The 117,764-nt window shown below is 34.9% G+C and overlaps 5 protein-coding genes across 9 annotated transcripts; 3 read left to right on the top strand and 2 right to left on the bottom strand.

Annotated features, from left to right (window-relative positions):
* The first annotated feature begins 10,026 nt into the window (after window positions 1-10,026).
* On the top strand, window positions 10,027-27,408 carry LOC140776489 (uncharacterized GPI-anchored protein At5g19250-like). Its single transcript, XM_073120213.1, has 2 exons — window positions 10,027-10,195; window positions 26,611-27,408. The coding sequence occupies exons 1-2, from the start codon at window positions 10,126-10,128 to the stop codon at window positions 27,132-27,134; spliced, it is 594 nt and encodes a 197-aa protein (XP_072976314.1). The 5' UTR covers window positions 10,027-10,125; the 3' UTR covers window positions 27,135-27,408.
* Window positions 27,409-30,471: 3,063 nt separating this feature from the next.
* On the bottom strand, window positions 30,472-33,875 carry LOC140776430 (uncharacterized). Its single transcript, XM_073120141.1, has 2 exons — window positions 33,684-33,875; window positions 30,472-32,464 (listed from the first exon to the last, which is right to left on the bottom strand). Exon 2 carries the CDS (start codon window positions 32,434-32,436, stop codon window positions 30,532-30,534), a length of 1,905 nt encoding a protein of 634 aa, XP_072976242.1. The 5' UTR covers window positions 32,437-32,464; window positions 33,684-33,875; the 3' UTR covers window positions 30,472-30,531.
* Window positions 33,876-57,464: 23,589 nt separating this feature from the next.
* LOC140775565 (probable V-type proton ATPase subunit H) lies at window positions 57,465-71,782 on the top strand. Of its 2 annotated transcripts, none has more exons than XM_073118943.1 (13): window positions 57,465-57,684; window positions 57,854-58,152; window positions 60,977-61,028; window positions 62,154-62,279; window positions 62,781-62,883; window positions 62,955-63,024; window positions 63,366-63,431; window positions 63,516-63,633; window positions 63,953-64,114; window positions 65,703-65,828; window positions 65,921-66,046; window positions 70,561-70,740; window positions 71,095-71,782. In XM_073118943.1, exons 3-13 carry the CDS (start codon window positions 60,999-61,001, stop codon window positions 71,341-71,343), a joined length of 1,356 nt encoding a protein of 451 aa, XP_072975044.1. In that variant the 5' UTR covers window positions 57,465-57,684; window positions 57,854-58,152; window positions 60,977-60,998; the 3' UTR covers window positions 71,344-71,782. The 2 variants fall into 2 exon arrangements, with proteins under 2 accessions (XP_072975044.1, XP_072975043.1); XM_073118942.1 differs by having other exon boundaries at window positions 57,466-57,684; window positions 60,953-61,028.
* Window positions 71,783-85,513: 13,731 nt separating this feature from the next.
* Window positions 85,514-94,844, top strand: LOC140775907 (protein FLX-like 3). 4 transcript variants are annotated; one of them, XR_012106824.1, is made up of 6 exons: window positions 85,514-85,594; window positions 86,521-87,058; window positions 87,201-87,346; window positions 87,988-88,067; window positions 88,156-88,325; window positions 93,790-94,844. XR_012106824.1 is itself a non-coding variant. In XM_073119398.1 (5 exons), exons 2-5 carry the CDS (start codon window positions 86,532-86,534, stop codon window positions 88,237-88,239), a joined length of 837 nt encoding a protein of 278 aa, XP_072975499.1. In that variant the 5' UTR covers window positions 85,514-85,594; window positions 86,521-86,531; the 3' UTR covers window positions 88,240-88,446. The 4 variants fall into 4 exon arrangements, 1 of the variants encoding a protein (XP_072975499.1); XR_012106825.1 differs by having other exon boundaries at window positions 88,156-88,295; window positions 93,790-94,843; XR_012106823.1 differs by having other exon boundaries at window positions 88,156-88,301; window positions 93,790-94,843.
* Window positions 94,845-110,295: 15,451 nt separating this feature from the next.
* LOC140776265 (putative RING-H2 finger protein ATL69) lies at window positions 110,296-111,119 on the bottom strand. Its single transcript, XM_073119911.1, has one exon. It carries the CDS (start codon window positions 110,937-110,939, stop codon window positions 110,421-110,423), a length of 519 nt encoding a protein of 172 aa, XP_072976012.1. The 5' UTR covers window positions 110,940-111,119; the 3' UTR covers window positions 110,296-110,420.
* Window positions 111,120-117,764: the final 6,645 nt, after the last annotated feature.

The raw sequence follows: 117,764 nt of genomic DNA, 5'->3' as shown, positions 1-117,764 counted from the left end.
AATATTTACATTAGTGGCATAATCATTTTTATCAGTACTAAATTCTTTGTACAATCAGATGGTGCATTCTCTAAGGGGTTATACCAAGGTAGAGCTGGAGTGGTCTTAAGGAATAAATGGAGGGCTTAGATGCAAATTGCTTGGGAGCCACACCTAACTATGTCTGCCATATTTGTTGAGGTTTGGGCTATCTTAATGGGTCTAATATTGGTAGAGAAAAATTGCAAGCTGATCATTAAGATCAATTCCTCAGAGGCATCCATAATTTTACATGGTGAAACCACATGTTTATGGAACTGTCGCATTATTATTAATGTCTTGAGTTATTGAGAGGGTTTATTACTATTCACATTGTCAACATATTAGAGAGTGCAATTGGATAGCTAGCCAAGGTAAAGGAACCTCTACTTGTTTTTCTATTGGGCTTATGATAAGAACGGAACGTCCTCTTCAATATCTGGATTGATTACAAGAAAATAGCCCATATAGCCGAGGGAAAATATTCAATAGATATTCTATCATAGTTGGAAAATTATGAACCAAGGGTGGTCAATTCGTAACTTCGTGATCTACGTTTTTGTATTTATATCTTACATAGATTCGGACTGAAACTAGTACAAAAATACGCAAGAGTGGGGGTGATGATGGTGGTGACAAGTAGAAGTGATGATAGGGTTAGGGATGATAATAGAGATAAGGATGGATGATTTGTGGAGTTTAGGAGATAAGGATGAAGGGGGAGAAGTGGCTGAGATCCCAAGGAGGAGGGAAGACTTGGCAGACAAGGGAGGTTAGAAGAACACCAACATTGAGATGGCGCACAGCTAGGGCTTGAAGGAAAGGGAAGGGAGATTAGGGTAGAGAGGATAGAAAGGAGATCGAAATTAATATTCATTCATCATAATATTTTTGGTTGTCATCCACACCTTAAGAGGCTAACCAAAAAAGCAAAAAATGACAATTATTAACCATAGGAACAGTAAATTCCCGTTGATCGCTTCGAACGAGGTACCCCACATTCAAATGCACAAATTGTGTTATCTGTCGATGCAAACGTATGCAGGCGTTCGCACGCGACCGTTTGAACACGGCCGAGCGCGTTCGAACGTACAGTAGGCGTTCGCAAGGGTGTTTGAACATGCCCCCTCCCACGTTCGAACGTGGCATACAGAAGCTTTATTCTTTTAAAATAAATAACTAATACAATAAGAAAAGACTCCCTTAAGATGTATCAGCCCACCATGCTTTCTCCACCTTGTTCTCAAGGTGTTAAGTCGGGGAAACGCTCTAAGATGTCCGTTTCCAACTCTTATGTCGCCTCGTCGAATGGCTTGCCAAGCCACTCGACTAGGACCTCCATCTCTAATCTGATATCATGACGTCGTTGGCACCTCGCAAGTACATGAATCAGCTTCATAATCGTTGTCTCCTCTAATGGCTCGGGCAGAATCGATCCCACGACCTAGTGATCACCAATCCACTTTCTCAGCAATGAAATATGAAAGATTGGGTGTACTCTCGACCCTTCAGGCAGCTCTAAGCAATATGCAATCGGACCAATAAGCTCTAATACCCAAAATAGACCGAATTAGCGATGTGCTAACTTTTGGTTTCGTATCGGACACAAGGTCACTTATCGGTATGGTTGCATCCTTACGAACATCCAACTGCTAATATCGAACTCCTACTCCCGGTGGCTACGATCATAAACTTGCTTCATGCAATTTTGAGCAAGTTTAAGATGAGCACACAACTTTCTCAATGTGGCATCTCTATCCATCAATACCAAGTCCACATCTGTCCGATCCATAGATGCCATAGGATCATAGGCGCGTAATGTTAGAGCCTTGCGCTCATACACCACCTCGAACGGAGTCATGCCAATACTGTAGTGGTAGGCGGTGTTGTAAACTACTCCGCCCACGGTAAGAACTCCAACCAACGTCTCGGCATCTCTCCCACAAAGCATCGTAAATACTGCTCAATGTCTTAATTAACCACCTCCGTTTGGTCGTCCGTTTGTGGATGGTAGATGGAACTGAAGTTCAATCGAGTCCCCTATAATCTAAAAAACTCCATCCAAAAGTTGCTAACAAATACACGACCATGATTGGAGACAATCGTGCATGGCATGTTGTGCAACCTAGTAATATCTCTCACAAAAATTTCAGCCACCGACTTGGCTAAAAATGGATGCGACAATACGAAAAAAATATATATATGATACACTTAGTTAGGATCTTTTCTTATTACATTAGGTGTTTATTTTTATTAAAATAAAATTCTTATAGGTCGCGTTCAAACATAGGAGGGGTCATGTTCGAACGCCCTTGTGAACGCCTGCATCAGGTTTACAAATACAGAGAACGCATATTGTGCATTCGAATGCGGTCGGACGAGTTCGAACACCCACGTTTAAACACCTATATCGTGTTCGCACATCCAGAGATGAAGTTTTTTGAGTGCGTTCGAATGCGATTGACGGGAATCCTTTAGAAATAGGGTTTCATATTGTTTTAGAACTTGTTGGCTAGCCTCTATAAATATGTGGATAACAGCCAACTTCATTATGCTATTGGATTATTAATTTCTTACCTCCTATCTTTTCTCTTGACTCTCTCCCTTCTCCCTCTTCACCATCTTCCACTTCTATAGTCGGCAAGGTTTTTTCAAACTTCTAATCTCCCTCGATTGTCGAAACACCCATCTTTTTTGGGATCTCAACCACTTCTTTCCCTTCATCTACTTTCCTTAATCACATCCACAATCCACCCTCATCTCCATACCCATCCAAAACCCTAACATCCACTCCACTTGTCACCACCACCATCACTCACATTATTCCGTATTTTCGTTCTTGCTATAGTTCGAATCTACGAATGGCATAAATATGAAAATTGTTGTAGATCAAGAAATTACGGATCTAACTCAATTGGTTTCATAATTTTTTGACTACAGGAGAATATCTGACGAATATTTTCCTACAGTTGTGCGGACTATTTCCTATTATAAATTCAGATCTTAAAGGAATTATTCCGTAGTCGACCTTTTGATACAATAACCCATCATCATACTTGCTTAATCTATCAACCACCATAAAAATAACTGAATAGCCACGTACCAGTGGAAGACCTTCTTTGAAATCCATAAAAATATCTTTTCAAACATGGTTCAGTATTGGTAGAGGCTAAAGTAATCCAGCCGGTTTCAATAGAGGCTAAAGTAATCCGGCCGGTTTCAATGTAGTTTTCTTCGCCCTTTGATAAACTTTGCAAGCATGGACAAAAATCCTCACGTCTTATCTTAGTCCTAGCCATGTGCAGCACTGTGATAGCCTTCTATAAGTCCTTAAAATACCCTTATGATCGGCCTCTGAAGTTTGGTGGAAGTACTCTAACAATTTCTGCCGCAATTCATCTTTTGTAGGCACCCGAATGCACCCGCGGTCCAGCAACAAACCGCCTCGGTTCTCCAACTCTGAATGGCGCTCTGGATTATCCAATACCTCCTGTAACAACCTCTTAGTAGCTGGGTTAGATGTACATACATACTTCAGCTCATCAAGAAAATGAAAGAGAAATGGCTGAGATCCCAAGAAGGAGGAAGGACTCGACAGACGACAGAGGTTAGAAGAACACCGATGTCGAGATGGCACATGGCTAGGGCTTGGAAGAAGGGGAAAGGATATTAGGGTAGAGAGGATATAAAAGATATAGAAATCAATATTCATTTATCATAATATTTTTAGTTGCCATCCACACCTTAAGAGGCTAACCAAACAAGCAAAAAATGATAATTATTAACCGTAGAAACAGTGGATTCTCGCCAATCGCGTTCGAACGGGGTTGCCCGCGTTTGAACGCATAAATTGAGTTCTCTGTTGATGCGAATGTATGTAGGCGTTCGCACGTGGACGTTTGAACGCGGCCGAGCGTGTTCAAACACACCATTTGTGTTCTATGTCGATGTGAACGCCTGCAAGTGTTCGCAAGGGTATTCGAACACGACATACAGAAATATTTTTTTTAAATAAATAACTAATACAGTAAGAAAAGACTTCCTTAAGGTGTATTAGACTATATACCCAATCCCCCTAAATCGTTGTAATCTCCTTTCTTGTGACACCCCTTCTATGCGAAGTAGAAGGGCTTACCTTAGCTAACCTTATTATCAAAAAGAAAAAAATTTCGTCCTACAATCATAGTGAGCAAATCAGACTAAAAATAGTTTCATGAGGTATTTATATTATACATACTTTGTTTTTCCTCTTTCTTCCTTGTATACAATATTATCATATCTTTAAGATTTCTATGAAGAACTTATTTTAGATGACATCAATTTTTGAAGGAATAAATGAATTGCGTAACATTCCATTATTGAAGCTACCATGTGACTACATACATTTCTTCAAAGAGAAAAAAAAAACATCACCGTAGCTCTGTGGTTAGGTTTCACAAACCCCGCGACGAAGATCATATATTCGATTCCACCCACATAGATTGCAGTCAATATTTGCTAGATTTTTTTAGAAGGATTGATGTAGATGTCTAAGTTATTTATCTAAGAGGGTTAGCCTATGACTTATGGGCTCGTGATCGATCAAGAAAAAGAACTTTCCTTGATTGACTTATTATTCATATCTAAAAACACTAGGATAATAATGAATGATAATAGTTGAACACCAGTGCACCATGGTTTAGGTTTTGAGTCATGCTAGTGTGATTAGAGAAGCATAGCACTTTATTAATAGTGTCATTCCATTTGGACCTGGTGACTCAATTTTTAGGTCAATTTGTCATTCAGGCCAAGAATGTGAAAATATGAAAGTTGCGAAGCATGCAGTAGAGAAGCGAATGGAACTTGAACCAATTGAATCTTTAGCAAATGTATTTCACGGGGAGATCCTTGTCGCATCCGATCAAAGGGCTAACATTTTAAAGATTCTGAAGGGCTTGCTTTGCACTCTTGGTACTATCAAATATAAATGATGATCATGATGATGACAATGACGACGATGACCCTGCTACTAATCAGGTGTTGATATCGATAAATTAAGTTGATCTGCACAAAATTGATTTTGACTAGAGATTCTCCATTCTCATTGTCAGAATATTACTAACTCTTCTTTATAACATTGTTCTCAGCTTAGCTATATAAGAATGATATAGCTATACAAGAGTAGCGAACTAACAATAAGTAGTAATATAAATATCAGTAAGCTAATTATGCTAAGTAAATATTCAATATCTTGTGGGCCATGCTACAAGTGTAATACCAAAATTATTGAGAATTTGAATGCACAAATGTGCCAAGAGAAACTTAGAATCATAGGTGACACTATTGAAAAAAAAAATGTGAATCCAAAATATACTCTGATACTGTTTGAAATTTCGGAGGCTTTATATGATTCCTAATCAAAGGTTTAGGGATATGAAAAATCAAAAGTCCAAATCAAAGTCCAAGTCGAAGTCAAAATTCAAAATCAAAACCGATTTGGTTTAGACATACTAGGTTTATGAAAAAAAATATATATATAAGAATTGGACTTCAAATACCAAAACCAACTGTGAGATAGACAAGAAAAGGTAAAACACAACAAACATCATGACAATAGATCTTTTAATATGAAAAAGCCTCTCCAATCAAAGAGAGGAAAAAATCACAAACTTGCCCAAACCGAATTAATCTACTTCACATAAATTATAAAAATAAGATTCACTTATAATTGATCCTATCGCACCAATTATTGATTTAAGTCCCAACTTGCTCGGAGTTCGTCTAGATTAACTACTCCATAAAGTTAGAAAGCCTCTGTATTTGTTTCGCCATTAAGCTAAAGGTTAAACTCTCGTACTCATGTCATAGTCAGTAGATAAATTTGTTTAGCTCCTCCAACACTTTAGGATCACCCTTTAAACGCAATCACTCAAACATATAGAGAAGTTTTCCTCACACTTGATGAAAAATTATGCTCCTCAAGGAAATATATAAATCTCTACGATGAGACTAGAATTTTATTAAGATCTCTCTCTCAATTGGATAACCTCTTCTAAGCTTCTAGATTTTTTATATATGTGATAAACATCTTTACTTCATACTAGAAGAATCTAATAAAGGAAACTCTAAGTCAGATCAATATTTCTTTTGTTGTCCAACGTATCAGTGACCTCTCAAGAATTGTACACCTAGCGATGACCTTACAAACATTGTATACGTAGAGAGAGTTAATGTATAGCCATTGCAGACATAAAGAATAATAATATAAATATAGATGTATTCATTGCAAACATAGAGAATGATATTGCAATATTTATTGTAAGGAGGTCTAGTCTGCAAAAATTCATAAAAGACAAACTATTTTCCCTTCTTTACCTCTACTTTATATTAATAAAAAATAACTATTATACTACTACTTTATATTACAACCGAATATTATAATACCACGATTTAAATGAGAGGTACAATTTTAGAAGTAAAAATCTAGAATAGTTAATCTTGAAGGCAAATGAGGAGGTCTAATTCTTCAATGTTACTATCACACCCTTCACAGACATCAAAGGTTGAATCTCTCCTCTTTAAATAGATAGATAGGTAGAGAGGATAGCATAAATACAACTACTGTCTTTATTTACGTACCCAAAAGTGAAAATGTGGATAGAGATAGTAATTTACTTAATTAAAGATATAAACTTTTACTCTCCATTATGCACGTTTTCATAATTCACACATGGTCTTAACATAATGCAAGTGGATTTAACCACAACTTTAGTCTAAATCCCAACAAAAGAAATCACGCATGGATAATAATAAAATAGTATTCATTAGGTACAATATTAAACGGCAAATGATACTAGATTGATGGTCGAGGAGAGAAGGAAATTTATCTACACTTTATTATATATTTTGGGTAAATTACTATTTGCCCTTGTGTGGTTTGGCATGATTCTAATTTACCGAGGAAATTATATTTTATCCCCTATTATTAAGTCTAAATTCGCTTTGCCATGTATAGTTTTATTTTATGTCATTATACCTCTCGTATCGTCTAAACTAAAGTGCAATTGTTATTTTTTTCTATTATATTTAACTAAATCATATGTCAAATTTGAAGATACTCGTTAGATGCAAAGTTATTCAGGATGTAATAAGTTTTCTAACATATTTAAAATAATACCGATTGAATTCAAATGACAATGACAATATAAATATGGAAAATTATATTTTACCCATTTATGGTTTGGCTTCATTTCATAAAGCCCCTATGTATTAAGCACTTAACCTCCGTATGGTCTTTATTAAAGTGTAACTGCTATTTTCTTCATTGTATTTGACCACACTAGAGGTAGAATCCAAAGATCATCATTAAAAAAAATTTGTAGAGGAAGGCTTTACAATGCATTTAAAATAATACTGATCAAATTTTAAATGATAAAGATATAATAAATACAATGATATGCATATTTTTTTTTATTATATCTTTGTCATCTTAAATCCTATCAGTATTATTTTAGATACATTAAAAAGTTTATCTAATCATTTATAATTTTGTCTTTAAATGAGGATTTTTAAATTTAACCTATAGTGCGCACGAATATAATGGAAAAGATAATAGTTGCACTTTAGTAAGACATATGAGGTTAATTGCTTAAATATAAAATATATGTGAACTTTGTGAAATTGAGTTAAACTACAAAGGGGTAGAGTGTAGTTAACCTTATAAATATATTGAATATATATATGCTATATCTTTATTGTCTAAAATTTGATAAATATTATTTTTAGATGTGTTAGAAAGTTTACCGAATTATCTATAACTTTGTCTCTAATATTCATTTTGGATGATTGTTTGGTCAAATATGATGGGAAAAAGTAACAAGTTTAGTTTAGATATAACAATAAGGAGGTAAAGTGAGACTATTAGAACTATGAAGGGTAAAGTTAATTTAGGCTTAACCATACGAGGATAAAATATAATTGTCGGGGTCAAACACTTACACCCCGAGGAAGAAGAAATAGTTCTCCACCTAAACCTAATGACCAATCTATGCTAAAGTATACTTAAATCTTAAATTACTTGAGTGTAAAACTTTATATATGAATCTATGGAAGTCATATGGATCAATCCAATTTTTTGAGAAATCACCAACCGTTCTTATGAGCACAGGTTTCATCTCTAATGGTAAGAAGCTCTTCTTTTTAAACCACGAGAATAAATCTTCTACGGCTTCAAGATTTTGCCATTGATAAATCCTCTCTAATTTTCTTATAGATCTCTCTTCTCTTTTTCTTAGATGGTGTCAAAAAGGAGAGGGCAACAGATCTGTATATATCTGAATAACTTTTCAAATTCTATCTTTTTATTATTTTGTGCCTTAGGGACTAATCCACTTAAATAATAGTATCTTGAGATCCTAAAAGTTGACTCTCCTTATTTGCAAATCTCATAATCAATCCATCAATAATTATAGTTTTGCCTAAATAGGTCTACACATTTATGGATTACACTCTAAAGAATACATAGATTATCAAATAATTCTTAATCCAAATAGATTATTTATAATTATACATGACAATATACAATTCATAATTATATTACATTTTTGCCCAACATTGGATACTATGATCCAACAACAATTTCTTCTAATTTATCTCCATGTTTTGTAAACTTAAACCCATGTGGTCCACACTAAGTTATAACTATTATTCGATTGTCAGTAGAGATCGTAAAGAATTAATTACTTCCAAAGAAATACAATCTATTTTAAGAATGGTAGGGATAGTTTGATCATTTAGCAATTTATTTATGACGAAAAAATGTTTGTGCCAATGAACTCCATTGATATCATCATTTGCATTGTTAGTTCTGAATTAAAAAAAAAATCTAATAGTTGTATGAGGTTAATTGCTTAAATTTGAAGCATAGAAAGATAAGTCAAAACCAACTAAATTATAAATGGATATGTTGTAATCTGCCTTTTTTTTTTAAAAAAGAAAATAGTTTACTCAAACTATCTAATTAAAGTAGCTATTCCTACTATTTTTTAACATACTTCTTCAATACCTAGCTAAACTTATTATTATTCTACTATAGTTTTCCACGAATTTACTATCATTTTTGCCGAGCATGCTGTCACGCAAGTTGATAATAAGTATATTGCTATGTGAGAATTCTAGTGAAAATTTAACGGTGTCCCATTAAATATGTTGCTAAAATTTAAACTCAAGTAATGTCATATAACAATGTGACAAAAAAATTATGTTTCTTTATTAATAAGAAAATAGAAGGTATAAGATATGCTGACGATGAAAAAAATTTAAAAATCCAGAATAAAATAATCACCATTGAGCTAGTGGCATTTCCGTTACTTAATAGCATTGTTACCCAAGAGATTCAAAGGTCTTACCGCACGCGTTACATTTTGACAATAAATCTTTAAAGATAAAACTCTACAATGTTATTATATAAAACGGTCTCAAAAAGTGATTTAATTATTAAAATGTTTTTAAGTCAGCGATTTACCTAAACTTTCTTATTTTAATAAAGTATTGATAAATAATTTAAATAATATAGTACAATGATGATGTTAATTTTTTGCGACTTATAATAAGACCGGTCAATATCTTGCTATCTAACGTAGAGTAGAGTGAAGTGCACGTATGACATGGTTTATATGGTATGATGTCGTCCGGGGTCGGTCGGTCGTCGCCAACCTCCGATTCAAACTGCACGAAGAAATTCTTTTTTTCTTTTTACTTGAGAAAAAAAGAAAAAGTGTACCAAGAACAGCTACATCTCAGCTGCGTGATGTTGAGTAGGTAGTTGATCGTCTGCGATCATAATTGCAGAATATATAATGCTATCACGTACTTGGCAAACCATGATCGGCTTTCAAACAGTTAAAATGCTAGTCGGAGTAAATTCCTATATTCAGTTTTGCAGGCAATCAGTTATCCTTTGGCTCCATCGCCCCAGCTCACCGACAGTCTCTTAGAACAAAAGGCGGACACTTGGTGGGTGTGAAAGCGATTGAGATCCTTCCACCTCTTACCCCCTGCCTTCTTCTTAAGCTCGCTTTTGCCTGGAGTCTCAAGAGAAGGAAGGCGAGAAGAGAAGCGGATTTGGAAATGGGTCCTCGGTTATCCCTCTTCTCACTCTTCTTACTAGCATTCCTTCTGCATTGTGCGAGATCTGATGGTAATGTTCTCATCTCCAACTCTTTCTCACTGTCTGTTATGTGATTAGAATTTTTTTCTTAGTTTTATAGATGTAGAATTTTAGTTGGTTTTGATCTCACTATAGATAGTTGCATGCATTTCTCGTATATATATTTTTATTTTTTATGTTGCAATGGTTCCTTTTACCATTTCTTTTGTCTGTTGGAAAGAAACAGGTTAAAGAGAGCAATTAGATTTGAATCTATATAGTTTGACATTTGGTGAAACCAAAGCAGTTTTTCTAGATTAGAAAATTACAATGTAGAGAAAAGGAGTACATACCATATAATTTGGTAATTTATTGCTGACTAATATTGTTGCTTTGATTTAGTTTGAATTTTACTTAAAAATAAGTAATTAGACTGAAATCTGAAATGAGGCACAAGGATTTGATGTTACATTTGTTCGTTGAACATTTCTGAGGTTGCATGTGATCTTATGGGGCTGAACTGTTTTGGGAGGGGGACAGAAACCTCCCTTCCCATTGTTCCTTTCTCTCCCAAGTCCCAGCCCTAGACTAGATTATTCCAGCAGTCAATTTCCTGCTCTTATTTCATTAGTTAGGGATTGATTCTTTTATATGTATCTCATTACTCTAGAATTCTGAAAGAGGACTAGGCTATTAGTCTGTTTCATTAGCAGATCTAAAGTCTCCAGAGCTGCTTTAGCAGAATTGCATATTTAGGAGATGTGTTCTCAGAATTCATCATCTTAAAAAAGGAAACACAACAAAAAGTGATCTTTTTTTCATCATGATATTGCTGATAGAGATTTCCACACATAGCTAGAAGCAGGAACATTGTCCCAGGAAAAGGTATTGCCAGTTATGATGGAGCTCACTGTGGTAGTTTTAGGCTGTGACAGCTATGGTATGTGCTTCGGCTTCCTTGAATAGTGTCCATGTTTGATATGTTGCACTCTGAATTAAAATCAACTATTTCTCTGGCGATTTAAACTCTGGCAAAATGTTATCATTTCTGATAGCTCGCCATTTGGTGGGCCTCTTTTTGAAGGTCATTGAAAACTCGGGGGAGATATAAGAATCCTAGTTTGACTAGGTTTAGAAATATGGAAAGAACAAATTCCAACCAAAGTCAAAACAAAAAATCAAAACAATTTCATTTAGAATAATTGAATCCTACTAAATTTAGGAAAACATTTAAGAATTGAACTTTTAAAACTGAAACCAAGTAAGAAATAGAAATTCAATTACTACTCAAATTAATAAATCCGAACTCAAGTCAGTAAGTGAAAAAAAGGAAATAAGAGTAGGAAATGTAAAGCTGAGAACGAATAGGAAGTTAAGGGCACGACGAACACATGATCACAATTTTTTTAACCCCTCACCGAAAAGAGGAAAAAAACTGCAGATCCAGTCAATCTCTTTGATCAATCTATTTCACAATAAATTGTAGAAATAATATTCACTTATAATCACTTATACCATGCTCCAAGTGACCACTGATTAAAGTTCTTCGTTTGCTTGAGCTTCCCTCTTCGATGAACTACTCAATGAACATAAATTGCTCCTCGTTGATTGTCTTTAACTCGATATGGATCAAACTTTCTATTGCTCTTCATATTGATGTAGATAATATTGGTTCAACTCCTCTATTGTTTTTGGATCATTCTATATTGAAGCATAAATACTCGGACATATATAGATGTCTCTCCTCACCAATTGATAGAAAATTATGCTTCACGAGGGCTCCTCAAACTCGTAAATGATGAATCTGAAGCTCTTTGAGTTCTCTTTGGATGGATCCAATGACAGAGCAAAGATTCTTGGGCGGAGGGGCAAAATCAAATAATCATTCTAAGAAAAAGAAGTATTACGTGTCACCTTAGAAAAAAAATATTTACTTATGAAAATTATGCTTAACAAATTCATCTATTCTAGTTTTTATGTCACATATTTGGATAAGCGTTTTTCTTGATAAGCCCAAGAGAGGTTCATATTGCATATTCTTCCTATTTTATTTCCGTTGCAAAATCACCCAATTTTACTATTTTCAAACTATATTACCCTTGCTTTATTTCTGAGTGGGAGAGAGAAAGTTTTGCTTTTCATTTAATGTTAGTTTATCCTTTTCTAATAGGAAACATTACTTTTTTTTTAGAAAAATCAGTATCTATTTTACCCAAGGATTTAAATATTCTTTTTCTTCTTCTTTCTTTTACCACCATTATATCTAAATAAACTTGCCATTATTGTTTTTACAAACCCTACGCTCTATAACCCTACTAGTTAGCCTTTTTCTATATGATTTAATTTGGTACTCAAGTACTTACTTAAAAGTATTTTGAAACGGATATATATTTTTTTAGGGTTAAATACATTTTACTCGCTTGTACTTATGCCTAAAATTACTTTACCCCATTGTATTAAAAAAGTCTCAAACTAGTTTCTATACTTATAACTAAAGTGAGACTGTTAATTTTTCTGTTAAATTTAACCGAGTAATATGACTATTTTGATTATTTTATTACATTATATCGAAATCTGCATGTCTTTTCTAACAAATACAATAGAGGCATTTTGGTCATTTTGATATCATTCAGTTAAATTTGACGGAAAGACTAACGGTTTCACTTTATTCATAAGTATAGGGACTGGTTTGAGACTTTTTGAATATAAGGGGACAAAATAATTTTGGGCATAAGTATATGGGATAAAATGCATTTAACCTATTTTTTATAACAATATATTATTATCACAATATATGTTTAGTATTTTCATCATATCATTCCCATATAAACTTCGATCTGTACTATTTTGATGCATTGAAAGTTAGCCCTTTACAAGTTCATCTCTTATAAATATCCTCAAATTTAACTATTTTGGGGGCTAAAAATTCATTAGAAGATAACAACTTAATAAAATAATGTAATCCATTGATAACCGAAGTAATCCATTATTAAATAACAGAATCAGTTTTTGTTCACTGTTTTGATCAAAATTTTCTCATACGAACTCCTATTGGTTTGTATTTTATATACATGAAAAAACTTATTCAGTCATCTATAACTATATCTCCCATACGTATTTTCAAATTCGACTATTTCGGGGCCTTAACATTCATGAGACGATGTCAGCTTAAAAGAATAATGTAATCCATTAAGAAAAAACGGAATTCACTAAACACTGACATAATCCTTTACTAAATAATAGAATAAATTTTTGTTCACTGTTATGCTCATATTTTTTTTATATGAACTCTGATTAGTATTATTTTATATTTTGGAAAGCTTATCAGCCTTCTATAACTTTATCTCTCACGAATGTTTGAAAATTATTCAATTATCTGATACTTCATGTTATGTATGGATCTTCAAATTCAACTTAATCCATGACTAAACAATGTTACCTATTAATGAGTAACATTTTTTGCTACTAAATAATGTAATCCGCTACTTTTGAGTGTTTTCTTTATTTCTATCTCATACGAACTCCGATTATTATTTTGGATGCGTTCACAATTCTTTTCAATCCATTACAAGTTAATTTCTTATAAGTATCTTCTAATTAGATGGAATATGCTACGAAGACGTGATACATTGATATTTAATATAATTCATTAATAAATAACAGAATCCGCTACTCTTTAGTGTATTTGTCATAACTTTTTCATATTAACTCAATTGCTATCATTTTGGTCTAATTAACTTGATTTGTTATCATTTTCTAGTAAATTATTAGCCCCTGAAATGATCAAATTTGAAAATACTTGTATAAGATAAGTTGTAGAGGACTGAATGGTATTTTCAATACATATAATATAATACCGATCGGAGTTCATATAAAAAATATAGGAGCAAAATAGTGAACAAAACTGATTCCATTTATATAGTGATGAATTATGTTAGTTATCAATTGATTCTATTATTTGTCAGCATATTAAGCCGTCATCTTCAAATGAATTTTAAGTCTTTGAAATGGGCGAATTTAAAATAGTCTGAGAGATGAAATTTTAGAAGACTGAATAAACTTTCAAGTGCATATAAAATAATATCGATCGAAGTTTATATGAGAAAAATATAAGCAAAATAGTGAATAAAAATTGATTCCATTATTTAGTAATGGATCACATTAGTTATCAATGGATTCTATTATTTTTTTAAGCTAGAATCTTTTAATAGAATTTAAGCTCCTAAAATGGTTGAATTTGAAGATACTCGTGAGAGATGAACTTATAGAAAATTGAATTTCAACACATAAAATAATACTGATTAAAGTTCATATGAGAAAAATATAAGCAAAAATATGAACAAAAGTTTATTACGTTATTTAGTAACTGATTACATCAGTTATCAATGGATTCCCATATTTCTTAACGGATTATGTTAATTTTTTAAAGCTATCATCTTCTAATAAATATTTATCTCCCGAAATGGTCAAATTTGAAAATATTCGTGAAAGGTGAAGTTGTAGATGATTGAATAAGCTTTCTAACGCATATATAATAATACCGATCGGAGTTCTAATGAGAAAATTATGAGTTAAATATGAACAAAAGTTGATTTTGTTATTTAGTAACAGATTACTTCGGTTATCAATGGATTACGTTTTTTTTTCAAGCTGTTATCTTTTAATAAATTTTTACTTGATTTCGTTATTTAGTAACGGATTACTTTGGTTATCAATGGATTTTACGTTATTTTTTCTCAAGTTGTTATCTTCTAATAAATTTTTAGCCTCTGAAATGGTTGAATTTAAGACACTCGTGAGAGATGAGCTTGTTGAGGTTAAACTTTTTAATGCACCTAAAATAATACAGATCGAAATTTATATAAGAATAATATGATGGAAACACCAAACATATATCGTAATCTACTGTTTTAAAAGAATATATACGTTCAGTAATAGTTTTAGGTAAATATTTGAGTCAAGGTTTCGGAACTCGGTATTGGGACCAGCCAACCGAAAAAACAATATATATTGTGTTTTGATTCATTGTTGCGGCTTGTATTAATGTATCTGTAATTTATTGAGACATTGTGTTGTATTCTGTTTTAAGATAAATCTTATCCTCTTAATAGTTTTAATCTTATTGTTTTTATAAATTTATCTAATGGAGGGATATTATCTCTAGCACTACTAATTCCGGTACAGTCAACCTAAGATATATATAGTAAATATTTGTTAAGTGAGCCCTATAACGGGGAAATGTTGACAATGTTTAGAACAAGATATATTCGGTGTTTGGCTAGCAGTCAGACTAATAACTCATACAATAATAGAAAGTAAAGCTCTTTTAGGTGAGGAATCATGGGATGAGATGTATATCTTTGATTTACCTCTGGATCCTTTTTATTGAGCTGAGGAACAGCTACAATTCATACTAAGATGATCCACTAAAGAAAATTTGATTGTGTTTTTGAACTTTCATTTACTATTCTGCACGATCAGTTCGAATTGATGTGAATGTGATTCACATCGAACTTATATTCATTATATGTTTCGACATAGAATTTGTTTCACGGTCCGAACCAATTAGGAATAGTTCAAACCATTTTCTATAGAATTGCTGAATTTGACATCCATTTTTTTATTTCTTCGCACGTACACTGTTATGACTCGAAATCATAATAATGACTTGCCATGTATCTCAATACGCTTGAGATATACGAAGTCTTAATTAATATTTTCTAAGTTCACAATGACAATAATTAATCTGAAAATCTGACTTTGATAAAATTTCATCCAATAATAATGGAATAAACAATGTCATCACTAATGTGTTTCTAAGTAATTTGAATTAACAGAAAGTCTAAAAACATAAAGACCAAAATAACTAAAAGGTAAAGGAAAAGGTAGATCCTAAGTGAAGTGGTGTTTCGGTGTATCTCGCTCAGTTGCAACGCTGATCAATATATGAAATTTTAAAAATGGAAATTCTATGAGCTAACAACTATTGGTTAGTGAGTAAAATCCACTTAAAAACCATATAAATTTGAACATATTAACATAGCTTGAACTAAATTCAAATCCAATAATTTCACTAAGCATGCATATAGTAACAATAATAATGACAGTAATAATAATGAGTCATATTTTATAATATGCTCAGTTCTAACAAACTAAATTTTTCTTAATAATGATAATATCATTTGTCTCAATTATATCAATACATTATGGATCAACAACAATTAGAAGTTACCTCTAGATGGCGCTTAAATCTTTTCCTCATAGCTGATTCGATTATGTTTACTAGGAGATGTCATAATATGATAAGATTAGAGTCATCTAAGTCTTTTGATCTAACTTAGGACTATTCCTAAACCCCGTCAGAGTCACCTAAAAAGTCATCGTAGTGATTTATAATTTTCTTCTAGACTTTCAGGTAGACTTGAGTCACCACGGAAAGTCACAAGCGATTTATACCGAGACTGCTCTCTAAATTATACCAAATATCAGTTATATTTTTTCACTAATATTCTTATTTATTAAAAATTATTATTTGCACGAAGTATGGCGATGCACTGAATCATAGAAATTGCACAGAAAATATAGTAATTAATTTGCACACAAAGAAATACGTGGTCTAATAAAAGCACGATATACAATACAAATAAATGTGAGTGAACTCACTCACCTAAATCTAGGTAAAACAACTGAAATATCTAATCTTTAGTCCACGTGATAAAAATTACTACCTTCAAATAATAAAGAAATAACATAATTTTAATTTAACCCGTAATATAATTTATGAATTTTTAAAACTAAATAAATGGCTAAAATGGGTTAATTTAAATCCATTGGATTGGATTGGGCTGGGCTGTAGTTGACTCGCAGCTCACATTTTCCTTTCATAACAATCGGGCTGGGCCAGGCCCAACCCAAAACCAATGAAGGATTGGGCTGCAAATTAGCACGCAGCCTATCCACAAATCCATTGAAATGGATTGGGCTAAAGGCCCAATCTCATAAACTAATTGGGTCGGGTTGGGTTGGACCCAAACCCAGACCTAAACTCGAAACCCAAAACAATTGGGTTTGACAAACCCAATATGGGTTGGGATCAAAAGATCCCAATCGAGCCCTTCTCTCTCAATGAAGAAGAGGAAGGGGAGGAGTGCGCCTGTTGCTTGCCGGTGACAGCATTGCCGGAGGCCACGCCAAAGACACCTATGCCACCTTGCTACCACGACGACCACACGAGGTGGATGAGAAGCCATTGACGACGACTAATGGCCTCATCCCATGGCCGGAGCTGATTTGAGCCACGAGAGTGAGGGCAACCATGGCATGAGGCCAACAATGTGAAGCTCTTGATCACAAGCAATAGTGACCTAAAGCTGCTGGTCGGCCATTTTTGTTGAAGAAGCTGCGAGCATCAAATTTAGGTTTTTCTTTAAGCTATTAAACTTAAATTAATTTTGAGGGGTTGGGGAGGGTTGACTTGCGAGTCGCGTGGTAGTCTCCAATTGCTCTGGCAATGCTCTGGTCCAATCCCACGTCGTGACTCCAACGGTAAAAGAAGAAGAAGAAGAAGAAGAAGAAGAGAGAGGGAAAAAAGGAGGCTGAGGTAAATGAGAGAGTATTTAGGGTTTAATTTATAGAGAAAAATCCAAATCTAAGTTAGATTTAGTTTTGGTTGAAATACTCGTGGTTGCCTCATCGTGTGCCGGTGAGGGAAAAGGCACAGCACATGCAATGCACGTGCGCTCCAAGAGAATTTTTTTTTCAATTTATTATTATTATTATTATTATTTTATTTTCAGATCTTACATACAGGTTTTTCACAAGTAGTGTGACTTGATCATACATAAAATTTTAGATTATACATCGTATTTTATAGTTTTTTATGTTCACGAGTTTGTCACAAAATATTGTAATAACACTTTTTCTCTTGAAAAAAGGTATTGAACAAGTTTGAAAATTGAAATTGAGATAATGGTAAAAATCAAGAATCGCATATTACTGATTTCTTTAAAAGAAGAGAAGAAAACGAAAACCTGATGTATTTGGTTTGGCTCAAGTAGCTATTTCATCAAATTTATCTCCTGAAAAAAGGTATTGAACCATAAGGCAGTCATTAAGTAATACGAAATTCATCTATCTATTGTCTTCTAGAGGAAATTCATGTAAATTATAATAAGGGTACTACTTGACTAGGTTGTAATTTTGTCCAAAATAAAGCTTAGGGCTTCAGTGAACTTACTCATTCTTGAAGATACTCTTCTATTGTAAAGCAATACTATCGTTTTAGTTGACCTATCTCTTACTCAGAAAATCTCCACCATTTTGTGGCATCTCAAACTTGTTTAAGTTTTTGATCTTGGGGATATTTTGATTATTTTATGCATCACTAAATTAAGGATGGTCGTGCCGACCACCAACCGACATGGCACAACTCAGCACGTAAAGAGAGGGAGATAAAAGATAAAAGAAACAACTCACCTGCGTAGCTGATGTTGTTGTCGCCACTCGCCTCTTGTTGGGAGCGACAAGGATAGCGGCGGCGGTGAGGTCGACTGTGAGCGACGAAGTTGCTAGGACAAGTGCCGTGCGGCACCCCTCATGCCACGTGCCGGTTGGCATAGCTATTGTTGCTCTAAATAACCAAGCAAATGTTTTTCGATGGACTAGTGCCAAGCCTAAGCCATGCATAGAGTGCATTACCAACATTTGTATGCATGAACTATCTTTTAATTTTGACTAGTTGACTTTGTATCATTATGATGATAGATGGATGGATGAGATCATAAGAATATTATTATAGTATCTATTAGTTGTTGGGAATTTAAAAAGATAGGTGATGGGATAAGTAAACCCCACTTATAACCGTTATTGTCTTTTTGATCTATCTTATGTTCTAGAAATCTAACTTGCTAACCTTTGACATAAGTAACAAGCAGATTTTCCGTAGTTGAAGCACTTATTAGCCAAGAATTGATTGTTAAACAAATTAAAAAAATACTAATGACTTGTACTATAATTATTGGATGGATTAGTAATTAATAGCCAATAGTAGGCTGCCAAGTATCCTAACTGGAAATTTCCTACATTCAGGATTGCAGAGCTACAGTGATGAACAGGCCTATCTCTCTACATGTGGCCTTTGCTTGGTCACATGTGGTGCTCTCAATGTCACGACCCAAAATAGAAATCACGACCGGCCATGCATCTCAATATGCTTGAGATGCACGAAGCCTTAATAATACTCTCTATCTATACGATGACGAGATAATTAAATAAAATGAGAATATGCTTTATTAAAATTTTATTACTAAAGGCAATTGGAATAAAATAAACAATGTTAATGTTTTTGAATCTCTAAAACTAAATAAAATAAAATAAAGTCTTCTAATCTAGAGCACAAAATCTAAAAGAGCGGAAGGGTAAATAGGTGAATCCTAAGTGGAGGTGGAATCCGGGTACATCACGCTCAGTCGCCCCGCTGACTATTACCTGAAATAAATAAACAAATACAAAACAATAGAACTCGTGAGCCAACAAATATAGCTCAGTGAGTGGAATCCACTCGAACCAAATAAATTTTTAAAACATATTAATGCTGAATAAATGAACTAAAAGCAACAATAACCATCATAATATGCAATAGACATGCTCTCTACATAATAACAATAGTAACAATAGAGAAATGTCACAACTTGTAACCTTGCACGTTTTCCAATTTATTACATCTTTTTGATATTTATACTGTCATATGTCTCAATGGGTCTAAACCCTGTGGATCCACACCAACTAGAAGTCACCTCGACATGACGCTCGGGACTTTTCTTCATAGCTGATCCGGTTAGGGTCATCAGAGGGTATCACCCTGTGATCAACACACTCTGTCTTTTCCTCTAACCGTTGAGAGAAGTTAGAGTCACCTAGGAATCTCTCCTAGGACTGTTCCCTAACCCTGCCAGAGTCACCTAAGGAAGTCACCGCAGTGATCTAATTTAGGACTTTCCCCTGGACTTCTAGATAGACTTGAGTCACCATGGAAAATCACAAACGATTTATACCGGGACTGTTCTCTAAGTCATATCAACATTAGTCTCATTTTTCTTTTCATAATTTTCAATATTAGCACGAAGTATGGTGATGCACTGAATATAATAATTAAATGCACACAAAAAATAAAACAATTAAATTTTCGCATGTACGGATGAAATAAATAGACTTGCATACAGAAATTGCAATAATTTAATTTTTACACATGGGGGTGAAATAAATAATTTGCACACAGAAAATTTACATGGTCTGACAAGAATACGAAATACAATAAAATAAATACGTGAGTGAACCCACTCACCTGAGTCTAGGCAAGACAACCAAAATCTCAAATCTCTAGCCCACGTACTAAAAATCACCACCTTAAATAATAAATAACAATAACATTTTTAATTAAAACAATTATTAAAAAAAAGTTTATACAATTTTACCTAAGAATAATTAATTTGGGCTAAAATAAACCCAAATCAATTGGGCTGGGCTGCAGTTGGCCCGCAGCCCACCCAAAACCATTTCATAAATGGATTGGGCCAAGGCCCAATCCAATTAGATAATGGAACCGGGTCGGGTTCCTTGGATTCGGATCCAACCCGACCCGAATCCATCACTAAAGGGAGAAGATCAGACTCGGCAACCCGAGTCTGTCTTCCCCAAACCGAAGAGAGAGAGAGAAAAAGAGAGGAAAGAAGGAAGAAGAAGAAGAAGAAGAAGAAGGCGACGCCGGCGGCCGCCACTGCGGAGGTTCGCCGGCGCACCCTTAGTTCCTGACGGGATCCGGAGGTAGCGGCCGCGACTCGAAGCCGTCGGCCGGCCCGATTTGCCGACGAGGCCGAAAACCCCCAAATCAGGTAATTTCGAATTTTCTCATTTAAAATTTAATTAAATTAGAGGGGTGGGAGAGGGCTTACGTGGGAGTCGTGTGGTGGTCTCTGCTGGCTCTGGCGGCGCTCCGGCTGGCCGATTCCACGGCGACAACTCCGTCGGTGAAGGAGGATGAAAAGAGAGAGAAAGAGAGAGAGAGAGAGAGAGAGAGAGAGAGAGAGAGAGAGAGAAAGAAAGAGGGCGTAGGGTTCCAGAGAGAGGATTAGGGCTAATTATAGATTAGGAGAGGATTAAATCTAATCCAATTCGGATTAGATGAAATCCCCCCAAATCAGCTGCGTGCTGGAGAGGGAGAGGGGAGGAGCTGCACGTGCACCCTCCTCTTTTTTTTTTTTTTTTGGTTTTGACACTCAAGTTACAATATTATGTCACTTGACAGAGATAGTGCTCTCGTAAACTGATTTTCTACTAGCTCGGCTACACCAATATTATAATGCTTGGGTCATAGGTAGTGCATTCCAACATCAGTATTATATTGCCATCACGTACAAAACCTTGCCAAGAGGCAAATCCCTTCTTTATTAGAATTCTGTCTCCTTTACAATGGTGTGACACTTTCACCTGCCATCGATCCTAACCATCAATGCAATCTGCCATTGAGTGAGAGAAAAGGGAGTAGAAAGGAACTAGGGCACAAGAAACAGAGAAGAAAGGAAGCCATTGGTTCCAACATAACCCAGTAAACAGGTAATGGGACCACCTTTACATTATCGACCTGAACCTTACCTGTTTTACTAATAAACCTTGAAACTTTTGTATCCCTCATCTGTATCCCAATGTATTAAGCTGTAATGCTGTATCCTCATAGTATGTAGTAATTAATCTATATTTTTCTTGATTTAGATACTCGATAGTCATTTGATATGTACCAAATGCATATCTAAGTCATATCAGTATTTCATTGTATGTCATACGCATGAACTAAGGTCTATAAATGTATCACTCTCATGAATGGAAGATCTTTATCTTTGAGGAGTTCTTGATTTGCACTTATTCTCTTGGTTGATTCCATGTGAAGAACAATGTGCTCATCTCCAACGTGTTAGATTTTGTGGAGAGGTAGGTGTTATTTGTACTATCCTCTCTATTCTCCAAAATTATTTACTGTCAATTGGTATCAGAGCTTAAGTTTTTCATTGCTAGATTGTGACGATGCGATCCAAACCAAAGTTCTGAAAGTCGGTATTAGATCGAGATTGGGATCGAGATTAGGATCGAGATTGGGATCGGCTGTCCAAAAAAACGATACGTATCAGCTGCCCATATCGGATCAGACTATTTTTTTAATAAAATAAAATTCTAAATATTATTTAAAAATATTGATAAATTTTTAAAAATTTAGAAAAAATTATAAAAAAATAATAATTACTTATATATAAAGCCTAAAAATCTCTCTTCATTTCTTCTTCCCTATCTCTCTTACTGTTGATCTGTTGTATCCCTCACTCTCTCTCTTTCTACTCTCTCTCTCCCAGCTACAGTAGGTCTCTCTTTCTCCCTCACTCTCACTCTCTTTCCCTTTCTCTTTCTTTTTCTTCCTACAGTAGGTTTGCTGCAAGGGCAGGCCTAACAAGCGGCTGCTATAGCCGCTCATAGCAAGGTAGTTGCAACTACAATTTCGGATGGGTTTGGCTGTATCGGATCGGATTTTTTTTAATTAAATAAAATTTTAAATATTGATAAAATTTAAAACTTTAGAAACATTACAAGAAAATAATAAACTAATAATTACTCACATATAAACCCAAAAAACCTCTCTTCATTTCTTCTTATCCCTCTTACTGTCGATATGTTGTATCCTTTTCTCTCTTTTCCTACGCTCTCTCTTCCTACTGCAGCATGCCTCTCTCTTTCTCTCTCACTCACTTTCTCTTTCTCTTTCTCTCTCTCTCTCTCTTCTTGCAACAAGTCTACTATAGCAGCGAGCTTGATAGGTAGCTGCTGTTGCCGCCCGCAGCAGGGCAGCTGTAGTTTCAGGTGGGATTGGCTATATTGGCCGATTCCGACCCAAAATGGATTGGTTATTGGCCAATACGGTCGGCTGGTTTCAGCTCGAATCGAGATCGGCTAAAACTAGGATCCATGGTCCAAACATAGAAAAGGCTCTGCCTTTAGTGCCTTATGGTTGCAACTTTGGAATATTGAAGCAGATGACTAAGGAGGCAAGTGTGTAAACTTCAAGAGCAACTTTCTCTTGGTCAGTAAGAAGCTTTTGGAACATGATGATTCGCGTCGTGATTTGAGCATGAAAGCTTTAGCCACAATGATAGATTAAGCCCTTCCATTTTGCTCGAAGGTGTGTATCTAGTAAAGAGGCTTCTACACATTGCTATCTTTAGAGGGACTCCTAGATCCATTGAGATCTTAACATCAAGGTGATAATCTTGAGTTTGAAGGAAGAATACAACCATATGAATTCATAAATTGGCTTCATGTCATGGAGTGAGTCTTTAAGTACTAACACTGTTGAAGCACAGGATGATGAAGATCATTGCCATCAAACTAGAAAAATGCTTCTATTTGGTGGGAGCAACTCAAACTTCAATGAAATCATGATGGCAAATTTAAATTGCTACTTGGGAAAAGATGAATAAAGAGCTCAAGAAGACGTTCTTACTATAGATAAACTATCTTCAAGACTCATTTTACAAATATTTGTTGGTTCATATAAGAGCATCGCTCTATGGCAGAATCAATGTTTTAAAAGATTGAAGGCCGTAGACTATAGTGCCTAAGCGATACTATATGTGAGTGTAGGCAAGCGCGTAGAAATCAAGACAATTAAAAAATAAACAAATAAAAGACATAATTGTTAGAGAAGAAGTTAAAATAAATACGTACACTCTGGACAATGTATTATGCATTCTTATTAAGAACTATAGTTAGCTATTAGAATCCACTAATTTATCAACATGTATAATAATTTAAATTTTCAGTTGCAATTTGCATACCAAAATATGATATGAGATCTAACAAGGTCAACTCAACTAGGCGGGACCTATGCAGAGCCTAATTCTACTCTATTGCTGGAGCCTACACGTTAAGGCGGAAGTTTTTTTAAAACATTGGCCGGAATACGTTGAGGAGTTTGATGATCTTATGATGTGGTGTGGCATCTCCGAATCCAAGGAGCAAACTGTAGCTTGCTGTATAAGCAGGTTGCGACAAGACATCTTTGACATTGTAGATCTCCAATCATATTGGACCTACAATGATTTGTATAAACTTGCAGTCAAGTTAGTTTGGCAAATCAAAGCGAAGGAGAGAATTTGGCCAATGAGTGTGAGTGCTTCTCGGTTCTTAGGCCGTGAGAATACTTCTAAAAGATTTAACTAGGGGAGTATTTCTTAACCTTCTAAAGCTTTATTTCCCGCCTTCTTCTAAGCAAGATGTTGCAACTTCACTGATGCGTCCGAGTTCATCTAACATCAACCCTTCGCAATGCTTTAAATGCCAAGGGTTTGGACATCCCACCTCCGAATATCCGAATAGGATAGTTGTTACTCTCTTGGAAGAGGTGCTTAAAGAAGAAGAATATGAAGAACCTACCAACATATGATGAAGAAGAGGAAGAAGAATATGTCACCTAAGATGATGACAATAAAGCTCTTGTTATCCGTCTAGCCTTAAATACCTCTATTGTTGAAGACAATTGGCTTCGAAACAACATCTTTAACATTTGGTGCATCTCTATCTATAATATTATCATTGATAGTGGAGGTTATGATAATACTCTCTTCTACCATGGTCAATAAGCTAGTATTCAAAATTGAGAAGCATTATAGTTTTACAAGTTTTAATGGCACAAAAAGGGAAATGGGGTAAAAGTTACTAAAAGATGTTTGGTTCAATTTTCTATTGGCAAAACATATCATGATGAAGTATAACATGATGTCATCCCGATGGATACATGCCATATAGTATATGGACGTCCTTAGCAATATGATAGAAAGGTGGTCTATGGTGGGTTCAAAATATATAACTTTCATAAAAGATGGAATCAAAGTCTCTTTGAGCCCTTCCAAACCAGCATTCGTAAACCTTCCAAAGAAGAGGATGCTAGTTTGCTCCTTAAATCTTTGTTTATCAAAGAACTTGAAGATTCAAAGGAGGATAATACTTCAATTCTAATTGGAGGCTAATAAAGTGATAATAGAAAATCTGAGCTTCCATCTATTTTATTACCTCATCTTCAAGAATTTCATGATGTATTATGGAGGAGATTCCACCAGGCCTTCAACTAATGTGGGGCATCCAAGATTACATTATTCTTTTGTCCGACGATATCCTTCCCAGCAAGACAATATATTGAATAAGCTTGAAGGAGAATGAAGAGCTCCAACACTAAGTCAACTAGCCTATCCGAAAGGGCTTAGTGGGGGGATGCATGAGCCATGTGTGGTTTCAGCCCTTTTTGTTCCAAAGAAAGATGGTTCATGGCAGGTGTGTGAAAGGAGCTACATCTTGTTGTACAATATCTACAATGCAAGGATACTATGCCAGGAAGGCGATGATCGCTCTTTTTAACTTAACATTGGACTAAATATAGTACACAGGATGAAGATTGGCATAAGATGATTACGACTGTAGTTGTACACAAAAGTTACTCTTGGGTTTTCCTTTTTCACTGGATATGGGAGAGTTGACAAGGTGTACAGGAGTTTTGAGCTTAGGCTTTGAGCCAAGTTTCTCTTGGGTCTACGAGTAGGTTTTATCTGGTATGGATTTTCTTTGTATGGATTTCCTTTTCTCGGAGTGAAAAAATTATTGATACATCATACATGCTTGGAGGATCGAGGCTATTAAGTCAAACCAAACAAATCTTGGGTTTCTCTTTTGGTTTAGTTTATTTAATGCTCTTCTTATTCCGTCTCAGGTCGCTTCCATAGACACAGCATATTGTAATTGTGAAGAATCTTCAGTATTGGTCTTTGTTTTGTGATCTATGCTCGTTCACTAACATCAGCAGAACCTCATCTGAACTAGATTATCCTGATGAAATATTAAGAACCAACAGCTGCATGTCATGAACAGATATCCTAGTTATGCATTATTTTGTACTTTGACAATTCACTGTTTCTCAAAGAAAGTATTCACCCTCACAGACCCCAATCTTTTCATCTATCATTTCTCAGATGTCCTTTGGATTGAATGATTTATTTCTGGAAATGCTAAGAGACACAAATTTGTCTATCATTATAAGAATCTGCATTAGGAAACAAATAGGAATATTAATTGTACAGTCTTCAGTTTTGGGTCTTCTGCTGAAACTCATTCTTATATGAATTTTCTTTTCTTTTCTTCTCTCTCTATTTATTTACTTTTTGTTTATTTGTTCTTCTAATTCTTTAGATTTTCTCTTTTTGATTGTAGATCTTCAAGAAATTTTTTTCTGGTTTCTTAAACTTTCTACTTGAAATTTATTTTGGTGAAGAAAAGTCTATGTTGATGCTTAGATACTGTCATACAGACACTTGGGAGAGCAGAACCTCCAGGCTACCTGTTTTTTAAAAGGAGGGCTTCATAAGCTGTTCTTTTTGCAGATACAAGCACCCAGCTTCTTCAAGGTATAAATAGCTACAGAGCTTCTCTCAACCTCTCATCGCTAACAGAGAACCAAAATGCAGCCTGCTTAGCAGAGCAGTTGGCCAAACAATTCAAAGGCAATGCCTGCAGCAACAGTACTGGATCGGATACTGTTCCTGGTACTGAGCAGCAGTTCCCCAACTATCCAGACTTCCTGAACAGCTGCCATCTCAATGCGACAGTCACTCAAGATGCTGCAGTGATGCCGGCTTGTATACCGGGACTTGTTCCGGATCTTGTCCTCTCCAACTTCACAAAGTCTCAATACAACCAGAACCTGAATGGTAGTCAGTTTGTAGGAGTTGGGATCGCTGATGAAGGCAACTGGGTAGTGGTAGTTCTCAGCACTAATACGCCAAGTGGAAATTTCGCTCCTGCTTCAGATTCTAGTTGGGCTGTTTCTATTTCTCCATGCTGCCAGTTGATGCTTTTGTTTCTGGGTTTGATAAGTTTGCTAATTAGCAGTGCTTTATCCAGTTAGCTTATCTTTACATCATTCTTTTGGTCATTGCCACAATTAGAAACTAGATTTCTGCCAAAATACGATTCATGATGTATCAGTGTTCAGACTTTGTCAGCATTTCTCGTTAGTTTGTATCACTACATAATTTCTCTTTATCACAGCCTCCTTCACAAACGATGCCTTTGGTTTTTGTCTGAATTAAGTTCACTCTGTACCTTGACTTGGTTCAGAAATCCTATGCTGTCTTGAATTGCTCTTTTGAATAAATGAGGGTTATTCCTGTTTTTGGTCATTGGTATCTCATAGTCAAGAGTAGTAATGACAGAAAAGGACTAGTGAAGGAGAGATTATAAAAGTGTACGTAGTTCTCATGGATCATCTCATTCTGTAACTTGCCAAAGTGTCAATCCAGCCGTCTTTTTGTTCCTATGTAAGATGTGTTTTTCATTACTGAATACTGAGTTATTGCTTTTCATTCAGTAAGTTTGTCAAATTTGGAGTTGGACTGAGAATTTTATGCTATAATTTTAGGATCTTTTACGCCTTTTGAGCTCTTGTCAAATATAAGTTGGAGGGTCGGCAAATCTTTTTCTTGCCGGAAATGTATTTTCCTGTCTAAATTATGTTAAGGCTACTGAAAGTCAAATTTGTCGAAAAGGATACACACTGATCATGGATATAGTGTATAGATCAAAGATTCTCAAGATGGTTAAAGGAGATGACCAATATGTGGAAAGTCGTTCCTTTTCGTCTTACAATTTGTCACTCTGGATTTTCCTTTTCTTTTAAGAACTTGTCACTCTATTTTATACTCTTCTTTGTTGATTTTGTTGATGATATATTCAGCTGTATTGACTTGTAGAATAAGGATAGAATATTCATAACTATTTTAATTTTTAATATATAAAAAAAGAGTATGTTAGTATAAATTATTTTAATGTTTAGTTCCAAAATCAAATGTCGAGCTATCAAATCCAGCAAGCTTGAAGGATGTCAATTCTTGCCTTCTTGCACATCTTGGGAAGTGGGATCTTTCCTGAATACATTGGAAAGAGCACAAAATAAGTGTTTTTATTGTCTTATTTCCTGCAGAGATTGTATAGTTTCTCACCTTTCAGAGAAGGATGGTATAGATGGAGAGAAGTAACTGCATAAATCTGTCTATTCTTGGGAAGATTATTTGGCATAGCTATTCCAAATTTTATTTATTAAAATAAATTACACCCTAAACTTAATATTAAAATAGACGTGTTTACTATAATTGTCATTAAAATATTAAACTTATTAGTGTTTTGAAAGATTAAAGTTCTTTTCAATAAAATGTTAAACTGTTTAGCTTCTTATTTTTTCAGAAAACTAGATAAAATTTAAAGTTGAAATTTTGATAACTAGGCTCAATTTGTTGCGGAAAAATTGTCATATTTTATTACCAAATGCTCTAAGTTTTTATTTATATTTTTATCTATATCTTTCTTGTCTTGTTTAAGGTCCCATTTAGTTTTGATTAAAATTATTATATTTATTTCTCTTTTATCTTCGTAACGCTATATTATAAATATTTAAAATGGACCATTTGTTAGACCTTTCAAACTGAGTAGTGCATTTAATATAGTTCAACTATTTTTAGTAAATTATACCGTTCTATCACTTTTTGTCTCAGGAAAACATAGACAATAATAGATATTTAATTTCTCACACACATATATCTATATAATACATAAAACAATTATAAATTACGTAATTAATCTGAAATTTTTTAAATGTATTATTACGTCACTTTTGCCTCGATACAGCAATAAATATTTACTAACTAATATAGATAAAAATAAAACTTATTTATATAATTACGATATAATTCAGTACATATTAGGAGTTAAGTAAATTAACTATAAAATTTATAAATTTTAAAGTGTTCGATAACTATGAATTATGTAATAAAACTGTGAAATAGAAAATACAAGTGATCATTAACTATAAACTTCATAAAAAAAAACAAGTATTAAATATATGTAAATAACATAATAAAACTATGAAAGATAAAATATAAAGTGTTTAATAATTACGAATTATATTTATCTAAAAAATTGTGAATTTCGTAATAAAACCATGAAATAAAAAGTGTAAGCTTTTAACAAGTGTGAATTACATAATAAAACTATAAGACTCAGTAAAAATATAAGTGTTCAATAACTGAGAATTACATAGTGAAACAGAGAAACAAGTGTTCAATAATTAGAAATTACGTAATAAAACTACAAAACTCACAAAAGAACAAGTGTAGAAGTAATAGACATTAAATAGTAACTACAAATTATATTTAGCAATTATAAACTTTTAACTAGCCAGAGAAAAAAGAAGACAACTTTTAATTAATATAGAGTATTTGCATGTCGAATTGGTTGTCCCTTTTAGTTGGATGAATGAGAAGAAGATAATCTTAGATTATTATATAATATCAGCATGTCTATCAAGTATAGTATGCATTTACTTATATAATTCTCTCTCTCCTTTTTATACAGGCAAAATTGGAAGAAAATAATAAAACATACCTATCATGCAAAAGAAAGTCAAAATGGGTGTGATATTAAAACAAAAGTCAATTGTGTTTTCCGAACAAATGACCCAAAAGGAAGTAAGCCAAAAAGAATAAATGCAGCTACTTTTAGTAGTTTTGGAAGTCACTTCTGATTTATTTTCCACAACTAAATATTAAAAATAGAATTTTTTTTTTGAAAGTTACTAAGTCTTTTCTCTCTCCTTCTAGAAACCAAATATCCCCCTAATTACTTTAGGAATCAGTTCAATTTAGAAATAATTTGTTTCTTAATTTTGGAATATAGAATAATAGATAAACATCATAATAATCTCATTCTAACATACAAATATTATTTATCAAAATTAATCAAAATTAGATCTTATATAACACCCTAATCTGACTACGAATATACCCTTCATATCTATTCCATCTAACTTATTTTATATCAAATAAAAATTATTCATAATAATTTCATAAAATATAAAATATTTTTTTAAATATTTTTCTTTATTTTATATCACAGATAATTATTACATATATATTCTAAAATATAAATAAATATAAAGATAATCATTTCTGAACCTATGGTCTTATTTTAAAAATAACAAAAAAAATTATCTATTTTAGAATTTATCTTATTTCTAAAGTAGTTTAGTCGAGGCATTAATGTCCAACTTCTTAGTTCTGGCTCTTGCGATCCTCGGTAGGATCCGGAATCGCTGTATAAAGATGTTATGTCAATTCTTCATTCACACGATGAATCAACAAAAGGTGTAATCTGATTAAAACCAAAGAAATTGGAACTTTTCAATCAACAGAGAAAGAAGGAAATCGGACAATGTCCCACACATCTTATTCATCATATAAGACTCCCTAACCCTACAGGGAAGGGGATGTTACAAACTTTCTGGAAGCCCCGAGGAGATCATTGGCTGCAAAAGGAGAAGTCCACTCATGAGATCCAGCCAACGACGAGGAATCTGTCACAAGAGAGCTACCACGAAAGCCTCCCATATACACACCATTCCCATCTGCTGGCCTCGCAATCTTCCCTCCCATAAACATGGTTGACCATGTGTCTAACAACCTTTCACTCTTTACTGATGGCTTCAAGAGTGTCATGTCCAGGCTCCAGTCAATGGAAGTATAGTCACAAGGCGTCGATCCACCGGAACTCCAATCAACAGGTGAAGAAGATGACGATCCAGAGGAGGATCCCCACCCAGTAAATAGTCCAAGCGAGGACGGCATAGCAAGTGAAGATGGTGGTGTTGCTCCAGAATTCCAAGAGCCACCCCACCGGGATGAAGCAGGCTCAGTAGGATTTAAAGCAACAGATTGGAAATGTCTTTGAGGGATGAACCGTTGAGTAGCAGAACCATTCAAACCCACGTGATGCAAGCCATGACCCAAAGCCTCACTTACCACCATGCCGGGCATTCCATTGAAATACCATCCTGAGGAAGCTGGCGGTGAGACACTCATACCAAGGCTAGTGGATGGAAGACTCTTGTTGGCATTTATACTCTGCGGTCTCTGCATTACAATCACAGGCTCTCTCAAAGCTCCCCCTTTCATGTTAGTCTTGGCATCATTCCCTGCCATTATGTACCTTGCATCTGACTTTGTTGGAGGTATTGCAGCCTGTGAAGGCGACAGGGAGTATGAACCTGATGTATTAGATATCTGTGTTGACCATCTTTTCAAGTCTAAGGGAGCAGCCACTTGTCCTCCCAAGTCTGTTTTAAGCTGATGTATTCTTCTTAGCAAGTTTTTATTTGCTGTTTCTTGAGATACAGCTCCATTTACCAGGGACCTTGTATGATCGACATCTCTTTCATCTCTTCTCTGTTGTTGAGTGCCTATTGAAGTAACTCCTTTGACTTGAGCTTTTACAGTTGGGATTTGAGCAGATATAACCACTTTATTATTAGTACTTTGATCACCTGATGCTTGCAAATTTGATGGTGCAGCAGCCAGTTCTTGCTTTTGTGCCTTCAAGGTCTGTTCAGCCTTTGTCAAATCACCTTCACAGGCAACAACAGCCCTTTCGACCTCTTGTTTTGTAAACTTAAATTTCACTTCTAGATCTGCAATCTTAGCAAGCTCGTCAGTGATATTAATTTTCAAATTAGCTCCGAACTCCAAGTTTGCTGCAATCTGCTTCTTATTGTCCTCACCCACTTCAAAAAGCCATGCAACAGACTCCTCAAGATTGCCTTCATTCTGTATAAGAGCCATCGTTGCCTGCTCAGAGGTAAATCCCATGCCCACAAGCTGCTCAGCTAGTACCTCAAGCTTCCTAGACATGAGATACCCAGTGCAACGATCATGCAACTCTTGGGCCCGCTTCTCTTTCTGGCGTTGGTGCTTCCGCTCATTCTTTTGTCGAATCTTATCACGCTTATCAGTATCACATCCGGGAATACATTCGACTCGCTGTGCAGTATTAGTAGTCTTCTCCTTCTGATCTTCGGACTCACCAGAACAGCTATCATTGTTGGAAGCAGAGTCAAAATCGCCTGTTGTACCAAGTGAACCAGCAGAACTTTCGTCCGGTTCATCTATCATTCTGAATCTACCATTGTTTTGGACCATCACAAAAGGGGCAGCAGATGCCTTGGTAGTATGAAATGTACCAGAAATTGGATTGTATGCACTTGCAGGTACACCTTCTGCACCATTAGCAGGAGGTAATGATGGTTTTAAAGAATCCTTGGGTTGTTCTTTTGCTGCCCTTGCAGCTGTCTTGTCCTTGGACTTGGATTTTGATGCTGGAGGCATTCCTAAGAATTATAAACACAGGATTGACCTGCAATTTAACAGTGTAATTGTTGCTTAGGTTCCAAATCAACCTTCACAAGGACACTCACTAATACAAGAAATGCTACTTTTATGCAAGATCAAGTTTCCTTATCATAATCATAATCATGAGTATGAATATTAATTTACAACAAAAATAGGACACAAAACAACAAGCAGTAGATGTAAATGAACTAGGGTGCATAGATCTGGCTCCTAATGAACTAGGGTGAAAATTGAGGCTGCAATGTGTAATATTTTTCCCTGTATATGTATGTGTCCCCTTTTACTATCTGATGTGTGAAGAGGGAATAATAAAAGTTTCTTGGCCACTCTCTGAGCATTTGTCATCATTGAGGTTGTAACTCCTTTAAACAGTTTAAAATGCTTGGACAAATTAAGGCAAGAGTAAGATAAGTAACCATGTCCCTGTAAGTCAATTGGTGAAGAGAAAGATCTACCTTAATAGATTCTAAGGAACTTCCGGGAAATGAGCAAAGCTCCAAAGGTTTGTCTAGACATGTATACATTGAGGAGAAAGAAGAGTTTTTCTTTCCAGCTACTTGAGTTCACAAAAAAGTTCTAGTAATTGCCATAAAACTGACATCTTCAAGATGAACTTTTCCATCTCAACATACTGATGACAAGTGCAACGAGAGAAGTCTACCAGATTCTATACCTTGCCAAGTGAAGCATCTCATATCACTAAAACAAATTACCGAATAGATCTCCAGTATAGCAACAATAAAGATGACAAGACTGCGAATTATTCAAACCATTACCCCTCGCAACAATAAAGTGAACATATGCAGATGAATCCAAAATCCACCTAAAGTAAGCAAGTCCTAACCATGACGAACAAATAAAGCACCTCAAATTGAGCCTGAAATCTGGTCCCAAATCAATGAGGGACAGCTAAAATGGCAAGGTATACAATTTTTTGATGTATTACCACTTTGCCTGATCCGTCTTACAGCAACAGGCATCAATAATCCCCATGCTTTATTTCCAAACAAAATCATCAATAGATCCGTCCGAGGGAAACGCACAAAGGCAAAAACAAGCATCCTAACATCCAAAATCGCATGGAAGCAGCACGTAGAACACGAGATCAAGAGAACTGGCACAATTCCATCTCAAAACTAATCAAACCAAGCTAAATGAACTCAAACAACAACGGACCACGAGATCGCAGGTAGTAGATTGTGGAGATCCGGTGACTGACTAACCTGAACAAACTGCGAAATGGCCGGACTTCGAGCGCGCGCAAATGATTCGTGATCGTCGAGGACGATTAGGGTTAGGGTTTTTGTAGGCGTGGGTGGAACGAAGACGAAGGGACGAGCGACGCGGATCTTTCCCTCTATCTCTTTTTTCTCTCTCTCTCAACTTTTTCTCTCTCCTCGATCCTTCCCCTTGTTTCCTTTTTTTCCTTCCATATGGGCGCGAGGCGAGTATTAAACTGAAATGGAGAGAAATGGTTGGAGTCCGACGGCTCGACTCAACTAGATCGTTACGGGTCGACCTGAACTTTGCCCGTGAATGCACAAACAGCGAAATTAATTTTATTTAGACCTCTAAGCTAACGTCGTCTTTTATATAATATTTTTATTGCTTTAAGGGATATATGTTAATATTTTTTCTTAATTCAAAGAGTATATTTAGGTAATTATAATAATAGTGATAGTTCAAAGGATTTAAATAAAAAACTTTCCTATTTATTACTTGTATTTTAGATTAAATTATAGTAAAGCACTTTGAAATGGCACGTTATCACTTTGAATGATCTAGTTGCAAATTAAGTCTAATTTTCAAATTAATTATTAGATGAATATATGAGTTTCATTCATTCATTCCACTTTTCGGTGTTCGTATGTGCTCTCGGATAGTGTGATTTAACAGCGACAACAAAAGAGAACCGCTTTCAACTATGCTGGTATGCTGGTTCATTAAGGACAAAACTAAATAGAATCTATTCCTCCAAATGAGTTTAGACTCATATATTTCACCTATAAATTTGAATATATATATATATATATATGTCACTCTAACCTCATAAAGGGGAAAAAAAATGATAGATTGATCTCTAGACTGCATTGTTTGTTATTATTGGGGTTGAATATAAAATTGTAAAACTTAGTGTTCTCTAACAGCTAAATATTTTACTATAGTTAGTCAAATTCTACATATATATCTTTTCCTGTAAATATTAAAACTCTACCTATTTAAATTAAATTTACTTTTTGAGACCATCAATATATTTCAATCCAAAAATAAAAAATATATATATATATAAATAAGGATAGGATTGTGTTGTATCAAAGTCATATCAAATAGCATAAATAAGCTCATCAAATTGGGTGGTCCTCTTTAATGAAGAATTATGGCTAGCGTTGATTTCTCTACTTTCTTCGATTTGGCAACAACAACCATAAAAGATTTTATTCCTATTGTGGTTCATTCTAAGATTTTCAGTCTTCCTGATTTGGATTACCCTATAAGTAACAACATGTTAGACATGTTATTTATGATTCCAAATGCTCTACTGCTTGTCTTCAAGAAACAAAATTAATTGATCTTTACATTCGGCAATAATTTTGGAAGATTGCTTCAAGTAGCTCTCACGATATCTTAATTGGTTGGACTCTTTGTTTGATTCCTTACATTTGGGCATTATTTGGTGGTACTAATTTTCTTTTTTGAGGAAAATCTCGTAGACACGATACAATTCATTAAGTATACCAATAATTATCAAGAGCCTAATATTAGAGAGAAGAGATAGAAGTATCCGCTGACTTGTTCGCTTTATTGAAGGAATTCAATGAGGTGTTTGAGGAGCCAAGCGGCATGTCGCCGGCTCAACCCCAAGACCATTGTATTGAGATTACTCCTAGAGTGGAACTGGCTAATGTGAGGTCCTGTTAATATCCATTTGTGCAAAATGAAGAGATCACAATACTTGTCAAGGAGATGCTGGACAATGGAATCATCCAACCAAGCCGGAGCTCATACTCATCACCGGTGCTCCTAATGCGAAAGAAGAACGGAACATGACGATTTTGCATAGACTACCGTGTACTCAATGCCATCACAATAAAGAATAGGTATCACATACCTATCATTGAAGAACTCTTGGATGAGCTCTCAGGGGCCTTTTACTTCAGTAAGTTAGACTTGCGTGTCCGCTACCACTAAATCCGGGTGAAGCCTGAGGATGTGCACAAGACCACATTTCGCACACATGACGAGCATTATGAGTTCAAGGTTATGCCTTTTAGACTCACTAATGCCCCATCCACCTTCCGAGGGTTAATGAATGACATCTTTAGGGCATTATTAAGGCGGTTTGTGCTTGTCTTCTTTGACGACATCCTTGTGTATAGTCGCTCATAGAGGGAGCATCTTGTTCACATTCGCGAAGTATTGTAGATTTTGAAGAACAATGAGCTAAAGGTGAAGGAGTCCAAATGTTTATGGGGCCAGTCGAGAGTGGAGTATCTCGTCTATATTATTTCAGCGGCGGGAGTGGAAGCCGATCCCGATAAGGTGCAAAACATGGTTCAATGGCAGATCCCAAAGACACCGAAAGAATTACGGAGCTTCCTTGGATTGACGGGCTACTACTGTCGATTTGTTGCCAACTATAGCTAGATCACTGCTTCCTTGACATCATTACTGAAGAAGAGAGAGTTTCATTAGATCGAGGCAGCAATGAAGGCCTTTAAAGAGTTGAAGAAGGCAATGACCACCGCTCTAGTTTTAGCATTACCTGATTTCACCAAACCCTTTGTGGTAGAATGTGACGCGTTAGGAACTGGAATTAGCTGTCCTCATGCAAGAAGGGTGACTAGTGGCGTACATGAGTAAGACATTGTCAATGAAGAACCATATAATGTCTACCTATGAGCAAGAGATGCTAGCCATTATCAACGCTATTACCAAATGGAGACCATGCCTCATCGGTCGGCATTTCGTGGTGCGTACCAACCAGCGAAATCTTCCTTACTTCCTTGGGCAATGGATTCACACTCCGGCATAGCAACGGTGGGTGAAAAAGTTGTTGGGCTATGACTACGAATTGGTGTACAAGAATGGAATTAAAAATCGGGTTGCTGATACACTATCGTGGCAACCTGAACTAGTCAACCTAGCCATGATTTCTATCCCGGTCTTTCCTTTCCTTTCAGCGATTAGAGCTGCATGTGTGGAAGATCTAGAGATGAGGGAGCTCATGAAGAAGGTAGAGGAAGAACCATTTAGCTATCCTAGGTTAGATGTGAAGGACGGTCTACTACTAGACTAAGGGCGAGTACGAGTACCGGCCAAACCCGAACTATGGGTGACTTTGATTCACCACTTCCACGATACTCCATTTGCAGGGCATGAAGGAACCTTTAGAACCCATTTCTGGAGCAAATTTGGGAAGATGTAATGATGTACTTCATTAAAGGACTAGGTCAAAAGACATATGATGGTAATGGTGGTGGTCGACCGGTTGATAAAGAGTGCGCACTTTTCAGCTCTAGCGCACGGTACACTACAAAGAAGGTAGCAGAAATTTTTATGAAGGAAATAACCCAGTTGCATAGAATGCCAAGGTCAATAGTTTCAAACCGTGATCTGATCTTTACGAGTCACTATTGACAAGAGTACTTCAAACAGTAAGGTACTGAACTGAAAATGAGCTCAGTGTATCATCTACATACTGACAAGCAATCTGAAGTCATTAATTGTTGCCTCGAGTTGCAATGCTTCACCAAGAAGCAATCGAAGAGATGGCTAGCTTACCTATTCTGGGCGGAGTACTCATACAACACGGCTCATCACACCGCTATTGGGATGACCCCCTTCGAGGTTGTCTATAAGAGCGTGCCCCAACATTGTGATCATATGACCGGTCGAGCACACCCAACTCTACCGACATAGATGAGGTACTAGTAGAACATGACGAAGTACTCAAGATGCTCAAGCTTCATCTAGCAGTGGCACATAACCGAATGAAGTAAGTGTATGATCGCAAACACCAGGAAAGAAGCTATGAAGTTATAGCGATTGGGTATATGTTCAACTCTAACTGTAGTGGCAGATCTCAGTACAAACTATTTAGAACCAAAAGCTGGCACATGACTTATTTGGTCCATTACGAACCGGACCGATGAGGGATGGGTTGGTAATTTAGATTGAAGGGAGATCTTGATGGTGATGAAAAGGAGGAAAAAGATGATATGTGAATAGGGATATTTGCGATTAGAGAAGGGAATATGATAAAGGGAAGAAAGAGGTCGCTCATAGAAGAAGTAGGGCCGCAACAGACGAGAAGAAGGATCTAAACAATGAAGGCTAGGGGACAATAAAAAGTTAGGGCAAGAAGGAAGAAGAAGAGAAAGAGAGAGAGATAGGAGAAGAAGATATGATTGCATCGTAACCCAATTAGGGTGCACTCCACAATACTTACAAGCTATCCTTGGACTCAAACAACAGAAATAAAATCCTAAAAATAAAGTGTTCCCACCGCAGCGCGTTCGAACGCGCCTGAGGCCGTTTGAACGCGAATTCTCATTCTCTGTTTTTGCAAAAGCGTGCAAGCATTCGAACGAGCACGTTGCAATGAGCTCGAAGCCATTCAAACGCACAAATCTCGTTCTTTGTATTTGTGAACACCTGTAGGCGTTTGCATAGTGTGTTCGAACATGGTCCCCGACGTTTGAATGCCCCCCGAAAGAAAAGCCTCATTTTCTTCCAAAACAAATTTATTTCTTTCGATACAACTTAATCTAGCTCTAGTTGTAACAGTCTATTTTAGATCCTAGAGAAGGTGGGAGCGGTTGCATATAAGTTAGACCTACCCAAGTCATCCCGAGTTCACCTGGTTTTTCATGTATTCAACTTGAGAGCTCAAATTGGTCCAGTTGAGTAAGTTGCAGCACAACTACCCGAGCCCGAACCAAAAGGCAGTTGAACTCGCTCCAAAGAAGGTCCTAGCACGAAGGAGGGTCAGACATGAAGGAAGAATATTCACAAAGGTGTTAGTAAGCTGGATCGAATAGATACAGGAGCAAGTCACATGGGAACCGGAGGCAACCTTGATAGAGCGATATCTTGAATTTGCACTTTGAGGACAAAGTGAGTGGAAGCATGGTGGAATGATGTGATTCGGACCCATCGAGTCATCTCGAGCATGGATACACCTTATGAGAGTCTACTCTTATTATTATTTTAATTATCTCTTTTAAAAAATAAAGATTCTGTTTGTCGCGTTCGAACACCCGTGTTAGAACGCCCCTTGTGAACGCCTGTAGGAGTTCGCATTGACAAAGAACGTAATTTGTGCATTCGAACGCACTTGACCCCGTTCGAATGCCCACGTGTGAACGCCTGCATATGTTCACGTCGGCATAGAACGAGAATTCCGCGTTCAACATGATCGACGAGAATTTATTATTTCTAGGATTATTATTTGTCATTTTTGGCTTATTCGATTTAGCCTCTTAAGGTGTGGATGGCAATCAAAAGGGTTATGATGAATGAATATTGATTTCTATCCCTTCCCTTCCTCTCTACCCTAATCTTCCTTCCCCTTCATTTAAGCCTTAGCCATGCGCCTCGACGCCGGTGATCTTCTAATCTTCCTTGTCTATCGAGTTCTCCCACCTCCTTGAGATCTCGATTCTTTCTCCTCCCTCATCCTTTTCTCCTTAACACTATGGTCCATCCATCCCATCACCATCATCCCTCCCCCCATCATCACCATCTCCCGTCACCCTCAATATCGCCCCCACTTTTTGCATATTTTCGTTCCAGTTGCAATCAGAATCTGCAAAAAGCATAAATACCCCTGGTTTTATAATTTTCTATCTATGGTAGAATATTTGATGATTATTTTCCTCCGACTACGCGGGCTGCTTTCTTGCATTCGACCTTGATCGGGTAGCAGATGCACGGTTCATATTAGCTTATACTTTTGTGAACAATACTATTGCCCTTATAATGCAAAAATCTATTCTTATCGTCTAAAAGAATAGCATCATTATAGTGAAACAAAATCCTCATATTACAATCAGATAGATATTATATTCTTACGAATATAATGAATGAATAAGGGTCGGGATAAGATGATGACGACAAATTTCCAAGTTCCCAAATTGAATAACAATAGGAAAAAGAAGAAGAAGAAGAAGAAGAAGAAGAAGAAGAAGAAGAAGAAGAAGAAGAAGGAGAAGAAGAAGCTCAATCCGTTCCTATAAAGTCCAATCATATTATTTTGACGTAAAAAATATTGATTCATCTACTTGCAGCATTTAATGAGACACTCGGATTCAAAAAGAGCAAAGTTGGAAGAAAAAGAGGTAAAAAACCTCAAGAAAAATAAAACAATCTTCGCTCACAAAAATAAAAACCAAGTAGGTTTTTGGTGCAAAAAATCCTTTTTTTTATAGATGAAAAAAAATGAAGTCTTAATAACATATGATTTTATACTCTTTTTTATTTAAAGAGATATTAGTAGTAAAAGATTTCGATCTAATCTTAAATTAGAAAAGATAAGGGACAGAAATAAATATCTAATTATCAAACAAATTACCTCTAACTTTATTATTATCTTTTCTATTATTTTATTATTATTTTAAATGCGGATTATCACATTGAAGCTTAGCAATAAGCTAATCTAGGCCAACTCGTTTCAGGAGTATGTTCGGGTGATCCAAATTGAGAAGGTTGGGAATCTTGGGAAAGACGCAATAAGAGGAATAATATTTACCATAATTATTGTTACCAAATGGGGAGCAATATTTTAATAAAAAAAAAACAGTATGTAAACATAAAGGAGTACAATTTTGGCATGAAGGTAGATCAGACCATACTTTGCTAACATGATCTCAATTCGCTAGACTGGCTAAAGTGTGAGCCATAAAATTGTTGCAACGAGTTATGTAACAAACTTTTAGGTGAAGGAAAGTTTGAAATCCACCTAAGACATTCCTGCACAAATTGTGATAATTCTCCACTCCCACTTGATCTTCTAATTGGTTTACCACTTTTAACCGCTTTCATATTATCACTGAAGAGCCAAAACTAGGGGTGAAATTGGTCGGATTAACTCCGACCCGATCCGCTATTTGATCCAATTCAGATTATATTCAAATAAAAAATTCTTATCTGATTTGGATACGAATGGAATCTTTTACAAAAAATCGGGATACGGATTCGAATATGGGTTGGATATAATTTTTGGATTCAGATATGAATATCGGATATCCATTTACCCACATATTTTTTTGAATGATTTACAGTTTTTAGTTTGCTTATTTAAATAGTAAATATTGATATTATTACTAATGATGTATTATATATTATTTGTAGAGATTATTTTTTCAAATTTTATGCCTTTGACATATAAAAAATTTACTTTTTATGAAACTCTTAATATTTTTGTGTTAATTATGTCTAAATAGAATATCATAATTCATTTAAAATGATCCGATCCTCTATATGAAAATTATCCATATCCGTTTAGATAGGAATAATTTTAAATTATGCTATCCATCCAATATCCATATGTTTTCACTCCAACTCAAAAAGACCTTCTAGCCCAACTAAGAGTGCTTGCCCCTTGACATGCAGCACTATAACACCTCTGACTTGCCAAGCAGGAATTGATCTGGCTATTTGGTGACATATCAACCCACGCCATAACATCTTCTTCACCTGGGCTGCTATCAGAAATGGGATTTCTTTGCGTAGAGAAGAGAGGAGATTCTGGTATCTTATTATTCTCGTGCACTTCTAATCTCAACTCTTGATGAACAGTCTCGACTGGGGGGGGGGGGGGGATTGGAACACAATAGAGATACAGGCAACCTTTTAATAAGAATTACTAATTTTCTCTTGTAAAATTAATCGAAAGATAATCACCCATTTAAATTGTAAAGATAAATTAGTCATATTCTCCTGCTAAGTCCAACTTAAAGCAGCAAGCAAAGTTTTCATTTAACACTTGCACTTTTTAATACTTTCTAGTTTACATCTTAAATTTTTTTTATTTACAATTTGAACCCTACTATTTTTATCGAATATTTATAGAAGAACGTCCTGTCTGATTTTTGGGTAACATGTAAGGTATTTTTTCAGTCTGGTTCTGGATTTAAAGTAAAATTGAGGTAAATTTGTAGAGCTTCTTCCGTTCCAAACATAACTATCTATCTTTATCTTTCTAAGGTAAAGCAAAATCTAACGGTTAATATATTTAAGGTACAATAGGAGCACTAAAAATTTAAGTCCTATAATCGGTTCGATATTTTGCATATAGACCCTAATTTTTTTTTATTTACGTATATATCTTTTTAAATTGCATATATATATATATATATATGAAAACCATTCACGTTATTTTTTGATAATTATTATACCTTAATAATATACCATTAATTACGAGAAATGTATATACACCCGAATAAAGGTATTGATATCTTTTTATAGCTAACTTGATGAAAGTTTAATTAAATTCTATCTCGTCAATTATTTTTGTATTACTTATATGTATCTCTCATTAGTTTAAGATTAATTTAAACTAAAATTTGATAACATATAGAGATAAAGAATCAAATTTAAATTAAATTTTATCTCCTATAAAATTAAAGAATCAAACTTAAATTATCTAGTATTGAGTGATATCTTCTATAATAAATATCTAATTATATCTATCATAATCATATCTAAGCGAGCAAAATCTTAACTAAAAATAGAAAAACTTATAACCCAAAAGTTAGGTGTACATAATCTAATCTTCTTGACTAATGTGCTATCCTTTTTAGGTAGTGTTGTAACTGGTATCGAAAAATTCAATATCGGATATGAAAACCGAATATTAGAGCCGATAAATTATGTTTGTAAATTTTAGAGGGGTATCGAAGTATTTACCAAATTTTAGTTAACACCCTATATTGTCATCTATTTTTTATTTGCATCATGCATTTTCAATATTTATAATCCGAGCCATACATTTTACCAAATATTTGCAAAATAGTCTGTTTGGTAAAACACATGCGGTCATTTCTACTGATATTTGATAAAAATATATGGCTCAATTTATACCTATTGAAACAAATTAGTTGTAATAGCTCCATATTGGCTCCATATTGGAGCATCGGTTGGAGATGCTCTAAGAAAACCTATTAGATATTTAAGGTAAAATGGAGGGACGTTCATTTAACACATTGATCTACTTCTAGTTTACAAATTATATTTTTCAATATTTACAATTCAAATTCTACATTTTACCAAATATTTAAAGAAAATACCTACTATTATTTTTGTTTGATAGAACATATAGGTATAAAACGTAGGGTGTAATTTGTAAATATTAAAACTATAGGCTGTAAATCACAAATAGATGAAAAGAAATGTTATCAGGTTTGAACCTAAATACGATCCATTTATTAAGCAACTTGAAATATTAAGCACGAACATAATCTGTTTAGTAAACAGTTACATATCTCATAAACGTGTGTAATCATGTTACATAGGTTAGTCGGGCATATATAAGTTATTTGAGCTATAAACAAGTTTATTATTGTTATAAATGATTTAGAAATGGATTATTAAGGTGCTAAATAAGTTATTCAAGTCATAATCATCTTTTTCTTATCATAAATAGATTATTGAATCATAAGCAAATTGGCAAGTTAAACAAGTTAAATGGATTAAATAGATTGAGACAATAAATACAATTTTTTTTTCCTAATTGGGTTAGGTAGATCAACTAATTTATGATATGCAACCCATAAAATTTAGCTGTGTAAGTTTGATTGAGCTTGAATTGAAATTATTTCGAGCCTTATCATAAAATCAAGTTTGAATTGAAAAAATATCAATTCAGGCATATTTTGAGCAAGTTTAGTAGTCAAGCATAAAATAACCTATCAATAAGCAATTTTAAGTTGATTTAAGCCTATATCAAGACTGATTAAGTTTGATTAAATCAAGCATGATTCATGCTTAAATCATGGTTGAAACTTGAAATAACGTGTGATTCAACGGTGAAGTTATAAGAACTAATATAGTATATTATAATCCTTTAAATATTGTTCTAAAAGTTCATATTTGTCATATATATTATATATTACATAATATTAAATAATATATTATTATTTTTTAGTCTTATTGAGCTGGCTTATGATTAAGCTCGGCTTATTCTATAAATCAAGCTTGAATCAACTTATTTTTGAGCCAAGCTTAATAACTCAAGCCAAGCTCAGCCGTCTTGATTACTTTAACGGCCCTAATTATATTAAAATCCAAATTTGTTAAAAAGCATTTTGACAGCTACATTTATTATTTTAATTGTAATTAAAATTAAAATTTTAGTTTCTAAATAAATATAATTTTCTATTCTTCTTGAATAAGTAATTTATTTTAAGTAATTAAAGTTGTGCCCAATAAGTAGAAACAAGAATGAATAGCTTATCAATATCAATAAAAGCTTATATCATTTTTATAGTCAAGAAGATATAGCAAATAAAGAGCTATATTTGTAAATAATAAAAGTAGAGGACTTTCTTTGTCATATAGAGGGAATGTAAGATGTTAATTATAATTTTTATTATAGATGTATCAAGAGTATGAAGAGGTCAACCCATCTTTGTATTAGGACTTTCAAAAATCCTAACAGCCCTATCTCTCTCTCTCTCCCTCTTTCTCATTCATTCTCTCTACTGAGTTGAAAGTGATATGAGTTAAAATAACATCATCAATAAAAGTTGGCTGATTGTTATCTTTTCCTTAGATCAAAGAACCCACTTCATCCAACATGGAAAGCACCAATCTAAAAAGGTTTGTTATCTCATTTATGTCTCTAGAACTTTGATAATTAAATAAATAATGATAAGTCTATTATCTTATTATAATAGAATGATATATCTTAGTCACTTTTTTGCTTTATTTAGGCTTTCATAAACAGTTTTCTACCAACTTCTTGATTCGATAGTATCAATTAAACCAATTCATATTTGTTAATACTTGTAAGAGCTTATAATTACTATGTGTGTTATATTGAGAATGCATGCTTGAGTAAAAAATTTAATAGACTTTGAATTAATTTGGTTTAATTATAATATAACTTTAAATTTATAATTTTAGTGGGCAAAACTTGTTGTAAGATCATTGAATGTGAGCATTGATCATGAGCATCAAATGACGCTTATCATATCTACTCTAATTATATATGTAATTAATATATTAGCACTTATCCTTTAGTGTCACAATTGATGCGGACTAATAACTCCACAGTAAATCTTGGTCGCCACCCATATTGTGATGGGGGTTTTGGATGTGCAATATTAATGTAATGATTATATTTAACGACGAACCTGGATCAACCTGCATGGCATCGGCTACATTGAGACCTAATCTTCATAGTAGTAATTCCATAAATATTATTACGTTTTTCTTAAGGCTATAGCTACCTTGTTATAACTTTACCTTGATCATAAATTAGGATTTTTTTAGTAAATAGAATTAAGATTTTCTTGCATTCTTTATATGCAGCCAATTAGTTAAGTTGTATCTTATATCAATGGCTAGCTTATGCGTATGATTCAAGTACATGAATATTTAGAATTGAGAATACATGTATTCCTATTTTTATACTGGATGATCATTTTTTAATGGGTTTATCTGAATTTGGCATAAAATAGATATCATTGGAAAAACTAAAAAAAAAAACCAAATAAATTTATGTTTGATCTTATATCAAGACCCAACTAAGAAAAGACTTACTATTAGTACTTTAATAAAATCTATAAAGGATACAGAAGCAGTTGATGAATATTTCATTCGACAATTTATGTTGTTGATGATTAGTATAATCCTGAATCTATAAAGGATACAGAAGCAGTTGATGAACATTTCATTCGACAATTTATGTTGTTAATGATTAGTATAATCCTGACTTCTAACGCCAAAGATGAGGTTCGACCATACTATCTAAGGCTTATAGAATATGTTGCACATATCTCAGAATACAATTGAGTCAAGCTTACTCTTGAGTGTCTACTTACAAAACATACACTTTATAAATTAGAAAAAATAAAGAATTTACAAGGAAATTTGGTTCTATTTCATGTAATTGGTATATAAATTTTATATATTTTAGTTGCATACTATATATTATAATAATTAAGATAATATTTTATTAAACTTTCTAAAGTTACATACGGTATTCATACTTAAACCATATTCAAGTTATTAGGGTTGATTTTGCTTATGCTGATCATAGATATCCATTAATGATTTATTGGGATGAAAATAAAAATCTCAAGAGAAATCAATTTGATGCTAAATATGGACATGGTAGAGGAAAGGTGATATTTATATTTGATCTACAATATATGTTAGAAATAATTAATTATTTAAATATTATGCCTTGGTTATTCATCAAATATATGGTAATGTAATTACCGGATCCACTCTTAGTTAAAGATTCATGGCTCGATGGGATAACTAGTTATAACAAGTTATACAAACTGGAAAGAGGCATTATTTTATCTTTATTAGTTATATTATTTAGAATAATTAATGCATCAAGAAAATAAAGTAATGGTGTAAGTTTATATTGTTCATATAATAATGATAATGTTGGATAGCTCACATGTCACATAAGATAATTTCATGTTATAATATAAAATATATAAATCACCATATTTTCTAACAACTTAAGTTTTTAAAGTAGTTTGTGAGTTAACATGGTATCAGAGCTAGAGGTTACGAGTTCAAATCCCATTATACCTATTTTTGCTTAAAAATATAAAACTCAACTCATTTAAATCAAATCCACTTCTTGGGCCTATTGAAATATTTTAGCCTAGAAGTGAAGATAGGTGTTAGAATACGAAAAGTAAAACGCACTGTTCTTTATAGCTTAAACCTTTAGAGTAGTTGGTGAATTAATATTTCAAACTAAAAGAATTACAGTCTTAATTTAAAATTATTCTACTCCTAAAATAATCCTAACAAAAGCCAACTATGATGAAGCAAATATTAATAGTTCTAATTTATAAAAACATATATTAACCATATCCCACACCTTATACTCAATGCATTGTTTTCTATGGTAAAAAATCAAGGCTATAAGTCAGTACTCAGAGAGAGAGATATAAGTTTATTACAAAAAATGAGAAACTACTAAATATTTCATAGTGGAATAGAAGGTTACTAAAAGATGCTATTTGACAAATAGTAGATCTTATAGTAAAAAGAATATAATATTTCATCAAGTATGTAAGAATTATGCTTTCGTAGTTGATTGTTTAGTATGTTACTTTGTTATAGTCAATATCATCTTTTAATTAGCTATTATCATATTATTTTATTTATTTGCAACATAAGCAAAGAAAATGGGATCACTAGGAGAGTCATGATGCAATCAATGAAGCTATAGTTAGTCCAACTAGTATACACAAAAGAGGAAGAGTTCTTAACAATAGAGAATTTTCAGCATCGCGAAATTTTGGTACTCTTAGTGGTTAAATAGTAATTATAATTTACTATAGTAATAAATTATATGTTCATATTTATTATTTTTAAATTTAGGTAAGTTTACAGAATATTATATATCACTTATCAATCTTTGAGAATAATACAATAATCAAATAAAAGTTTATCTAAAAGAGTGTGCAGAATAGACGATAATATAATGGTGAGTATATTAAGAAGTTCTTTTAAGAACACTAATAATATGGCAGGGAACATGAAAAGAACGTAGTAAAAAAGAAAATTCTATAAATGAAAAAACTTCTACTCCTAGCTACTTCAACTCCGTCTGCTATTTTCAAAATTGGAATATTTAAAGGATATTAAAGTGAAGGAGTAAAGCGCTATGAGTGCGAATGTTACCAACACTTTTCTCGTGAATATCTAAATTATAAAATTTGGGCCACGCCACCAAAGCAACATAGGAAAAATTCAGATGTTACTACAAAGAAGAATATGACTTGAATCAGGACAAGCATATCGTCTTTACTTTCTAATTTACTACTAAGATATCTTCTGAGATTATTTCAAACAGATATATGAATTACGAGGATGTTGATATAAATATTCAAATTGCTTATAATGTGCTTTTCGAGGAATCATACAAATTGAAGAAATATAATGTGAAGATGACAGAGAAACTTTAAGTGGCAAATAATGAGCGGATTTTAGAGGACCAAATACTAGAAGACGACTACACAAAAACCTAAAACTATTCCTTATTCTTATTTTCTTAAATTTGAAAGTTCCTCTAAAATAAACATGCATATACTCATGAGTTCAAAATAAAAGTTTGATTGAAAAAAGATAAAAGAATTTAATATATAAATTCTTAAAACTAACTCTACTGTTAATAAATTTTAGGATGGCTCGATCAAGCTAAATCAATTCCTTAAAGCAAGAAATAAAACTTATTACTAGACATGAGTGAAAAAAATTCATCTAGATCTAACTAACCAATCAAGTTACACACTGCTAATAAAGTTCTAAATAGGTTTAGATGAGATTCTTAAAATTATTTGTTCAAAAGGTAAAGATACTATTAATGCTAATGTAAGGAGTTATTAAGTGTACGAAATAGTTATACAATATTGTCGATAGATTGCTATTCTAACTATAAATTAAGAGTATCACTTACTATTGACTTAATTTAGTTTAAATAACTAATATCACTTGCATTAAATATGAAAGATACTAAATTTATATCTTGTCACGGTTAACTTGATAAAGACTTATAAACAAATAATTTATCATTTTTTGATAATTTATATTTAGTATATTGATTTAATAATGCTAAAAACTAATTAAAATAACTGAATGATTAAAAAGACAATAAAAATTAAAATACAACAATGACATTTGGGCCAACCTTTGGCAAAATATATGGTTGGGCTGCAAACCAACTACAATGCAAAACTTAGCCCAACTGAAGAAACTAGTTGGGCCCAAGGGCCCAACCTGAGCTGAGCATGAGTTGGGCGTTACCCAACTTACACCTCTTTTTTTCCTTTATCTTCTTCCTAGAAAAACACTAGAGGAGATCAAAATGGAGGGATATATTCTACTCAACCAGGGAAGAGGCTAATAACCTAAAACAAGGGTGAAACTAGTATGGGAACCATTCCAAAACATTATGGTCGACTGAAGAGCAACCAATACTCCATGGCTGGTGGCCATGGAGATCATCACTTCAATGATCTAGGCCATAGGGCTCAGCAAAAGGTACCTATATCTTCTACTCATGGAGAAAAAAGTGATTGGCTAGGTGGACACATGAGGGGTCGACTACGTTGGCCGACAATAGTTGAGAACCGGCAAAGTAAGGTCACTCGGTGAAAATCAAATGGAAAGTCTAAGAACCCACTAATGCCACGAGAATAATAAGACAAAACTTTCTAGGTACACGCAAGTTGAACGGAGGTCATCGATGAGTAAATTTTGTCGATGAAAGCTAAACCATAAATTGAAGGTCAAAGGTCGAATATTTGGTGAAAATCAAATTAATATTAAAAAAGAAAAGATGGCTTATTGAAAAAGTCAAAGATAGGATTCATTTGCTCCAGCGAGGCTCTAGGGGCACATGACTAATGTCGAACACTTGAGAGAAGTGTTGAGATTACAAATAGTAGGATCTAAGAAGATACGAGATTTTATAAGGGATGACGAAGGCTAATGTTTTCTATGAATTAATGGTGAGATAATTGGAAAATCTCATCGAAGACTTTGGTCGGTTTCTACACGTAACAACAACGTGAAGAGTGGGGAGAAGAAGGTATTGTAGCGCACTTTTTCACACCTCCCTCTTTTTTTTAGGCTGTTATAGTTGCAAAATGATTCAATTATATATCTTCCACCATCTAATTTGCTTAAGGATACAAAAAATGCTCACTGCAAAAGCGATTCTTATTGTTTGAAATTGCTATTTCAGAAAATGATTCTATTAATATATCTACGTGACGCCCACGTGTATTAGAAGTCACTTACGTTAATAAGTTTGTAAGTCCGTATTTGGGTACAATCTTGGTGTGCATGCCTATATTGGTTGAAAACTCTAGTTTTAAGGCCTCGTTTGGTTCTTGCATTAATTCTTTTAAGATAACTTGATGCACACCTCCTAAATGTGAATTAGGTATATCTATAACTTTACTCACATTTTATTATTCGATTGTAAATATAATGATTACATTGAATAAGTTTATGTAAGCATTTATATTTGGTTATCAACTATGAATAAGTATGTTAATTGTACTAAAAATCTTCTTAGGAAATATGTATAACTTTATTATACTTTCTACTTGTGATAATATTTTGTGTATGTTACAGACCAAAACAATATATCCGTAGAATGATCCTTAGATTTTGAGGGGTAGTAATCTCGAAAGTCTTATATCTAATGGTTTTGGAATGAAGTTAATCAGAGATCCGGATGGAAAGTTATGGTTAAAATAGTGGAGCAAGGTCGAAGTAGGGCAGAATAGTAGATATCCGACGTTGCAATTATCGTCGTAGGGTGGTGGATGGCCGTAAGATAGGATGGCTGCTGGCGGAGGAAGATGGCTAGGGTTTGGAAGATCGGCATGCTTATACGGTTATGATCTGCTCCTAGAAAGATAAATGTAATCTAATAGCTACGATAAAAGATAATGATGAAAATAATAACTTGGTAAACTCAAATTCATTTAATGATAATTATTAACACATATTCACTCCTATTTATAGGAGTAAAAATTCCTAATGGATCGAATCAATATGCAGATTATCCGATTTATTTGAAATTCAAAATAATAAGATAAAGCTAATTAACTAACTTGACTTGACTAATTTGACTCAACTTGACTTGGCTTAACCCATATGGTCAGATCGTAACAATCCACCATGCTTCTGATACCATGTCCTAAGGGTGACTAGTCTCCCACATCTTTGTACTCAAATAACTTGTCGTGCCAATTAGTGGATTTGGGTTCATCTTTCTCGAGTCTGCCTAGGAATATGATGTCGGCTGGTTGGCGCTTGCATTTATGACCGGGGTTAAATCGGTCCTCATAGTAAAATCATAAGTCTTTTCTTCAGCACTCTTCCAAGTCATTGGGTACAAAGTAGTGCAAGATCATCTATCGGTTAGGCTGAGCTGTCAACGCAGGATGAGTCGGGGCAGATGCCATCTTTAGTGGGCCGTAGGCTTGGGCTGCCTTTTTCTCTCCTCCTTGGGGATCTGGTTCAGTTGATCTAACTTGGACTCTATCATAACAGCTAAGGAGAAGGCATCGTCAGAAGTAGTAGGCCTCAAAGCCTAAATGTAACAACTTAGCCTTTATATAAATATAAAAAAAATAAAAAATCATAAAAAAAATAAAAAAAATTTGTGCATGGCACGACGTGGCTGGCCTCATGCCATGCAGTAGCTGGCAGGCTAAGGGCGCCACGCGCCCCAGCTGCCGGCCCAGCCAACCTAACCAGGCCAGCTGGCGAGCTGGGCCTCGCGCCGCCTTAGTCACTGCCAAGCCCTCTCCACCACCTCTCTCTCTGTCATTTTCTCCTCCCCGTCAACCTCTCTTCCTCTATCGTTAGACCGCCGACATGCTATCAATGCTAGTGAGCCTCCTTCTCCCTCTCTCTTTCTCTATTTCTTTCTATTTCTCCCCCTATGACTGTCGCCTTCAACCACCTGATTCGTTGTCCCCTCCTTTCTCCTCTCCCTCTCTCTCGCTCTCTTTCTCTAACTTTTTTTCTCTCTCTCCCTCTCACTTGGGCTCGGGCTCGTCGGAGCCGAGCCACCGGTGAGAAGCTGGCTGCTGACTAGCCAGCAGCGGCCGAGCCCCTCCCCACTGGCCTGGCACCCTTCCCTTGTCTTTCTTCTCCTCTTCTCTTTCTTCTTCTCCTTTCTCAGCTTCTTCTTTTGTTCTTGCAATAGTGCTGGGCCGTAGCAAGCAGTGCTGGGCCGAGCCCAGCACTAGTGGCGTTGTTTTTATTTATTTATTTTGTTTATTTATTTAGTTAGGTATTTCTTTCTTAATTAACGCAAATAGATTATTTAGATATTAATTATTGTAATATTAATATAAATTCTTTAGTATGATTATTATTAATTATAATTAGTATAATTAATGATTATACTATTATACTATTACACATATATATAGGTAATACTTATATTTATTATTTATTTATTTATTTATGTTTTTATTAGATTAATAGATAGATTCGTAAATCATAATCATTAGGTTTATAGCTGTACACTAATATTCATATGATATACATTTTAAACAATTCTAATAATTTATTATATATTATTTTGTAACAAATAAGATACTAGGCTTATTTATTTATTTATTTATTTTTATAAAGTAAATACTACATAATTCCTAATTAATTAAAATAGAGTGAGAACCACAATGTATTTATAATTAGATTTTTATCTATACTTATATGTTTATTTATAATTATAATTACACACACACAATAATGATAGTATGACATGGAGATTTATTTATTCATCGTTGAGGATTATATACTTTTATTAGTTATGACATGTTATCTATTTTTTATTTTTATATATTATTGAGAATATAATCATATACTCATTCATAACATAATCCTCCTATGTGATTCATATTATCTAGTGTACGATTTACTCTCTGTTTAGCATTACTGATTCGGGGTAAGGTCTATTCACTAATTTTTTTTGCTCATAGTTTTCTTTATTCTTTTCTAACCCCCTTAGATATGTGGTATGTGATAGCGACTTGAGATATCCTGATAAGATATTTTAAAATGATGAGGTGAGCTATAGGTGCGAGACAGTATAGATAATATTGTGTATAGAGGTTGAGTTGTATCGTTATTTGTTATATTTGTACTTTATTGTATCAGACAATAATTTGTATAATACATGTCAGATTATAGTATACTCATGTATAAGTTATTTTAGTTGTATTTTGATGGTTTGTCGTGACCTGTGTAGGTCCTACCAGATTATATAGTGGTCTAGTGTATTATTATTATGGACTTGGATATTCATATGTTAACATATTTATTTGGTTAATAATATGATTTATTTGGTGATAGATTATGTGAGCATGGATATGTTAGTATGTTTTATTTGATGATGTCATGATTATATGAGCATAGGGGTATATCTATGCGTAACGGGCCTCACCCGACCTGTTGCATGCGTTGCACGTGCCGTGTGGGCGCATGGGCGTGCACGTGCCCATGCTGGGCAGGGGTGTTACAATTCAGGTGGTATTAGAGCCTAGATTTAAGATGATCTGGCAAACCATCAAGTACACTAGTTGTCGATTTTGTTTAGGGTTATGCTAATAGTCGATCTCGATGAGTTTGATATTAATTGATTAAGATAGATGTCTAAGTTATAATGTTGAGATTATTAAGTTTTGATACTTGATGATATCGATAGAAATAGTTTAAGATATTGGTATATTGAGAATTTATCTGAGCGACTAATAGGAAGAGATATTACTAAATCATGCATTAATGTTATTGATATTGATGTGTTATAATCTGTGTAGCATAATATTGGAGATGTAGATGTGTTCATATGATGTGATAAAGTATAGAAATTTATAAACATGTGGAGATATGTAATTTATGCAGAAGAATTAATATTAGCAGATTTGAGGTTATTCTGAATAAATATAGCACATTTTGAATTTTGATCTTTTCATTAATATGCTTGAAATTAGGAAATGATATAGAGGACACAAGTGGAGAGAGACTTTTTTGATTCTTTATATGAATTATAATTATTAATTGTGGATGGATGAATAAGACATATGATGATTTTGTATTGTGGAAAAGAAATTATGTGATGTGATATAGATGATTGTAGATTGTATATAGAAAATAATTTTTTGGATGACTGGTATGATAAATTATGTTTGCAAGATACTTGTGTTAGTAGGTATAAAATTTTAATTGTATCGACAAGATGGATGATTTAATAGGGATATGTTTGTCCAACAGTACTGTTAGAGGATTAACGTCTCTTTTAAATTTTTAAGTTGATGATTACCAAGTAGGGTAATGAGCATAGGAAATATGACATGGATACAGTTACTAGATTATAAATGATTTTAGTACCTGAGATTTAATATATGTATTTCTGGATGACATGAAAGTACGTTTAGTTTAGAAGTTGCTAATTATGTGAATATGATTAGATAGAGAGAATGTGAATGAGATGAACTATATAGGGTGATAGTAATTTGCTAAGGTGGTAGCATTATTGGTATACCTTGTATGACGGTGAAAAATGCTTTACCGATTTAGTTTGGCATCAATTTAGAGGATAAGAATGTTATATCATGTTGATTGTGTGTTTTTGATGATATTGGATTTGAGTTGAAAATATGTAGATTTATATTCATTTACGATTATAGATTTGAGTTGAAAATATGTAGATTTATATTCATTTACGATTATTATGTAGTACTGATGATGTTGTAGAATAATTTTGAGCAGTGCTATAAGATTAAATTATTTAATATATACGGTGACTTTGTTCGGATGATGTAATATAATATTAAGTTGAAACTTTGAGGAATTACTAGGTTTAGGTGATTTATTTATTAGAAATGAGATATGATGATTTTTTTTTTGACATGGATATTAAATTGGGTGTTATAATATTGCCTTGATGATACAACTAAGGAGGTATTTAGATTGAATTATATATAGAGTATACGGCAGATATAACTATGCATAATGATCGATAGATGATTTGGAAGTTGAACTAATTGCTTCATAGGACGGTAATGAAAGGAATATGGAGGACTATGATTTTTCTATACAGTATATTGATGAATGTTTATTATATTGCTAGACAATAGATAGTGATGTATAGAAAGTGACTATATTGGCATTTATATAACATTTGACTTACGTGTTAAATTATTACCAGAAGTTATTGAGCGAGCTTTTTGAATGATGAGATTGATCTTAATAATTGTGATGGATTACAGGTTTGTATTTGAGTTTTGAGATAAAGATATCTGATTGGGAGATGATGATTATAGCATTGATAATTCTATTATAGTTTGTGACTTTTTTTTATTTTTAATGAATTAGAAAATTGAGGATATGAATTGATTTAAAGTAAAAGAGAAGATATGTTATTGAGGTTGATAATTATTATTCTTGGGCGTCCTGTGATCCATATAAATAAATTGGTTTTAGCTATTTTATTAGTAGATTAGATCATAATAGTATGAATAATTTGGGAGATTGATTTTAGTAGCTTATTAGTTCTTGGACGGTACTTTATGCATGTATCTAAATTATGTTTATGTATTCTTAATTATCAAGTATGATGGATTAGTGAGTTCTTCGAACTTTAGTAGTTATATGATGCTAGGTTGATGTTCTTGAGTATATGTTAATCGTTGTTAGATATGGAGTTTTATGTTGTCGAGTTATTAATTAGATTATTGTATTACTTGGAATTTATTAGAAAGTCATTGCATTTGAATATCATTAAATGAAGATCGCAGTGGATATTCTAGTAGCAATAGTGATTGAGTTGATCATGATTGGATTGGAACTATGTGAATTAAGGAATAAATAGTTTGGATATGAAAAACAATTGATAGGAAGATCATTATAAATTTTTAACATGTATGCTGCTCGAGGTAGTCTGAATTTAATCATTCAAATATTGTAGGTTAAAGAGAAGGATCATCGTGAAAAACTGCTCCACTAAATAGGTCCATTCTAGCGGGTCTTTTCTAGAGAATTTTAGAAAATCAAGCCTGACGGTCCGAGCTTGGATCCCAAAATATGGTTTGTCATTGTGGTCAAGGTCGGTCATGTAGGACATGAGTCCACGAGTTCGACTCATGTCGCTAATGGGCTGCATGCAGGTTCGGCTCAGTTTAATAGTATGGGCCCACCGAGTCATTCCACCATTCATCCTCGGGCTCGTACTCATACTCGGGGTCATGTTCATAGGTCCCAAACTGGTTTGCATGAGGTGGTCGAACCGGCTCGCAAAAATTTGGCCTGCCTCGAAATTCATACACTTCATCACCTTCATGCAAATAATATAACCCTAAACCTAGGTTTGAATTTGGAGTTTAGCCTAGGGGCGCCGCCACAGGTTGCATGGGGGGCGGTGGCAGCTGGGTTCAATCGTGGGTCACCAATAATTGGCCCCTACCTGGTCCTCATAGAGGTGGAATGACGACGAGCGGTAGTGGAAGGCCAAATTCGAGCTGGTGTACTAGCGGTCATGGCTCATTGTTGGCGGGTACATTGGCCCTAGGCAGTTACGGAAGCGGCTTGGCCCTATTCATGGGAACGGCGGTGGTGGGAAGATGCGGCGTAGCTACCCCGACGTAGGGGTAGCTTCCCACTATGGTGGCCGATGATCGCTAGCGGTTGCAACGGCCACCACTAGTTGGTAGTCAGCCTGAGGAAGCCCACTGGTGGTCGTGGAAGTGCCGGACACGCAACCACCAACCGCGGGTTTGCTGCAACATAAACCGCCATCGCTGGCGGTCTTTTTATCGGTGCCAATGCAAATGATGGCCTAAGCTCGGGTGCGGGGGTCCCGTGGAGGATACCAGATGTGGCGGCGGGGCCGGGAGCGGCTGGATCACCGTCGGTGGGAAGCTAGGGTTTTCGGGCCTAGCTCCCACCGCAGGTGGGGAAGATGACATCGGGATTGTCGTGGCCGGCTGCTTCGGCATCGCGTCGACGATGTTCTGGGTTTGTAGTGGACGGGGCCTCCATCGTGGCCAGAGGAGTCATGGTTGGGGCTCCCCTCCACCTCCCTCACGAGTGGAGTTTCCTAGTCACAGTTAGCTGGATTTCATTGTGGTCGATGGCGCTGGTGGCGTAGGTTGGTGGCAGGCGGCCTGTAGGGCATTTGTCGCCTAGATCAAGTCCTTGAGGGCGGTTTGAATCTCCTTCAACTCGGCCAAAAATTCTTTAAAAAATGCTTTTGCCCACACTAGCGGCTCATCATCAATAGTTGCTGGTGGGTGGAGGGGGCGTTGCAGAAACTTCAATAGGAACGGAGATGAGTTCCTAGTCCTCCATGGTCGCTCCTTTCTCGTTCTTCTTGGATCACGTGGTAATCATTGTACAAGGAACGTCGACTTTGATACCAATTGTTACAGACCAGATCTAGAATGATCCGTTTAAAGGATGATTCTAAGATTTTGAAGGATAGTAATCTCGAAAGTCCTAGATCTAATGGTTTTTGAATGAAGTCAATCAGAGATCCGGATGAAAAGTTATGATTAAAATAATATAGCAAGGTTGAAGTAGGGCAGAATAGTAAATATTCGACGTTACGGTGGTTGTCAGAGGGTGGTGGACGGCCGTAAGGTATGATGGCTACTGATGGCTACTGCTGAAGGAAGATGGCTAGGGTCTGGAAGATCGGAGTACTTCTACGGCTATGATCTACTACTAGAAAAATAAATGCGATATAATGACTATGGTAAAAATAAGAATTAAAATAATAACTTGGCTAAACTCATATTTATTCAACGATAATTATCAACATATGTCCACTTCTATTTATAGGAGTGAAAATCCCTAACGGATAGGATCGACATGCAAATTATCTAATTTATTTAAATTTTAAAAAATAAGATAAAGCTAACTAATTAACTTGACTCGATTTGATTTGACTCTACTTAACATATATGGTCTGATCGTAACAGTGTATAACTTATCTCGTGACTTAGTTTATATATGGTTTGACCAAAACATGTATAAATAAGTATTTAGTTGTAAAATATATCTAGATGAGTTTTAATTCATGAATAAGTATCGGTTATGCCTAAGGGTTGCAAAATATAATTTAGCATAAAATTTGTATTCCCTGGTATGGTTACCGGTCCTTCTCAACCAACCAAAGATATCCACGACCGCCAGAACGGTCCGCCCCTTCGTATGTAGCTGTGGCTGAGGAGATCATGTAAGCCGTGAATCACGTGAACGAGCCCGATTGGATCACCACACAGTTTCATGGATGTCTGGTGAGAGACGTACACCGTTATTCCCATGTCATTCCCTTCCCTCTCCTCTCTCATATCTTAACTAATTAAATTCACTCCCTTTCCTTGATTGGATCACCTCCATCTCTCCGACGACTATCTCTCTTTACTCGCCGGTTGCCGCCTCTATCTTTCTCCGGCGACTCTCCCTCTTCACCCGTCCGTCCCGCCTCCAAAAAAGGTCTTCTTCTTCTTCTCCCGGATAGCCATATCTTATTTTCCATTTTTCTCAAAAGAACATCTGATCTTTTTGTCTGTCCTTGATCTGTTTTGTTCTTATTTTTCTTGGTTGATTTTTGTTTGATAATTGATGATTTCTAAATTGGAATTTTCTTTTGGGTGGAGAAAAGAGGGATTTAAACCTGGGAAGAGATTGATTTCAACTTGAGAAGCAAAGAAGTGTAACCAAAGAAGTCTCCACCTCCGCACATACGCACATCGGCACATCGGCACGCCGCTTGTTGAGAAGCACGCCGGCACGTTGGCACGGCACTCCACCTCGAGCCCTCGTCGACTCTTTCCTCCACGATCCTACACCAACTCTCGTCGTTGATCCGTAGTCTCCCTCGACTCCGGCCGTCGTGGTCTTGGATCTTCTTCAATAGTTGACATCGACCAAGTTCTCGTGGATCTACTCGTTTCTTGATAGGTATGTATTGTAGTTTTGGTAGATACGAAGAGATCGCATTTTCTTCTTTTCATCGCTTGAGAATCTTGAGTTATTAGTACAAGAAGGTGCTGGTCTATCCTCTTTCTGAGGTAGGTTGCGATTTGGTTTTTTTTTTTTTTTTTCGTTTTTAGGGTATGAGTTTTGAGGGTTTGAGTTTTGAGAGCCTGTCCACGGCGCGTTCGTTTTTTATTTTTTATTTTTAATTATCGGTGAAGGGGGAGCCCCAATCTCTATTCACCATCATCGACCGTCATCCGCCACAATCAAAACCCATCCCCATCTCTTTCCCTCACTCTCTCCAATGATTCCGACCGCCTTCAAGACTCTTCAAGACGCCGACAGTTTGACGATCCGACGACTCCGACAGTTCGTTCTAATTAACCCATATAGATCAAGTCTTGCTATTTTTCAGTCTGTCATGCTAATTCCATCCACTGCAGTTTGCATTTCATTTGATAGAAATAATTCTAAACATCAAGGTGGCTTGCCTTTGCTGCTTGTTTGCATTTTTATGAGGTACAAATGCAGTTGATCTCCATTAACAGAATCTAATGGAGCAAAGGAAGAAAATCTAGTAGAGAATGAATTGGCTTTGGTTGACTCAGCTTACCGTTGAAAAGGTTTATGCCACATTCGATTGGTGATTTCTTTCTTCTTTCCTGACAATTCTTTTTTGATTCCCTCATCAATTTGCTTGGCCTTCTTATTAAGTGCCCATTCTCTCACCACATCCTTAAAGCAAATCCCTAGTTCTATTTTTAGGTGGAGTCTTTATAATTTTCTCCTTTTAAAAACCATATGTGAGCTAGCATATGCCATTCTACTTTAATGCTTGTCGACTCTTTGTAAACCAAGTTAGGCATTTGTTCATAAGTTTACTTTGCAAATCTAATCAAAGCATTTTACATATTCTGTAGATAATAAAAAAGAGTGCTCTGGCAAAATAAAAAGTAATTTTGGTTTTTGGTGTAAATGATCCAAGAACATTTTAGTTTTTTACAGAGCAATGATAATTGCTAATTAAATATCAAATTGAGAATAAGGATAATAATGTTAATTAAGGAGAATTTACTATTTTTTCCTGATATTTAGTCATTTAAACTACACTTGTGGAGACAAAAGGTATCCAAGGAGGAAAAGGATGGCAGCTTATAAAAGGACATAGTTAATGACATGAATTGATTAGTTGATTTTGTGAGTTTTTTCTCTTATATATAGATGGTAATAATAGGTTCGTTTTGTATTTGTATCCGATTAAGATTCGATTTGTATTCGTATCCATTTAGTATCCGACGTATCCAAAAAAATATTCATATTCCTTTAGTTAGGATATGGTTTTTAAATTTTTCTATCCGTCCAATATCTGTATTTGAATCTATATCCGGAGCAAAAATATAGATTTAGATGTGGGTTGAGCACTATAATATTTTTATACTAACCGTTTCCACCCCTACCAATGATCTTGATGTTTCCAATGAGCTTTGAATTTAGTCATCTTGATCATGTCTATTATCAATGTTGACTGATAAGGTTGAACCCTTGATTCAATGACATGATTAGGGACCGAATTTGACTAAAAACTTGTTGTTTATTGAAAAATTTGGCTTACAAACTTGATGGAATCTAGAAATTATAACAAAGATGAAACTTATATTCAAACCAAATCCAAATTGTCGCACTAATGAATGCATCCTTATCTGATGCCTATATTGTTGAATGATCTAGTTCATATTCGAAATTCGTATCTTGGTAAGATCTGATTCGTATTCATAGCCGTTTAAGATCCGATCCTTATCCAATCTATATCCATATTCTTTTAGTTTGGATGGTCTTAAATATTTCTATCCGTCTAATATCCATATTCAAATCCGTACTCATAGCAAAAATATGGACCCTATTATGGGTTGAGCATTATGCAATCCGTTTTCAACCTACTTTCCTCTCTTCCCTCATATCTTAACCTATTAAAATTTTCTCCCTCTCCTTGATAGATCTCTTTCTTTTCACAATTCCAACTTTTGTGGTTTCTTAAATCCCCGGCAAGCAATGTGATACGATCCGACATGTGGATTAAGTTAGTCAAGTTAGTTAAGTCAAGTCAAGTCAAATTGAGTTAGTTAGATTCATCTTATTACTTTAAATTTTGAATGAAGCGGATAATCCATATGTGGATTCGATTTGCTAGGAGTTTACTCCTATAAATAGGAGTGGTCCTAAGTTGATTATCATCGTGGAATTAATTATTGAGTTTAGTTATTTTATTATCTCATCTTTATCTTTTATTTCAGTCGTTAGATTGTTTCTATCTTCGTAAGAGTAGATCGTAGCCATAGAATCTCTCAAACTTCCAAATCTTAGCCACCAATATTCTCCACGAGCCACCATACTCTACGGCTGTCAACCACCACCCATTCGATAATCGCTGCAACGTGGGATAATTACTATTATGCATCATTTTGACCTTTCTCTATTTTATTTTTAACTTTTCATCCAGACCTTGAATTTACGTGAAACTAAGACCATTACAATCCTAGCTTTAGAGACTATCTTCCACAAAATATCATAATTTTTTTACATCCAGATTGGTCAAAATCTGGTTCATAACATAGTGAGCCTTAATTTGAGTCGGGCACTTGATCAAGAAAGATCGTACTCTTTTTTGTTTATTTCTATCTTTGTTTGGATTTTGTTTTTGGATTTTGTTTTTTGTTGTGCTATCATCTTCGTGATGCTTGTGTTGTAAAGTCGAACTTTAAGTGGGTTATTTGATGGTTTGTAGATCTCAAGGTGTTTGATTTTGAAGGGAGTCGAAGGGTTTGACCTTGATGGATCGTGCCGAGCTCACAACGGAACAGGTTGGTGATTTAATCAAATTGTCGTTATTGTTTTATTTGGTTGTAATGCCTAGTTCTTCTTATCTTGCATCTTATTTTGTGATTATCGATTTAAGGTAGAATTTTGGCATCATCGAATGTTTGATTTTGGAATATTTTAGTAGTTAGTAGGTGATGGCAAGCATACTTGTGACCTTTATTGGACATGCTTGTAGTTCATCTATGGAATCTTTCTAAAAAGTGCATGCATGTACATGGCAACCAAGAGGTTTCATCAAACCTATTGATTGGGTGCGCAATGAACCCAGCGTGGGTCTTAAGGCTAAATATTTTTCCAATATATTGTTTCATCTATTAAACTAAATCACAACTATGTAATTAGTAATATGTCATATCAAATTCAAGCAAATGACAAAATTAAAAAAGAAAAGGCTAGAAGAGTTAAAAGAAAATAGATGTAGAGCCGGTGCTGCTGTTGTTTGTGCGTAGGACCGTCCATTACTCCTGTCCTAGGGCTAAAGTTTCAAAAAGAGTTACTAGTTCGAGATAGCATCATGAGAAAGAATTATGATATATGGTGCCTATAAGGCGTTAATCTAATTTTTAATCAAATTATGGTGCATCATTTTCATATGCTTAGTTCCCTTGTTCTACTTGATGAAGGTAGCTAGAAGTTTTGGAGTATAAGGTAATGAAACATATTATATCTAGGGGTGGTAGTTGGGTTGGGTCATGATATTATAAACACAAACACAATTCATTTGTTAAATGGGTCAGAGTTTTTATACGAATATGACTTGTCTATTAAATGGGTTATACGAGTCTATCTATAACAGGTGGCACAGGTTTTTGAAATTTATATAAGTTATTCAGATTATAAATAAATTTTTTTCGAGATATAAACAAGTTTTTTTATGTTATAAACAAATTAGTCGGGTCAAGTCATAAATATGTTAAATAGGTTGAGATAATAAATATGAATACAACCTGTTTAATAATCGGGATAGACAAGTTGACCCATTTATGACCGGAACTCGATTAAACTAAACCCAGACCCTTTAAAATGTTAGGTTACCGTGTCGGGTCAACTTCTGTGACCCGTAATTATTATCTTTGGTTTTAATGCCTTATTGTACATGTTTCTAGGTCCTCAAGCGCGACATACCATGGGAGACTTATATGTCAACTAAGCTCATCACTGGAACATGTCTCCAGCTGTTAAGGCGCTACGACAACAGAACTGAAAGCCAGAGAGCTGCTTTGCTTGATGATGTGAGTTGGTTAATTATTTGCATCGTGATTTCTGAAAAAAGATGTCAATTTTCCGCGTTATATCAGATTTGTTATTTTCTATGGATTTTTTTACTCCCCCTGTTATTGCAACTCTGCAATTATTTTTTACTTTCTAAAGTATGAAATTATCAATAGCTTAATTTATTGTAAGCTCATAAATTAATTTATCATAGTTGGTTCTGATCTACTACATGAAATTCTGTAATGTAAATGCTTCTTAAATTGTTTATTCTCCACTATCTAGACTGTAGACCATCTTGTGAATTCATCTTTTCTGTGAATGGAACTATTACAAGTTGAGAAGGTTAACCATTGATCTGCAAAATGATTAAAATTTGTTATTGTCCAAGTTAGAGTAGCAAAGTTAGTTTATTTAGATTTTGAGCATATTGATATGTAAATTGTGCTTTTGAGTTGCATAAACCCATGCCATTATCAGACACTTGGATATGGTGGTTACTTCAAGTTCATATATTACAGGATGGGCCAGCTTATGTTCGGGTTTTTGTGAACATCTTACGGGACATTTCTAAGGAGGAAACAGTGGAATATGTGCTCGCACTTATTGATGAATTTCTGACAGGTTAGAAATGGTACAGAAAGTTGATTACAAGTAATATATTACAAACAAACTTGAATATGTCTCTTTTGCAGCAAATCCCAAACGGGCTAGAATCTTTCATGACAAATCTTTGGGTGAAGATACTTACGAGCCTTTCTTAAGTTAAGCTTTTATTCCTTTTGCTTCCTTGTGTTATCATTTTTAAAGTAGGTTGTTGCATAGCTTGGTCATAGGAAAGATATTTATTTCTTATACTTTTGAGCCATTATAACAAATTTTTTACACTCTTATTCATATTTCTTGAGTAATTTGATCACCTCCTTCTGATGCCGTTTTAATGATCTAGCATCTAGTATCCGATAAATGGTTATGGTTATTTATGAGTTCATTTAGCATTTCTACACTTCATCCAAGCTTATTATTTTGTTGCATGGTAATTCAGTGTAGTCAGATATATCTTGCCATTTATTTCGAGTAACTGACAGTAAAATATCCATTTTCAGATTGCTTTGGAAAGGCAACTGGTTCATACAAGAAAAAAGCTGTAAAATTTTGTCTCTGATAGTGAGGTGCTTCTTAGTCTCTGGACAAATTGATATGCCAGATATACTTGATTAACAGAATATCTGATCTGTACTGCTTGATGCTTATAGTGTGCGGCCTAATGTTCAGAATGGTATGACTCCGAATGGAGAATCTTCATATTCAAAGAGCAAGTCTACAAGCATTGGTGATGTGCTAAAAGGCCTTGTCGAGTGGCTATGTTCTCAGGTTTGAATTTTCAGGATGCAAGTTGATATACAAACCGATGCTTACTTTTCCATGGTTATAGCCATAGACAACTAAATGTTTCAAATGTATGAACTAGTTTGTAGACTTGTAGGTTATACCTTTGCTGATTTTTTGTTCTTGTTTATGCTTTTACGTGATACGCAATCAGCAGTGTGAATATTGTTGGTAAAGTTGACAACAATATGGATGGAGAGCTTTCAACAATATTGTTAGCAACTGTCAAATTTGTAGTTAAATGAAGATATGAACATTACTTTGAATTTTGTTCTCCTTTTAACAAAATCACATTATTTTGCAGTTGAAAAATCCATCTCATCCGAATCGTTCTGTCCCAACAGCTATAAATTGTCTGGCCACTTTGCTAAGAGAACTACCTGTTAGATCTTCGTTTGTCCAAGCAGATGGTGTAAAATTGCTAATTCCATTAATATCCCCTGCATCCACCCAGCAATCCATTCAGGTGAGAATTTAGTTCCTTATGAAGCTTAGTTTTATCGCATTCCTATATGTTAATGATATTAATATTCAGGTCGAACTAAGTGATGAACTTCTCATATTTGTAAATCATGCTACTTCTTTCTTATGCCTATATTTATTAGTAGTTAGCCCTCTTTTTCAGCTCACAGCATAGTAAAATGTAGCCAGACAAGCAAGAATTTTTTTTCCTGCAGTATGCCTTATAGTTGGGCAATTTTCTTTTGTAATTGTAAAGCAGTAGCTTATGAGGATTAAGCTTGAAGATTATTGTTCTTTTGCTGTGCCAATCTTCATGTAGTTTGATGTTGACTTGGTTGATACTTGGTACTGTTAGCAAAGGGAGACTCCCATACAGATGGTGCTGATAATTCATTTGTTTTCCACTATAACAAATGTCTATCTATTCTATTTTTCTGTACTTAAGTTTTTTCACATCATTTAGAACTAAATGATTCCCATTGCAGATTTCTTCTAATAATGAGGCTTGCTTTTGTTAAAACCATGTAGTTTAATCAAGTTTTTTGGGATTTCAAATATCACCATTGTATCATTTATCAAGTTGAGTCTACATTGTTGAGTATCTAGAATGTTCCCTTGATACACGACCCCAATGGGCTCCATCAATTGTGCTGCATCATGGCTACATTCTATGTAACTTGCACCACCCTACGAATCCTGCATTAATTCCCCCACACTTGTTGCAAAGGGTGTGTTTGGTTGATGAAAAGTAGAGAATAAAAATGACAATTTTTAAGAAATCCATTACTTTATGGTGTTTGAATGAAGAAAATAGAGTGGGAAGTGAATTCTTTTTATATACTGTATGCTATTATTAATTGTAATACTACTCATTTTTTCTAATTTTTACCAAACACTGCTAAATTATGATTACTTACTCACTTTCATAATTTTCTTTCCCTACTTCTCATCAATCAAACACACCCAAAGGAAAATTGAACACCACATGAGATTCATAGTACCAATGCTTTGTGGCTGGAGTATCAATTTGGCGGTCGAATGAATCTTGAATAACAACATTTTTTTGGGTCTAATTTGCAAACTCCCTTGGTTATGTCTAAAATGTTTAACTTGTTAGTGTTTAATGGACTTTTAGTTTCAGCCTTTCAAGTTTCAAAGATTTAAAAAGGCACTCTATTTTCGGAAAGTTAAGACTTTTCACTGATGCTTAGGAACACTCGTTCTAATTTGAACTGGAACAACATCACATTTTCTTGGAGTAAGCATTTACATACAGAAGTTATATGGCAATCTAGAAGTTACTTATGATTAGATATTAGTCACATTGACATTATATGATTAGTAGGAAGTCAAACCTGAACTGCATGAGTGCTGATGGAGATGTTTCTTCAATGACTGAGGAAGAAATTGAAATCTAGCTATATAGTTGCTTTTGCTTTTACGCTTGCTCCGTAACTTTTTAAATGTTGAGGTGTCACAAATACGTAGGTCTGGCATAACTTAGTATGTTTTTATATGATGATAATTATAGAGTTCCTAAATTATCTGATACACTTTCAATATTCATGTTTTCCCTCCTTTTCTGTTTGCAGCTTCTGTATGAAACTTGCCTCTGCGTTTGGCTCTTGTCATATTATGATGCTGCAGTTGACTACTTGGCCACTACTAGGGTCATGCCAAGACTTGTAGAGGTTGTAAAAGGATCCACTAAAGAGAAGGTGAGAGTTTATTTATATTTTCTTGTTTGTACCTTATATCCTAAATTTAATGATATTTAACATTGCTATTGTATTGCATATATTGAATGAAGGTTGTGAGAGTTGTTGTATTGACCTTCCGAAATTTGCTACCTAAAGGCGCATTTGCGGCTCAAATGATAGATCTCGGATTGCCACAAATAGTCCAAAATTTAAAAGTTCAGGCATGGAGTGATGAGGTGATATTTTGGCATCTTTTCACCTTATATATAGTTTTTAAAATTGGGGCATGAAAATATTATTCTTATTTGATTATGAATAAAATTTTAGCTTTTCTTATAGAGCAGAGAATTTTATCTTTTCACCAAAATATTAACTAGGTAAACTGTATCACTTTATCCTTTGCAAAGAATTCAGTTTATCCTTTGTCTTCTGCAAGAAAATTACATGAGAGAACCTATAATGTGCATTCTATGATGCATTTATTTCATGTTTTAGTGATATCATGCTCATGGATTGAAGTATTGGTCGATCCTAATTTGTATTGCTGAAATGGAAGACTGCTACAACTGATATGACCGATATATATCATTTTTTTAAGTATCTGATTCTTATTCCAAAGGCGATACCTTGATTATGCTCTAATTAGCTTACTTTGTAACTATGTCTTGCATTACTTTTAGGATGTTGAGAGTTATTTTTGGATATTAGCACCGGGTATAAGTGTATTAGTACAAACATAACACTTTCTTGTCTTTTAGGCATTGAAGGGTGAGTTGATAATTAGCTCCCAGCTTAAGGAATTCCAAAACTATTAGTTGAGAACATGGTTTGAAGGATCGTCCGATCTGGATTGATTGGGATCAGTCGATCCTTTTCCACTATTTCTCGATCATTCTCTCTTTCTCTCTTTCTCTATTTTTCTCTCTCCTTACCATAGCTATTGCTTCTCCGACGCACAAATGCCGCTCTAGCAATCTCCACCGATGCAGATCCAACTTCGACAACCTATGTGATTTTTTTATTTTATTTCTCTTTTATTTCTTCATGGTATTTTTTTTCTTCTCTCTCCTCCTTCACTATGGCAAATTTTTTTTTCTTTTCGTTTCTTCCACTCTCTCTCTCTTTCGTTGCAGCAGTTCTAAGTAAGTTATCACTTTTTTTAAAACTTTAGGCTTCATATATTAGTAATTATTATTTTCTAAATTTTCTTATTTTTTAAAAATTTAGAAATTCTTTTTTCATTTTAAAATAATATTAAAAATCTTATGTAACTAAAAGTAGTCTGATATGATCCGAGCAATCGATTTGGTCGATACTGCCGATACATATTGTTTTTTTGGAAGGCCTCTTGATCCCGATTTTGATTTTTCAAACCTTGATTAAGAAAGGTGTACTATGTTTTTAGGCTTAAGAAGAACATGGTCTTTATCCTATTTATATGAGAGGACTTGTTTACAAAAGGAATAATGGCTCCCCTTGGTTGGCTGCATTGATGGATATAATGATCTAGCTGGAGTGCAACACCAATTCTTCTTTGTGCCATTCCACATACAGCTCACATTCACCTGATCTTTATCTCTTACCACATGTTTGGAGAAAGAATGTTGCATGGATTGGGAAGTGTATAAAAGAAAAAACAGTGTGTATGTGCCTCTGTTGGTCTTGGGAAGGACTTCAAGATGGATTAACAGATAGGTAGGTAGATGCAGCAAGCGACCAGTTCCACTTCCTTCTATTTACTCCTGATTTCATTGTCTGCCTGCAACTTTGTTGCAAGCGACAAATCTACCTGTAAAAGAAAAAGAGATCCAAATTGAACTGTCTGTATCCCCTCTTTTTTATCTCAGTTCTTTCAGGTCAAACCTTATATTCTTCTATTATTCCCTCTTTACTCTGTATTTCCTTCCATTTACTATTCGTAGTTCAAGACTTCAAGTATTTGTTCTTCATTGGCAAATTTGCACTTGATGATTTGATGACATATAATTTTCTGCACATAATCTTTTGATTCAATTTTCATCTCAGAGAAAAATTGTAGATACATATAAAACACCTACTTCCAGAGTAAGTTGGAAATCATTGCACTAAATCTTCTTAAAGACAGTAAGCACATTTGTAACTATAAATGCTATCTCTACCAACTCTTTGGCTTATCTGCATTGTAGCCAGTGCGAACTATTATGTGCCAGTTTCTCTATCATTTGGTTGCTATGCTAACTTAGAATTTTTTTTATGATACATCTAATTTACATGTCTGTAAGGGCAGAAGTAGGGTTGTCAAAATAATCGAGTCGTCCACCATTATCTTTGGCCGTTCAACACCCGTCGCGTGGGCTAAGGCTTTGATGGATCCGTCGACTTGTTGAGAGAATCATTGAAGGAGATTCAAATCGCCCTCAAGGACTTGATTTAGGCTTTGATAGAGACTACTAGCGCCGTCTACTGACCTACACCACCAGTACCCTTGGCCATGGCCGAAACTGGCCCTCGTGGCATGAACGATCCAAGCCGTGATAGAGGGAACTAGTTGGCCCAAGCTGCGACCTCGACCTCTCCTCCGGCCTCGGTGGAGCCCCCCCAACCGCCGTAGAGCCTCTGAGACGTTGCTGCCACGTCGGCTTTGCCCGCACTAGTGGCCGTGGGGTCATCTTCCCCACCCATGGTGGGAGCTAGGGCCGAAAATCCTAGCTTCCCACCATCGGCGATCCAGCCTCTATTGAGACGTTGCTGCCACGTCGGCTTTGCCCGCACTAGTGGTCGTGGGGTCATTTTCCCCACCCATGGTGGGAGCTAGGGCCGAAAATCCTAGCTTCCCACCATCGGCGATCCAGCCTCTATCGGCACTGAACTTCACGTCCATCACCTTTCTCGAACCACCCGCAATTGAGCCTAGGCCGCTGTTTGCGTCGGCACCGGCTAGAAGACCGCTAACGACGATAATTTAGGTTGCAGCAAACTTGCGGTTGGTGGTTGCGGGTCCGGCATTCCAGTGACCACCGATGACCACGGTTGGCCTCCTCAAGCCGACTGCCACCCAATGGTGGCCACCGCAGCCATCGGAGACTACCGCATGGTTAAACCTGACTGCCACACTTGCAGCATTATTGATCGAGAGAGGCCACGTCGGGGTGGATTTCGTAGGCCTAGGCGCGACCTCGGTTCCATGGCAGTGGGACAACAGCCACCAACCGTACCTGTCGGAGGTTGGGGAAACCGTTGCTTCAACCCGAGCCTAAGCTTGATAATGGGCTTCGACCATGCTCGCTGTCGCTCTACCGGCTCAAGGACCACCTGGAGGTCGACTATCGGCGGTCCATAACCTTGCTCAATCGCCGTCAATGCCTATACAGCCCACAGCGGTGCCTTTAGGGCGAAATCCAATTTCAGCCCTAGGGTTAAGGTTATGGCAATCCTATGGAAGAGATGAAGTGCACCTAGTGTGAACTAGTTTGGGACTTATATGCATGAATCGATCCTGAATACAAGCTTGAGGACGACTAGTGGAACGAATTGGTGGGCCCGCGTCATTGGACTGAGCCGTATCTGTATGCAGACTCGTGGGCCTATGAGCACGACGTAAACTAAAATATCCATCTTGCGTGCTAGTCACCTTGAGGACAAGGTATCGAAAGCGTGGTGGATTGTTATGATTCGATCAAGGAGTCGAGTTATTTTGGTTGAGTCAAGTGAGTCAACTTGAGTTAGTTAGTTAGTTAACTTTATCTTATTATTTTAAATTTTAAATAAATCGGATAATTTGCAGGTGGATCCGATCTGCTAGAATTTTTACTCTTATAAAATAAAGTGGAAATCATCGATCATGGATTGAATCTGAGTTTAGCCAAATTATTAATTTTGTCTTTATCTTTTACTATAGTCATTAGATGCTAAATTATTTTTATCTTTATAGGAGTAGATCATAGCCGTAGAAGCATTCCTATATTCCAAATCTTAGCTACTTTTTTCCACTAGCAGCTACTCTACTTTACGGTCGTCCACCACCACTCATAGCCGTCCGCCATAACGTCGGTTATTCATCGTTTTGTCCTATTTTGACTTTGCTCTATTATTTTATTAATATTTTTTTTTCATCTAGACATTTGATTGACGTGAAACCAAAGTCATTAGAATCCTATTTTGCGAGATTATCACCACCTAAATTTTCACAAGATTCTCATATTTATATCGCTCCAGATCTAGTGTGTAACATTATACTTTATTTCTATCTTGATTCAAGCCTAAATCAATTTAAACTAACTTAGCTCGAAAATGGCTTGAATTAGTAAGACTTAAAATTATTAATTGATGAGCTTGTTTAGGCTTGAGTTTGAAATTGACTAGAAATTGGTTCAAATTGAAATTATTTTAATTCAAGCATGATCACAAATCTAGACTTGAAATTAGTTTTAATTCAAGTTTGATTAGAGCAGGCTCAAGCTCGCCTCAGTTACACCCCTAGTCAGAAGGGAGAAATATTAAGGAGAAATGTTAGCCCATATACAGATGACACAAACTCTATTATTTCAATTCAGTCTCAGTCATGTCATTCTGTATCTGATTTGAGCCACCTCAAACAATCAAAAAGTGGCATTAGTTTTCAAACTTCAAATTTTCTATTTTATTAAACTGATGAAAGAACTGTCATATCGTTTATTTATTTATTATTATTTTTAAGCTTTTTCTTTTAATCAAGTAGAGTTGGACTTACAGCTCCTCATTTGTTTCTGATTGTTCTTTTGATGATATATAGGATTTGATGGATGCATTGAATCAGCTAGAAGGAGGGCTGAAAGAGAACATTAAAAGGTTAAGTTCCTTTGAGAAATATAAGCAAGAAGTCCTTCTGGGTCATCTTGACTGGTCCCCCATGCACAAGGATCTAGGATTCTGGCGTGAGAACATCACAAACTTTGAAGAAAATGATTTCCAGGTATTGCCCTGCAGCTCTGACTGTTATCTTAATTATGACCATTCTGGCTAATGTAGAACCATGACTAGGACCCCAAATGCTTGTGAATATTTGAAGTCAAGCTGCATAGGCTCCTAGCATATCTGCAAACCGTGGTGGTTTCGACTGTTTTTACTGATGATTTAACTGTTAGCTTTATCTTAAGTGGCTGGAGTACCTTCCACAACACTGCTGTATACTACTTAATAAAGAGTCTGCTATGTGATTTTCTTGTCTATAGTAACTTGGGGTTCCCAAGCACATATAATTTACTAGCTTTTAGTTTACATCAGATATTTCTCTGAATATGCAAGCCTTATGAAAAGTTTATCGCAGATTCTGCATGTCCTTATGACAATTCTTGATGCATCGAGCGACCCAACAGCACTGGCCGTTGCCTGTTATGACATATCTCAATTCATTCAGTACCACCCTGCTGGGAGGATTGTTGTTTCAAACCTCAAGGCAAAGGAGCGGGTCATGAAGCTAATGAATCATGAAAATACAGAAGTGAGAAAGAATGCCCTTCTATGCGTCCAGAGACTTTTCCTTGGTACCAAGTATGCCAGCCTTTTGCAGTCTTAAGCTTGTTGCTTGTATGTATGTTCATCTTGGATCCAAAAAATGCCCATGCTATCAAAGACTATAGCCTAAAAAATAAAGCCTTGGCTATTGAGTAGTAATCGTGGATTACAAGTGGGAAGGAGAGGACTTCTAAGAATTGTCATCCTGTGAGGTTATTCGTTTATCACTTTTCCTTTGTACCATGTCTGTCTGTCTTTTGCAGCATTAAGCTTGTATTTATGTTTATCTTGAATCCAAAAAATGCCATGATATCAAAGTCGATAGTCTAAAGAATAAATCCTTGGCTGTTGAGTTGTAGTTGTGGATTGCAACTGGGAAGGAAAAGACTTATGAGAATTGTCGTCCTGTGAGGTTATTTGTTTTCCATGAGTCGCAGATTAGTGTATGACTATGTTCTATTTCTTCCTATATGTAATAAATCTTACTGCTTGTTTTGTTATTTCAATAATGTTATTGACATGTTGCCTGATATTTGGGCAACTCGTGACTGAGGACTTGTATGGTCTATATGCTTGTTTTGCCTGATTCACTTCTATTATTTCTTGTGTCATCTTTTTCTACCACTTATTTTCTTTCGCGTGATTTCATAGGATTCAACAAGCAAGCAATCGCAAATTTTTATCTGATGACCGGTGATTTTCTACGGATACTTGGGAATGTAGCATCTGCAACATAAATAGATGAAAAACATGCAGCATAAATTCACATCCATGATGTTGGAAGCTGATGAAAGTTTCATTTATACTCTCATCCATGATGTTAATCCTGATAGAAGCTGGATCCTTGGTGGGGGGTCTATGGTGACTTGCCACTCTGATAATGCCTCTCTTTGGTCCCGCATCTTCTATCACTCCAACAGCTCTTACCCTCTTGCCTGTGGGTGATTTTAACACTATCTACAGTTCCTCTGAGAAAGGTGGTGGCCTTGCCTCTAAGCTCCTCCCGGCTGACATCTTTCTCCCTTAACATAAGCCATGCCAAGCTGCTAGTCGGTTGGCACCTTTTTGGTGCCGGACAATGAATTGGCTCCACCATAGCTGGTCCAAGGGATGCCAGGATGCCACGTGCTTAGGCTTGAGGTCCACAGGTGTGGGCAGCAGGGCTTCATGTCGTGGAGGTGCCTCTACTCGAGCTTGAGGTGGTTCTAGTGTCGCCCTATGGTTGGAGCCCTCCGACATCAACCAATCTGTGTTCTCAATTGTCTGATCTTGCTTCTCGTTCATCCTCCTCAATACGGTGATATTCTCTATGGTGTTTGTGATGGGAGCTTGGATGAGGAGGTCTATATCGGTGTTGTTAACAATTGGAATGCTGAAAGGAGTCACTATGGCGTCTCCCTGTGGTGGGTTTCATCTGTCAGTGAAGGGGTGGGTAGTCAGCTATGGTTGGGTTTCTCCTTTAGGAGACCTTATTTTTTTCTCCAAGCCATAGATCTTGTCATTGCCATGTAGGGAAGCCCGTCGAGGACTAGAAGCTCTAGTACCACTTGGTACAAACTCCCTTCTAAGCAACTCGATCTGATTTGCAATTATTTTGGACAGAATGTAGGGTGGAAGTTGCGAGGGCGATTCCAGAAGATCTACCTATTGGAACATCTTGAAATTAGATATTTTTGCTAGCTAGACCTAGAGATATCGCTTGAATAGTGACAAGGTCAGCAAGGACAAACCTATATGTTGAGGTCTTGAATTGATTTATGGATTATGTGGGTAGAGGTGCAAATTCTTTAGTGTCAGATGGAGGTGATAAGACAGCAATGACGGGGTGGCACCGATAGTGATGGTGGTAGTGGAACATGGATAGAGCATCAGTTGAGAGAATAGAAAAAAGGGAAGGAGTGGGCCGCCCGTAAGGGACTAGCATGGTTGGTTAGAGATGAGGTTTGAGGTGGTGAAGCTGGGGGTGGCTACTGCCGTGTGTAGAGAGAACGAGAGAGGAGAATGAGAGGCTAGAGCAAAGGAGATCAATTCATTGATTCATACCTAACCTCCTTGCACTCCACAATATTTAAAAGAGGTTAACCAACTTGGCCCAACCAACTAATTAAACAACTTAAGTCATAATAAGCTAAAATAAAAATTGACTCAGCTAAGATAGAAATCCACTAAGCTAAGAAAACTAACTTGGCTAGGTGAGTCCAATGGCCCTAATGTGATTCGATCGATTCACGTTAGATTTCTATAACTTTCACATATAATAAAATCTAGTCTATAGACTTTTCATTAAAATAAAAATTCACAAATCAAAATTTTCTTTCAAATATATAAATCGTGTCTAACAATGATATTGATCTTCTAATTAAATGTTATTAATGAGAAATTTAGTTTTTTCTAAAAATAGGCATGTAGTGCCAAATGTTAGTACTTAAAATTGATTAGACTGATGTCACCAATAATAACAACAACATAACTCTATTGTTTCAACTCTTTCAATCAAGATGGATCTCTTGGAATTTAGTTTAATACGAGCCCAATTGTGACGAAGTAAAGCAAATAAAGGTAATTTCAATAAACAAAGCTATATGAAAAATAGAAGGGAGAATTTTATTTTGCTCCCTCTATTTTCCGCTATTTTTGTTTCGACCCTTCTTTTTTCTGCCGGACTATATCAACCCCTACCTTTTATTATAAGCCTTTAAAAGGCCCTTAGGTTAGCTTTAACCTGACGGAACATGACGGAATACAATTTTTAATATTTTTTGGTTTTTAAAATATAACTTCTAAAATACCAAAAATGCTTATCATACTTTACTAATCTCTACCGTGGGTAGGGGTGAAAACAAGTCGATTTAAGACTGACCCAACTTGTTACCCATTCCAAATCGGATCAGACATGGATGAGAAAAGCTTATTCGATTCAGATTTGGATACAATACAGATAGGCTTTTAATTAAATATCCGAATTCAGATTCAGATACAGATAGGCTTTTAATTTAATATTTAGATCCGGATCCAGATATGGATAGTCTTTTTAGAAAATATGGATTCGGATATGAATACAGGTATAACTAATGTATTCAAATTCGAATCTAGATAATAGATACCCAACTAATTGCTAATATAAATACCCCTAACTCATTACCCAATCCTCAGCTCATCGATTCTAACCTAACTCTCTCCATCACTTTCCCATATCGATAACTGCCTCTAATGAAACCCCTCATCACCATCACCTAATCGGCCGATCACCATCTTTAACTCCTCTATTGCCATTATCTCTTCAACTCCTTTTCCTTCGGCATCACGGTCTTCAACTTCTCCTTCGTCGACATCACTGTCTTCAACTCCTCCTCCATCAGCATCATCGTCTTCAACTCCTATGTCGCCATCGCTGTCTTCAACTCCTCCTTTGCCATCACCATCTTCAACTCCCCTATTGCCATCATTTCTTTGGATCACCACCTGTATGATTGTTTCCAACTTAATGCAATTTACATTTGTAGCTTGATTGTTAAGTCAATAGCTTGATTCTAGTCTAGCTCTAGTTTCGAAGCAATAAGTATATCTCTATATCCCTTGGCATTGCCATCTTTACTTCTTTGCCTTGTTGTAATCTTACTCTAAATTGTTAATCTATAAATATTTACATGATGTCTTCTTAGCTTGTTAATATCCAAGCTAGCAAGCATAGATGCCTTCATAGTGTATGCTCATCAGAAAGACACAAGAAAGCCACAGCATATCACTGTGCTTTTTTTTTTCCTTATTTTTCTTAATTTTCAGTTATTTGGATATGGTTATTCTTTTAATGAGTAAATTTGGGTTAAGGTTGACAATTACTGTGCTTAATTATAATATGAAAAACTGATCGACTTTTTGCAATACTTTATTCTTGATAATGAGCTTTTCTGTTCTTACTAAATGAATCTTTATTTATTCAAAAATGATAATCTTTATTGTACTTGATTACTCTCAAGCAAATTTATTTTTGCATGAGGAATGGAATGGATGTGAATTGCAAATTTTTTTTTTCATGCCTATGTTGATAAGCATCTATTTCCATTTAAGAAAATAGATAGGTATCAACGGTAGAGAAGAAGAGTTCATTAAGTGAAATTAATTAGCTACACAAAATAATTGACCTTATGTATGTCAAAAACTTTGCCTCTTTACTCAATCGAAATAGTTTCCTACTCATAGATCTTGGTCATGATACTTTTCATATATATATTTTATTTTAATAGAGAAAATTTTATCTTTAATTCATCATCCATACCACTAATTCACTTGGAAGAGTAGTTAATTTCCAACAATTGCTAGACTGGTAAGAATATTTTTCTCTCTCTCTTTCATGTTTTTATCTTTAACGTTTTACTTGTAATTAGTTTTAATGTTTATGTTTAGGAGTCAATGGTATCTACAAATGTATCAATTCAAGATGACACATCTAATAGTGTTTTTAATGATGATAGAACAAAGAAAAAGAAGTTGACATTGAATATTTTTAATGATGATAGAACAAAGAAAAAGAAGTTGACATCGAATATTCTTAATGATGATAGAACAAAGAAAAAAAAGTTGACATTGGATATCTCAAATAATTTTGAAAAAGTTGAACAAATAGAAGTAATGATGGAATAACAGTTAGAAAGTGCAAAGCAATATGTAAATCTTATTAAAAGCAATTTAGTGTGGAAAGTTTTATGAGAACGACATATTTGAAAAACCATTATAAAAATAAACATAGTAGAGATAGATGACAAATATTACTCAATCTTATAAAAGTTGGACAAGATGGAATTTTAGAATCATATAAATATAGTAAGGAAATAAGTTAAACAAAACTTATCATTGCAATAGTGATGCATAAATATCTTTTTTTTATTATGGAGCATTAGTATTTTATTGACTTTATAAAATTTTTACGGCTAACTTTTCTAACAAAGTCATAGATTATTATTAAAAAAAATCTTAGAATTATATGTTGAGCAAAAGAAGTATTTATATGATATGTTTACTTTACTTTCATATTGTATGCGTGCTACCATGGATCTTTGGACTTCTAGACAGATAAGGGCTATATTTATTTAATAATGACTAGAATATTACAGAAAAAAATTATAAATTTTATGTATTTAGAAGAAAGACATATATAATTGAGTCTATGTCAAGCATTTTATATGATTAATTAGAATATTGGCATGAAGCTCATTTCATTAACTTTAGATAATGATAGTGTAATAATATTTGTGTTAGAGATGTGGCTACTTAGTTAAATGGACAACACTTTTATTTGTGATGACATATTTCTTCATGTTAGCTATGTCACACATATTATTAATTTAGTTGTGCAAGATGGTTTGAAAAAAGTAAAAGATGAAGTGAAGAATATTCGTCATATCATTATAATTCTTCAGAATTCACCTTTACAATAAGAGGATTTTCGCAAAAGAGTAAGAGAATGCAATGGGAGGAGTTTCTCAAAATAAGTCTCTTTCAATTGATGTATCTATAAGATAGAATTCTATCTCAAAGATATTATATATTATAGCAATGCATTCAAGAGATTTTATTATGCTAATCCAATTAAATTTGTTTCATGTTTAATAAATGAGCAATAGGAGAAAGCTCCAGTGTTATGCAAATGCTTGAAAACCTTTTATATGATGACCGAATTGCTTTCAAGAACTTTGTATCCAACACCTAACTTGGTTTTTAAAAAATTTTGTTTTATCCAGTTGCAAATTAAAGAATGGTTTGATAAACTTGTTCTTTCTATGGCAATATCAATGCAAGAGAAATTTGATAAATATTAGAAGCAATGCAATCTTATATTGACTGTGACTTTATTTCTAGATTCTCAGTACAAGATAAAACTAATGGTGTATTACTTTCCCAAAATTTATCTTCTTGGTAGTGTTAAGAAACTTAAGAAAGTTTATGAAGTCATAAAGAATTTGTATAATAAATATGCATCCAAATTTATTTTCTATCTAATCCAGATGTGAATATAAATAATAGTCAGGCTTTATAGAGTGGTAGGGTTGATCTTAATGTTGATGAAAATATGGAGCAATTTTTAAATAAAAAATATCAACAATAATCTATTAAGATAGATTGGATTAATATATTGAGAATATCTTACTTCTATGGTAGCCTAATGATAGTAAATTTGATTTATTATCTTGGTGAAAAATAGAAGGTAGTTTTTTAAGTATCGAATATTGTCACGAGTTGCTTGTGATGAATTGGCAATTCTAGTCACTATAGTTGTATATGAATCTGCATTTCGTACAGGTGGCTAAGTAGTTGATGCTTATTGTAGCAAGTTAAATATCGAATTGGTGAAAGCTTTAATACGCACTCAAGATTAGATAATATTACGACTCGATCATATGGGTTAAGTTAGCTGAGTCGGTTGAGTCAAGTTTATTTATCTTTTAATTAATTTATACTTATGTAAGCCACCAATGCAAGTCTAATTAAGTTAGAAAAGCCCTTAAGGCAAGAGACCTAGCTGCCTTAAAGCAAGAGTTCTGGTTGAATTACGAGCTAGTTGAATTAGGAAGGCTAGTAAGGCAAATCCTAATAAAAGTCGATTTAGGACTAACCTCTGTAAATATGTAGAGTGCAGCCCTAGTTGTTTATGCCTAAAATGAATTATTTACCTTGCATTACTTTCAATCATAGCCGTCTATTTTTTTCTAGGAGTAAATCTAAGTTAGAAACCATATCTCAACTTTTAAATCCTAGCCACCATCTCCTTCAGCAGCCACCCTACCTTACGGTCATCCACCTCCACCTTTGGCCATCTGCCACCCTCTGACGATCGCCACGATGTCAAATATTTATCATTCTATCATATTCTGACCTTGCTCCACCCTTTTATTTATATCTTTTTATCTCGACCTTCAATTTAAATAAAACTAGAGCCATTAGAATCCTAACTCATGAGGCTACCACCATCTAAATTTTCATAACAGATAAGATCTACAAGAAAATATATAATTATAATATTTGATAGCATTTTATAAATTAGTATTGTTTACTACTTTTAATATATTTTTTTCTCAATAGGACAAGTAGCATCAATTATTCAAGATGTTGAACAAGCTAAACTTACTGATTTACAATTATTAGGTCCATCAATAAGTTTACTAGATTAAAGGGGAAGTAATCACATTGTAAGTATTTTCACTTTATATTTTAAGTTAATTAACCTAGTTTTTTTATATTAGTTTTAAGTTAGTTAATTTAGTTTCATTTATTTTGCAGATGTACTTGAACGAGGAGGATTGTTTTGATAGTTGGATGTTTTGTTTCTCTTTAACTTTGGGATGTTGATATCTTTTAAACTTGTGTTAATTTTATTTATTGAAGTTCATGCAAACTTGTGTCTAGACTTTATATGTGGAAGAATATTTTATTTGCATTTATGGTTGACAATGTAAACTTATACGAGAATATTTTATTTACTTTTATGGTTGACAATGTGAACTTATGCAAGGATATTATATTTATTTTTATGGTTGACGATATGAACTTGTGCAAGGATATTTTATTTACTTTTATGGTTGACAATGTGAACTTATGCAATGATATTATATTTGATTTTATGGTTCACAATATGAACTCTAAAGTTTACATTACACATTCCTATAGTTGAACTCTAAGTTTCATTAATTAGCTGTTTAGAACAAATATAGAAATTGTGTGACATTCAGTTTATAAGCACACAATTCTCAATCACTTCTGTTCATTTACAATATTCAGTTCATCAACAACTTAACATTCTCATTAAATCGGAAACATTCTTATGACTTTCAATCATATGCTCAAAAGTAAAATTTATATATCTTCAAATAATATTAGTCCAGTCTCCACTTAAGTTTATACACCTATTACTATTAAAGGTAAATGAAGAAATTAAAATATAAGATAAAATGTTGTAAACTAGCAGCAAGTAGAAAGATAAAGGAAGAAATTAAAATGCAAGATAAAAGAAGTAAACTAGTAGCATATAGACTGAAGCAAAATTGATCATTACAACTAAATTAAATATACCTTAATTATTGAGTGCTTCTTGCAAATGTATGAATTGCTCTAACAAAAACTCTCCCACAAACCTTACCAGCAACTCTCTCACATTTTCTTTTGCAGCCCATTTTCATTAGAATTACCTCTATTATGATCACTTCTTCAAGTAGTTGATCTTCCTCTTGATAAAATAGTAATAATAGAAGTTTCTTCAACATATTCTAGGATATTAATAAGCTCTTTGTAGCTTCTTCTATTATGCCCTCGCCCTCCACATTTTTTTCATATTTTGAGAGGCCTAGAAAGTCCAGATGTAAATTGCTCCTCATTTGGTTATTTAATTCTCTTTTTCTTTGGACTACTCCTTGGATAATGCCTAATTGGTGGTTGAACTAACAAGTTAAGATATAAATTTCTATGAACCACTTTCAATTATAACCATTTCCACATTAACCACTACATATGCCACAAAAAAATTCTAAAATTACCATCCTAAGTTATCATTGCTAATACCTCATTGAAGTATTTACTCATCAAATAGCATCAATCTAATCCCAAGTAAGGTCTGCACATTTTTTTGAAATCGTCAATGAAGCATTAAAACATACAAAGAACCTTTGAAATCTATTTCCCATATCATTAATATCAAATTTTATTATTTCCTGGGCTCCTCTAAGACAATTTTTTATGTAATGGGTATTTTTAGAATTAATCTCTCCATATTGACAAATATTCTTTCCAAAGCAATTTTTGTGCCCCTTCATAATTTACCATAACTCAATTCTACATGATATGCATCATTTATCTTTTCTTTTAGCACATTTATTTTTAACTTAGCTTAAGCCATATCTAGTTAATAATTTTTCTAACTATTCAATTGGTTTTTGCTATCTTATTACCATGAATATTACTTGCATCATAGGTGTGTGCTCCTTTTATTGATTTGACTTGTATTATTGTGCCACCTAACACAGCAGAAGTATGTAGCCGTTATGGTGGGCACCCTTGTAGTGCACATTTAACAATAATTTTGTCAGACTCATTCTTTATGTACATGGTCTCAAAATAGTGAGTAATTGCATCTCTTAGTGCATCTCTGAATTTGTTGGCATTGTTATATATTATACCAACAACCATCGATAAATCCTTCATCATCTGAAGATGAGCAATTATCATGAAAACCATCTTCTAATACACTGTCATCTTCTATATCAATGGAAGATTCTAAGTGTGTGATACTAGTCAAAAATTTCATATCATTATTAAACATATCATGTACATTTGTCTTCGCTAGTAGATAGTTATCTTGATTATAAGAAGCTTCTGTTCTTTCACATCGATCATCCTACTCATTGTTGCAATAATCTTCACCTATATTAGCATACATATTGATATACACTAATAAAAAACAATTATTATACATTTTCAGAAGATCATTATCATTATTCAAAGTGATAAAGGACTGAAGCAATGTAGGTGATTTGTAGCATAGATGGTTGATCACATGTCCCTCCATTATTAGCTTTGACCAATATATAGTGACAGAGTTTAGTAAAATTCACATAATCTCGATCTATTATAAATGTATATTGACATCCTTCGCTATATTCTCTAAGTAGAGTTCTCTCATTTATTTTCCATATACTCCCATAATGTAATTTTATTTTTACTATAATTTTCTCTATCAAACTATATTTGTGATAAATTATACATATCATGCTAAACATTACTAGGGCTAATAAATATGATAATCCCCCTCCACTATATTCTCTAAGTAGAGTTCTCTCATTTATTTTTCATATACCTCCATAATGTAATTTGATCTTCACTATAATTTCCTCTATGAAATTTTATCTGCAATAAATTATACATATCATGCTAAACATTACTAGGGCTAATAATTATGATAACAAGAATTTAACAAAAATATAGTAAATAACAAGCTCAATAACTTGCAAATAGGTAAACAATTGAATGATATACATAGCAATTTTGTTTGACATTTCTACAAACATATAATATGCACAGTCCTTCTTCATACCTGCTGTAATGTAGTAGTGAGTTTACCTAGTAAACATATGGGTAAACATATGGCACATAGGTAAAGACCTAAGAAAAGTGATTGTACAAGACTCAAACAAATGTACGACTACTCAAGGGGAGAATATCTTGTTCTTAATTCATAGAGTAGAAATATACCTATTGTCTCTACTTGGTGAGTTGCTGCTCCAAATCCTATATCTTCGCCTCTTTTCAAAAATGCTTAGGTAAATCTTGAGATTAAAAGAGGGATTTGGGAAGAGAGATTAGAATAGAGGTTGGGGAAAGACAGAATTTTTGGAGAAGAAAGATGGGGTTTTTCGAAAGAGAGATTAGGGAAAGATGGGTTTAATTTTACTTTAGTAAATGGGTCGAGTTTACTAACGTGTATAGATATGAATATTGTTACGATTCGACCACATGGGTTAAATCGAATCAAGTTGAGTCGAGTCAAGCTAATTAGTTAGTTTTATCTTATAGTTTTAAATTTCAAATAAATCGGATAATTCGCATGTGGATCCGTTCTACTAGGACTCTACTCTTATACATAGGAGTAGTCATGTGTGGATTAGGGAGTCATGGAATGAAGATTAAGTTAAGTTATTTCATTATCTTGTCTTTAAGTTATTTGATTATCTCGTCTTTATCTTTTATCGTAGTCGTTAGATCGCCTTTATTTTTCTAAAAGTAGATCATAGCCATAGAAGCATTTCAATCTTCTAAACCCTAGCCATTTTTCTCCACCAATAGCCACCCTACCTTATAGTTGTTCACCACTGCCCTTGGCCGTCGACCATCATTCGACGACCTCCGCAACGTCAGTTAATTACTATTTTGCCCTATTTGACCTTGCTCCACTATATTATTAATATCTTTTCATCCAGACTTAGATTCTCGTGAAACCAGATCTATGAGAACCCTAACTTCTAAGGCTACCTCCATATAAATTTTCATAATTTTTCTAAGGCTAGATCGTTTCAAATCTGGTTTGTAACAATTGGTATTAGAGCCGACATTTCTCAGATAATTATTATCACGTGATCCAAGACGAATGAGGAAGGAGCGACTATGGAGGACTAGGAACTCATCTCCGTTCCTATGAGAGTTTCTCCAATGCCCCTTCTACCACTAGCAATTGTCGACAACGAGTTGCCAGCATGGGCAAAAGCATTTTTAAAGAATTTTTGACCGAGTCGAAGAAGAATTCAAGGGAGATCTAAACCACCATCAAGGACTTGATCTAGGCCTTGATAGAGGCCCTACTAGTCGCCCTCCATCGAGCTATGCTACCGGTACTATCGGCACATTGGAATTCGACCACCTATGGCAAGAAAATGCAAGCCGGCCAAAACTACGGCCTTGACCCCTCCTTCGACGTTGCAAACCCTCGTAGACGCCAACGTGATGCCGGAGCAGCCGATAGAGATGGCCTTCGAGTCATCTTCCCCACCCGCGGTGGGAGCTAGGGGGGAAAACCCTAGCTTTCTATTGGCAGCCATCTAATCACTCTCGGCCCCCATCGCCACGTCTAGTCCCTTCCATGGAAACCCCGTACCCAAGCCATGCCGGCAGCAGTCGCTGTAGGAGGCCGAAATAGCACCATCGACGACCCTCCTTGTTGCAACAAAACTACGGTAGATGGCCACAGGTCTGGCATTCCAACGACCACTAGCAACTATGATCGGTTCCCACTGGCCAACTACAAGACTATGGTGGCCATCGTAGCCGTCAGCAACCACTGCATTGCCAAACCCGATGGTCACACTCACGGTGATATTGCTTAAGCAAAGCCATGTTAGGGTGGCTTCTGCAGGCTTCGCTGCTACTGGGGCTCCATGGTAGTGGGACTACTACCACCAATCATAGCTACCGGGGGTTGGGGGACCCGTCGACGAGGCGCCATAGCCGCCGCTACAGCCACCTGAGCATGAGCTCGATATTTGGCTTCCATTGCCACTCATCACCGCTCCGCCACCACAAAAACCACCTGGAGGTTGACTGTAGTGGCCTACAACCTTGCCTAACCATCGTCGGTGCCCATGCAGCCCACAATGGTGCTCTGTAGTCGAAATCTAATTTCAGCCCTAGGGTTAGATTTTTTTTTTTTGGCTATTGAGTGGGAGAGATGAAGTGCACATATCTTAAGGAGTGCTAAATTTATGTGATCTAGTTTGATCAACTTGCATGAACCAGTTGGGAGGCAATGAGCATGACTTGAAGCTCAAGGACAACTGGTGGAATAAACTAGTGGGCCCACGCTATTAGATTGAGTTGTATCTGCATGTAGACCCGTGAGCCTATGAGGACGACGTAAATTGGAAGATCTAGCTCGCATAGTAGTAGGGGTGAAAACAGATCGGATACGGATCAGATAGTGCTCAACCCATATCCGGATCCATATTTTTAGTTCGGATACGGATTCAGATATGGATATTGGACGGATAACAAAATTTAAAACCATATCCTAACTAAACGGATATGGATAATTTTCGGATAAAGGATCGAATATTAAACGGATATTGATTAAAATTAAAATAATTAAAATATTTTATTTAAATATAATTAACACAAAATTATTAAGAGTTTTACAATAAATAATTTTTTTGTATGTCAAATATATAAAATTAGAGAAATTAATCTCTATGAATAATATATAACGCATTATTAGTAATAATATTAATACTTACTATTTAAATAAGCAAACTAAAAACTGTAAATCATTTAAAAAAATATGCAGGTAAACGGATATCCGATATCCGTATCCGAATCTGAAAAATATATCCGACCCGTATCCGAATTTTTTTCAAAAATTCTATCGGTATCCGAATTCGAATCCGAATCGGATACAAATTTTTTATCCAAATTCGATCCGAGTCGGGTCGGATAGCGGGTCGGGTCGGAGTAAATCCGACCCGTTTTCACCCCTACATACTAGTCATCTTGAGGACAAGGTGTCGGAAGAGTGGTTGATTGTTACAATTCGACCACATGGATTAAGTCGAGTCGAGTCAAGTTAGTTAGTTAGCTTTATTTTATCATTTTAAATTTTAAATAAATCGAATAATTCACATGTGGATCCAATCTGCTAGGATTCTACTCTTATAAATAAGAGTAGTTATGTGTGGTTTAGGGAGTCATGAAATGAATTAAGTTATTTCATTATCTTGTCTTTATCTTTTACCTTAGTCGTTAGATCGCCTTTATTTTTTTAGGAGTATATCATAGCCATAGAAGCATTGCAATCTTTCAAACCCTAACCATCTTCCTCTACCAACAACTATCCTACCTTATGGTTGTTCACCACCACCCTTAGCTGTCCGCCAGCCTCCGACGACCACCGCAATGTTGGTTAATTACCGTTCTACCTTATTTGACCTTGCTCCACTATATTATTAATATTTTTTTACCTAGACATCGGATTCTCATACTAGATCCATTAGAACCCTAACTTTCGAGGCTACCTCTATATAAATTTTTATAATTTTCTTATGTCCAAATTATTCCGGATCTAGTTCGTAACAAATATCTAAGAGTATACTAGTAATTTGAGCATTGTGAGTTAGTTTAACCTAAAGCCTAGTTAGTCTTCGTGACGATTACTACCGATTGGGATTTACTAGATAGGTAAAAAATAGGGGCTGATTTAGATAGATAGAAAAAGGAGGGGTCAAAACAAAATTAAGGCAAAAAGGAGGGAGCCAACTAAAATTTTTCCATAACAGAAAAACATGGGATCAATAAGAAAAATGAGGATTCACAAGTTTGTGTGATGACTCTTCTAGTGGTCTTCATGCATTCACGGAATGTATTCCTTGTGCCTTCTAAACCTTTCTCTAAATTGTTGTGCTGTCCTTCGTTATCCATCTCTTGTCGTTCTTGAGTTATGTACTTGATACTTTTCCTCACTGTAGTTTAGTTGTTCTGTAACCCTATTTTCTTTTGCCTTGTGTATAGGTCGTAATGAATTATTTGAAGCTATTGATATTTCCTTCAGAAAAAAAAAATAACTTAAAAAAAATTCGTAAGTTTCTTCAAGACATAAAACATTAAAATCCAGGGTATGTTTTGAAAAATACCTGTTGGATATCGAACAGGATCCGTTACCCGTTCTCGCTAGTATAAATAATTTCCGAGGTCCATAGAAATCTAAAAACAAGAGAAAATTCTCTGTAATCCCCCCGCCCCTCTTTCTCTCTCTCTCTCCCATATCTTTTGCTCTGCTTCTCTCTCCTCAGGTTCGAATCTCTATGCTATTCTTTTGGTTTAATCTCCAGAACTTTGATGTCTCCTATGTTGAGTAAAGTCCCTGAATTCTTTCAATCTTTTAAGTTTCTGTTTTCTTTTCCTTCGTAATCTAGGTTTAGGAGTAAGTTCTTTTTAGGTAAGTTCAGTTTAGCTCTACGTTTCTTCTATTCGATTTGGTTCAAAACCCTAGCAGAGGAATTTGATATCTGAGGAATTCTCTGGTAATATTTAGGCTTTTGCAAATTTGAGGTCTTAATATCTGAAAAATTCAGTTCGAATATACTGCCGTCTATTTCATTTGTTCGTTATCTGGAGGCATGTTAAATTGATCCTGGCTACATCCATGTTGTAATGATGTTAACGTAAGAAGCATGAGATCAATAACCTTATTGGGAGCAAGAATTGCTGATTTGAGAGACCATCAAGCCAGAAGCAATAATGAGCAATTGGCTACCTTTTGAATGGATTATTGATTTCATATATTAATAAATTACCTGCCCCTTCTCTGATTTAAGTGGGATCCTTTGAATCGTAGCATTTCTTAGTACTCATGTTGATAGACCTTGTGTAATATGGGAAAAGTATAATGCTTCTGCTATTTTTTACCAAGTGAGCAATGTGATTCTATGATGGAAACAATTTATTTTGATACTTGGAGATGCAAGATGCAATATTTTCTGCTCAGATATCTTCTAATGCCTGTCTTCTGGAGTAGTTGAATATGCGAAGAAGTATAGGTGTTTCAGACTTTTAACATAAATAAAGAGTGAGACATAAATAGTGTGGTGTAAGTTGTCCAGTGTTATTTTTGTAGTACTTCTCGAAGTTGGAGTTGGGTTGGTTTAATGTACCCAATGATTCATATTGAGGTTATTGAATTATTTATAATTTTTGGGCTGTTTGTTGTCATTTTTAGTTGAAACCACAATGTCTGGGAGAGGTCGTGCACATCGCCATGCTATCAATGGGCGACGTACTTATCCTGACTTTGGTGAAGGTCCATTTACTCGTGGTCCTCCTTCTCGTCCCCACCCTGCACTTCTAGAAGAAGAATATGAACTACAGCAGATTGATCTACGGAGGCTTATGGCAGATCACCATGCCCTTGTTGAAGATCGTGTGGCTTTACAGAGGGAGGTTGCACTTGGAAAGGATGAGATTCGCCGTCTGAATTTGATTTTTGGGGACTTCCGTGCAGAAAAGGAAGCCCATATCCGAGAGCTGATAGAGAAAGGATTGAAGCTTGAAGCTGATCTTAGATCAACTGAACCTTTAAGAAATGAGGTAATGCAGCTTCGTGCAGAAATCGAGAAACAGATTGATTTGAGACAGGAACTTAGTGCAAAGGTTCAGTCACTCACACAAGAGTTGGCAAGGGCACAAGCTGATAACAAGCAACTCCCTATTTTGAGGACTGATATTGATGGTCTGCAACAGGAGCTTATGCGTGTTAGGTTTGCCTATCTAATACTCAAACTCAATTACCTAAACATCATCTAGATATTTTCTTTATTAGTTGCTCTATTAGAGTGACCTCATGCAGAGAGTGAAACATGAACATATAAAGTCTTCAACTTTAAAGTTGTTTCTTGACAGGACTGCTTTTGAGTACGAGAAGAAGGGAAACATTGAGCTGATGGAACAAAGGCAAACAATGGAAAATAATATGATTTCTATGGCTCGTGATATTGAAAAGCTGCGGGCTGACTTAGCGAATACTGAAGGGAGACCATGGGCTGCTGGTAAATGGCCAAATCTATTGCTTCCATTCTGTGTGTGAATGTGTGTGTGTGTGTGTGTTTTGTTTTGGAATTCACATGCTCATAAGCTACTGTAGCTTATTTTACCTTGGTTTGTTTCATATATGTTATCATTTTATAAACTCTACTTATTATTTGGTACAATGCCAGTTTGCTATACTTTCTAATCCATTATATCTGTGGTGGTTTTCTGATCTTGTTTTAGGCCAGTTTTCTGTAGTTTCTATGATCTGTTCTTTCTTCGGTAGTTGACCAATGATCATTTTAAGCTATCAAGCATGTCCATATATCTGTCACAGAATATTACCTTTTGTGACATACTAACTGACTTCTTTTGAAATAAACTGGTTTGATCATTTGAAGCTGTTCATGGGATTCTATAGTTTGCCTTGTCAGAGATTCTAATAACATTTGTTTTTCCTGCTATACAACTTAAATCTTGTTGGAGTTTTAATATGCATAAACAGTTTAGATGTGAAAATGTAAAGAGCTATAACGAACCATAGATATTTATAATTTATGCAGTTGAAGTTATGCTAAATTGAGGTTTTATTGTTTTTATTTCAATAGCTGGCACTCTATGATTTATATTTTGATTTTATACTGATGACTTTCTGTTTAAGGTGGAGCATATGGGATGAAAATCAGTAACCCTGAAGGGGCATTTCCTTTGTCATATGCGGAGGGCTACAACCTCCATTCGGTATGCTTTTCTCATAGATATCTAGCCCATGAACTTAGAGAATCTGATTGCTTGTAATGTTCTCTCCTCATGGTTCATTTCTCAACAGGGTGTTTCTGAAAAAGCTCCTTTATATGGTCCGACATCTGGTTCATGGGGAGGTTATGACAAGTCTCGTCTTGGACGACGTTGATATCTCAGTTGCTTATAGATGGAAATGGAGGCACTAGGTTTACTGATGGTCCTTCTGTAAGGGTTAGAATATCTAGCTTCTTTATGGTACATGTGCTGCCAGAGTTATCTTAATAGTAATATCAGAAAACTTGTTTTTAATATTATGATCTTGCAGATATTTTCAGATGCAAACAATGTTTATTCTAAACCTTAAATTTTCTCTTCATACTTGATTGTAGATGATTGATCTTTTACAGCGTAGAAGTTGTTTAGACTTTAGATATTTACTTCTATGATGTTAGGTACCAGAGATTTTCTATTGAGATATTTATGGTTTGATTCCACGGCACATACTAGACACTGGCCTATTTGGATGAGATTTGTGGCTGCTTTATGTATGTATTGCAATGAGTATGTTGATGCAAAATTGAGTAGGTTTTGATAAGTTGCTGTCAAGTATAAACTTCAAATTTTTTGATGTCTTCAACCATCCATCCTGTTGAAATGCGGTGCTATTTTGATAAAATTTGATCTATGTGTGGAAACCTTAGAAAGTAATTGGAGATTCTGGAAGTAATGGACTATATTTTATCCATTGGCAGAATAGTGTTCATCCTTTGTGCTTTCCGTTTTGGCTTTATGTCTGTTGAACTATAGATAATGTGAGATGTCACAAATTTCTTTGACCTTGAAATTTTGTTTGATTTTATCCATGGATCCCAACTGCCGCAGCAGGCTGTTGCAAGAAGGGAGAGAGAGAGAGAGAGAGAGAGAGAGAGAGAGAGAGAGAGAGAGAGAGAGAGAGAGAGAGAGGGGAGGCCTACTGTTGCATGCAACAGGGAGAGAGAGTAGGAAGAAAGAGAGGGAAAGAGAGAGAGTGAGGGAGAGAGAGGGATACAGTAGACTAGCAGTAAGGGGGATAGGGATTAAGAGAGGAAGAGAGATTTTTAGGCTTTATGTGTGAGTAATTATTATTTTTTTATAATTTTTTCTAAATTTTTAAAATTTATTTAATATTTTTAAATAATATTTAGAATTTTATTTAATTAAGAAATAGTTCGATCCGATACGGGCGGTCGATACGGCCTATATGTATCATTTTTCCGGATGGTCGATCCCAATTTCGATACTGAGTTTTGGAACCTTGATTTTATCATTATATTGTTAAAAAATTTTACATTTTGAGTGACGAAAATGAACCATAGTGCTAAAACTCTTTAAAACTAGACCAGGAATGCATATGATTTGTTTATCTTTAGAAGATTGCCGAGTAAAACTTTTAACTGGTTGAAGGGATGTAAGAGGCGTACCAGATTGTTTTATCATATAGGTACTGCACCACCATTTATTGTCGTACACTTAAACTGCTTGATACTCTAGTTATTTAGCATGAGTTATTTCGGTTACATTTGCTTAAGCTGAATAAGATCGTCAAAGTGTTGACACTTGGCAGTATTCTGTGTAACCTTATGCTCTGGAAGAATCATGAATGACAAAGATAGCTAGACATTGGACTTCTGATCTGCAAGGAATGGTGTTCACATTTGACTTTGTCCTGTTTCCAGATAGCCTCATGATAGAACACAACTTTTATTTTTATTTACCTGATGGATAGAAGAAAAACATAATACCCACAGCCTTTTTCTGTTCTAGATGCTATACAGGCTGATTAAATTATAGAATAGGTCTCTCTACTAACTCTGCTACACTATGAGTTTGGTTCAACTAAAAACCAGGAGCTTTTTGTTTAGTTATAGTCTGATCCCTTTATCCAAGCACAGAGCAGTAAGCTTTCTTGTTATTTGGTAGTATTGATGGAGTTAACACTACTTTAGCTCAACTACAATGTTGTAAGCATAGTTGTATAGGTTCTGAAAAAGGCTGATGGCTGGTGCTTTGATGAGGAACTGATTCAGTACTCTAGCGGGGCAGATGCAAGTTGGTTTGTAGATTTTTTCTTTTAGATGTTGTTACCTGGTATAACATGGATGGTGATATCTTTGGTGTTTATTCCTTCAAGGGGCTGTGAACTTTCAAGTGGTTCTACTTATATCTGTTGCGGACATCAGTATGTTTGGGAAAGCCCATTAAGCGAAGTTTCTGCACTTTAACTAATGGGTGAACTTTGTTGCCAACGATTAACTGAGATTTGTATTTGGATCCCTTATAAAATGATAGCAGCTGCAAGAAATTGCTGCCCTTTTTAGATTGCTAATCAGCATTTGTGGTCGGAGATGGAAGAATAGGGGATGGAAGTTCCAGCTAAGTTCAGTTGGCCAATTTCTCCCTGTTGGGAGAATACTCTTAGCTTTTAGGCTTATAGTTTGTGAAAAAGAAGGAAAAAAAAAGGGAACAGCTCCCCACTTCATCTTAACTTGCATCAATATTTTGGGGTAATGTGACTTCCTTACAATACAGTCCTGCTTAATCAGCGTTAGAGATCATCCTGGGATATTTGAAGTGATGCTGGTTACATGGAAGATGGCTTACACTTTTGGTGAGGCAAGTAATATTTCTTCCTCTTTGCAAGATAATTGTAAAGCTGTCTCTTTTTGTGCTTTATATGGGTATTATTTTGAAGTGCTTCTTATAGCCATTAGTTTTAGTTAAATAACTTTAGCTGGTAAGCTGAAATAGTAGTCCAGAGAGAGCTCCTATCATTCAACTGTAAATTCCCTTGAGAGTGGTGTTTTAGAATTTGTATATGTCCATAGCTCTCTTATCAAGCCCAACCAACTACAAGCATCAAGCATCAATTGATTGCATCTTTGCTTTATGTCACTTGGTTTGTATAGAGGGAGTAGGAGTTTCATTGGAGGCTCTTCTATACTGCATCTTCTGCTGGAGAAGCTTTGGTGATTATGACCCCTGTTTCTTGCTCTGTGCATGAGTTTGGGTTTGTTGACAAAACGTTTCCATAAGTTCACCACTACGTGTCCTTCAGATTGAGTATAATGTGGGCTTTTTTCATTGTTATCATTAAGTTGTTGAACTAAGAGTCAGTGAGTATAATGTGGGTTTTTTTCATTGTTATCATTAAGTTGTTGAACTAAGAGGGATTTGAGATGAAAATGTATATAACTTAGACAATAACATGTATTTTACTTTCTCATATATTGAGATATGAATATATGGATTCAAGCCATGTCGCTCTGAAGGTTTGGTGATCGCAAAATACTACGGGGCTTGTGGAGATTCCTTCTCATTTAGAAAAGAAAGAAGAGACTAGGAGAAAGGATAGATTGGAGGTTATTTTTACCTAATGTGATGTATTTCTGGGTTTAGGTTTTGTACATTCTTTATAAGATGTGCCTTTCATATGGGGTTCATTGATGGGTTGTTTTGGGTTTCTTGGTAGTCATAGGTTGGTTTAGTCTACATTCCACATATCATTGATGGAATAACCTAATTGGAATTGATAGATTTTTATATTTGCTAAATATGGATCTTCTGATGGTCATTCGTTTAAACTTCTGCAAATTAACATGTGATTGCATGATTATTGCATGTTAAATACTGTTCTTTTGGAATAATTTTAATGCTTGTTTCTTGGACACTGCATTACTTATGTTGGCAAGTTGAGAGATGTGACAGATGTCTTCTCTGAACATGAGAAAATAGGCTCAGTTTGTTAATATAAGTGACATTGTGATAAGGGTTTAAAACATTATGGTTAAATTGAATTTTTTTAGTGGTTTTAGAATCTTGTTTCTATTTCTAACAAATAAATAGCTGTCAAATTCTTTCACTTTTTTGAGAAACCTCATTATGGAATTGTACAATACATTAGGTTTACACTATTAAAAAATATCTTGGCTCTTTTAGTAACAATAGGATAACTTCCCACATCAACTCAAACTTAATTGTCAGAATCTAGGAGATTTGATTAATGATGGAAGATGACAACTATAATGTAATTGGAACTTGGAACTTGGTGGACTTTATCTCCAACCTCTTGACTATCCCTGTCTACAGGGAATTGACAATCAGTTGCTTCTAGGTTGCATAGGTATGCACAGCAATGAGAGGTTGATAACTCAAAAGTCTTAAACTACTAAGCATCCTTGCAGCTTTTATAGCAAGTCTCTCTGATGATGTGCTTTTGTAGGTAAATGTTTTTACCTATTTTTGACAGTTGGAATTTGTAGTCTTTTAATGTAATATTTCTTTTCAAATTTTTTGTACTTTCTTGTTTGAAACCTACAACTATATGTGGAAATAAACTGTTGGAACCACCAGTAATGCTGAAATTGAAGCTCCAGAGGCTAATCTATAACGGAAATGGGAACAGAATACTAACCTCCTTGACATATTGAACATCATGTGCCATTCAAAGGTGATCCTGCTTTCTAGTGTGGGAAGAAAGGTGTGAAAGCTAGGCGGGTAACTACTGATCATATTTCTATTTTCTTGGTGTAGGAGAAGATAAGAAACATAATTCATGGTCTAATTATGACATAGGAGATATTGTAAGCTATCTATGAATTATGCATATGAGGCCATGAAACAGATAGGATGGTCAACGTAGGGAACTGTTAAACCATATTTGAAATCAAGCTTTCAGTTTAAGGATAGGATTGTCAAGTGAAACCATCTTACCATAAGCAAAGGAGTCTTGCTGTCATTTTGAAGAATGACAATTTGCTTTTAGTGCTGATACTGTTTTGACTCAAAGGTTAGGGAGAATATCAACTGCTTCTGTTCCTTAATGTAGAATTAATAGAGGATTTTTTTTCCCTTTGGCTAATCAATAAAATGATTTAGATCTATGCTAGAACATGATAGTAATGGAGATGTTTTTTGGTTATCATTCAGTAATAGGCCACTCCTTTTCCCTCCTTTTTCTTCATTCTGTGGAGAACAAGCTTGAGAAACAATACTTTTTAAGGAGCTATGTCTACTATATGATATTCTCTCTTGGTGTGCTAAATGCATGGGTTAGCTTGATGCCAATGTGCATTTTGCTGTATTTGTGAATTGAGTTCTCATTGATATGCTGGAATTTAGATAGTCTGTTGCTGGAATTTAGAGGAATTTTTTGTTGCTGGAATTTAGAGGAATTTAGATAGTCTGTTGCTGGAATTTAGATACCCATTGAAATTAACTCTGACGTAGGAAATCAAAACAATAAGTGGATCTGTGAAATGGTTATGGTGAAGATGAAAAGCTCTGTGACTAATGGTTTTGGATTACTTATGATACTCTCTAGCATATATGTGGATTGTGGAGCTACCAATGCCTCAGCCATCATGGGGCTGATAATTCATGAATTACTAGCTTGGTTAAAACTCCAACAATTTCATACTCGTTCTTGCTGAAGTATATTTGCTTTAATCATACTTTATAATGGGTGATTCACTTCTTATGATGTTGGCCTTTCTGAGTCTGCCTTTAGTCTGGAATCCCCATTGCATACTGCATAGCTTCTATTCATTATAATTTTGTCTGTTTTGTACTTCTGTTATCTGAGAATATGAGGTTTTCTCGCCTTTGTTTTCTGCCTAACTTGATTCTGCAACTCTTATTTGTTCCAATTGTTTATTAATATTGTTTCCTCTCTCCATTGCAGGTTGAAATTACCCCTACAAATTTTCCAGATATGCAACATTTCTTGGTTCTTCAACCAAAAGGGAAAAATTACGGGTTGCTTGAGAAATTGGGGTAAAAAACAGAACACCCCAAAGTTGGGAAGTGAAACAAGGATATACTATCTCAGCTCCACCCCTTCACTGCAGGTTGAAAATACCCTTACAGGTTTTCCAGATATGCAACATCTCTTTGTTCTTCAACCAAAGGGAAAAACTAGGGGTTGCTTGAGAAATTGGGGGAAAAAAGGACGCCACAAAGTTGGGAAATGAAACAAGGAAAAACAATCTCAGCTGCCGCATCCTTCAAATCAACTAATAGGGATCTGAATGATGGCCTCAGAAGAGCTATTAGATATACAATGGCTCCTTTGGAGTCCATCAAGAGGGACATCAATAGTATATCATATACTTCATAAGAACCATTAGATATCTGCCCCAGTCCCATAGCAAATGCCTGTGAAGAAGGCAGGCTGATGGTATTCTCTTATCCTATGCAGGTAGCCACTTTGAGGTATTATACTTCGTTGCAGAAGTAACAGTTTATTGCAAGAGGAGACAATCTGGATAGAAGAGTTTAGAGTTAGTACGGCCATCTCCCTACTATTTTGGAAAAGAAGTGTCTTAGAAATTTTGTCGAGGTACAGCACAAAGTTTGTTATCCTACACTCTAAATAGTTGGACAACTGCAGTTCTCGTTACACAACGTAGAAGATACGCCTTCCAGTGTTGGAATTTGTGCTTGACAAATTTATTTTTCTTTGAGCTGACAGGATCTGTTATTAGTAATCACTGGTACTTCTGCTCATGGCTGTATGGTCACCCCGGTCTATTTCTTTCGGCTGCCTAGCTCTCCATTCATACTTTCATTCTACTAGATCTTCTGGCAGAAGATACTGACCATAGGTTTACAAGCATTGCTTTTGTGAATATAATACATATTTCAAGGTGCATTAAAGGGTTGAGTCCGATAGTCCACCTTAAATATGTATTTGTTTAACTCAGGTAAATTTTTGTGAGGATATCCACCCTCAAGGCACCATCTTTTCCTATAATTAACTTATCCATCCACAGTGTAACTCTATAAAGATGCTCAATTTTTTCTCTCAGCTCTGCTAGGGTTTCCCTCTTCTGAGATTATCCTACTTCACCTTCTCCGTCTGTCTCACCTCATTGAGTCTTCCCCTTTAACAACATTCTACTAACCTGTGGTAAAATAGCCGCTGCTTGCCTCTCCACCATCTCTCTCTCTTACACCTGACACGGCCCCACTGAAATTTTCAGAGCTGCCTTCATTGAAGCCACCCTCTCACTTATCCCCACTACATCTTGAACCCCTTCCTCTCCCTACCTCTTCACTTTATTCCTTGCCCCTTTAATCTCACTTGAGATATGGAGTTGGTAGACCAAGATGATACTCTTCTCAACAAGTTCTCAGAGCTCTTATCAAAGGATAAAATTGATGAAACAATCTCCTTCCCGGAGGGCTCAACCCTACCTTCTAGACGTGCAGACTTTTGCCGCATAGGTAAACTTACTCGGACAAGCACTTTAATGTGACAGACCTTCGTTCTACCATGTTGAAGGCTTGGTCGTTGGAAGGAAGCATTGACTTCATCAAAGTAGGGAAGAATACCTTCCTTCTAGTCTTCGAGCTTTTGGTAGATAGATGGAAGGTCTGGTACGATGTCCCATGGTTGTTTAACCTAGACCTTTTTGCTCTAAACAACTTTGTTGAAAATGTTTCAGCCGAAGTGTGGGTCTTCTCCCACTTTGAATTTTGGGTGCAGTTATATGGATTACCAATGGAATACTTATAAAAAACAGCAGCCCTAACCCTTGCGACGAAGGTGGAGAATCGGTTTCGATGGATAGTCCAAATGAAGCTCGATAGTCAAGGTTCCAAAATCAGGGTCCTAGTAGACATCACAAAACCTCTAGTGGGGAGCATTTCTATCACTCTTCTTGATGGATCTCTACCGGAATCCAAAATACAGTACAATAGATTACTGCGTTATTGCACCTTCTACGGCAAAATAGGATAAGGGTACATGCACAAAGGAATGGCAAAAGTGAAAATTCAAAATGATTATCTCGACCATCTTCACCCCAAACTCTACAAACTTCTTAGACCAAAGTTTTTAGATCTTGCTGTCACGCCTAGCCCGGCCACTCCAACATACTTTGATAGACTCTGGTACCAACTTGATAGGCTCTGATACCAATTTGATAGGCTCTGATACCAATTTGATAAGCTCTAATACCACTTGATGAGCTCTGGTACCAAATTGATGCACTCTGATACTAAATTGATAAGTTCTGGAATTAAAGATAGGCTACGTTACGATTCTTTCAAAATCTAAATTTATTGTAGGAATCAGTTCACGCAACTGTAGGAAAATATTTGTCAGATATTTTCTGGTAGTCATAAAATTACAAAACCAATTGGGTTGGATTCGTAACTTCCTGATCTACAACTTTCGTATTTACACCATTCATAGATTCGAATTATAACAGAGACGAAAATATGGAATAACGTGGGTGATGGTAGTGGTGATGGGTGAAGTGGATGTTAGGGTTATGGATGGGTATGAAGATGAAGGTGGATTATGGATGTGATTAAGGAAAGTAGACGAAGGAAATGAAGTGGTCGAGATCCTAAAGAAGAGGGGTGACTTAACAGTCGAGGGAGATTAGAAGTCAGAAGAAACCTTGCCAACGATAAAGATGGAAGGATGGTGAAGAGGGAGGAGGGAGAATTCTAGAGAGAAGATAGGAGGCAAAAAAATCAATAATCCAATTCTATAATAAAATTGGTTGCTTTTCACATATTTATAGAGGCTAGCCAATAAGTCCTAAAACAATATGAAACCCTAATTCTAGAGGATTCCCGTCAATCGCGTTCGAGCGCGCCTGATCACGTTCGAACGCACTCAAAAAGCTCAATCTCTGGATGTGCGAACGCGATACAGGTGTTCGAACACGGACGTTCGAACTCGCCCGACCGCGTTTGAACGTATAATATGCGTTCTCTGTATTTGCGAACCTAATGCAGGCGTTCACAAGAGCGTTCGAACGCGACCCCACCTGCGTTCGAACGCAACATATAGGAATTTTATTTTAATGAAAATAAACACCTAATGCAATAAGAAAAGATTCTAATTAAGTGTATCATACCTCAAGATCAAGGAGAAGAAAGGGATCCACTTTTCTAAGCACTTGAGTAGTCGCTGAGAGACCTGTAGGTAGAGTCGCTGAAAAGCCAGCTATTATGGCAGAAGGGAAGGGCAAACAACTTGGCAAGGAATCCACTCTGGTAGAGGCGAGACAACTCATAATTGCTCAACCCTAGGCAAGCATCTCAAAGGAAACGAACTAGCAACCCTAGAAGCAGCTTCAAAAGATTTGATCTTTTTCTCCCTAAACCCTCCAACAAGCGAACCAACTTCGAGCTTACAGCCTCCTAGCATGCCTGGTGCTGAACTCATTCAGGTTCCTATAAGCATCATAGCATCGGCCGCTACGCCTCTCTTGCCAACAAAAGCAAACCCTTCTTTGATCAAATCAAACCAAGTATCACCCCAATCCCTACCAGCACAAGCCATGTCATATCTCTATAACAAAAAAACCTCTCAACCCATATAACCTCCAAATCAATGCATCTACACTATTCACGTAACCTCCTCCTTTCCCTCTTCCAAAACCACCACTCTAGCCATAAAAAACACAAACCCTTCCCCAACCAAAGTCCCTGACATTCCAGCTAAAGAAGGGACATCCCCAGGCAACAACAAAGCCCAGGCAGATCTTAGTGCAATGGAAAACATCCTCTGCAAGATTGATCTTCTCTCCAATTGAAGCGATAGTAATGCTACACCCTCAACAACGGCTACCTGTTTGTCTCTAGCAGATAAATGAGCATCCTTGAGTGGAATTGTCGAGGGTGTTGAGGCCCCTCGACGATTCGGAACCTTAAGAGCTTCCTAACAAGCTATCCAGCCAATCTAGCCTTCATCTTCGAGACTCATTGCTCATTAGCCAAGTCTCTCCCCACAATCTCTTCTCTCCCTCTTTCAAGTCACTATGTGGTCAAAGCTAAAGGTTTTTCGGGCGGTCTTTGGCTTCTATGGGACGATCGCACAACTGTAGAAATACTAGAAACCTCCACCAACTTCATCTTCGCAAGGATCATAGACCCCACTACATCTTCCAAAGAGAAAGGAGGAGGCTAGAGACCCATCGTTGCCAAATTCGAAGATTTGTGAATTACATCAATAGAGTTGGACTAGTTGACCTTGGATTTGCTGGACCGGCTTTCACCTGGTCGAATAGGCAAGCTAAGGATAAGCTAGTCAAGAAAAGACTCGACAAAGCATTGGCCTCAGCTAACTAGAAGATATGCCTTCCAATGTAGAGTTGGAATTTGTGCTTGACAATTTTAGTTTTCTTTGAGTTAACAAGATCTATTATTAGTAATCACTAATACTTCTGCTCATGACTGTATGGTCATGCTGATCTATTTCTTTTTGTTGCCTGGCTCTCCGTTCATATTAGGGATACTAAGTATTTCTATTGGAACTATGAAGTAGAACTTTCATTCTACTACATCTTCTGATAGAAGATACTGATCATAGATTTATAAGCACTGCTTTTGTGAATATAATACATATTTCAAGGGGGCACTAAAAGGTTGAGTCGCATAGTGCACCTTAAATATATATATTCTTTTCCAAATCTAAATTTTTTGAGGATATCTACCCTCAAGGCACCATCTTTCCCAGCTCCGTCACCTCTAGCTAGCTTGTTGATCCTCTAGACATTGACGTCTATCTTTATGCATACAATAATGCCTTAAACTTTAAGCCCCCGTTCACTTTAGGAATAACAAATGTTCTTATTCCAGAATACAACCACTTATTCCAAAATAACAGCTAAACACCATAATAGACATATTCTAGAGTTTAAACACTATTTATCAAAATTATATTTTATATCACACACTAATCCAATTACTAATTTATCTTTGATTTGACTATAACATCTCTTTAATTTATGATTCATAACTTATCTATTTCAAGCATCTTATCATAATTCATTACTATCTCTTCTTTCTCTCAAATATCTTATCAATATCTTATCATAATTTATCACTCCTCTGTGCTCTCTCTCTATCACTTATCATACTCTTTTATTTTATACTAAATAAATAAAATTTAATTTAAATAGCATAAAATATCAGTAATTTAATATTTCATAAACTTAAGCACGTTTTAAAAGGTATTATTATTAAATATTATTTTCATTTTATGTACTTAAATATAAATATAAATATTATAAAATTCTTAATAATGTAATATTTTATCAATAAAATAATTTATTTATAAATTATCTTATTATTAAAATAATTTTTCTATGTACTACTAACATAAAAAATGTAATATTAATTAAACTAATATTTTATAGAAATAAATTTTAAATCATAGATAAATAATATAATTACAATTTAATTTTTTTAAACTAGTTTAATTTTTTAAAAAACAATAAAATAAGAAATTTTGGAAAAAATATAATATTATTAGTAATATCATGTTTTAAGCTAAAATAAAAAAATATGAACGTGTAAATAGTTTAAAATAATTAATAATTTCATTTTAGAATGATTATTAAAAATATATGTTCCACATAAAATAAACTATGGTAATATTTAAAATATTATAAAATATAATAAGATTTATAATATTATAAATATTTATAATAATAAAATATTTTTTTGACTATAATATATGTAGGATTAAATGTAAACAATTAATAAACCAATATTTTATAAAATTAAAACATAGTCAAATTGTATTAAAGCATTGCATATTTATCTCCTTAGCATTGCATTGTATATTTATCTCTCTAATATTACATTCAAGCATTGCATATCTATCTCTCTAGCATGGCATTTAAGTATTACATATTTATCTTCATAGCATTGCATATTTATCTCCCTAACATTGGATTGTATTACATATCTATTTTCTAACATTGTATTGCATTGCATATTAATATTATTATTAAATATTATTTTAATTTTATATACGTAAATATAAATATAAATATTAAAATTATTTAATATAGTATTTAATTGATATAATAAAATTTTCTAAATTATATTATTGTTAAAATAATTTTTATATGTACTAATACCATCAAAAATAGAATATTAATAAACTAATATTTTATCAAATTAAATATTAACTCATAGATAAAATAATATATATACTATTTAAATTCTTTATTAACATAATTAAATCTTTCTTTCTTAAAATGTTAACATAAGAAATTTTGGAAAAAAATAATATAATATTATTAGTAATCTCATGTTTTAAGCTAAAATAAAATATATGAAAGTGTAAATATTAGAAAGATTATTAAAAATATATATTCCATCTTAAATAAAATTTTACTATTTTCGACTACAGAATATAATAATATTTAAAATATTAATAATAATAAAATATTAATTTTGACTATAAAGTAATATTAATTAATATAAAAAAAGATAAATATTAATAAATTATTATTTTATAGAATTAAAATATATTCAGATTATATTGCATTACGTATTTATCTTCATAAAATTGCATTGCATATCTCTCTCTATCGTTGCATTGCATATCTATCTTCTTATATTGCATATATAATAACTTAGCCTAGCATTACATATGTAATGGATTACTATAATATTGCATAGGTAACTCCAAGCATTACATACATAAAATATATTAATTTAGTTAACATCTATTCTATCAATCTATTTTAAATCAAATTGAAGGGCATTTTAGTAATTTTTTCTTCTTTACTTTCACTTTATATCATATCAAACATATTCAGTATACCTTTATTCCAGAATATAAGTAAACATATGAATAACTATTTCTAGAATAAAATCATTATTTTAAAAATAATAAATTAAGTTTTGCTATTTCTATTCCTCTCTATTTTAGATGTTAATAAAGCCTAAAAGAATTAGTTCACTTGTAGAATTAAAAAAAAAATCTTATACCAGAATAGTAAGTAAATAATCACTTATCTTAATATTGATATAAGAATTTATATTTATCTCTCCTCTCATTTATATGCCTGAATTATTTCAATTTTATCATAAGATAATTATTACTTTGAGAGGACAACAACCAATTACGGGTTACATAAAAAACAGTATTCATTCTCTCTATCTCTTCTCTCTAAATTTAGTCATGAATGATCCCAAGCTCTTGTTTAACACTCCTATCACCGAGCTCTCTCCTTTGGTGGATTTCAGCACTCCTCTCATACCTCTCTGAGCAAGCAAGAAGATGTAGTGGAGTGCATTCTCTTCGATCAACTAATAGCCTGCGACGACCCAAGTAGAGGAGCTCAACCCACCTGTTACTTGCTTTCTCTAGCAAGATCCTTATGTTCCACCATTAGATTTGCCGTCAGCCATCTCCTAGCACTACAAGTAATTTTTATTTTCGATATGAAGCTATTTTGTATATTGTATTGATTTTTTTTTTTTTTTTCGCTTGCATCCTTCATGTATGAGGCTATTATTATTATTATGAGATCTATTTGAATCCTTTTATAGCATGCATTGCAGACATTTTCTTAATCCAATAAGGACTTATATTATGCGCCGCGGATTTACAAGTATATACATGTAGTGCGGACTTAGTACACTATATAACTTTCTTATACATGTATTGTATTGTTTTTTATATTTATTTCTATTTTACTTAATCTATTACCTACATTGTAATGTGCATTAATTACACAATTTTTTCTCATAATTATATTGAGATTAGGGAGAAGATGTCAAAGAAACATAATGGCGGGTACACTAGCAAAAAAGGATTCATAACTAGACTACCGAGCAAAATTCATTTTTATTGAAGCTACTTCATCGGCAACATGATGCAGCGAGAAGGTTTGGTGAGAGCTTTACAAAAGATCATTGGAAGGAAATACTTAAGGGGTATGTTGTAAGGAGCGACACTCAGTTAAACTTAGACCATCTAAAAATAGATGGAAAATCCTCTGTGAAAGTTAGAAAAATTATAAGGCACTTTTAAAAAGAAGTGGATGGGGTTGGGATCAAATTTATCACAAGCCAATGGCACTGTCTTACACAGATTATGATGTGATGGTAGAGGTATATGATGTACAATTTATTTCATCTTATTATTTAATAGATATTATTATAATATAAGCTTGTAGCTAATTAAACTTTATTCCCACAAGCTAGATAGAACCAAAATATGCCAAATATTGGGAGAATGACTCTATAGACTTCCATGAAGTTAATTTTCTTGTTGGTAATGATATCATCATGGACCATTATGCTTTTGCATCTAATGAGCCATATTGAATGAAAGCAGTGAATGTTTAGATACAGCTACCATGAGTATCATAAACTTGGATGGTAAGTCTCCATGAGCAATGTTTACTTACTTTTTTCATTACTGACTTTAATATACCCACATTATATCTTCGCATTGAGAAATGCGGACTTATATATTTTCACTGCAGAAAATCATGTTTGCATGACACTTATTTGTCTGCACTCTCGATATACTTAACAGAAGTTTGTAGTATTATGCATTGAAGAACATATATGTCTATAATGCTTACATCTAATTTTTTCCTCATCTATTTGATCCATTAATTTTGTTTTCTAATACCATATTAATTATTTCTCCATTATTGCAAAAACTTCCAATACGTGCACATTTAAATATAAGAATATGTTTGCTTTCTTTCTCGTGCATATTTATTATAACTATTCTTAATTTGACTTACTAATGGATAAAATGTAGGAAAATCTTTGAATCCATCCCTTGACTCACATTGTTCATTTGAGGTTGATGACTTTCATTAGTGAGATGTCTCTCTAGATGAATCAAAGCGAAATATACCATCCTCTAGTCGACGACATACACTAAGGTCTCGTAGAACTAGACCATTTTATGGTCATGATCTTATTATAGATATCCTAAATGAACATCCAAATCATTGCATCGATAAATTGAATGAGCATCCAAATATAGCAGTTACAAAATTGACTCACAAGACAAACTGTCAATCCTTACGACTTTGTTCTTTTCAGTCTTGCTCGTTAGAACCCACGATTTACTGTTTCTTGTGATTGATATCCAACTTCAGTAGCCCTCGAGATTGATCTTTCGTCTAGATAGCCTTTAAGACGAAAGATTAAGCCTTGTAGAAGAGTAGGACCTTGTTGGTAGAAGAAACGATGTAGCCTCAAGAAGTCTCCTTAGAAATTGCTTCATCAATCTCCCTAGAGTTAGGGTATCACAATACTTATATATGATCTCAAAGATAGAACCAAATCCAAGTCTTATCCGAACTCACGAAAGTCCAAAAAATTGTAAACTTCACAGGTGCGTTCGAACGCGACCCGAGTGCGTTTGAACGGCTTGACTTAATCTCATATGCGTTCAAACGGGCTATGACTACGTTTGAACGCGCGCAGAAATAACACTCTTTGTCTGTGCAAACGCCTGTGCCCGCGTTCGAACGTGGTGTTTTTGTTTGTGTGAATGTCTGTGCCCGCGTTTGAACGCGCTTGTGAACGCGGTGTTTCTATCTGTGCGAACGCATGTGCTTACGTTCGAACGTGCTTGTGAATGCGATGTTACTGTCTATATGAATGCATGTGCCCTCGTTCGATCGTGATTGTGAACGCTGCTTTCTGTCTGTGTGAACCCATTGTGAACGCAGTGTGAATGCGATGTGAACTCATAAACTTTTCTCCATTAATCTTACAATTCATCAAAACAAATACTTTCTAGACTTATATAAAAGCTCATACTAAACTCTTATTCTCACATCTAATGAACAATGTCTTGTCCACTTCCCCTCGAGTGAACCCCGCATCTACTAAAAAAATGGTCAACTTCTCATACCAAGCTCTTGGAGCTTGTTTTAGCCAGTAAAGAGCCTTTTTCAATTTAAAAATATGAGAAGAAAATTTATGATCCTCGAAACCCTTAGGTTGTTCCACATAAACATTTTCATTCAGGATACCATTCAAGAAAGCACTTTTAATATCCATTTGAAACAATTTAAATTTTAAATAACAAGCAATGGCAAGCAGTATACGAATAGACTCTAATCTAGCAATAGGAGCAAATGTCTCATCAAAATCTATATCCTCATCCTGAGTGTATTCCTGTGCTACAAGTCTGGCTTTATTTCAAACTATATTGCTATATTCATCACTTTTATTCTTATATATCCATTTTGTTCCAATTACGTTCACATTCTTAGGTCTAGAAACTAAATACCAAACATCATTCCTAAAAAATTGCTCTAATTCCTCATGCATAGCATTAACCCAAGAATCATCTAACGATGCTTTCTTTACATTTTTAAGTTCAAAAGAAGATGTATAACAAGTAAATAATACCTCACTTTAGATTTTTCGTATTGTCTTCATTGGTTCATTCACGTCTCCGATCACTTATAACAGTGGATGATTTAATTTCACTCTGATAGATGGTTTTAATATGTTGCAGTCAGCTTTGTTCATTTCAACTTTGTCATCATCCTATTTGTCAATTACAAGATCAAGCTCCTTTCCAATGTCTTCGTCATGTGTATCTACAGGAACATAAATAGGAGTAGCTTTAGTTACATCAGCAATGGATTCATCTATAATAACATTAGCAGATTCCATAACAGTAGAAGTGTCAAGATTGAATACTCTGTAGGCTCTGCTATTATTAGAATACCCTAAGAAGATGCCCTCACAACTCCTAGTGTTAAATTTTGTCAAATATTCTTGATCACGCAAAATATAACATTTGTTACCAAATACTCGAATATATTTAACACTAAGTTTCTTACCTTTCTAGATTTCATATGCAGTCATTTTTGTACTTGGTCTTAGATAAATACGATTTATCACATGTACCACAGTATTGACCGCCTCAGCCCAAAACTTTTAAGGAACCTTTTTAGCGTGAATCATAACCCTAGCCATTTCCTGCACAATACAATTCTTTCTTTCCACAATCCCATTCTGTTGTGGAGTTATAGGAGCTAAAAATTCATGCTGAATACCAAAAGAATCACAAAATATGGAAAAAAATTTATTTTCAAATTCTCTACTATAATTAGAACGAATCCTAACTGACTGATGTTCAGTAGATTTGCTTTCAAGCCCTTAATATAAAAATATTTTTAAGAATAAGAACCCCAGGAGTACTTACCTTTCCTTTCCCTATTACTTTGGATGAATTACCATCTCCAAATGTCATAACTCCCCCTTCATGTCCTTCGAGATTAGAAAATAAGGACTTGTCACCCGACATATGTCTTGAACAACCACTGTCTAAATACCACAAGTCAGAATTTAAAGTTTTCAAAGTTGCATGCACAACGTAACATTTCAAATCACTTTTCTTGACCCATATGGCCTTTGTTTTTATCCCATAAATGAAAGAACTTCTAGGTTTTTGCAAAAATTTGCAATGAGGTCGAATATGCCCTAGAATGCCGCAATGAAAGCATGTCGAAACAAAACCATTTTCTACTCACCTTTTGTTGAGGAGTGTGACTAAGGTTTACCTTTGACGCCGCTGAAGAGTTACCAGTTTGTTGATTTAGAGATATTTATCCAGGATTGCTTTGAAAATGCGGCTGATGACCTCAGGTTTTCTTCCTTTTGTATACCCGCAGAAATAAAGACAATTTTATTATTATTTGAATTACCAGTGTATCCAATACCATACTTGTCTTTTCCAGAAATTTGAGATTTTAAAATCTTGTCTAGTTTGTTCTTCCCTTTAAGAAATGCCACTTCCTTCTGCAATCGCTCTAGTTCAATTTCATCAGCCTTCATCTTATTTTTCGTATTGTCAAGTTGTTCAGAAAGGTTTTTGACATGTTCAAGTTCCAATTTGTACTTCTCCTAAAATTGATTTCTTTTTCGTTTGACTACCTTGAGTCGTTGAAGTAGTCTAAGATTACTTTTCTTGAGTTTAAACGACTCTAGGTACAAGTCATTATATGCCTTTTGTATTTCAAATTCATATTCCTCAGCTGGTAACATATCCTGATCATCTGTATTATCAATATCAACAATAGAGTCAGTATTAAGTAGAGAGGAGATAAAAACTACAAAGTTTTCTTCGTCTTTCTCAGAATCATCATCAGATTCATCTGAGTCATCCTAAGTGACTTTCATAGTTTTACCCTTCCTTTTAAGACGATTAGGACATTCTTGTGCGATGTGTCCAAAACCAGAACATTCAAAACATCGAACTTTATTCTCAGAATTCTTATTTTCTATTTGACATTGTTGTTGCTTACCCCAGTATTTGAACTCACAGCATTATTTTCTTTTCACAAAGGCTTTGTTTTTCTCAAATTTTTCAGCATTCAACTTGTTTGGCATTCAAAAGAATTTATTGAACTTTTTGACAAACATGACCAACATCTCAACATCTAAATCACCTTCATCATTAGACTCCTCTAAATTTTGTTCAACTATAGATAGGGCTATCCCTTTGGACTTCCTCGATTTTGAAAGGCTGGACTCAAATGTTTGTAGATTTCCTACCAATTATTCCAACTTTCATAGAATCGATGTCCTTACTTTCCTTAATAGCTATAACTTTAGTCTGAAACCTTTCTAGGAGAGATCTAAGGATCTTACGAACAATTTTGTTTTCAAGAATTTTCTTTCCTAGGTTAAAACTGGAGTTGACTATATCATTCAGCTTTGCATAGAACTTATCAAATGTCTCATTCTCCTCCATACGTAAAGTTTCAAAACTAGTAATCAACCTCTAAAGTTTCAAAAGTTTTACGGCCATAGTTCCTTCATGAGTAGTTTCTAAGATCGTCTAGGCTTCTTTTGCTATCTCATAAGTAGAAATTCTTCTAAATTCTTTCGAAGAAACACAACTAAAAATTGCATTTATTACCTTGCTATTCCAGCTAACTTTTTTATAGTCTGTCCTATCCCACGACTCAATCGGTTTCCCAATAAGCTTATCATTCACCATGTACATTGGTGGACTCCAACTGTTCACAATGGCACTCCATACTCGCTCATCTATAGACTTTAAGTAAGCTCTTATTCTAGCTTTCTAATATCTATAATTTGATTCATCTAGAATAGGAAGTCTAATAGACGATTGTCCATCTCTATGAAAATCTATGCCTATATGATCTCTCTCTAAGGGCGAGAGAACCTGCTCTGATACTAATTGAAAAAACACCTAGGCACACGTATGTATCTAAATTATAAGCAATGATATAACTCATTCGCTTAAGTAAAATTTGAAAAAAATATTAAAAACGAAAGCAGAGATGAACACCAAGATTTTAACGTGAAAAAACCCAAACGAAAAAAAAATCACGGATCCAAACTCGGATCAAAACCAATCACTAGAATAGTAGCAGTTATAAAACTGACTCACAAGATAAATCGTCGATATTCACGACTTTGTTCTTTTTAGTCTTGCTCGCTAGAACCCACGATTCACTGCTTCGCGTGATTGATATCTAGCCTTAGTAGCCCTCAAGATTGATCTTTCGTCTAGATAGCCCTTAAGACGAAAGATTAAACCTTGTAGAAGATTAGGACCTTATTCGTTGAAGAAATGATGTAGTCTCAAGAAGTCTCCTTAGAAATTATTTCACCAACCTCCCTGGAATTAGGGTATCACAATACTTATATATGATCTTAAAGATAGAGTTAAATCCAAGTCCTATCTGAACTCACGAAAGTCCAAAAAATTACAAACTTCATAGGTGCGTTCGAACGTGGCCCGAATGCATTCGAACGGCTTGACTTAATCTCAGGTGCGTTTGAACGGGCCATGACTGCATTCGAACGCACGTAGAAACAGCACTCTCTGTCTGTGCAAACACATGTGCCCACGTTCGAACGCACTTGAGAACGCGATGTTACTGTCTGTGCGAACGCATGTGCCCGTGTTCGAACGCACTTGTGAACGCTACTCTTTATCTGTGTGAACACCCTATGAACGCGATGTGAACTCGTAAACTTTTCTCCATTAATCTTGCAATCCATCAAAACAAATACTTTCTAAACTTGTATAAAAGCTCATATACATATATAAAAACACTTAGAATATTTTATACATAATTGCCAACAATAAAAATCTAACAGCATCTAATTTGTATCCCAATTAACCTCATAGTGTTCAGGCAAAGTTTTCTTCAATTTTTTAATTTAAATTGAAGACTCAAAAGGAAGACAAATGAGGTGTTTCATATATTATTTAAGGTTATTGGAAACACTGAGTAACTTTGTTGAATGGGAGGAAATAATTCTGCAGGCACGTAGAGCTGGGCTAATTATAATCCGACACTACCTAGTTATTTCTTAGCATTGTGAATAAATAACCATGTATTGCAGGTTTAAACTCTACATCTTCTTACATATAGCATTTGCTCACTAATTTAACATAGCTCTACTATAGATTTAAACATAGCACTTATTCACAACTCAAATCAAGACTTATTTGACATACCTAGGAGAAGATAATATTCTCTGATGACTTCGTCTATCTATCAATGCGAGTAAGGCTTTTAGGAAGGTAAGAAGTTGGTCGAGTATGCCAAAAGGGGAGTGAATGAACCGGCATGACAAATAGATAAGTTGGACCATGATGAGGGTGGTTGGAAGCATGTCACTGAGAATTTCAAACGCCATGTCATGTGCCACTGTTGGGATCGAGAGAGTGATGAAAATTTCTTCTATTAGTTGTTGTACAAGGAAAGAATAAAATTATTTTCGGTGCGGGTTTTAGCGATGGTATACCGAATATTATCATGCGGTGGTGCAACGAAAGATTTATTTATTTTTCATAATGCTTGCGAGGAATAATTTCTCTTTGTTTGGAGTATTGGTAAAAGCATATTGTGCGGATATATTATTAATATAGTCTACACTTTTATTTTTTAAAAATTACCTTAAGTACATATAAATATCACTACTTTTGAAGTCCACTCTAGGGTATCTTGATCTTTTGACATAATTGAAAAATCACCTGTTCGCAATATAGGTTTACTATTCTCAATTACTTTTTCATCAACTTTGCATTATATCAAAGGTAGATATTAAATATTATACTAGTATATAACTAAACACAATAATGATTTATAATAATAGAAGAAGTTAGAATATAAACCTTATTCCACCAGGAAACGAAGTCTAAATGCTGCAAAGCTATCTTCTTGCAGTTTCATGAAAATGTAAAGTCTACTTAAACTGTCTCACTGTTGTTCAAACAGATTAATTATCTCAGCTCCTCAGTTGATTGGAGAATTAATCCTATCGTGGAGGAATGCAACAGGTGTATTTTGATGTTCTTATCCCTGAAAGATTCTTTATTCGAAATGATCAAACAACCTTACTGCTCACTAATTTGCTAGTCTTGTAATCCAAACCAAAACTTGTTTGGAATGGACTGATCCACTCAGATTGAAATCTATAATTTTGGTTATTAAATGAAATTTATCTACTGACTTTCTATTAAGAAAAAATAAGTTAGTCCTATTGGGTTGGATGATTCCAAGGTACATGGTAGCTAATTGGGAAGTTTGAAGTACTCGATATTACTCTTTTAATAGTCTTGCGGCTGAGACAATAATATAGGTCAATATAAAAGATATTTCAACCCATTATAAGAACAATACTGATGTGAATTGATTCAAAAAAAAAGTACTGATGTGAATGTCTAGAATATATAAATCAAGTGTTACCAACAAAAAAAAGGATTTTTCATATGCAGGCCGGTTTTGGTTTGGTGTAATGTTGTATATATATATATATATATATATATATATATATATATATATATATATATATATATATATCATGGCTGATGCACCGTCAATCGAGATCTAAGTTGAGAGGACCTCTCGTTTCATTCAGTTAGGCCTCACCTGTAGACAAAACTGTTAACATCGAAGACTTATCGTTCTGCAATGACATTATATAACCATGTGCTTGTAATATTGTCTCCCAGCTGTTCTAAAAATAATTCTGTAGGTTTTCTGTTTGGTTATATAGCTAACTTTGCAAGGATAAGAGCAAATAAATCACCAGAGAATTTAGATATCTGCGTGGCATTAAACAATTCTTTCAGCTATAACTATGCGGGATAAAATAATTTTTCCTACAAGAGAATATATTGTTAATAGAATTTGAAAAAAAAAGTGAAATCATCACCGAGAGAAAAGATGAACATAGCAGCTCATCCTCCTCCAGAAGAACCAAAGAATCGATATGGATACTAATGGACACATATCTACCATTTTAAAATATCACATGCCAACACGTAAATCATGCATGCAAAGTTGCAAACTAGTATTTCGTACCGGATATCCTAATTATTTTTACTACTTTATCTAATCCCATCAAAATCTACAAAGTCAAACGAGGAAGTGAAGTCGGACTCTCCTTTCAATTTCCAATCTCCATTAAACAAATCACCTCCATGACAAACATAAATAAGAAATGAAAGCAACCACAAAAAAAAGGAAAAAAAAAAAATCGAGTTTTGACACTAGGAACCAGCGTCGATCACCTGGCGTGCACGGCGAGGGGGATGAGCTCAGAAAGCGGCGTGGCGAGCGGCGTGGCGAGCGGCGTCGGCGCCGGCGAGTTCACCGGCGACCTCCGGCACATGGGGCACGTGCCGCTCACGCGCAGCCACGCGTCGGCGCAAGCGGCGTGGAAGCGGTGGCCGCAGTCCGGACCCCGCCGGAGCAGATCCCCGGCGCCGTACTCCCCAAGGCAGATAGGGCACGGCTGCTCCTCGCCACCGTCGCCTTCGTAGAAGAACTTGGGGTAAAAGGCGTCGATGGTGGGGCCGTCGAGGCCAGGGACCGCCACGTGTGCGGTCGGGTGGTGGCGGGGGAGGGGTGGCGTGGAATCGGAGGCGGCGGCGCCCCCTTTGGCGCGGACGCAGATGTAGGAGGCGAGCATGATGGTGGAGACGAGGACGAGGATGCCGACGGCGATGGCGATGCCGTAGCCCAGGCCGACACCGGAGGAGGTGGCACCGACCGGGGAGGAGGAGAAGAAGGTGGAAGACGACATCGAGAAGGGTTTAGAGTGAGAAAGAGAGTGAGAGGTAGGTGGGAAGCGAAGCTAAAAAGGGACGGGGATTTAAGGCGGGGGAGTAAATGCTAGGAGTGACGAAGGCCTTGCGATTTTACCAAAATGCTCCTCTTTTGCCCGGGATCGTCTGTATAGAAGGTTGTAGAAACGAATAACCTATAATTGCGTACTTGGCAGCTCTTGAGTGGCTAAGTTTTTAATGTTGTAGTTGGGGTTTAGAAATGGATTGCTATAAATGCCGGAGTTGGGAATGGATGGATTTAGGTATTGGGTATTTGATTTAGAGTAAATGCTAATAGTACTTGAAAAACACTGTTTATGCATAGTGTCCGTTAAAGTGCACCGTCGGATTGTATTCCAGCACATCACGCATGTCATACGGACGATGGCGATTAAATACTAAATGGTACGGGATTTAAAATATCATTTCTCTAGTTAAATATAATTAATCATAATTAAAATTTAAAATTTTAAAAACTATTTTATCTTGTATAAATTATTGAAAATAATTTAAAATCAATGCAATTTTATACCCGTTATCATACCACAATAAAATATATTTTAATTTATATAAGATAAAAATTATTGATAAATATTTTACACTCTAAACATTAAAGAAAAAGGTGTTTTAGTAATTTGCAAACATTTATTAACTTTATTAATAATTTATTAGGAGTATTCTGTTAAAGATGATTTTAGTGGCAATTTTAATATTTTAAAGAATGTAGTAATAACTATAATATTTTTAAAAGAAAAATCAGTAGCATTTATGTAAAAATTCCAACTAAAGTAAGTAATTTGGATTGAGAAAAAAATGATGTGAATGGTGGTGAAACTCATGCTAGATTTCAATCCACATTTTGTTACATCTCATGAAACCTATGGATGTGATGCTTATCTAATGGGATTAAGGTGTTTGCGGTCCAGACTGAGATCAAGGCTCGAACTACTTTGCCAACGGACATAATTTTATTTTCTTGGGTTGTATCGCCGTAACGGCTTGAAATATAGATTGCGTTTAACTTGTACTTCTTTTTTCCTAACTGCAAAAAAAAAATAAGGTTAAAAAGAAATAGTAAATGATCATTTTTTTTTTGGTTAAGATTTTGTTATAGAGAAATCAAATGACAATAAAAGAAGCAAGAAGAGAATTCAACCATCAACATGAATAATATACACTGGCAAAGAATTTAAAATCTCTTCTCAAACCTTTGCATATATGTGTATATATATATATATATATATACAAGATCAGGTCAACTATGTCAGAAATGGTGAGTACTAACTTAGCCTTCTACTAGATTGTTCATGGTCATGAAGTCTACAGCTTATTCTACTTAATTTCTTTAGTAGCATAAATCATGCAGAACAGTTGCTTGCCTTTGACTCCATTATATTTAAAGGCCCACCTGATCTGAGGAATTAATAACATTAAATTCATACTAATCTTCTAGCAAGAAAAGAACAAGATTTCCCTTTCCTCCGCTCGAGAAATTCTTCTTATTTATTTACCCTTGTCATGACCTTGCAAACAAACTATATTCACCTCATAATATAAACAACTAAAGAAAGATATATTAACAATGGCATGGTGGATCATGGAATATTTTTACTCAATTTTCGAGTACTAGAGATGATGTGAAGGTAACCTTCACTGGGTCGGCTATTGAAAGATACAGAACTGAGCACTTGAATCCATATATCCGACCAAATAATTGAGACTGATCTTAGATCATTAGATGCGTTAACTTAGTAGATTTTGTATAATATAATTAATAGTTAAGAAAAAAAGAAGCATTCTCTCATACTGCAAACATAGAAAAAAAAGAAAAAAAAGAAAAGAAATGGCAGTACTTTAGCACAGTAGATGAACATTCTAGCAAAAGGAGAGACACAACAAATGCAACTGAGAGAGAACACCAAGAATGAATGCCTGCTCTGCTCTAGTGAAAATATTCCCTGTTCGGTGGTCTGGTGTAAAGAATACAGCATGTCGTCGAATGATGCTGGGATTAATGCAACTGGAATTCCTGCTCCATAACTTTAAACAAAAGATGTTAACATTTGTGTGTCCTTGTACAAAATTTTAGATAAGCCTTTGAAACTGATACTGAGAAATAGAACTATTAGAATATAAAAGCCTGCCTACTCATGGAAGGAAACAATATAAACAACAACAACAACAACAATATAGAAAAGACTCTCATCTGAGCAGTTAAACTGATCGAATTAGGATCAAGCTCTCTTCCCACCCACTGTTTCGGTTTCGACTTTTGTGCAGATACCTTTCCTTCCCTTAGGCACTCCATCCTCTACGGCTAAGCAACCGTATTTCTGCAATCTTGACCTCATTCTTAAAGAAAGTTGGTAGGCTGAAAGTTTCATCAAGCTTCAAAGTAATCTGTTACAACTTAATACAGGAGAGTAAAGGAAAAGAAGATAAGTAACACTATAAAATAAGTCCCACACTTAGCTGTATTAATGATCAAGGGAAGTAAAAAAATCTGGGCTCAAGAAAATAAATAGTTTTTATCAACTAGGAATACCATTTTTTTACGGTATAGACCTTCAATACTTATTATTTACATTTTAGTTCCTCATATCTTGAATATTAAATTTGTGCTTCTTTTTGCAAATTTTTATTTGATTTATTTATTGTGCTCTTGGTGCTAATACTGAACGTTACACTATAATGTCTTTCTTGATTCTTGTCCTATACTATCTTAGAATATATATCCATGAATTGCTACTTGAATAAGAAAGACTGGTTAAGAAGGGTGAGCCAAGCCGGAGGCTTATGTGGTGGAAATAGAGCACCCATACTTTAGGTCAGCAGCTAATTGTATAAATTTAACTCTTACAACGTGTCTAGATTGGTGGCTTGACTTCGGAGCAAATGTACGTGTGTAATGGTTGTTCCTATTTTCATCTCTTAGGACTCAATTGCCTTCAGCGTAATTGAGTATATTTGAGCAATGACGAGTGAACCTGAGGATGACTTCAGGTTAGCTACTCATTTTGGATGACTACTGTACTAGAAATTAGAAAGAATCCATTAATGGCTCCTTGCTATAAAGTTCAAAGGGGCTACAAGACAGTAGAGTTCAATGAATTTATAATAACGACAGAAAACCTCCTCTCTCTCTCTCTCTCTTTTAAAAGGGTACCTTTCTGATAGTCTTTTTAAGTTGGGATAATAAAATTTTAGTTGTGAACAGTGTGTATGAAACTCAACTTGCAACATGCATGATTAGGTAGTGAAATTAAATAGGGTGAAAAAGATGATTCATCTAAATTTAATATTCAAATATAAAATTCTAGTACAATCTAAACAAACTAGAAAGCCTTCTAAGAGTATAGAAAGAAACTCTATATTACTTCTGTTTATCTATAGTGATGTTTGTGACTAGTGTAGAACTCCAAATAAAGGTGGCAAGTGGTACTTTGTTCTTTTATAAATAACTTTTCTAGATATTATTATTATTATTATCTTTTAAAGTTAAAGTACGAAGTCTTTTACACATTTAAAATTTATAAAACTGAAGTTTAAAATCAATTAGATAAAAGGATTATAATTCTTAGATCAGATCGAAGTCTTGAATACATCTCATTGTTTATGATTTAATTTTGCTAAGAGCATGGAATCATTAGTGAAGTAACTATTCCTTATTCACCACATTCAATTAGTGTAGCTAAGCAGCAAAACGAAACATTAATAGATATGGTAAATATCATGTTAAGGAGCTTAGGAGTACCAGAGAACTTTTGGGGTGACTGCTTTATCCTGAATCAAGTTCTTTATGAGAAAAATGACTCGATTCCGTATGGACTATGGAAAGGAAGAACTCCTAGGATTGATTTTCTTCAAGTGTACGGGTGTCTAGCTAAAGTATTCTATAACATAAACGCAAGAAACTTGGGCCTAAGATAGTTGATGCTATCTTTATTGTTTATGCCAAACATAGCTTATTAAATCACTATTAATTAATTCTGAAGAGTGAAATAATTAATAATATGATAATTGAAATAAGAGATAGTACTTATTTTGAAAATGTGTTTTCATTTAAGAAACCTATTCCTTCATCATCTAGTGTTTTACCTTCTTTCACTAGTGTGGCTCCCTCTATGACTAGTGTGGAACTACAATTAAAAAGTAGGAGTCTAGAGTGGAAAAGAATTGTGGTGAGACTACCTCAATTATATACTAGGGATCCTTCTAATTATACTAAAGCAATGCTATCATTTGAAACATCTTTTTTGAAAGGAAGCTATAAATAATAAAATGGAGTTCATAATGCAAAATAAAACTTAGATCTTAAACAACTTCCACCTAGAACAAAACCTATAGGTTGTAATGGATCTTTAAAAAGAAATTTAATACAAATATAAAGCTAGACTAGTAGCTCAATGTATTCTAGTACAGTCTAAACAAACCAGAAAGCCTTTTAAGAGTATTGAAAGAAACTCTACATTACTTAGGCTTATCCATAGTGATGTTTGTGACTCATGTAGAACTAAGTGGTACTTTGTTACTTTATAGATAAGTTCTATAGATATTATTATTATTATCTTTTGAAGTCAAAGGGCAAATCCTTTTATACATTTAAAATTTATAAAGCTGAAGTAGAAAACCAATTAGATAAAAGGATTAGAATCCTTAGATCAGATCAAAGTGTTGAATACATCTCATTGTCTATGATTTAATTTGCTAAGAGCATGGAATCATTAGTGAAGTAACTATTCCTTATTCACCACATTAAATTAGTGTAGCTAAGTAGCAAAACAAAACATTAATGGATACGACAAATTTCATGTTAAGGAGCTCTAGAGCACTAGAGAACTTTTGAGGTGATGGAGGCTTTGCTAATAGCCTGCTTTATCCTGAATCAAGTTCTTTATGAGAAAAGTGACTCGACTCCGTATAGTCTATGGAAAGGAAGAACTCCTAGGCTCGATTTTCTTCAAGTGTAGTGGTGTCTAGCTAAAGTATTTCATAACATAAATGTAAGAAACTTAGGCCTAAGATAGTTGATGTTATCTTTATTGTTTATGCCAAACATAGCGTAGCAAATCATTTTATTAATTAATTTTGAATTGTGAAATTATTAATAATATGATAATTGAAATAAGAGATGTTACTTATTTTGAAAATGTGTTTCCATTTAAAAAACCTATTCCTTCATCATTTAGTGTTTTACCTTCTTCCAGTAGTAGTGTGGCTCCTCTATGACTAGTGTGGAACTACAATTAAGAAGAAGCAGGAGTCGACCTAGAGTGGAAAAGAATTATGTTGACGACTACCTCAATTATATACTAGGGATCCTTCTAGTTATACTAAAGCAATGCCATCATTTGAAACACCTTTTTGGAAGAAAGCTATAAATAATAAAATGGAGTCCATAATGCAAAATAGAACTTAGATCTCAAACGACTTCCACCTAGAACAAAACCTATAAGTTGTAATGGATCTTTAAGAAGAAATTTAATACAGATATAAAGCTAGACTAATAGCTCAATGTATTTCTCAAACGAAAGGAAAATACTATTTTAACTCTTATGCACATATATATATATATATATAAATAATTATATATGCATCAGATGAATGTTAAAACAATATTTCTAAATGCCGAATTGGAAGGAGGAATTTATATAAGGCAACAAGAAGATTTTGTACCAAAAGGACAAGAGCATAAAACTATATTAGTTAGTAAATTTATTATATGGTTTGAAATAAGTCCCTAAATTGTAGCACCTAAAATTTAACTACGTGATTATATCATTTGTACTTCAAAATAATAATTTTAATAAATATCTATATTTAAGATAGATTATAGAGGTACTTTGATTTTGTCTCTTCATGTCAAGGACATCTTGATACTAGGATCTTCTTTAGGATTAATTGATGAAATAAAAAAAGATATTTGTCCAGTCAATTTGACATAAAAACCTAGGAAAAGCTGAAGTTATTCTAGTCATGAGATTAATTAGAAATTGGTGATTTGATAGATATGAGTCTCTCACATTTTATTAGAAAAATAATACAGAGGTACAACTACACTAATTAAAAGTATTGGCACATTGTTTGATGCTTCTTCAAAATTAGAAAAAGAGATAGGTTAACCCTATAAATCAACATATCCATATGCACAACAAATTTGTGCACTTAGGTGTGTAGCTATGTAGGAAGATTAAGTAGATATATAAATGTCTGAAAAAGAACTTGATGAGCTCTGGCAATGGGGTAGGGTCAAAGCCTCCCTCCCCAGCTGGCTGGAGGATGTTCTACTACGACGGGCCACAGCGTCAAAACCTGCAAAGGATCGTGGGGAGCCTCAACCATAGTCCTGGGCATTAGTAGCTGCAAGGCTAGGCAGCCCTTGTGAAGGCAAAGGGCGAATACCAGAAGAGGTTTTGGCCAAGCTAAAGAAGCAAGCCAACGACTACGTCATAGTTGACCCGGAGGTGCTAGAGAGGTGCTAAGGAAAGTGGCAGAGGACCTTGTTTGGGAGGTTCCTAGGTACGAGAATACTACTAGAAAGGCTTAAGGAAACCCTGGCCATGCTATGGAGGGAGATAGATGGGTTTTCAGTTTCTAATATGGAAGAAGGTTATTATGTCTTTAGATTTGATAATGAGGAGGACATGGTATATGCCCTAACCAACGGGCCTTGGACGATCATAGGAAAGGTGCTCAACCAGACCCCGTGGCGGAATAACTTTTAGCCTACTACGGCGGCGTTTACAATGGCGCCAATATGGATCCAACTATCCAACCTCCCGAAGGAGTATTGTAACAACCCA

This window comes from Typha angustifolia, chromosome 14 (genome assembly GCF_048772165.1).
Source record: "Typha angustifolia cultivar Huaian chromosome 14, ASM4877216v1, whole genome shotgun sequence".
In the NCBI taxonomy this organism is placed as follows: Eukaryota; Viridiplantae; Streptophyta; class Magnoliopsida; order Poales; family Typhaceae; genus Typha; species Typha angustifolia.
This window is presented reverse-complemented; position numbering and strand designations above follow the sequence as displayed.

Coding starts and splice junctions, on each gene's coding strand:
- LOC140776265 (XM_073119911.1), bottom strand. CDS start 110,939: ATGTCGTCTTCCACCTTCTTCTCCTCCTCCCCGGTCGGTGCCACCTCC.
- LOC140775565 (XM_073118943.1), top strand. CDS start 60,999: ATGGATCGTGCCGAGCTCACAACGGAACAG. Junction 63,025..63,365: donor ACTTACGAGCCTTTCTTAAG/TTAAGCTTTTAT, acceptor ATCCATTTTCAG/ATTGCTTTGGAAAGGCAACT. Junction 63,432..63,515: donor ATTTTGTCTCTGATAGTGAG/GTGCTTCTTAGT, acceptor TGATGCTTATAG/TGTGCGGCCTAATGTTCAGA.
- LOC140776489 (XM_073120213.1), top strand. CDS start 10,126: ATGGGTCCTCGGTTATCCCTCTTCTCACTCTTCTTACTAGCATTCCTT. Junction 10,196..26,610: donor GCATTGTGCGAGATCTGATG/GTAATGTTCTCA, acceptor TTCTTTTTGCAG/ATACAAGCACCCAGCTTCTT.
- LOC140776430 (XM_073120141.1), bottom strand. CDS start 32,436: ATGCCTCCAGCATCAAAATCCAAGTCCAAGGACAAGACAGCTGCAAGG.
- LOC140775907 (XM_073119398.1), top strand. CDS start 86,532: ATGTCTGGGAGAGGTCGTGCACATCGCCATGCTATCAATGGGCGACGT. Junction 87,059..87,200: donor CAGGAGCTTATGCGTGTTAG/GTTTGCCTATCT, acceptor GTTTCTTGACAG/GACTGCTTTTGAGTACGAGA. Junction 88,068..88,155: donor AGGGCTACAACCTCCATTCG/GTATGCTTTTCT, acceptor ATTTCTCAACAG/GGTGTTTCTGAAAAAGCTCC.